A 144,179-nucleotide genomic window follows, 5' to 3' on the forward strand; every position below is an offset into this window, starting at 1 on the left:
CCAAACTCGTACTGAGGACACTTAAACAAGCCAGACATAAGTTGTGTTCCCTAGGGCAAGCCTGACTTATGTTGTAGGCTCGGGAGCAAGCCAAATATCATATGTGTGCCTGAGGGTAATCCAGACTCATACTGTGGGATCAGGGATAATCCAGATCATTAGTTGTGGACCCAACACATGTTGTTATTTGTTATGTTTATGTGGTGGTATTTTGGGGGAACTCACTAATATTTGGCTTCCAGTGTTAGTTTATTGTTTCTGGTACATTGAATGATTGTGGAAAGGTGAAGGCGTGACCGTGCACATCCTCTTGTTTATGGGTTTTTATGATTTTGGGATACTCTGATATTGAATAAACATTTTGAAAACAATGGTTTTGAATGATTGGCTTTGAAAAGTTTAAAATTGTTGTGATTTTTGGTAGTGTTACAAATTGTGCCAAGTACCAAGCGAATGCTAGGTTACCTCATCTCACAACCGTTTAGAATATTTTTCATTATCTCCATCAAACTCCGACTTTTGGAATGCGGTATGCATCAAACACACGATTCTTTATTCGCATTTTATGATGTTGATCTTGGAGGTTGTCAATTGGATCGCAAGAGTACTGCCGGAGGATGTCAACTCTTTGGTTTTGGCAGTCGAAAAAGCAGACATGTGTATCGATTTCCATAGTTGATGCTGAATATATTGATGTTGTGGCATGTGCTTCTCAAGTGATCTGGATCAAAAGTCAATTATGTGACTATGCGATTAACATGAAGAAAATTCCATTATATTGTGATTCTCAAAGTGCAATTCGCATATGCCATAATCTAGTTCAACAATCCAAACAAAACATATTGCACTTCGACACCATTTCATCAAAGATCATGTTGAGGATGACAGTATTGAAGTTCATTTTGTTAAAGAAACACACCAATTGGCTTATATTTTTACAAAACAACTCGATGAAAAATCATTTTTGAGAATTTTAAATGGGTTGGGAAGGATTTAAGCTTTTTATCTTCCTAATTCTAACTAATTTTTCTTTGATTTGAAATGTGAAGTTGTATACTAACATTCGTTACTGACATAATTTCATTCAGACGTTGTTATGCACGCTCAGTGATTCTACACGCTTTGTTTTCGACATTGGCTCTGACTCATTCAAAAAATGTTCTCTACTAACAAATTGGAAGCAAATGATTTATTGAAGTAATGACGAATAGAAAGCCAAGGCTTGTGTTCAAGCGGTATAATTAATAATCCTATCATTCAAAGTCAAATGGGTATAATAATACAACAATCCAAAGTCAAACTCCAAATAATATCCAATATGTTAAACAATGATAAGTAAAAATTGACAAGTAATAATAACTCAAAACATAACAAGGGAATAATCCTATGAAATAAACATGCAATACAAATACTTCTATTTCCTAATCTCCTGTCAATCCTTATAGTCCAAACTCTAAATCATAATCAACATCCAAGCTTTTGAATAGAAAGCACAAAGCATTCTACTCAATAATTTCTCGTATAATTAAACTTTGATCTAGTTGAACCATCACACTAGTCATGATGGATAGTTAGCACACAAATGCATCTGATAAGAAGGAATATCTTACACCTGTGATTAGGAATATCTCAATCTCACTTTTAGGCTAACCCATGAAATGATTATCTCATACCCGCTTTAGGAATATCTCCAACTGCTTTTAGTCCAACTAATGAAAGGAATGTCGTTTACCTGTTTTAGGAATATCTCATGTCAAAGTTGGGTGCCTAGGCCTTTCGGTCTCAATCCCATCATAAGTGATAGCACATAAGGATGCCAAAACATTTTCAAACCAACAAAACTTCTGAATAGAGTAAAAATCCTTCCAAATTATGTTTAATGCTATACACAAGTATTACATATAGTAGACTCATTCCACACGAAGGAATATAATATAGAATTAGAATATTAATGTATGTATAGAGACATGTACTCTTGATAAACTTACCTTAAAGATCTTTCTTACATGAACTATCAATGACTCGTTTATTTTTATGAAGACACAATGTCAAATGTGAAAATAACAAAGAAGATAAAGGGAATTACCTTCAAGAAGATAATATGTTTGATGAGGATTCACCACCGGTGAAATTTGCTATGGACTAGTCTGCACCCGCTTGAAGGTGAATCGGTGAAGAACGCGTCATCCCCCATGTCCTCAACAAATAAAGCCGCAATTTGGGGAATCGGAGGCATGCTCACATCTGAAACCCCTTCAAGAATTCGTTCCACCAGACTCATGGCAGGCCTACTCTCTTCCTCATATTGGATACACCAACATGCAACTTTGCAAATTTTTGTCACTTCTTCAGTACAAGCTTCCCTATTTAATCTTGTATCTAGCAGGCTAAGGATATCACCTCCCTCTATAAGAACATTTGCAACCAAACCAGGGAAGAAAGTACTCCTTGAATCTTCGCATTGCTCTGCATTCCGCTTGCCATGAACTAATTCAAAAAGCATCATTCCATAGCTATATACATCTGCTTTGGCTGTCACAGCCACCCCCGATAACCATTCTGGTGCGAGATACCCTATTGACCCCCTTGCGGTTGTCAAAACCCTACTAAAGTCTCGACCAACAAGCTTTGCCAACCCAAAATCAGCAATTTTTGGTTGGAAATCAGCATCTAAAAGAATGTTATCTGGCTTTATGTCACAGTGAATTATACAGTCTAGGCACTTCTCATGAAGATAAACCAATGCCTTTGCAGTTCCAAGCGCAATCTGGTACCTTGTTTTCCAGTTTAGAACTTGTTTTTCATGGAAAAGATGGCTATTTAGAGAACCTTTTTCCATGTAATCATACACCAATAACTTGTTGTTACCTTCTGCACAAAACCCACGAAGGCGTACAAGATGAACATGTTGGATTATACCCATTGTGCTAACTTCGCTCCTGAATTGCTTTTCTCCTTGGCTAATGCTTTCAAGCTTTTTCACTGCCACAATGGACGAATCATGAAGTACCCCCTTAAAAACGGAGCCAAAACCACCACCTCCTAATTTTTCCGAGAAATTTTTGGTGGCTATTTTTAAATCTTTATAGGCGAACGCCACCAATGATCCCTCCATTATTGTCTTGCCAACCAATATCCTCTTTCTTCTATAGATTAAAAGAAAAATTAGACCTAAGACAAAAACAACACCTGCAACCGACCCGACAACAACCCCCACGGTATCAAAATTATTCTTTTTACGATGTGGAATCTCTTTTGAAGCAACTTTAACATAGATTGTGTTCCCACTAGCATTGTCTTCTGATAGGTTCAAGAGATCTCCATCCCAAACTGAACATTGATTATTGATAAAAGAGTAAGCATTACAGGAACAATCGCTTAAACAAGTTGTACGGCATATTCCAGCAGTCCCAACTGCTACAGAATTATTTGGAGGCAAGCTCCTGACTGTAACCATTAGAAAATCAGACTTTTCCACGTTTCCCCCACATCGCAAATCGGTTTTTCTCTCACACCCACCAGAGAAATCACCCTGATTCCAATCATTCTCGGATCTAGGCTTGAAGCCAATCAAGCAACTACAGAAATGGAGTTCAGTCTGCCTGCAAGTACCAAAAGCCCCGCACAAAGCATAGACCCCACACTGCATTCTAGGTTGAGACCAAAGTGTATTCCACCCTTTGGTAGTTTCCAACCATGATTGCTGCTGAAGTTGACCAGAAACATCCATTACAAATCTAGCTATCATGGTGGGAGAATAAGTGATGTAACTCCCATTCTCATTTCTATAGTAGCTGAAATTATAAATGGAATTTAGCCTGATCAATTCAGGTGTGAAGTTATAAACTTGCTCCTTCCAAGGCCCAGTTGTCCAATATTCTTGGGAGCCATTCCACTTGCTCACATAATTTATACTATTCGGGTCGAACTCCAAAGAAAAGAGCCCTACAGCAGGATCTTCATTGCTTCTCCATGACGTTAGAAGCTGGCTCCTTTTCACTCTATTGTCATAACCAAATTTAGCACCAGGCAACCAAGTATGTGTTGGGTGATCAAAACTTTGCCAAATAGGTTCAACTGAATTTGAGCTGTCACTCAAAGCTAAGTTACCATCATCATGAAGAACAGCTATTGCAGACTTCAAAGTGGTGGTGGTGGAGACATTTGTGGACCAAATCTGGGACTTGGACTCATTCAAGAGCACCAAATTACCATCAACGATTTTTAATTCTGAACGGAATCTATCAGAGATGGGTGTTTCTCTGTTTGCTACCCAAACAATGGTAGGAGGATTGGAATAGAGCTTTTTATACCAGATGCCTATGTAATACTTGGAGGAGTTGCCTGCTTTGAAGAAACCGAGCTCGAATTGTTCACCTTTGGATATGATTGTATAGTCTCCAGACAGAGACTGGTTTGCAGATATGGTAGTGGCTCCCGATGAGATAGTTATGGCCAGAGACAAATACAGGACCAGAAACCTTACTAAACTTTTTCTTTCTGTGAAGCACATGACTTGTACAAAATTTAGACAGTGAGATAGATAAAGAGAGAAAGAGTGATAACATGTATTATAACATAAGCAGAAACATATCACCAGAATTGGGTTCTATACTACTGACATTTAAGCCCTCAGGTGAAGTTCTAAGAGGTCAAACATGAAAGTTATTGATAGATTATTGAAACTTTCTAATAACTTCAACAAAATACGCACATTGACAGTGGAATGATTCATCAAATCATCAATCACCTATATTCCACATGTTTGACAAATGACATACATTCCTTACAACAAATAGATGTAAATACGAAGCCAAAATTTCTGTGTGGTGGGACTTGGCATCCTTGCTTTCCCTATCAGGTCCAAGCAAATTACTCCATTGATAATGACGCATATAATTGCCCAAGATCTTTATGTCAAAATATAATTATGAATAACAATATTCCATCTTACTTTAAATTTTCTATATTTCCATATCCACGCTGCATATGTAAAGTACAAATTTATAGTTACTAACCTTTTTTAGCTACAATTAAACCTTGTTAACAAACTGTCCCTAGTTTTTAGAAGGCACCAATGATGCTATTTGATAGGAGTGCAGGTGGTGTGACCAAATCTTTCCCTTAATACTACTTTATTAAAAAGTTAGAAGACAAATAATAATACATTAATGACAATACAGTTGCATGCTTGTTAGGTTTGTTACATATATTATTAATAATACTTGGAATTTATATACCAATAAAAAGACATTAAATGCCCATGTCACTTATATGAAAATCCCAACTCAAATTTTAAAATTACATTTGGGCTTTAGGGTCAAATGAATTATACATCAATGAAAAAGAATACTAGCATTACAGTTTCAGTATTTCGCGGTCATTGTTTCAAATTTGTGACAACAAGAGTCGAGATAAATCACAATCATATAAACTCCTGCAATTTCCGTTCAATTGTTCAAGGTCGATTGGCAATTACAATAGAAATAATTTGAAAGGTGAGCGTATGTAATTGAACAAATAATACAAACAAGTAAGTAAATTTTTAAATTTGATTGATATAATATGTACATATAAGTTACTAACATTGATTTTTTTTTTATAAAAAAGATGTCTCGAACTAAAAATTTTAAATCCGGTTGTTCTATACATAAAAAGAAAACAGAAAAAAGAAAATATTTATAATTAAAGAAAAGCTATCTATCGATTTATTATCAAACAAGTGCCAAAATGTCATTCTAGAGAATAATAAGTTCAATGGGAACAAAATGTATTTGAAGATAAGCTATGGAGTTGTAGATAATAATCAGTTTAATTGTTAACTTCAACATCATGTGAAATAAAAGCATTCAATAAATTAAACATGTAGTACAACTAGATATATCTTTTACTCTTCAACTTTATCTCTATCTTGTAGGGTTGGGAATCAGTTCGGTTTATAGGTTCTTTAGTTTCCTCAGTTTGAAATTTTTTTGTTATAATTCGAAAACCGAACATAATCTATTCAAATTCTCTATAGCAAACAGAAAACCAAATTCTAATTCAATTTGGTTCTGTTTGAAAGCCGAGAAAACCAAATATTAACTTTAAAAAAAAAATTAATGTCGTAATTTTCCAAATATAAATTAGAATTGTTTAAAATAAAAACCTAAAGTTGCAAACATAAAGATCTAAAGTTTCATACGAACAGATTCAAGGTTTAATACATAAAATAATAAAATGGTCCTAGTACTAGCTATAATGATTTTTACTTTATAACTAATATTTTTATTTAATATATAAAATATTGATGATCCTAAAATGAAATGACATATGCGCAATAAGAATTAGGATCATGAATCAAACAATGAAATATATATAATATATTTTTTAAGTAATTACTTTATGAAATTCAGTTTTTTCGATTCGGTTTGGTTTAAACTTCATGAGACCAAAACTCAAACCAAAAACCCAATTCATAATTCGGTTTGATCTCGGACCAAACCAAAAACCGAATTTAAATATGGTTTGGTATGAAATCGATATCGGTTCGATATGATTTTCAGGTTTTCTGGTTCCGGATCAAATAATTCTCACCCGTACGATCTTGTTCTATACTAATTAAATTTCCTGAGAAAACAAACCACATACGCGTATAATTTATAATTATAGCATACTTAGAAATACTTTAATTATTCAACATAATTTCGGAATAATATCTGATTCGTTTTCATATACAACCACTATCTGGGCTTACTTATTAAATCAATTCCCATTATCTTATACCTTGATTCCCTAATAAAAACATGCAAATATCAAAGCTAAATTTGTAACGGGCAAAAAATATCTTTTTAAATTAAACTTAACGGCAAAGTCAAAAGGGGTTAGTCAAAAAACTCAAAATCAGCAAAGTTGATGGAAATAGAAACAATTGTGAAAATTTTGAAACTTTGACTAAAACTGTGACCTTGTACCAACTATAGGGACCATTTCTGGAATTTACTATATTTAAAAGGAAGCACGAGTAAGGTTTGCTACTTTGACTTCAATTTTCAAAGTAAACTTTGGAGGAAAATGAAAGCTACACAGTACACACAAATGATAGGTCGTTATTGTGCACCATTCATTTTTAGTAATTCAATTCAAACTTTCAGTACCAACAAACCCACTTATTATTTCAAAGGTTAAGAGATCATCTCATCTATTGTCTTATTTTCACTATAACGATAATCCATTTGCAACAGAAAGTCAAAGACTCATTTATTTTATGAAAATTACTCAAAAAGATGATATATTTTTCGTTTTTTAAACATTTATTTATTCACTAAATTTTTTTTGTCCAAATTTGTCTATTAAACTTGTTTTTTTTGTCCATCTCTTACACTCATGCCCAGTTGCTATGGGTTTAACCTGTTTTCGATGTTCTTTGCAGCTCCAACAAGATTCTGGTCATCTTCTCCGGCGAGTCTCTAAAGAACATGGTTTTTCCTACGAGACTCCGGTCATCATGGATATCACTACTAGAAAAGTAGGTAATTACCTACAGCAGTATTCGTAGGAGATCTGTAGGAGCAAGGCGTTACTTACAGAATTCTTACAAAAAAACAGGTTGTAGGTAAAAACCCCATGGGTAATTTTTTCCTACGAAGCACCTACAAACTTTCCTACCGCTTTCCTACGGAATGTTCTGTCGGAAATTTACCTACAGAATACCTACAAAAATCTTTTACTACGGATTACCTACATATTACTTACGGGTTTATTTTCCTACAGAATACCTACGAACTTTATTTACTACAGAGTACCTACAGATTATTTTCCTACAGAATACCCACTGCCTCCTTTTTCCTAGAGAATACCTACAGACTGTATTGGACTCTATTTCCTACAGAATATCTACAATTTTTTTTTGACAGCTTTTATTGAATACAATTATGTCACAAATCTGTTGCTATATTAAATTTATAATTTAAAAAATATCCAAATTTTATGCTCAAAAGTAACCCAAGAATAACCACAAAAATAATTATAATAATAGTCAAAATACTATTATATTCATTAACATTAAAATGGTAAACAACATAACATTCATACATTCAAATACTCAAAATACCATTACAATGTCATGAAAAAAACTAAGAACTAATCAATAACATAACATTCATTAAGTGTTTTAAAACAATAACTAAGAATTACTTAGTGGACTACCGGACGGGTTGAATTTTCTCATAAAAGCCCGCCAATTGTAGTTGCATTTGCAATTCCATTTCATTTCACTTTTGTTCCATTTGCAAATACACTTGACTTTACATTTATTCCATGGCATGTTGCCTGTTTGACACTTGTTGTCACAACTCATTTACCTAAAAATGGCAAGAAAAACACATCGAGTTAGTAAATGTAATTCAACTTTAAAACATGATAGCAATGTACTTTACTTTTATTTCATTAAAAGAGCATACTATCCATAATAGCAATGTACTTTGCTTTTAAAATCCAAAAATACTTTATTAATAAAATTGGATCATTATTTACGTAAAAATCGTTGACTGTATACTACCTAAAAGCAACAAGCCAACAAGAAGCAAGAATGTGTCCCATGAACTACATACAATTTCCAAACACCGACTCTTAAACTTCAGCAAGCTTACTATATCTTCCAAGTTCCAACTTCCAAAAGCATTATGCTTTCCTGCATATAGCATTAGTAAGCTTCTTTAACATGAAAAGCCAAGTTTGTTAGCTAATTATTTAATATTGGTCCTAAGAAGATTGAAAACAAAAATTCTAATTATATATGAAATATCAGATAAGTTATTTAATATAAATAAGTAAAAATAATTTATTTAAAATGATTATGATCAAAATACGTGTAATTCCACATGAAGCATGTTTCTAATAATTGTTAAAACCAAATCTATTCAACCTTGTTGCACTTCACGACTTACAAGGCACAGATGGAAATAGATTATAACAGAAGTTATAAACATACATATAAAACAACTCCATTTGAAAATTATAACAAAAGTTAGGGGTTTGACAATCAAGGTCATTAGATTGGATTTGAATGCATATCTATAATTTCAAACTTTCTCAATCGTTCAAACTAACTTAGGCTATCTTCTATTAGTTTACCTTACAAAAGCAAAGCTGAGGATGGCGGCTGATTGACGACGGTAGATTAACAATGGTGGCTGACAGCGGTGGGTGATCGGATACGGATCCTGGATGATGATGGTGGATGACCGTGTAACCCGCACGGTTGACAACGATGGTGAGGGTTTCCAGCGAGCTTCGTCTTCCTAAATCGGTGGCGGCGGTGATGAGGTGAACCGATAAGGGTTTCCAATGAGGTTTAGATTTGGTGGAGCAGTGGCGTTGAAATAGACCGGTGGTGGAATCTGAATCGATGATGGCGATGTACGATGAGAGAGTAGAAAAAGGCAAAGGAGCGACATGAGATATGGTGAAGAGGAGTCGAAAGCAGTGGGGATGGCGTTGATCGATTCTGGAAACCACAGTGGAATCCAAATAGGGTGGAGGGAGATCAGAGAAATCGGGAGTAGGGCGAGATGGCGGAGAAGAGTAACGGGAATAGGACGATGTCGTTGGCGGCGGTCGACTCCGGCAGCGACAACAATTCCGGCATGGCCGATTTCGTCTACCATTTGGAAAGTGGGATGAAGGAAGGGATTTCTCAATCTCATATTTTCCACAGGATGGGAGGGAAATTAGATCAGGCGGGACATTAGAAAATTTTGACCTAATGAAGTTACAATGGGTTTTATCAATTTTGGCTCGTTAGAAATGGGTAGGTAACCCAAACAGTAGGAAATTTGTAGATAATCAAATATTAAGCTAATTAAAAATATAAGGACTAAGTTTTATAAATAAATTATTACTATCTTATTATTTAACATTTTTGATGTTTTTAAAATAATAATTTTAAATTTTAAATAATATACTTAAAACTCATTTTAACCATTAAAATAATATACTTTTTCTTGAGTTATAACGTATTTTGTCAGTCTTTTATATATACCTAACATAATGATCATATATTTTATCAAAACAGATTTTGCAAAATGTAAAATGTTTATGGAACTACTTTTTTGGCAAATAATAGGTTCCACATAATTTCCAAAATAGATTTTAACAAAACTATTGAATCTAGATTTTATAAGCAAAATTTGTTTCTCAATAATTTTGGAAGATATCTTGCTTTGCAAAACGATGTCAATTGTGTTATGTATAAATCGGTCAAAACAAGCAATCAAAGTGTAATTAACTTGTGAAAAAAATAAAATGAAAAAACGACATTTAACTGTTGAAAAATAAAAAGATAAAAAAAGACCGTAAAAAATCTGTAGGTAAATATCTACGGAATACCTACAGATAAAGGTAATCTACAGGTAATCCGTAGGTATTTACCTACAGATTACCTACCATATTTTCTAATTTTTTTATTTTTCAAATGACAAATATCGTTTTTCCGTTTCATTTTTTTCACAATTTAAGTATACTTTGATTGTTTTGTTTTCACCAAGTTATATGCATCATTACAACTCATTACTATATATATAATAAACAAAAAACTATCTATGTTTGTTCTTAAACGACAATTAACATCATTAAACAAATACATGATATACTAAACATAATACATACATACCGTATATATGTAAATATGTGTACTTATTTGTATTTGTGTTTAGAAAATAACATTGATTTTAAAAAAATAATTTTTTTTAATGAGTAATGGGTTCTAATGGTGCCTACGTTTGTATGTAAGTTTATATTATGTATGCGTCGGACAAAACAAAGCTATCAAATTATAATTAAGTTGTGAAAAAAATTAAACGAAAAAACGACATTTGACCGATGAAAAATAAAAAATAAAAAATAAAAAAAAAACCGTAGGTAGTCTGTAGGTAAATACCTACGGATTGCCTACGGCTAAATGTAATCTGTAGGTAATCCGTAGGTATTACCTACAGATTACCTACCATATTTTTTAATTTTTCTATTTTTTAAAGGTTAAATATCGTTTTTTCGTTTCGTTTTTTTAACAACTTAATTATATTTTGATTGCTTTGTTTTAACCAAGTTATACATAACATAAACTTACAAACAAACGTATGCATCATTAGAACCCATTACTATATATACATAATAAACAAAAAGTTATCTATGTTTGTTCTTAAGCTACAATTAACATCATTAAACAAATACATGATATAGTAAACATAATACATACATACGGTGTGTATGTAAATGTTTGTACTTATTTATATTTGTGTTTAGAAATAACATTGATTTAAAAAGACAAAAAAAAAATTACAAATGAGTAATAGGTTCAAATGGTGCACACGTTTGTATGTAAGTTTATGTTATGTATAACTCTGTAAAAACAAAACAATCAAAGTAAAATTAAGATGTGAAAAAAATAAAACGATAAAAACGACATTTGACCATTGAAAAATAGAAAAATAAAAAAGACTGTAGGTAACAATCTGTAGAAAATACCTACGGATTGCCTACAGATAAAGATAATCTGTAGGAAATCCGTAGGTATTTTCCTACGGATTACCTACGATTTTTTTTTCTATTGTTCAAGGGTCAAATGTTGTTTTTTTCGTTTCATTTTTTTTTCACAACTTAATTATACTTTGATTGCTTTGTTTAAACCAATTTATACATAACATAAACTTACAAACAACGTGTGTATCGTTATAACCCATTATTATATATACATAATACACAAAAAACAATCTATGTTTGTCATTAAGCCATACATATGGTGTGTATGTAAATGTGGGTACTTATTTGTATTCGTGTTTAGAAAATAACTTTGATTCAAAAAAAAAAAAAAAAAAAAAAAAAAAAAAAAAAAAAACTTCTAAATGAGTAATGGGTTCTAATGATGCATATGTTTGTATGTAAGTTTATATTATGTATAGATCGGTCAAAAGAAAGCAGTCAAAGTATAATTAAGTTGTGAAAAAAAAAACGAAAAAAACAACATTTGACCCTTGAAAAATAAAAAAATTTAAAAAAAATCCGTAGGTAATCTGTAGCAAAATACCTACGAAATACCTACAGATAAAGGTACGGATTACCTACAGATTACCTACCATATTTTTTAATTTTTCTATTTTTCAAAGGTCAAATATCGTTTTTTCGTTTCATTTTTTTCACAACTTAAGTATACTTTGATTGTTTTGTTTTCACCAAGTTATATGCATCATTAGAACTCATTACTATATATATAATATACAAAAAACTATCTATGTTTGTTCTTAGAGAATTAACATCATTAAACAAATACATGATATACTAAACATAATACATACATATGGTGTGTATGTAAATATGTGTACTTATTTGTATTTGTGTTTAGAAAATAACATTGATTTAAATAATAATTTTTTTTAATGAGTATTGGGTTCTAATGGTGCATACGTTTGTATGTAAGTTTATATTATGTATAAGTTGGACAAAACAAAGCTATCAAAGTGTAACAACCTGAAATTTCGTTTCATTGCTTGTGCCCCTTTTCGCGACTCATTTCGATCATCCAATCGCCGTTTCTGATTTCGTTTCCGATTTCCGTCAATTAAATTAAGTCATTAATGTGGATTTTATTTTATGACTTAATGAATGTCCTAATACCCTTAGAACTCATTCTAACGCCTAGTATTAGCGATCGGAACATTTCTAAAATCAACCATATCGAGTAACGGCAACTTAATCGGGTGCGACCAAAAGCCCCGTTTAACGTCGGTACCAGGTAGAATTCCACCGTGTCCCAAACTTAGGACCTATTTAAACTTATTCAAGCTATCATTTGAGGCTTTTTCTCTCTCTCTCCTAAATCCAAGTTTAAGGGTCCAAATCATCAATTTAAGGCTCCAAATCTTTGAGGTACCTTCCATAACTTGTTATGCAACCTATCCAGCCTTCAAATTCGAGTTTAAACCATGGATTAGGACCATTATCATGAGTTTACGGCCCTGGAACAGTCCTAGGCCGTAAACTCAAGTAAATGGGGTTTTTGGAGCAACAAAACCCTTCCAAACCACAATTGGACCTTAGATATGGCTAGATAACTTTATGGAATGGACCTAGAATGCATTAATCCATGATTTAGAGCCTTGTATATGATTTTACGGCCCCGAATGGTGCTTAGGCCGTAAACCCATATTTAAAGGGTTTTTATGCCCTTAAACACTTCTAAAACACCAACAAAGCTTAGATACGACTTGTAGAATTATGGTTTTGGCCTTGGGACACTTTGAACATCAATTTTGAGGGGTAAATGGGAGTTTATGGCCAAGGCACATGCTTGGGCCGTAAACTCCATGTTCTTGGGGAGTAAACTCCTCTAAAGGTGTTAAAATGCCACTTTAACACACCTAAAGCCTTAGAATAAATTCTAGAAGTGTATACAAACATGTTTTAGACCTTTAAACATAATAAATCACCCATTAAGGGAGTTCACGGCCATGAGGGGGTCTCATGGGCCGTAAACTCCAAAAATGATGTCAAAAGTCCCTTAAAACTTCATGAAAGGCCTTGGAACAATTTTAGGAATCACATGTGATTGATTTGGAAGCATTAAAACACTTATTCAAGGGTGCATAGGAGTTTACGGTCGTAAGCTCCATGCTAAGGCCGTAAACTCCCTTAAGTGTTGTCATTTGGTGTTTTAAATTAATTCCAAGCCTTAAATCAAACCCTATAAATTTTCCCCTAAGTGTTTCAAGCCAATTTGCACCATAAACCACCCCACCATGAGTTTACGGCCGTAAACTCATGGGGAATGGGTGTTATAGGCCGAAAACTCTTGTATGAGTTTACTCTTGGGGAGTAAACTCAAATTCCAAGTCCCTAATGCCATTACACGTCCGTAGATGTCACCCGAGTCCTTCCAAACACTTGTAATGGGGTGTTTCCGTGACCAAAAGTGTTTGTCCCTAACAATTAAGTAATCTAAGTCCTAATTAGATACAAATGTGTATCTTTTCATTATACATAGGAATCTCGTACGTTTGCAAGCCCCGAACCAATGTTTAGCATCCGAAATCGTCACATTTCTCATCCGGTGAGTTCATACCCCTACCCTTTTTCAACTATTTTTCATTGTTTTCAGGGGGAATACAAGCAAAAGTACAAGGAAATCTTGTACTACAACTTATTGTTTTCAGTTCAATTGATTTCATTTTGTATGTTCTAATATTAAAAATTGTGTTTATCAAATAGTTCGAATTAAGAAGTAGCTTTCAGACTAGTCACAAATTTCATGACAAAATGCTACAATCTAAATTATATTTTATAATCTACGAATACGAATACGAAACTATAACTAGGAATAGAACAAATACGAAAGTACAATTGAAAACAGAACAAATACGAAACTATAACTAGGAATAGAACGAATAGGAATACTAAAGTAATCATGCGAATACGAATACGAATATGAATACGAATATGAATAGTATTAGGAGTAGGATTAGGGATACGAATACGAATGCGAATACGAATACGAATACGAATACGAATACGAATACGAATACGAATAGTAATAGGAGTAGGATTAGGGAAACGAATACGACTGCGAATACGAATACGAATACGAATACGAATACGAATATGAATACGAATAGTAATAGGAGTAGGATTAGGGAAACTAATACGACTGCAAATACGAATACGAATACGAATAGTGTTAGGAGTAGGATTATGGATAGGAATACGACTGCGAATACGAATACGAATACGAATAAGTATATGAATATGATTAAGAATAGGAATACGAATACGAAGATACGTATCTAGGTACACTCTAGTGTAACACCATTAGGATATCAGAATACCTAGTTAATACAATAGGTACGAATGGAAATCAATCATTACATCAAAATTCAATAACTAAACTTACTTTTAGGAAAGTATGGGACTTTCCTGTGGAATGTTACATAACTAGAAAAGTGTAATTAACCAGATAACTTTATATCTTTCACAATTGGTAACATACAATCAAGAAAGTATGAGACTTTTCTAGGATCATAGCTAAACATAACCAGAACCGTGTAACCTAACAATTAATCAAACATTACTTTTAAGAAAATATGGGATTTTCTTGGATAACAACTTTTCGGTAAACCAAAGGAAACTCGTACATTTTCACAAAACAAACATCTTATGAACTCACCAGCTTTATGCTGATTTTCAAACTGCTTGTATTCTCAGGTCAACATTAGACAGGTACCTAGCGATCCTTTTGGAGAAGACGGAGCGTACAGAAGACTCGTCTTTACTTTTGTTCATATTACATATGTAAAATACTTGTACAACTTTACTTGCAAACAGATGTAAACAATATTATGTAATGTAATGTTTTGTGATTACTGCTTTACTATGTGCATTGGATTTGATACTCAACGTGGAGTCAACCCCGGAAATGTTTCCGCCTTGGTTTTCGGGGTGTGACACAATAATTAAGTTGTGAAAAAAATTAAACGAAAAAAACGACATTTGACCCTTGAAAAATAGAAAAATAAAAAAGACCGTAGGTAATCTGTAGGAAAATACCTACGGATTGCCTACAGATAAAGGTAATGTGTAGGTAATCCGTAGGTATTTTTCCAACGGATTACCTACGATTTTTTTTTTCAAGGGTCAAATGTCATTTTTTTCATTTCATTTTTTTCACTAGTTAATTATACTTTGATTGCTTTGTTTTAACCAATTTATAGATAACATAAACTTACAAACAAATGTATGCATCATTTGAGCCCATTACTATATATACATAATAAACAAAAAACTATCTATGTTTGTCATTAAGCCATAATTAACATCTTTAAACAAGTTCATGATATACTAAACATAATACATACATATGGTGTGTATGTAAATGTGTGTACTTATTTGTATTTGTGTTTAGAAAATAACTTTGATTAAAAAAAAACCTTCTAAATGAGTAATGGGTTCTAATGATGCATATGTTTGTATGTAAGTTTATGTTATGTATAACTCAATCAAAACAAAGCAATCAAAGTATAATTAAGTTGTGAAAAACAGTAAGACGAAAAAAAAAATGATATTTAACCCTTGAAAAATAGAAAAATAAAAAAATCCGTAGGTAATCTATAGGAAAATACTACGGATTACCTACAGATAAAGGTAATTGGTAGGTAATCCGTAGGTATTACCTACAGATTACCTACAGTCTTTTTTTATTTTTTTATTTTTCTATTTTTCAAGGGTCAAATTTTGTTATTTTTGTTGTTTCATTTTTTTTACAACTTCATTAATTAGAACCCATTACTATATATATAATAAACAAAAAGTTATCTATGTTTGTTCTTAAGGCACAATTAACATCATTAAACAAATACATGATATACTAATTATTATTATTTTTAATTGTTTACGTTTTATATATGTAAAAACAAAACGATAAAAAAATAGTTGTAAGACTCAAATAATAATAATAATAATAATAATAATAATAATAATAATAATAATAATAATATAATAATAATATAAATTTATTCTGTAGCTATTATGTAGTCATTCTCTTCTGTCGGTAGTCCGTAGCTAATCTGTAGCGAATTACCTATGGAATATCTACAGATTTAGTTTCATCGCTATTCCGTAGCAATTTTGTAGCTAATTACTAACGGAATACCTACCGATTTTTGTCTATAACTATTCCGTAGCTATTTTGTAGCGATTCCGTTACTAAATTAGGGTTTTCCATTCCATAGTTATTCCGTAGGTATTGTGTAGGTTATTTCCTATGGAAATATTCCATAGCTATTTTCCTATAGCAAAAGCCTTTGTTTTCTAGTAGTGTATATACACGCGAAGAACCTTTGCAGCAGCCACTAAACAACCACCGGTTTCACCGAGATTACCGGAACCATCATCACCTCCGACCACCCATTTTTCTGCCACCATCAAGTCTTGTTTCACCCTCCTTCTACCATCGCAATCTGCAGCAATAACCGGCAGCACAACTCTTATCACATCATCTGACCTTCCAACACTACTGTTACACCACCAAGAAACCATTTTTTACCTATACCAAGAAGCAATCGCTAGAAAAACGGAGTTATCGGAAAATGAGTCATTGTTAGAAAAAACATTGTTGGTCAGAAGCTCGACGGACAAGATGAAAAAAGCCAAGCCAGCGATGCAAAGAACACCGGAAACCAGCTAAACCCACACAAATCGGTCATAAAGGCAAGATATAGACAAAAAAAAAAGTTTAATGGAAAAATGCGCAAAAAAAATCAATGACTTAATGTGCACAAAACGAAAAATATCTTACCTACTACTAGAAACCTAAGTTTCAATTGTGGATTTAGCGATGGATTTATTCGCTAGCAAATTTTAGGCTTATACCGAGGGATTACGACAGATCTATGATTGTCTAAACAATTACTTTATTTATTCAACATATAGCATATTACTCAGGATTTAGCGAGAGATCAGTTGCGGACCTTGCAAGTATTTATCGATGCACCCTGATTCCTCGTTAATCAGTAAAAAATGAAGGCATTTAGCGAGGGTTCAACGAGGGATAAACAAACTGTCGATTTTTCCATGTGGTTTGTGTTTAGCGAGAGAACGTTGATGGAAACAATATTTTGGGTACACACTTTTTGTTTTTTCTACCATCAATCGCTAAAATTGGTGCAACCCAATTCAAGTTTCATGAAGTTGGTGTAAGTTTCCTTAATTCCTTCCCTCCTAAATCCACTTTATCACTCTGGAGTAAGTTCCCTTCGCTCTACTAACCTAATCATCTGTCACACCCCGAAACCGAAGGCGGAAACATCCCAGGGCGGAGGTGACTTCATGTGAATATCACAACCAATGTACATAGTAAGCGAAGTAAAACACAAAACATTACATTACATAGATTTCATTACATCAGTTGAAAAGTAAAGTAATACAAGTTTCATAGATACATGAGTTTAAACAAAAGAAAGACATGACTTCCATACGCTCCATCTTTTGCAAAAGGATGCGGGGTACCTGTCTAAGGAGAACCTCAGAATACAAGCATTTTAAAAATCAGCATAAAGCTGGTGAGTTCATAAGCGGTTTGTTTTTATGAAAATGTACAAGATTCCTTTTGGTTTCTGAAAATGTTACGACCCAAGAAAATCCCATATTTTCTTAAAAGTAAAGTTTAGTTGTTATGTTATGTTACACTTTTCTGGTTACGAATTGTGATTACCCTAGGAAAATCCTATATTTTCCTAATGTGAAAGATGTGTATTGAAAACCCGATTAACCTTGTGAAGTGTGTGTTTGTTTACCGACCCAAAAATGTAATGTAAAAGATGTATACTGAAAACTTGATTATCATAGTAAACTAATTCTTATGGTTATTAATTTACTATATCCATTATTACTAAAAAGTAAATCCCTGTTATCCAAATTGTGAGTTCTATAACCATACTACAGACTAGATATCACTCGAGACGAGGCCAATATCTTTTATGACTTTTGTCACCCTTGAACCTTTCGGTTCGGCTGTAGCTAGCAGCCAGGTGCGGGATAGTCAATCCCGTATAGATCTATACACTCAAGTCACGCTCCCTATCTAAGAGATTCTGGTTACAGGGGCGGTCCTCAACTCGCGTATCTCTGTGGAGTGTTCTTCGAGGACGTGTCTCCAATTTATAGGAATAACAAATCTACAAGTAATAATGTGGAATATCCTATTTAAGTTCTACCTACAAAGACGATCCTCCACTCGCGTATCTCTGTGGAGTGTTACCGAGGACAAAACAATAAACTAATTTTCTTGTTCAAAGTTCAAAGATTATGTTTTTAACTATTATAATATGGAAAACCATTTGTGAAAATATAAAGTACAACAATTTATAACGTTTTTCACAAATACTATGATAATGTGATCTGCAAGTTCAAACGGTTATCTGTTATGATTATCAATGTTAAAAACATATGTAATATGAAACACAACACATATAAAATAAGTTTTGATTACAAGTATTACTTGTACTTTACTTGTATTCCCCCCTGAAAACAGTGAAAAACATTGAAAAAGGGTAGGGGTATGAACTCACCGGACGAGAAATGTGTCGACTGGGATGCTAAACGTTGGATCAAGGCTTGGAAACGTGCGAGGTTCCTATGTAATGTTGAATGATACACAAATGTATCTAATTAGACTTTAAAACACTAATCGGATACGATTAAATACTCCAAGACGCGAAAACACTTCAAATTAAGTGTTTGGAGTGACCCGGGTGACGTTTATGGACATGAATGACTTGGATATGGAGTTTACTCTTCAAGTGTGTGGGGTGTTCTTATGTGCTAATTGGTCTTAAATCAATTGAGGGGTGATGCTAGGTTTGGTTCTAGGGCATTATCAAGGAATTAAATCAACCATGTGGACCAATTGATGAGTTTACGATAGTAAACTAAGTTTTTACGGCCGTAAACTCTTATAGGCCATGACTTAATGTGATTTGAGGGTCATAGGTTAATCACAATTGATTCTACTCAATTTTACAAGCCAATAGGTGAGTTTAGGGCATCATACAACCCATTTATAGGAGTTTACGGCCCAGGAACCCATTCTTGGGGGGTTTACGGCCGTGAACTCATTATGGAGTTGTTTTCATCAAGATTATGGTCCCTAACTTGTTTGTGGTTGCTTCTAGACTTTATTCCAGGGCTTATGAGGTGTGTAAGTTGCATTTTAACACCCAAAAAGGAGTTTACTACCCATGAAAGGGTGTTTATGGCCCAAGCATGTTCTTGGGCAGTAAACTCATGTTTACTCCCCAAATGTTGAGTTTAAGGTGTCCTAAGTCCAATCCAATAAGTCCTTAAGCCATATCTAAGCTCCAATGGTGATTTGGAAGGGTTTTGAGGCTCAAAACACCATTTATATATGTTCACGGACCAAGAGTGTTCTAGGGCCGTAAACACATGTGTTGAGGTCCTAAATCATGAATTGAACTCTAAATTGAAGGCTAAGTATGTTGTACAAGAAGCTAGGATGGTTACCTTGGTGTTTTGAAGCTTGAAATGAGTGATTTTTGGATCAAATTCTTGGATTGAGGAGAGAGGTTAGAGAGAGAGTGAAAAGGCTTCAAATGAGTCTTAATTCACTTTAAATATGGTTTGGATTTGGGACACGGTGGAATTCTACTCGAAACTGATGTTAACCAAGGCTTTTGGTCGCACCCGATTAAGTTGTCCTCACCCGATATGGTCGAAACTAAAATTTTTCTAATTACTAGTTTGGGACATTTTCACATGTTTTCAACATGTTTGGATACTTACAAGGTCAAATAAAAGTCTCAAATTAATTGACCTAATCCAAAAACACAAAGTCGGAATAATTTGCTTAATTTGACGGTCGGAATGGGTTGCGGCGATGGAAAAACTTCGAGTTGTCACATCGCATGCTCTCCATTCAAATAGATGACAAAACCACTCATCATTGTAGCTTTTGATTCCAGCAACCTCCACATTTTTAAAATCTTAAAGAAGTCTTCATTAACTTCCGATTCAGGTAAATCTCTTGACTTTATTTTCTTTAGTCATATATCAGGATAGGTTTAGTTCAGTTGCACAATATATTACATTAGGGTTTAATTTTCCCATTCTTTTTCTTTTTTTCAATCATCATTCCTCTTATGACTACTAAAAATATACCCTTTAATGACACACATTGCGTGTCATAAAACACACGGACGACACATAAATGTGTATCAAGGAAGACCCTATCATAAAGAAAGACAACACGCATTTGCGTGTCGTAACCTTACGACGCACATAGATGACACGCAACGTGTATAATAAAGGAAGACGGCAAGCAATTTGCGTGTCGTAACCTTATGATGTGAATTTACGACACGCGTTGCATGTCATAATTTTAAATGTTTAAAAAAATATATTTTATTTTTTTTAGATTTATTAATTTTCAAATTAAATGACAATTAATATCTCATAACACAAATGTACCAACATTCATTCATCTAATCTGCTTTGTGTTTTATACAAAATATATATTTTATACAATAAATGTACCATATAAAGAAACCATTTCCTTATTTCCTCTTTGCAACCTAGGACGAGCATAAGATAATAAACCGCCCTTGTGTATCTAATCTTTAAATAACCGAAGCTTTCTTGACATCTCAGCACCTCGTTTTACCTAACGATAATGGCAGAATAGATACAAAGGAAAACAAATATAAATATAACCTGATTAATGAATGATTTGAGCACGACATAGAATGGGAAATAGCAATTGCTTCTCTCACATGTTTGACATACATACAAACCAATGTGTTAAACGGCCATTATTTATTCAAGGGTAAAATAGTAAAAAAACAACTCACATGGGCATTGGGATGTGTAACACCGTAAATTTTCAAACCAAAATTTTCAATTTAAAAACACATTTATCACAATTATAAAATCACAAAATATCACAATTTCAAATCATTAAATCTCATATTCAAAAAAACAAATGTATATATATCAAAACTCCAGGATCCTCTCAAATCTAACTCTGTCTCCGATGTGCGTACAATCAAGTCGGTGCCTTCCCGCGATCCTGAGAAAACCTTAAACACATAACACATAACACGGTAAGCACGAAGCTTAGTGAGTTCCCCAAAATACTGCATACAACGCATTATCCACTTAAGGCTATAACTCTGTAAGACCCTCCAGTCAATGAGTCTCAGTGGGACCCTCCAATCCCACAACTCTGATGGACCTTCTGATCCTAACTCTGTAACTCTGAATAACACATAGCATAAATCACACAAACATAATGAATTAATATCACAATACTCAAATAAACACATATGACCCTCTGGTCACACATAGATACTACTCTAGGTAAAGTATAGTGAGAAGACTCACCTCGACAGCAAGCAAGCATCCTCACACTCGAATCTCGATCTAGCCACCGCCTAGCACATAGGGTAGTTATCTCAATAAATACTCGATTCTCGACTCTAAATAACCAAATGCTACTCCTCTCTTTCCAAATCTCGAATTAGGTAAAAGACCATTTTACCCCTCCATGGCCTCCAATACTCATGTAGACCAAACCCTAGAGTCAACAGAAGTCAAACTTGAGTCAACAGTCCATATTTGACCCGACTCGTCGAGTGCACTTTTGCGACTCATCGAGTTCCCTCGTTCTCTTAGAAGTCTCAAGAAATCCAGCTCAACTCGTCGAGTTATCGCACGATCAAGCTCATCGAGACAAACCCTCACCGACTCGTCGAGTCAGGCCATGGACTCGGCGATTCCCTTCGATCTGATTCCTCATTCACATGATTTAAGGCATATCTATAACCCCACACTCCATATCTATCCTCCTAAGGCTCGAAAAGCACGTAAAGCTATAAGCTTTACGTTCATGCATAGCATAAAAGGCTCATAATGACAAAACATGCTCCAACAAGGGCTAGATGCACAAGAGCTTGCTTCCAGCTCAATAAAGCTCGGATCTCTAGACTCACAAGGCCACTCATAGTCCAAATCTGAGGTTCCAACCTCAATCCATACACTAATCACTCCATGACACAAGATAAATGGAAGAAAGCCCAAAAAGTTCCCTAAAACAAGATCTCATAAGGAAATGATCAAGCTTGTATCTTTTTACCTCCAACTGAAGCAAAACAATGAAGAATCTCTGGATCCAAAAGCCTTCTCTTGATCCAAGCCAAGATGCTCTCCACATCCTCTCTCAAAGTTGCACAAGAACACCCAAATTATCCTCTTTCTCTCTCACAATGGATAGAACTGATCTAGGGATTCCCACAGGGCTCTCAGGAGATATGGGAGGCGGAAATGAGGGCTTAAGGCTCTTTAAATAGGACATAAACCTGGAAAAATTAGGGTTTCTCTGCCCATCACCCACTCGGCGAGTCGGCTCTCTGACTTGTCGAGTCCATTCATTAAAGCCAGTCGGACAACTCGACTACACTCGACGACTTGGACTCTCAACTCGCTGTGCACTCCATAATTCTTCAAAAATTTAACATACATTAATGTACCTGAAAGTCCGGATGTTACAGGATGGCTCACTCTATCCAGTAACTCACGGAATAATTTATAATGGAGTACAACTTTTGGTAATAGCATCCTTAAAGATGGGACTTCCATTAAATCAACACAAAGGAAAGAGTATCATTTGGCAACAACAATAGTGGTTACTGTTTAAGGTAATGGCTCTATTAAGAAAATTTTAATTTGATTACCTTTTTTACACCAAGGTGATTGGAAATGGCCCAAATTGTCTAACTAGACATGCGAGAAGGTCTTGGAAATGTAAGGGCAGAATTTTCTTGTAGATTATAGTGAATTAAACAGAAGATTTAGCATTAAGATTTTCAATTAATGCAAAAAAATAAAGGAATATTGAGCAAAATAATATGAGTGGAGATATTGGTAGATGTAGAACCACACCTTTGATCACTTTGGTTCTTTTAAAATTGCTTTCTAAATGAAGAATGAAAAAAGCATGTAAGAAAAAGCATAACAATAAAAAGGGGTTGATTTCTAAAAAAAGATGAATAAAGTACTTTAAAGCATGTATTCATGTGTGTTCATAGAGAGAGAACAAAAACTTAAAATATGGCAATTTTCCCAAAATGCCCTTATACTATTTTTTGTCCCCGGTTCGGAATTACTCCAACAACAGTAGATGAACTTGTGTGTATATGAGTTTAAAAATATTAAATATTTAGTTGGAACTCTAATTTAATTACATTTTTCTGTTTAATTTAAAGTGCAAGATTGGTAATTGGCTATCTCTTTTTTTTTCAAGTTATTTAGTTTTCTATTCGACTAACCATTCTTAAAAACTCATTTTATTATGATATATATGGAAAGTACTGGAAGTTTATTTGATATAAAACATGATAAGTGTATTGTAGATTGATTATTGCCTACTATAATCAATTAATTAAACAAGAAACAACTTCTTTACCTTTAAGATTTTTCCATTCAATCTTTGATCTCCAAAAGGAATTCTAACGATCACAATCCGTCACTTCCCAATAAAACCATCCGCATTAAATACATGCCCATGAGCTTTCTTTATATGCTTCAAGGGTAGTTTCGGCCCAAAATGCTACATATCATACCTGCATACACCTTTCTATGAGTACGCGGACATTAGAATTAAGGATTTATAAATTAATAGTGACAATATCACAATAATCAAAAGGATTCCCAACCACAGAAGCAGCAACAAGTCCACTAATATGTAGGCCTGGCAATTCTCGACACGACCTGCGCGACACGACATGAAATAAATGGGTTTGGGTTGAGTTTTTCAACCCGCCAACCCACAAACCTATTTATTAAATAGGTCATATATGAGTTTCTCAAAAATATACGGCTTGACGCACCAACCCGTTTATAATTTTAATAAAAAAAATTATATATTTTTTTAAATGTATTAAGACTTAAGTATTATATAGATTATATAAACTAGGATAGGATGCCATTGACCATTTGACATGTGCAACATGTTTGTTGTTTGACGTTTGTATTAATGTTTTAGTTTGAACATGTTTCTATGAATGTTTTTAATTTTCATTTGGATGTTTAAGACTTCAGTGTCTAAAATTAGGATATGTTCAGAAAACAACATCGCTTTCTCTTTTTGTTGAAATAAAAAAAGACAAAAAAAACAAACAAACCTATGGCGACGACTAGACGTCGGTATAGCTATTTCACTCTAATCACCACGTGGCATGCCGACGACAAATCGTCGGTATAGCTTTCCAAAATCGACGTCGTTTAGGTTTTCTGCACCAGGGAATAAAAATAAATGAAAATACATACCCTATGCCGACGACATGTCGTCGGCATAGATTTTCAAAAGACCGCGAAAAAAGTCATCGTTCCTACTGTATCTATGGCGACAACATGTCATTGGCTCAGGTTTCTAGGTCAAACAATTTTGGTCAAACTTGGAAAGTTGTAGCGACCACTCATCGTCTACATATCCCTTCTTTTCACAACGACACCTGTGTTGTCGTCTGGATAGGTGTCGTCGCCATATATTGTTATTCCTGTAGTGGAATGAACTACGTGGTTAAAATTTTTGGGATTCCCGCTAAGACTGTTTGATGAGGAAAACTTCTCAAGAGTTGCAGGGAAATTTGGAAGGGTCATTGCTCCATTTAACAAGTTCTCAACGAGATGGGATTATTCTATGAAAAAGTTGGTGTACTAATATCCCAATGCAAATGGGTAAACGAGGAGTTGAACGTTACTGCAGATGGAAAGATTTACAAGGTCGGGGTGGTCGAATCGCCGTTTCACCCAGTCCTATTTGATAAAGTGGAAGAGGACTCACAAGACGAGGAGTATAATTTGTATGATGAGGATGACGATGAAGAAGGGGCGTCAAAGACCTGTATGGAGGAGGAAAACAATGACATGGAAGAAGAGGAGATACTACCAGACTCAACCTCTGACAGGAACAATGATATTGATGTGGGAGTTTTTAACCGAATAATGGTTATTAGAAAAAAGTATTTATCAATATGGGGTAGTTTGAAAAGTATTTACCAAATAATGGTAAAAGAGTTTTGAGCGTTACTTTTTAACAATAAATAAGTAAATAGATAAAAGTGATCAGGTTACAATTTTTTTAACTAGTCATCTCGCCGGTTTTCTTGCCGGAAATTACATAACAGAGGAAACAAAGCTTAAAATGATTACATCATGTATGTACAACACTTCCCATCCTTGCCTTAATCAATGTGAAGAAATTAACTCAAATTAATGCTACCTAATCGTTGTGTAGTAGCCATGTAATCTTAATGACTTCCGCACCAATCCGGTATGTTTTCTCAATCATGGAAGCAGGTGGTGTGAACTTTGGTTAGTAGAATTCCCTCCAATATGCTACAACACCAGGAAAAACAATAGTGGTAGTATTCATATATACAACATGTAGTTAGGTATTCCTTTCCTGGTAAGTGTCGACAACTCGCCCATGTATTGGGCCGGGCCTGAGTGTTGTACTACTCAATCGTCACAATCATTTCAGGTTTGATCGGAGATGGAGGACGACCGTGTGTGAGCTCTATTGCAATGGAGAGATCTGGATAACTCTATATTGCCCTTTTCCTTTCAATATGCCTTGTTACCACCATCAGCTCTTCACCGACGTACATCCTCACAGCAATCAGCAAACTTGCAAAGTCGATCATAATGGAAGGGTTAACAACGGGGTGAAGGAGAAAGTCAAACCTACAAGGGACGTTGTTTATTATTACTTATGTAATTAATATCAAACTAGGTATGAGACCCGTGTAGTACACGGGTTTATTAAAAATAAAAATTTAATATCAATATTTAAATTTTAAATTTAAAATCAATATTTAATATCAATATCAATTTTAGAGCTCTCATTAATTATGCATTTATTACAATATAAATATATCAATTCTTTTTCAAGGAAACATTTATTTCTCTCAATATTGTAACCGAAATAAGTTGTGATATGTGAACAAATCAGAAAATTATATGTGGAAATAAGTAAATTTTAAAAATCTATTAAAATGTCATGTGTCTAAATCAATGAGAACATTACATGTGGCAGAAAATGGGTTTTATTTATTAGTATAGATAGGAGTGCAAGTGAATTTTACTATACTTTCGTAAATACTTTTTAAACAATGAGTAATTTTTTTTTGGAAATCGGCAAATAAATTAAAAAAGAAACCACATCAAGCTGATGTGGGAAAAGAAGTGCAAGACAATCGAAAACAAGAATTACAGACTAAGAAAAGGGCATAAATTCCAAACTCTCCAATCCACCATTTTGCATGGAGTTCTATGTTTGCACCAAGTAAATGTCATGGCTTTTATCCTTTCTATTATGATCGTCGGTGATGTGTGAATCTGTTCAAACACCCGTTTATTCTTGGCTAACCATAAGCACCACAAAGCTCTGTTAAGTATCATATTCAGCAGCCTCTTTTTTCTATTACATCCGAACCACCTTGAGACAAATAGTATCAAGTCTTGTACCGAAGTAAATCTTTCACCACTGATTTCACACCAAGATAGAATCGGATCTATGATGGAAATCGCTGTTGGGCACATAATAAAAATGTGATCAGACGTCTCCTCTTCCAAGTTACAACCACTGCATCTAGTTGATGGGATATTGATCCCACGCCTACTGAGTGCCACCGCTGATGGAAATCTCCCTTGCTTTGCTCTCCACATGAAGGAGAGAATCTTGAACAGAGTTCATTTTCCCCAATCGAATGGTCCATCACATACAACATGGCCAGCTAATTCAATCCTTTCACGTAACCAATACACCATAAATTGTCCATCAGAAACGAAATCTGATTTCCACTCACCCTCACTCTCATTCCAAGATATTACTTCTTTGGGATCAATGTTGACCGTTTGCAGAAATGACCTGGATTTGGTTATGTTTTTCCATACCCCCGTACTTGATCTATTTGCAAACATAGACCAGTGCCTTCCTTCTAAATTATGTAAACTTCGAATGGTTTTCGCCCACAGTGATGAGTCCTCAGATTTCAAACGCCACATCCTCAGATTTAATCGAACCTAGTCCGATCCCCCCAATCGCCTTTGGAGAAACAAGCTTATTCCAAGCCACCCAGCTAATACTTTTTTTTTCTCATACTCCTTGTTCCAAATAAAGTTCCTTCTGATTTTTTCCAACGTGTCGATAACACCTTTCGGGACTGCAAAGATCGACATAAAGTAGGTAGGCAGGTTGCCAAGGACCGCCTTTGCGAGGGTTACTCTACCTCCGAAGCTTAATGATTTCGCTTTCCAAGTCATGAGCTTATTATGGAACTTATCAATAACCGGTCTCCATGCTTGCTTCTTATTCATATTTTCGCCCACCGGAACCCCTAGATAAGAGAAAAAGGATGGATGAAGGTTCACACCCAAGAGGAGCCGCCCAGCTTGAAACTTCTGAAATAGATGCCTCCACCCCAAAGACTTTTGACTTCATGAAGTTCACTTTTAGTCCAGATGACACATTGAAACACCGTAATATTCTTGCTAAATTTGCAATGTTCCTCCTTGACCATTCTCCAATGAATAGCACGTCATCTGCGTAGAATAAATGAGACAAGCAAATGTTAGATTGTGGAAATTTTATTCCTTCATATATTCCTTTCTCCACTGTTGTTCTCATTGCTTGATTGAGGCCCTCCATCGCGATTATAAACAGGAAAGGGGAGAGTGGGTCACCCTGTCTGACTCCCTTTGTCATTGTGAATTCTTTAGTTGGGCTACCGTTAATTATTACTGACGCCCTCCCGGATCCCAGACAACCATTCATCCATATTCTCCATTTCAATCCAAATCCCATTTGTTCCATGAGAGAATCCAGGAATGCCCAATTTATCGAATCAAATGCGCTTTATTGAAGACAGCTTTGAAGAGTAGTATCTTTTTGCCTTTTGCCTTTGCCCAAGAGCAAAGCTCATTAACATCATCGGCCCTTCAAGTATATTTCTTCCTTCCACGTAAGCTGATTGTACCTCCCCAATGATGTTACCGATTACATTTTTTAATCTAATTGCAAGCAATAGCGCAATAATTTTATAGATGGATCCAATCAAGCTTATTGGTCTGAAATCTCCGAAATGCATTGGATCCTTAGAATTCGCCGCTAGAGATATAAAGGAGGAGTTACATCCACACGATAGCTTTCCGTGAACTTAAAAGTACTTTACCATCCCCACAATCTCCTCTTTCAACAACTCCCAGAACTTTTTTATGAATTTAAACGTGAATCCATCCGGTCCCGACGATTTATCATCTCCACATGCCCAAACCGCTATTTTTATTTCCTCTGTTGTAATTTCAGCTTCCAAGTATCTAGCATCGATTTCAGAAAGATTTTTGAAACCCAAATTGCAGAATTTTGGTCTAATTGGCCATCTTTCTTTGAATTTGTTCCCAAAGAACTTTTCTACCTCCTTTTTGATTTCCGTCGGGCTAGTACTCCAAGCACCATTGATCATAATCCCATGTATATGATTTTTACGATTCCTATTATTCACGTAGTTATGAAAGAAGCGAGTGTTCTCATCTCATCGATCTCCCATTTTAATTTTGCCCTTTGCTTTAAGTTCATGACCAACCTTCTTGTTTAATCGTCAATCTTGACTCCCAAGATTGATCTTTCTTTCACCTCAGTAATCGTCAAACGCCTAGATTTCGCCAACATTTCTATTTCAGCCATTCTATTTTTCCATTCTTCGACTTCCTTTTTCTCCATATTAATTGTATTTGTTTTCTAGTTTCTAATAGCCAGTTTGAGGTACTTCAATTTGTTCAAGAGAATCATGTTGGGGGTACCATAACCTCTGAACACAGAACACGCATCCTTAATGACTCCATCCAGTTTGTCATTAACAAGCCAGGAGTTTAAGAACTTGAACGGGGGCGGTCCAAAATCCTCACTTCTAGCCCTCAATACAATACGGGAATGGTCTGGTAGGTCTCTTTTCATTGCAAAGGAGGAAGCAAGAGGGTACACAGAAAGAAAATTGGAACATACCAGAAAGCGATCTAACTTACTCAATTTCCCTCCTAGAGTTTTGAAGTATGTAAATTTTTGACCTCCCATCTTCAAGTCCGTCAATTCACCATTGAGGATGAACTTGTTGAACTCATTTGCACTCCGAACACAGAATTCAGAATTTATCCGTTCGTCTGGGCGCCTTACCACATTGCAATCCCCCATGAAGATCCAGGTTGCCGATCTTGATAATTTTATTGCCAACAATTCGTCCCATACTTTAGCTTTCTCACGTTCCTGTTGAGGGCCATACACGTTGACGAACCCAGTGAGCCCATTAATTCCCACAAAGTTCCCCAATGTCACAATAAAATTCCTTGATTTAATCACTTCCACTAATGAGAACATTCTACTATCCCATATCGTTATTATCCCTCCCGGTCTCCCCGTAGTGAATACTTGCTCGAAATTGCAGTCTGCGTCACCCCAACAATTAGTTGGATTGAAAAGCAGGGAAGATTCACCCAATTTCGTTTCCTGAATCCTAACCAAACATAATTTATATTCTCTTCTCAGTCTACCCACCCAATCGGTTTTATGTTTCTCTCCAAGGCCTCTGATATTTAGTGACATGATGTTCATTGTATTAGCTGATTTTCTCCTTCTTCGCCTAGTACATCTTTGAGGACTTCATTGTCACATTCCATATCAAAGCCCAACATATTACCAACCTCCACCGTGTTCCTGATTTCCGTTGATGTTGTCGAGTATGACTCGTCGTCCGATTCCGGGAGCGGGATTTAGGATGGGAGCAGAACTTGATTTAAGTCGATGGAGGGTTGATTTGAAGACGCCATCTGATTTTCCATGAACGACTCAGGAATCGGAGTCAATATCCGTCTTCTTTTATCGCATGATCCTTTAAAGTTGTTGTTAATCCGACCCGAAAATGATTCACTTCGAACCATATTATTAGGAAAGGGACCAAAGCAGCCAGATATAGGTAACATGTTTAGGGGCCCATTTGACGAATCCATATGGCCCAAATAGTTAGACTTCAAGTTTTGTGACAGCGCTGCATTTACCGCTTCTTCATTAGGCGTTTCATTAACGGACCCTTCATTAATGTTCGCATTAATTTGCGTCCTTTGGGATTCTCTATGCGAGTCGGTTTCGCTTCCACCATCAGTCTCCACCGCTACCATGTCCGCCGATGACGGAGCCTTCACCGAGTTGCTATGCTTACCGGCCACGTTTATGTAAGAGTTTAATTCCGTTCCATCCTCATCTCTAATCCCGCCCTCTTCTGGTTCTTTCCTTTCATACTGCATTGGAAAGGTATCCGATACGTGATCTTCATCGTCCGTTCCATCCATGTCCTCCACTTCGTCCTCACCTTCGTCTAACGAGAATGTATCCTCCATTGATTGTTCATACTGCTTAAATGGAGTCCAATCAAGATCAACTTCATCAATTCGGATTTTGATTGTCTTACCGTTAATCTCAACTGTCAGCTCACTCAGCTCACTGGAGATGGATGATAACAAATTTATGATAACGCCCACTTTCCCATAGACTAAATTCTCACTAGATATATCAACTTCAAATGGAATAATCACCCTGCCCATCAGTTCTGCTATTTTCGAGAAATTCTCTTCAGACCATAAATTTCGTGGGAGACCGATAAGTTTTAACCATGCTATCCTTTCGAAGTTATAAGTCGCAATATCGCCACTCTCCATCGACCTAAACCATTCCGACCACACTAGCAGAAACGAATCTTTTCTTTTTTCATCTTTGAACTTGATACCCATTCTTAGCCCTCCCAGATATTTTAGTTCACATTCTGACCCATCACAGTTCTTGAATGCAAGTGGCGCCTTTTCCAAGTGGTCGAAACTATGTGTTTCCCCGATCAAAGTTAGCTTACTACTCAACCATCCCCTGAGCGGTGAGTCATCCATGATTTTGATTGGAGATATATGTTCTTGAGTTTGGTAGGCCGTAGGTCTCCCTAGTTTGTTTCTACCTCGTACCACCTCAGCGAAAGATCTGTTGTCTTTACCATTCCATCGACATTCCTGTGGACGTCTGTGTTGATTCTGATTCATCATAAACTTAGCCTCCTTTGAATCAATCAGTTTCCTTGCGAACCTTGCTATGTTGATCTCCAGCGGTCTATCTTTAAAGGTGATGCCTTGCAGGGTCTCCTCAAATCTCCGTTCGTCTTCCATCTTTTTAAATCGCATGAAAGCAAACGACTTTTTGTTTACGTCTTTCTTCGTAGCCACATACACATCCACCACGTCCCCGTATTTGCCAAAAAAATCTTTTAATGATTCTATTCTGGTCTCCTGTGGAAGATTATACAAACAACGTCGTTACCCCTGCATGGTTCCATCTTTTTTGATCCCCAGTCATCGCTGTCTTCCTTCGTCTTCTACAGCCAACCTCTTGCCATCTTCCGTCCGTCGCCATTCCACCGGAGATGCGCTTTACTTGTTTGTCATGAGCAAAAACATGATTATTTTAATGAAACTGAACATACCTACAAGCACACAGCTGTGAGAGTGAAATGACGTTAGCGTTCAACACAGTGGGAAGGATAAACAACGAGTAATTGGTAAATACTTTTCAGAATCACTATGGTGTGGTAGAAAACTCATTGATGTGGTGCCAGAGACGATGTATCCTATTATCGACGGGGGTCCGACGATAACGTGTCCCAACAATGGAGTTAATGAAGTATTAAATAGGAATAATATGGAAGCGACAGTTCCTGTAAACGTGGAGTTGATTGAACTTCCCAAGGCAACAGACACTGGAAGAGGAGAAAAAGAAGGATCCCCAGCAGACGAGAGCAGTCTCGTGAAGGAAGTTACAGCGCCAGTGGAGTCACAACCAACGGAAGTGGGCCAAGGTCAGTTTTGGGCTGTTTCCTAATCCTTTTTCTGCCCCGCCACACAACAGAACCCACACGAGCTGAAATAACCACAAATCAAATTCAGAGTCCAGTAGTGGAGGTCGATTAATCAAAAAAATAAAGAGGTTGTATGAGGCGGATGAACATACACAATCTCCTGACCAGTATCCAGTGACGCAAATGGTAGTTGATCCTCCGATTATTGGGACTAATGTTGATGTAGATGACAAAGTTCCAACTCTTTACCTTAACTCAAACCCAAAGGAAGTGAAGAGGGCAGATACTAATGAAATACACGCAAGCAGTTATTCCATTGAGGAGTCCTTACAAACTTGTGAGATTGGGAAGGAGATTGGATTTCAAATTGAGGCGGGAAATGACATTCTTGCCCAAATTGAAGGTGAGATTGGAGCCAAGAATGTTGCCCAATGAACTGTCTATCCCTAAATATCTGAGGAATTGGTGTCGATGCCAAAGTAAGGTGGGTCAAGCGATTAAAAATTCTTCACAGGTCGAATTTGTAGGAATACAGGAGACACATTACCAAGTTTTCAAGATTTGATGTAAATAGTTGTTGGGACTCCTCTGATTATGACATTAATGGTGTAGACTCGAATGAAAGATTGGGCAGTCAGCTCTCTATATGGGATACCAGATCGGTGCTCTGCGCCGGCATTCAAAAACTTTATTCACAATGTCGGGGTTCAAGATTTCAAAATGGGTGGAGAAAGATACACATTCATGAGCAGGGTGGATGCTAAACTCAGCAAGATTGATAGATTCCTTGCTTGCTCGAATTTTCTAGGTAACTTCCCTTCACTAGCTGCAATTTCCCATCGTCGTGAACTCTCAGATCATAGCCCTATCACTCTATTCTCGGACCTAGGTGACTCCGTACCACCACCCTTCAAGTTCTTAAATTCATGGGTGCTTCTTGATGGAATTGATGATGTGGTCTTCAATGCATGGGACAGATTTTAGGGATATGGTAATGCTGATACATACCTTGCTACCAAGTTTAAACATCTCAAGGGGAAATCAGAAATTAGAGACGATTGGAATACAGGAAAGAGAAACAGGAGCTGCTCCGATTAAAAGGTGAAACTACAAATCTCGAAAAAGAGGTGGAATATAGGGCACTCTCAGAAGAAGAATTGAATATCCATAGCAATAACATTATAAAAATCATGGAGTTCGAAAAAAGAGAAGCCTTAGATTTAAAACAGAATTGAAATCCAGAATTAAATGGGTGATAGATGGAAATAATAATAATAATAATAATAATAATAATAATAATAATAATAATAATAATAATAATAATAATAATAGTAATAGTAATAGTAATAGTAATAGTAATAATAATAGTAATAATAATAATAATAATAATAATAATAGTAATAGTAATAGTAATAGTAATAGTAATAGTAATAGTAATAGTAGTAGTAGTGGTTGCAGTAGTAGTAGTAATAGTAGTAGTAGTAATAGTAATAGTAATAGTAATATTAATAGTAATAGTAATAGTAATAGTAGTAGTAGTAGTACTAATAGTAATAGTAATAGTAATAGTAATATTAATAGTAATAGTAATAGTAATAATAGTAATAGTAATAATGGTAATGGTAATGGTAATAGTAATGGTAATATTAATGCTAATGCTAATAGTAATGGTAATGGTAATGGTAATGGTAATAGTAATAGTAATGGTAATAGTAATGGTAATGGTAATGGTAATAGTAATGGTAATAGTAATGGTAATAGTAATAGTAATGGTAATAGTAATGGTAATGGTAATAGTAATAGTAATGGTAATAGTAATGGTAATGGTAATGGTAATGGTAATAGTAATAGTAATAGTAATAGACTAATAGTAATAATAATAGTAATAATAATAATAATAATGGTAATGGTAATGGTAATAATAATAATAATAATAATAAATCACGGGTACGTTAACAGCAACAATCAGAAAAATAAAATCTCAGGCCTAATGATAAATGGCAGCTGGAAATCTGATCCAAATACCATTATAAACGAAGCCTTCAAATTCTTTCAAGACAAATTCAGAAAGAAGTGGAAATCGAGGCCTAAACGATCAATCCAAACTTTCAATCCATTGATAGGATGGATGTTATTAGACTCGAAGCACCCTTCTCTTATGAGGAAGTAAAGAAGGTTGTATGGGAGTGTGGTGGCGGTAATGCCCCAGACCCGACAGACTCACATTCAAACTAATCAAGCGATACTGGTCGTTATTTTCCCATGACGTGATGAACTTTATTAGATACTTCGAGGATAAAGATTTGATTGCTCGGTCGTGCAATTCCTAGTTTATTAAATTGGCTCCCAAAGTGAAAGAACCAACCCTCTTAAGTGACTACAAGCCAATCAGCTTAATCGGGTGAATGTATAAAATCATCTCTAAGATCCTCGCGATGAGAATCAAGATGGTAATTGGGAAAGTAGCGGGGGAGGTAATTGGGAAAGTAGTGGGGGAGGTAAAGTCCGCCTACATGGAGGGACAAAATATCCTTGATGGCCCGCTCATTGTTAATGAACTATGTGCTTGGGAGAAGAGTACTAAAAAGAAATTTCTATTATTCAAAGTAGACTTCGATAAGGCGTTTGACTCTATTAATTGGGAGTATCTGGATTCGATAATGTCTCAAATGGGGTTTGGAAATAAATGGAGAACGTGGATCCGGGGATGCCTCTCATCAACTCGAGCTTCTGTACTATTTAATGGGTCTCCAACCGAAGAATTTTTTATTTCGAAAGGAGTTAGTCAAGGCAATCCACTCTCACCTTTTTTATTCATCATTTCTATGGAGGGATTGAACGTGGCTCTAAACTCGGCTGTTAAAAAGGGTATTCAAATCCCCGGTAATGGTCCATTAATATCTCACTTATTTTACATGGATGACACATTGTTTTTTGGTTGAGTACGTCAAAAGTTAACCTCAAAAACCTTGTACGTATCCTCAAATGCTTCCATGTGTCCTCAGGTCTTAAGGTCAATTTTCACAAATCAAAAGTATTTGTCGTAGGAGCATGGACTTTGGAAACATCACGGTGGGCTAGTATTTTGGGATGTAAGGCGGGTGTCATGTCGTTTACCTACCTTGGGATCCCGGTGGGAGCAAACATGAATCACATTAAAAATTGGAGCATTGTACTTGATAAATTCCATTCTAAACTCTCGGGATGGAAATCCAAGACTTTATCATTTGGAGGGTGACTTACCCTTATCAAATCTGTTCTGGGGAACTTGCCAACCTACTTCTTGTCACGTGTTAGAGCCCCCATGGGGTGCTTGATTCCCTCGAAAAGATACGACATAGATTTCTGTGGGGTGGTGCTGAAGGAAAAAATAAGATTAATTGGGAGGCTTGGGAGAAGGTAATATCCCCTAAGGAGCACGAGGACCTGGGGGTCGGCTCTATTAGATCACTTAATATAACCTTATTGGTAAAATGGTGGTGGCGCCTTGGGTCATAGGTGGGATACATAATCTCAGAAACAAACCAATGGAGTACTTGTCTAAAAGAAAGATCGTTGAAGTGTGGGGCCACTACGCGACATGGTAAGGAACTCAATTTTCCAAGGGTGCAACTTAAACAGTCCTCAGTTCCAAACCGTTGGAGAGCTGATCCAATTGTTGCTACTCGAGGAAGAAATGTCAAATAAAAAGAGACTCATACCTATTTGTTATGGTCTCGTCTGGTGTCTATGGAAAGCGAGAAATGATCGAATATTTAATTAAGGAGATTTTCATTGAGCCTTCCTGAATAGTGGAGAATATTAAATCACTTGTAATAATGTGGGGGAAATGTAGGGAAAGTGGTGAGTATTGTAAGTGGGAAGAATGGTCTGCTTCCCTATCCCTCTCTCGTTAGATTCTTTTTCGTTGTAACTGTACTGTTCTGCACTCTTGCCCCCTTTTAGCTACTTGCTATCTGGTATGTTTAAAAATTTCGGCTGTTTCCAAAAACAATAATAAAGTAAAATAAAAAAACTAAGTAGAAATTACTCTCCTTGATTGTAAACTTATTATGAATGGTTTCATTTTGGCTATTTTCCTTCAATCCTATAATTCACTATTTCAACATCTCACTACAAATCATATTAACATCATTTCCCAATTATTATATGTAACACCTCAATTTCCATATAGAAGTATTCCTAAATTATTATTATTATTATTCTTTTAGAAAGGCAGATGATATAATCACGGAACATTTTGATGCTTCCACTGAAAATATTATGGTTGACAATATACCCCTAGGGAGAAATCCTAATCTTTGTTTCAAAAATTACTCGTCAAGCTTAATTTATATATTGATAACTATGTCAAACTAATTTTATTTGATGAATCCATATACGCTACTGCTACAATGTGAAAATGGAAGCCTTCGAAGCTACAAAAATTATGTACGATAGAGTACTAGAAACAAAATCAAAGACTATCACTCGAAAAATAATCAGTTAGGTACATATACTTACTTGATCATGCTGACAGAGAAATGATTTGCTTGGTATATTGTCCTGACAATTTAATCCAAAACCTAGTTCAAAAAGCCAAAATCGAACTGAATTTATTCACAAAAGCACCTCCTTCACCTCCATTTTACCTTCATTTCAATGCAGCCCAATATTGCATTCACATAGACCCTTTTCGGCTCCACCAACTCTACAAACCCCATCCCGAACCCCTCATTGGGATTCACGGTTACACTATCCAAACATGGTTCTCGATGATTGTAGGTATCAACTTCATGATCTTTTTATAGGTTTAGGGGAGCAATTCAAACATTTAACTGAGAAATCACAAGTTTTACTGAAAATTGTTATTCCCCATATGGGAATTTTAGTGTCAAAGGTAGAAGAGACATACTACCCACAAAAATTTGCCATTATTTCATTAAAGGCCTTTGTAAACACGGCAATAAATGTAAGGTTCTATACACCACTTCAACAATTAACTTATGGTTGATGATGAAGCTGCATTTTCACCCAGTTCACTCGAAAAACTCGAGATTGAGATCACGGAAATCTTGAAATCAAGAAGGGATAATCCAATTTCGATTGCTTCATTGCCTATGATCTACTATGAAAGATACGAAAGGACCCTTAAGCTGAAGGGTACCTAACCGAAAGTCAAAGGCACGGAAAGCCGATTATGAAAGATACTATGATCTACTATGAAAGATACGAAAGCAGATTATAGTTTGACTAAGCTTCTTGCACGATTGAAAGCAGCATTCTGTCTCATTGACAAGTTTTCTTATGTCTTTTATTTAACCCGTTTGTTCTTTTTTTTTTTTTTTTTTTTACCGAGTTTTACTTTTGTTTTGAAGAAACATTGACTGCAGATTGCAGGGTCGTGGAGGAACGAGCATAGTGTAATTTGGAAACAAATCCCTGCGATCTTTCTGGACAACTAGCGCAATATCTCTTTATTTAAATGAGGGGTATAATTGTCATTAGATTATATTTTCAGTGGATGGATTAAAAGGAGACGTGGAAGAACCACCTCCCTTTTAGAAATAGCAATATGACATAGGTAGATTTTCGTATCAATAAGGTTAACAAGTTCTTATCGTTAATCGTAAACTTCAACTTCATGCGAAATAAAAGCATTAACTAAATTAAACATGCATGTAATACAACTGAATATATCTTTTACTCTTCAACTTTATCGGTTTATCTCTCTCTTGTTCTTTTACTATTTAAATTTTTTGGGAACATAAACCACCTACAATCTAAGTTATAAAGCTTACCGAGTACCACTTTAATTATTTATCATAATTTGGTAATATTATTTTATTCGTTTTCATATACAACCACTAACTGGGTTTAATTATTATTTCAATAGTAAAGAACTCGCCATAAATATTTTCCAAGCATAACCACTACCGTTATCTTATACCTTGATTCACTAACGAAAACGCACAAATATCAAACTAATTTTGTAACGGATGGTCCAAGGGGAAAAAATCATTTTCTATTGGACTTCACAGGGAAAAAAAATCTAAAGGGTTAGTTAAAAACACAAATTGACCAAAGTTGATGGAAATAGAAACAACCATAATAGTTAACATTTCGGTGTAAAACTTTCGAAACTTTGACAAAAATTGTGACCTTCTGCCAACCAGGGGACCATTTCCATAATTTACAATATCTAAAACGAAGTATAAGTAGGGTTTGCTACTTTTGATTTCAATTTTCAAAGTAAACTTTCGAGGTAAATGAAAGCTACATGCAAAAGATAGGCCGTTAATGTGACTTTGACAAAAGATGCACCATTCATTTCTAGCAAGTCAATTCAAACTTCAGAACCAACCCACTGAAGTGGTGTTTTCATTTTAATTTAATAAATTTAAGGTGGAAAGACATATAAAGGTGTTTATTTTTGGTTAATGTTAAGAAATCAGAAACTGATTCGTACATAATAATTTTTTTTTTCATATACAACAATTTATTTATTAAAGTATTGTATTGTACGATTCCATAAAGCATGAATTGTTGTGGATGGATAAAAATTGTTGTATACGAATCACTTCCCTAAGAAGTACCTTAATGGATTAAGTTGGAAATTAGAAGACGTTAACATTAAGTGGTAATCTCCTATATGTTTATATTTTCCCCAAAACTACCCTCACACAACACACATTTCCTCCCATTTAGGGATTTCTTTCTTAATTGGTAGGTTTTGTTGCACTATCAATTGTTTTTTTTTACAAGTCTCATGTATAAATTTTGAATTATCAAAAGACTACCAAGATTTGAACAAATTGATAGTTGTAAAGTAAGGACAAACGTTATATATATATATATATATATATATATATATATATATATATATATATATATATATATATATATATGTATATATATATATATATATATATATATATATATACAGAGAGAGAGAGAGAGATAAGTAAGTTCAAATATAAACAGTAAATAGGATGAAAACATAAAAATATTATGTTTATATTATTCTTCTGCAATGAATGTTGTATATATATGTATTGCTGAAATAATTTTAATACGAATATCCGTTTGATTATTTATATATTCATTAGAATGTTATTATTCTGTTATAAATTTGTGTATGTGTATTTTAGTAGTAAATTTTAATTTTAGTTTTAACCTGTTATTATTCATTTATTTATTGCAAAATAATGACATAAAGCTATGTAAACAAAATTTATTGCAAAATAATAACATAAAAGTAATGCTTTTACATTTTCACACTATCACTACATGAAACATACATTATCGGCGACGTCATTAGCAGCAATGCGATCATTATCGGCGACATTTTTACATGTTGTCGGTAATGATGGCGTCACCGCTAAAGGTTGAAATCACGATCTGTGTGCTTGTTCAAGAAACAACCCTACCCGATGATAATATAACCCAATTGAATGACTAAATATCCCTTCCAATGTACAATAGCATTATCAACGATATAAATAGTGGTGATTGGTCGCCACTAATGCCCGCAAATTATTAACCGCGAAGAACACCCTCCAATTACCCCAATATGTTATCACCATTAATGCCCGTAAATTCTCTTCATCCACATCGGGACATTCCAGCTTTCAATTCTAGATTGCAACGAAAATTGATTGGTTCCATACACCGACGATTTCTACTTCCAATGTAACATCCGGGAATTTGGGTATATCTATTTACCCCTCTTCTTCTCCAAGTGGTTAAATTTAGTCCATGAAAGAAGAGTGTGGCAGGCAAGTACGTTGGGCGTACTGAGGAGTACGTTGTGCGTACTCGTGGGATGGCTTTGGACGCGGATTCTGCTAGGTACGCTGGGCGTACCAAAGATTACGTTGGGCGTAGTCGGCCCAGATGAAAAACCCTAAATGTGGCTTCAGGGCTATAAAAGGAATGATATGGTCCCTTCCTAAGCCAACATTTCACAGAGAGAAGCCCTAATAGAGCATCATCATCGTTCTAAAGTTGTGTGTGAGTGTTTTGAGCTAGAAAGAGCCTTTATGTGATGGTAAAGTAGAAGAGGAGGTCTTTATGGAGGCTACAAGTTGGAGTACAAGTTTGGATCTGAGTTCTTTAGAGGGTGGAGTTTCTTCTAGAGGTAAAAATCTCAGAGCTTTCCTTTTCATTTTTGTTTTGTGCTTGATGGACCAACTTTTAGGGTTTTTAGTCCCAAGATGGAGGTTTTATGAGCAAATAGCCTCCATAAGCTAGAATATGCCTTATTTCAGTGTATTATGAGTTGTAAGTTCGTAAAAAATCCAGTCTTGGTCGCTAATATTAACTCAAGATTGAGTTAAGGACTTAATGAGGAAATAGGTTAAGAGTTTGGAGAGGTTGGTGGCCTTTACAGCCATGCAAAGGCTTAAAGGTTCCGACTTTATGGCTTAAGAGGCAGTAGAGAGCCTAGATCTATGATATAAGCCCAGGACTTAACCTATTCAGACCAAAACTTTAGAAAGGATGAGTTTGGGACTTACGTTGTGCGTAAGTCTCAGAACGCGCAGTGTAGTGGGTTAAGGTCCCTGATTAGTTCCATGCGTGCTTGGGTATGTTGAGCGTACCAAGGGGGTATGCCCTGCGTAACTCCTGCTGGGGGTTTTTGGGCTAAGTGTTGTGTTGGGCCTTGAGTGTTGGGCCTGGAGTTTGGGCTTCATGCAAAAGAGTCTTGGACCAAGGAACTGTATATATGTGCTTTGGGCCCTTGGGTTGGGCTTGCCCTTTCTTTTGGAAAGTGGGCCGTATGAGGGCACATTTATTATTGGGCCTTGGTGGGCCCAATGGACAGGGCATTGATGGAATGGTAGGTGGTCTATCTTTAGGCCTAGTAATTGAGAGGTTGGACGCAATTTCTAATTGAGATAATTATAGGTTTGGCACAGAGATAAAGGTCGGTGCGCATCAACAGTGTCTTTAGGAGCTGTTCATCATCCGAGGTAAGTCTTCTCACTACACTGTACTTGGAAGGGTACCTATGTGTGACCGGAAGGTCTTATATGCTATGAGACGTATGTGTTATATGTTGTTATGTGATATGTATATGTTATGTATGTTATGTATGATAAGGACCGGAAGGTCAATATGACATGGACCTAAGGGTCAAGAGGTTATGGACCGGAAGGTCGATAAGGGTAGGACTGGAACGTCTACCAGGATTCGGGACGGAAGTCCCCTGAGACACTTGGACCGGAAGGTCCCACAGAGTTATGGCCTGGAAAGGCGTATGTGTTGAATGTGGTATTTTAGGGAACTCACTAAGCATTTATGCTTACCGTGTTATATTATGTGTTTCAGGTTCTAGCAAGGATCGCGGGAAGGAGCCGATGTGATCTATACACACTCATGAAGTTCATGTTTTGAGATTCTGGGATTTATATTGTTATGATAACATTGGATACATTATGTTTTGATATTATATTGTGAATGAACGTAGGTTTTAAAAATGAAAAAATGTTTTTAAAATTTACGTTGTTACATCCAAACCCTTTATCGGTTCTATACCATAGGCGACGATTATTCGTGATCCTCGTTGCTTCACCACCACAACACCGACTATTGACAATCATCAAGATATCACTATTATCGGCCACAAATTGAGCATCACCGGCGATGGTTCATGTTTCTCACCCCTTTTTTCTCTCTATCTTTGTCCTCTAACCAGTATTACCCATTTAGTTGCAACAATTTTGGGTTTCATGCCATTCGAGCGCCACCAATCTCTTTCTATGTTCTTCCCAAAGACTACGTACTATACAACACCACCACCACCACCATATTCTGGATTGGCGACCATTGGTTTAACTTAGAAGGTTAATGTTAGTTCACTGGTTTCTTAATTTGATAGTTTGTTGATATATATATATATATATATATATATATATATATATATATATATATATAGATAAATTGGTGATTGGTACTTTTCTGATCATTTAGTTTGCTTTATGTTTATAGTTTAACTTAAAAGTGTATATGTTGTTATTTACTATGTAGTTGGAGAATCTTTGATCATTGTCCAACAATCCAGAATATACTATGGAATTTATAGGAGGGAACGAGGCTGGTGGGTATGATGACACGTCATATTAGTTTTTATCTTTTATTAAAGATTGTAGTATGAAAATTTTTAAAAGAGTTTTGTAATTTTTTTTTTTTTGTATGTATGGTATTATAAAACTTGGATGTTATGTAATCATATATCTACATTTAGTATATCGGTTTTTCTGTATTTAAAATTATTATATATTGGTTTTTGGACACCCAAATATGGTTACTTTAAAAAAAAGGCAAATAGCGGCGATACGGAGCATTAACGGCGACATTGAGCATTAGCGACGACTTTTTGAGCAATAGTGACAAGAAGCAGTGGCGACATGTCGCCAATAAAGGTATTAGCGGTGACTTTTGGGAACAATAGCAGTGATTTTGTTGTCGCTAATACCCTTATTTCTTATAGTGTATTTACAATTTTTATTTAAACTATCCCCATACGCTACAAGAAATGGGGGTATTAGGGGTGACGTCTTTAGCAACGATATAGGGTATTAGCGGCAACATGTAATTGACACGTTACATGTCGCCACTAATGCCCTGCATTGCCGCTAATGCAACGCAATGGCCACATAATAGTGATCCACGTCAAATGAGCCCAGCCTTATGATTGTTTTCAATCAAGGGTTGTAAACGAATGAAAAAAGGCGCTGACTTTTCCCTCCAGGGTGTTGTCGCTAATAGTTGTTCGTCGTTGCTAATACATGTGCGTCGCCGCTAAAGGCCTTTACAAATAACCCCTCGTTTCAGCTTCCTTTCCTGTTTATCGTGTCTTCTATGAAACCTCACAGCCTACTAACCGACTAAGCTTTCATCGACCATCTAACATCCCTAGCCGCTGGTTCGTGCCACAAGACCTCAATTACCAGTGACCTACACCTCGATTACCGTCGACCTAGCTCCAATTTCGAAATTTTGACAATTGAAGGTCAAATTCCTCCCTATTTTCTATTATTCTTCTGTTTTTTATGGTAATTTGGGTTATGAATCTATAGTATAATTCTCAGATTTTGTTTGATTGAGTGATTATATATGTATTTTGAGGTATGAAAGTGTTTATGGATTTTGAGTGATTCTATATATTTTTTCAGATTTATGCAACATTTTGTATATATTTTTTTCATATTTATGCAACATTTTGTATATATTTTATCAGATTTATGTTTACGTTCAATTAGGTGTATCGACTTTAAAATGAAATTAGGCATCAAATTGAAATTAGATGTATACATTTGTCTGATTTTTTTTATTTAGATGTGTACATTTGTATGAAACTGAAATTGGATGTCTAAAATGGTAGGTGCTATGAAGTATGGTTGTATGAAATTGGATGTATTGCTTAATTGTTTGAAATTGGAATTTGAATTAGATGTATTGTATGCTTCATTGTATAAAATTGGAATACGGAACTTGTATTGTATATCTTAAATGAAATGAAAATTTGAATTAAATGTATTGTATACATGTATGATAATGTGATATTTAGGATTAATAGTTTGGTGTATATAAGATGAAGTGATAAAGTTCTTAATTGATAAGTTATAGCTTTTGTATTTAGATGCTATTGTTTGTATTGTAAAGTCCTTAATTGATAAGTTAAAGTGTTTGATAAGTTAAATTGCTTGTATTTACATGAATAATTATATTAGATGTTAATTATGTCTTTATTTTATTGTTAATACGGTTTCAAATTGCTTAATTTTGTTAATGACTAAATGTTGGTCATTACAACTTTAGCTTAATTAGGTTATTAATAGCAATGCACTTTTAGTATCTTTAAATTAATTATAAAATAAAGTTAAATTAATTTTAAAAAATCAATAAAAAATATTAAATTAATTGTAAAAACAAATTAAATTAGTTGAAAAATCAAGTTAATATTAATATTAAAATGAAATAAAATTAGTTTAAAAAATTAAACTAATAACAAAAAAGAAAATATTAAATTAATTAGAAAATTAAATTAAGTTAACTTTAAAAGAAAATTAAATTAATTATAAAATTAAATTAAATTAATTATAAAACCAGATTAATATTAATATTAATATAAAAGTAATTATAAAACCAAATTAAATTAATGTTAAAAAAATTAATAACAAAAAAGAAAATTATAAATTAATTATAAAATCAAATTAAGTTAATTGTAAAATTAAAGTACTTAATTTTGTTAGTGACTTAATGTTGGTCATTACAACTTTAGCTTAATTAGGTTATTAATAGCAACGTACTTTTGGAAATTTTAAATTAATTATAAAATAATAATAAATTATTTATTAAAATATCCATAAAAAATATTAAATTAATTATAAAATCAAAATAAATTAGTTTTCAAATCAAGTTAATATTAATATTAAAATTAAATTAAATTAATTATAAAGTCAAATTAAATCAATTTAAAAATTAAACTAATAACAAAAAAGAAAAAAAAAATATTAAATTACTTATAAAATCAAATTAAGTTAATTTTAAAATCAAAGTGCTTAATTTTGTTCGTGAATTAGTGTTGGTCATTACGACTTAGATTAATTAGGTTATTAATAGAAACATACTTTTGGTAGTTTTAAATTAATTCTAAAATAAAATAAAATTAATTTTTAAAAAATCAATAAAAAAATATTAAATTAATTGCAAAATAAAATAAAATTAGTTTTAAAATCAGATTAATATGAATATTAAAATAAAATACATTAAATATAAAAGCAAACAAAATTAATTTAAAAAATTAAACTAATAACAATAAAGAAAATATTAATTTAATTAAAAAATAAAATTAAGTTAACTTTCAAATCGAGTTAAGTTAATTATAAAATCACGTGAAAATTAGGCGAAGGTAGATATTCCAATGGCATTAAACAACCCCCCCCCCCCCCCGAGGGTATGTCACGTGAAAATTGGACGAACGCAGTCCAACATTTTCAAACGTCTAAAATTTTAAAGTGTTTAGTGTCAAACAAAGAAGTCAGTGCAAAACAACGAGTTGTGAACAGAGGTGTCACACCCTGCTAAAGCGGAAACACGATGTGTGGTAGTATAAAGGGTTTTATAGCAAAAGTTAAAAGACAACACCAACCATAGTATTAAAAATCATTACAATTTTACAATGGGTTTGAACAGCTTTTAAAAGAAAATACAATGTAAATTGAAATACAACACATGTGAATGCTCCTAAAAGTGAAGTGTCCCTAAGTGCCACTTACTCGATGATTCCTGAAAAAACATGTAAAACGAGCATCAACTATAAAAATAGTTGGTGAGTATTCACAAGTTTAAAAATAATATTGGTTTCATGAATCAAAATCAAAATTTGATATAAGTTACCATAGATAAAAATATATTGCTAAAATGAGTAAATAAGTTTGTGTAAACAAAGTTCGTTGTCATCATGAGAAATAAAGTATGTTGCCCAAAAGAGATGCAACGTTCATATCCTCATGGGAAATAAAGTTTCTTACTAAAATGAGTAATCAAGTTTCATTGCTACAAGGAGCAAACAAGTTTGTTACTATAATAAGCAACCAAGTTTGTTGCTAAAACAAGTAAATAAGTATTTAGTAACAAAAGTTCGTTGTTATAATGAGATAGAAAGTTTATTGCTATAATAAGTAACGAGTTTGTATGTGTATGAGCAAACAATGAGTTCTCAACCAAGCTTATGACTGAAGCCCTATCAAGATCTATGCTTATCATTCCATAGATTATATGGTATAATGCACTCCAGCAATCGGGCGAGTGAGGAGTTGTTAATTCCTAATAGTGCTATCCACAATGACCGTTGGCTCAAAGAGTTAATGGTTAGAGAAAAGTGTAAAGGAAGGGCCTTAAGACGATAAGTTCTCATGTTCCATGTTGCTACAAATCAATTTAAATAGCAATCATGTTTGATACAAATCAATTTAAATACAACGACCAAATAATAGTTTTCCGGGACATGCTTTTCCACCCCAAAACATAAAAACTGAAAATAGTGGAGTGTGTGAATACTCACAATATGCTAAATATAACAACCAAGTTTATACGAGTTAAATAAATACAACAGATATAAATAGTTTAGGACATGCTTTTCCAACCCAAAACCTTTAAAAATCGAAAATAGGGCATTGGTGAATACTCACAATATGCTAAATATAGCAATCAAGTTTATACGAGTTAAATAAATATAACGGATATAAATAGTTTAGGACATGCTTTTCCATCCCAAAACCTTTAAAAATCGAAAATAGGGGATTGGTGAATACTCACAATATGCTAAACATAGCAACCAAGTTTATACGAGTTAAATAAATACAACAGATATAAATAGTTTAGGACATGCTTTTCCACCCCAAAACCTTTAAAAATCGAAAATAGAGGGATTGGTGAATACTCACAATGCATTAAGATGATGCAAATGGTGTATTGACTACGCTCCACTCGTACCACTATCGATTCCTACAATAATGGTATTCGCTACTAACTCTCTAATTGAAAGCTAACACTACTATACTTACTACTATAATACAATTATGCCAATAACGTGTCGAAATTTAATATTGATAAGTTACAAACATTTTTCTGTGAAAATTAAATTTCAATGAGTCAATTGTTATATAACAATTTAAGTGGAAATTTCCCATTATTAAAATTCTAATACTTAACATTTTAAGAGGTGTTCGAATTATTAAATATTCAAAAACTAAATCAAATTAGTTCTACAATTTCCCAAAGTTTGAATTTCAGTTTTAATTGAAGTCAAGGACCTCAAGATAAAAATTCTTAAATTTTTGATTTGTCTGACTATTTTTCACGATTTTAGTTTCTTAAATAACCATAAAATCATGAAAAACATACTAAAAGGTTAATAAAAATTACCAAACTTCAGATTTTTGTTATAAATGTATTAAAAGACTTCTAGATAAATTTTCATGGATTATGGATATGCATAACCATTTTTCATATATTTAATTCTCTAAATAGATATAAATTCATGAAAAATAGAAATCGGTAAATAAAATACCCCACACTTTTCATAATAATGTCATTACACATACTTAAGCTGAGAAAAATATACAAATGGGTTTCTAAACTGTTTAACCCAATTTTATGATTTTTATGCAGTTATTCTAATAAAAATGGTGATAAATTGAAATCAGTTTTCAAAATTACCCAAACTTTTTATAATACTGTTATTAGACATTCTTAACTTGGGAAAAATATAACAATGGATTTATAAACTATTTATTCGGATTTTATGATTTTTGTACATTTATTTTAATAAAAATTGAAATAAATAGAAAATAGTTTCCAAAATTACCCAAACTTTTTATAATACTGTTATTAGACATTCTTAACCTGGGACAATTATAAAAATGAATTTCTAAACTGTTTATCTAGATTTTATGATTTTTGTGCATTTATTCTAATAAAAATTGAAATAAATAGAAAACAGTTTTCAAAATTTCTCACAATTTTTGTAACACTATTATTATACATGTAGAAGCTGTGAAAAATATAAAAGATATTTTTCAAGTAGTCTTTCTATTTTTCTTTGTTTTATCCTCTTAAATAATGATTAATTAGAGAATAATTATTAAACAGTTAAAGTAAATTACCAAAAAAAAAAATTAAAGTTCATTTAAAGTGTAAATAATCTATGAAAAATCCCAAAGGTGGTTTTTATCTACTGAAATCTGATTTTGTGGATTTAAGTATATTTAACCTTAGAAAATAGGAGAAAAATAGTATACGAAGATAAAAATCATCAAAAAATTTATGTGACTTCCTCATGTACTACAAGGTGTTTTGGTAAATGTTTATAAATTTTGGATGAGCAAACTGTTTATTCTATTTTAGGTCAGTATAAATACAAAACTCGGAGAAAAATAGGAATGCATTATGAAAAATTCTAAAAATATTTTTCTAAGTCTTCCATAAAGATTATAAGCTGCGAAAATTATTATATACCCTTTTCAAATTATCTAAAGTGGTTTTATGATTTATTGGGGCTAAACAAAAAGAAAATTCAAAGCCACACTAAATAGTAACAAAAATCGATGAAACTTAATGAGAAGTTATTATTTAGCATATGGGTCATCCACGAATTTGACTAGGGTTTATAGACCCCAAAAAGTATTTTATATGATTTATTGCCCTATTTTCTTGCATTAATTATAATAATTCGAGAAAAACAAATTATTTTCTGAAAATTTACAAATCATCTTATATTGTTGGTTGGATTCTGGGAAAAATATCATTTGAACGGAAAAGAAGTTTTAGGTATTTATTTTGTAATAAATGTTTTATGAACATGTTTGAAAGCTTTTAACAACAAACTTTGATCATCAAGCATCTAAGCTTGAAGATCATCACATGCTTGTTAGTTTGAAGATCATTAATGAGTTTCATATGTTCAAAAATCGTTTTTGATAGAAAACATAGGGTGCATGTGGTGTTTTTCCACCGAAACATGTAGAAAAGTGCATTTCCTTGATTTTGACTTAGGTTTAGGTCCTTGGATTTCACCATTTACAACATGCATGTTATTTTTGGGTGAAATCCTACCACCATCATCATAAAAACTGTGAGTAAGTGCAAGTGTTCATGATTTTACAATAGAATGGGGTAGAAGATGGAGAAAATCCATGAAAAACAAGTAAAACTTGAAGGAAAAGAAAAGGGGAATGAATGATTTTCGGGTTTACCTTTAAGAATAACATCAAATGTTGAGGTTTTTTTAGTAGAAATGGCTGAACTTTTCTGAGATTTCCGTGAGTTTAGAGGGAGAAAGAAGATAGAATCTAATGAATGATGGTAGTGTGTGTGAGAGAAAGAATGAAGCGGTGAAGCGTGTGGAGAAGAGAGAAATGATTATGTGTTTTGGGAAGAGGAGTAGGGTTTTGGGAGAGGGGAGGCCGAGATTTTGGGTGAGAGAGGCTCCCTATGTCTTGTTTCTTTTATAAAAATTTTGTAACATCCCTAGTTCAGGAGTGCAAGTTCAAGGTTCAAAGTGTAAATGTGAAAAGGCAACTCGACAAGTCCATGGGTGGACTCGACGAGTAGGGTCGCGATGTTGGTCGCGTGTTAAGTGAACAACTCGGCGAGTCTCATGGGTGGACTCGGCGAGTTGGTGTTGTATGGAGAAAACCCTAATCCCGGGGGTTGAGCCCGATAGAATGAACATAAAACCCTCTCCCCAGCCTTTTTACCCTCTATTGAAGTCCAGAAAACCGTAATGCACGTTTGTGAGTAATTTGAGAGCATTTGAACCTTGGTGAAGAGATTTTAGGAGAGATCTTGGAGAATTAGGAGGCTTGGAGCAAGGGGCTTTGCTAGGATTCGGATTTCTATTCTGTTGGAGGTTCCTTTTGAGGTATTATTTCGTTGCTTGGGCTGTTATTCATCTAAATTCATCATTTTAAGGTATTTGGAAAGAATAGCTTGTGATATTCTGAGTTTGGAGGTTAAATCTGGGGTTGCTACCCCAGATCTGGAATGGAGAAGGTCTAAAGTGCATTAAAGTCCCTGTTCTTGAGTGATTGGTGAAGCCATCTTGTCCCAAACCCTAACTCTAGAGTGTTACATGCTTAGATCTCCTTGGATTCACGTAAAGTTTGCCACTTTACGTGATGGATGGGTTGTAGAAGGGTAGATCTATGTTTTTGATCATCTGCATGGCCTGGAAAACTTCTGTATGGATTAAGATCTAGGGGTACTCGGCGAGTCACAAGGGTGTACTCGGCAAGTTGCATGAAGGTGAGCAGGAACTCGACGAGTTGGAAGAACAACTCGGCGAGTTGGTTGAAGATAGCCTTGGACTCGACGAGTCTATTCTTGGACTCGGCGAGTCTGGTCTTGAGGTTCTAGCCTTTTCCTGATTAAGGTGGGTTGAAGGCCCAGTGCGGACGGACCAACCACACTGCAGACTCGAGGGATATGGCTAGACTCGGAGGGTGAACCAAGTGGACTGAAGGCCCGGTGCAGCGGACCAGTCACACAGTAGACCCGAAGTGCATGGATGTTCTGTTCGGTTATGATATGTTATGCGTGGTATATATGGTTGGTATTTTGGGGGTATCTCACTAAGCTTTCGGGCTTACAGTTGTGGTTTAAGGTTTTTCAGGTACTTCAGGAGACCGTGGTAAAGCGAAGGCGTGATCGTACCGCTCCTCATGTTTATGTTTTATTTTATGGTTCTAGGAATACTCTGATAATAAATGTATTGAAAACCTTTTTGTAATAACTTAATGAATTGGGATGTTTTTGAAAAGTTTAAATTGGCTTGAATTTTTAGAGTGTTACAAGGTGGTATCAGAGCCTTGGTTTGAGTGAATTGGAGGAACATTCGTGTGAATCCAGTCTCAAATCAAGGAGAGTTTTCAAAAGAGAATTTAAAATGGTTTTCAAAATGAGTAAAAGAGGACGCAGAGGTACGATCACCTGGAGCCACTAAGTAGCCCCAAAATACCATGCAAGTTATTTGTTTATGTGAAATAATAGAACAGCATGCTAGTACTAAGCTAGGGATCTTCAGGAATTGCATGATAGTATTGCCTGATTTGTGATGCCTGCTAGCCTAGCGTTTCTTTCTGTATGAGGTTTCCAGTGTTCCTCTAGGAGTAAGGGTTAAGTGCTTGGTATGCCTGTTCTTCTCTTTGGGGTTGTGGTGATACTTGGTATAAATATGGGTAGGTGTGGAAGGTAGTATGGGCCCGTACTACTGAAAGCACAGGACCCATACGCGTAGCAAGGAAGTCACACCCCTAGGACGGTGTTGAGAGTTAGTTCCCGGGTTAGTGGGAGGAATCTGAGGTTTGTGGTGTTTTTCAGTATGGTGGTTACGAGGCATGCTGGGAGCGGATCCGGATCAGAATCGGGAGAAGGAGAGGGCGGTCAGGGTGGGTCAGAACCACCCGAGGTTATCGGTCAGATGAGCACAGACGAGTTAGATGTTAGGATTCGTGAGATCCTGCATGATGAGGTTGCTGTGATGTTCCGGGCCGAGTTGCCGGAACTGTTTGGGTCGATTAAGACCGCTATGGTTGAGTATTTTGATGAGCGTTATGCAGCTCTTGCAGAGATGGCTGCCACGATAGCTACAGTGGCTGTAGTAGTGGCAGGGGGAGGAGACGGTAGAGGTTTTCATTATCGGGACTTCGATAATACGAAGCCCCCTACCTTCGATGGAGTTCAGGACCCGATTGTTTCTATATGATGGTTGTCAGGCGTGGAGGGGTGTTTCTGTACGTGTTCATGCCCTACTGATCAGAGGGTGAGGTGTGCTATGAACCTTTTGAGGCTAGGGGCGAAGGATTGGTGGAGATTGACCACGGGATCGTATTCTGATGCACAACAAGCTGCAGTTTCTTGGGATCAGTTCAGAGAGATGTTCAGTACTCGCTACGTTCCACGAGTTGAGAGGGAGAGATTAGCTCAGGAGTTCCTGGAGCTGAAGCAGGATTCCCAGTCGGTGACGGAGATCACCAGGATGTTCACTATGAGGGCGATGTTTTGCCCTGAGTTTGCTTTTGAGAAGACCCAGATGTCCCGATATCTGAGCATGCTGAAGAGGGATATCAGGCATTTTTTATCTACGCAGAGGTTCAAGACATTGTTGGAGTTGCAGGAAGCCGCTAGGCGGCGTGAGTTAGAGATTGAGCTATAGTTGAGGGAGTAGACGCAGGCCCCAGCACAGTCGCAGCCGGCGTCGAAACGGTCCAAGACCGTTGATTTAAGTTTGGGCAGTCAGGGCAGCCGCACTTGTGGGAAGTGCGGGAAGGGTCACACCGGAGTTTGTAGGTCTGGAGGTGCGTGCCGTAAGTGCGGAAGAGAGGGGCATTATGCGAGGGATTGTCGTCAGTCAGCCCCAGTTCAGGATATGAGGATTTGTTACCAGTGCCATCAGGTTGGTCACATGAGGGCCAACTGTCCTCAGCTTACTGCAGGACCGGTGCAGGCTCCAACACCAGCCACGTCGAGGATTATGGGTGGAGCAGAGCCCCCGAGGGCTCAAGGTCGTGTTTTTCAGCTTACAACAGAGGAGGTCAGGACAGTGTCGGATACAGCTGCGGGTATGTTTCCTTTTTGATATTTGTTTATCTTGCGATTATTATGGATTATTGTATATGTGCTAGCCTCGATGATTTTTGGTATTGTAATTATTTTTCCTCGAGGGTTATGATATGGTTAAGGGTCTTGGTATTGGGAGTTTCATTGGTTATCATTCATGGGGTTTATCAGTGGGGAATCAAGTTCCTGGTTGGAATGTCGGGTAGCATATGTGGTCTGAAGAGTGGTTAGTTGAAGGTTGGACTTCTTTAAGTCCGAGATGATCGGTATTGATATGGGATTTTGTGAAGGGTGTTCGTTCTAGTGGGGATCTGTTTGTGTGTAAGGGAATATGCTGTGTAGGGATGTTAAGGGAGGTCGGTTATGACAACTGATGATTGGTAGCCAGAGCTCTAAGTGGGGAGAAATGGGAAATTCCTCCGGAAGATCGACAAGCATGAGCGGTTGATTAGCTGTCTGGGATTCAGCAACGGTTTTGTCAACCAAGAGCGTAGGCTGGTTTGAGCAAGTGACAGGCAAGCGAGGCGGGATACAGACCAAGGGTTTTGTAAAAAGAGAGATTGATTGTGGAAGGCCTAGGATCAGGTCGGGATTGAGGATATAGGATGGAGTTAGAGTTTGGAACCCCTAGAGGGATAGAACAGTATGCATGGAAGAGTTTTCCAAAGGGATAATTCGGGTTGATGAATGCTAGTCGAGCAGTTCGGACAGACTAAAGGCCGGTGAGCGTACCAGTCAGGCCGAAGGCTCGGGGACGGTTCAGATAGGCTGAAGGCCCTGGAGGGCGGTCCAGACATGCTGAAGGTTCTAAGAGTGGTCCAGATTGGCTGAAGGCCTGGTAAGGCGGTCCAGTCATGCTGAAGACTCTGCATGTGTTGATAGATCTGTATGAGGAGATGGGATGAGTATGTTGCGATGTGATATCACCAGAAGGTCTGGCCCCGACTATTGATCAGGATTAGTGTAAGGTAGTGCATGGACTCGAGATTCCTTGCGAGCATATTCAGAGCATGTGTGGTGCATGGGATAGCGGTTATGCTATAAGGGAATGGTGTAGCGTTGGACGACCATCGTGGCACTCGTCGTAGTGACAAGGCGGCCAAGTAGATTTCCTTGGATAAGGAAAGGGGAAGGTATGTTGTTCCGAGAGAGAGTGTAAGTTCGCGGAAGTGAAAGTAGTAGCGTGGAGGTATGATTGAGGTGTTCCAATCATGGTTGTTGAGCAGTGTGTTTGCGCCGGTGGTATGGAATCACATCCGGGTTGGATGTCTGCTGAGGTCGCGGGAGGAATTCCGCGGGTATTGGGTCAAGGGGCTCGAAAGGGATGCAAGGATGGAATCTTGGATTTCCAGTTTGATTTTGGTAAAGGAATTATGTATGTAGTGGAAATTCATCCTGGGGGACGTTTGGAGATGTCGTCAGTGTGTCGGGTTTTCCCAACCCGAGGATGCTAGAACCAGTACAGCGTGGGTATGAAGTTGCGGAGGAGAACTCATGGGACTTGCTCTGAGACTGAGGGATGTGTCATCCTGTCAGCATGGAGTGGGTAAAGTTGGACTCAGATCGGGATTTCGGTGGTTCAGGGTTATTTCTAGCTCGTATGAGTCAAGTGATTGTTGTGATTTGGAGCGAGTGAAGTATCATGGAGTGGTACTCGGTTGATAAGTGTGGTTATCAGAGGATGAGGCCGGTAGCTGGCTTGAAGCGGTGGTCAGGACACCACAAGAAGGAAAGTTGGATTTTGGGTTTCGATGGTTGTGTTTTAAGGAACCTGGTCTGGTTAATTCCAGGAGGGGCATTGCGAGAGTAGTTTCGGAGTTGTGTTGCCGCAGTCTTCGAGGATGAAGCCTAATTTAAGTGGGGGAGAATTGTAACATCCCGAGTTCAGGAGTGCAAGTTCAGGGTTCAAAATGTAAATGTGAAAGGGCAACTCGACAAGTCCATGGGTGGACTCGACGAGTAGGGTCGCGATGTTGGTCGCGTGTTAAGTGACCAACTCGGCGAGTCTCATGGGTGGACTCGGCGAGTTGGTGTTGTATGGAGAAAACCCTAATCCCGGGGGTTGAGCCCTATAGAATGAACATAAAACCCTCTCCCCAGCCTCTTTACCCTCTATTGAAGTCCAGAAAACCGTAATGCATGTTTGTGAGTAATTTGAGAGCATTTGAACCTTGGTGAAGAGATTTTGGGAGAGATCTTGGAGAGTTAGGATGCTTAGAGCAAGGGGCTTTGCTGGGATTCAGATTTCTATTCTGTTGGAGCTTCCTTTTGAGGTATTATTTCGTTGCTTGGGTTGTTATTCATCTAAATTCATCATTTTAGGGTATTTGGACAGAATAGCTTGTGATATTCCGAGTTTGGAGGTTAGATCTGGGGTTGCTACCCCAGATCTGGAATGGAGAAGGTCTAAAGTGCATTAAAGTCCTTGTTCTTGAGTGATTGGTGAAGCCATCTTGTCCCAAACCCTAACTCTAGAGTGTTACATGCTTAGATCTCCTTGGATTCACGTAAAGTTTGCCACTTTACGTGATGGATGGGTTGTAGAAGGGTAGATCTATGTTTTGGATCATCTGCATGGCCTGGAAAGCTTCTGTATGGATTAAAATCTTGGGGTACTCGGCGAGTCACAAGGGTGTACTCGGCGAGTTGCATGAAGATGGGCAGGAACTCGACGAGTTGAAAGAACAACTCGGCGAGTTGGTTGAAGATAGCCTTGGACTCGACGAGTCTGTTCTTGGACTCGGCGAGTCTAGTCTTGAGGTTTTAGCCTTTTCTGATTAAGCTGAGAATCGGTGAGTCAAGGGATGACTCAGTGAGTTGAGATGGGACTTTTCAGAGTTAGGGGACTCAGCGAGTCAGCGGGCTGACTCGGCGAGTAGAGTTAGTCATGAAGTTGACCATGACTGAGGACTTTGAGTTTGACCAAGAGTTGACCAGTTGACTTCCAAGAGCATTTCGGTAATTTTTGGTATTTATTGGGTTCAGTATTTTGGTATTATCAGGGGTGGAGTTCGTGTCAAAGGTTGGAGCAGCGTGATCTTCTCTTTTCAGTCAGCAGTTGCAAGGTGAGTTATCCTCACTGTATCGACAGGGTCTAAGGCACCAAGGCCGACCCTTTATCGGATTGTAATCTGGGTATTGCTGTTATGTTGTTGCTTTGCTATGTTTGCATGCTGGTAGTTAGGATGGTATATGTTAGAGACCTGGTTAAGGTTGGTATCCTGGTATATAGGATGATTGTATGCTAGTGACCGGTTAGGTCGGTATCCTGTTTAGAATATGTTATTTTATGTGATCTTCTAGATCGGTTTGATTGGATGTGAATTGTTATATGATTGTATGTTTATGTGCACATGGTTGTTTGACTGGGGTTAAGTTGAGGCGGGTCCAGCGTTGTGCTGTAGGCCAACATACCCAGGGCGGACCGATTATTCCGAAGGCCCAGCGAGCAGTCCGGATAGGCTGTAGGCCCTACGAGGGCGGACCAGACGTGCCGAGGCTCGGAGAGTGGACCAGGCCGACTGAAGGCCCGATGCGGGCGAACCAGTCATACTGTAGACTCAGAGAGTGGACCAGGTGGGTTGAAGGCTTGGTACGGGCGGACCAACCACACTGCAGACTCGAGGGATATGGCTAGACTCGGAGGGTGGACCAGGTGGACTGAAGGCCCATTGCGGCAGACCAGTCACACAGTAGACACGAAGTGTATGGTTGTTTTGTTCGGTTATGATATGTTATGCGTGGTATATGTGGTTGGTATTTTGGGGGTATGTCACTAAGCTTTCGGGCTTACAGTTGTGGTTTAAGGTTTTTCAAGTACTTCTGGAGACCGTGGCAAGGTGAAGGCGTGATCGTACCGCTCCTCATGTTTATGTTTTATGTTATGGTTCTGGGAATACTCTGATAATAAATGTATTGAAAACCTTTTTGTAATAACTTAATGAATTGGGATGCTTTTGAAAAGTTTAAATTGGCTTCAATTTTTAGAGGGTTACAAATTTAAATCTTTTATAAAAATATCAAACTTTTTATAAAATATACACTAAAATCAAATTTTTATTCATAAAACCTTTATTTTATTTTATTTTTATTTATAAATTAAGGGTAATGTTAATGAGTTAAATTTTATTTTCCTTGACTATATTATACTAATTTTAATTATTATAAGATCATATTATAAGTTTCATAACTATTTTTATAGAATTCTTGATGTTAAACTTTATAAAATTGAAGTTTTAGGGTTTTTAGGGTTTTTGAGAGTTTGTAAATCTTTGGATATCAGAATATATAGAATATTTGAGACTTTAAATTATCTTATGGTATTATAACTCTTTTACAATTATAAATAATGTTTGTAATTTATTTTTATCAGTTTATTGGCATTCTATGTAGTGATTCCAAGATTCAAGCGAAATTGAGGAATCAAGTATACTAGTCCTAGTCTTCAACTTTGACTTAAGTTTCTATGAGACTTTGACCTAATTTCTACTACTAGGTCAAGTCCATGATGTGTGTATATGATTCATGAAATGGTGTTCGAGTCAAAGAGTGACCTGAATATGGATAGTCTCTACAGTTAAGTAGTAGTAGAATTCACATACCAATGTGAAATCCAAGCATATTATCCATTGTTTCTAATTGTTTCCAAGTTGCTAATAGGTTATATCTTAACTTCTAGTTACTAAGTCTAGTATGTTTCGTGCCTATATGTGCAACTAAGTTTATTCAAATCTAGAACCGAATCGAATTTTGATGGTTGTCACAAGAGGGGGGTCGACCTCTTATAGCAATGCATGTTTCAAAGAAGTAGGTTATGATATATTTAACTGATCATTTAAAGTATAATTAATCTAATTTTTAATGTTAAATAAGATATCACTCGAGTTGAAGCATTTCGTAAGGCTAATACCAATCACCAAAGGGTATTTAGTAGTCTTGCAGTCGAGCAACAATACGTAAGTGGTTAATTTGTATTTTCATATAAGTGTCTTATCGTGAAGGGGTATTTAGTAATCTAATTTTTATGGTGTTTATCATTATTTGAAAATACAGTTGGCTTTACCCCAAGAGATCAATCAACAAACCTAATCTTCTTCTAAAGTAAGCGGTCTAACACCTAGTGAAATAAAAAACTTGTAATGCCGCAACTCTCAGATAATAATTTTTTTGGCTTTAATTTTCATAAATTGCAAGGTCTACTCGACAAGTTGGATGCCCTAACTCGGCGAGTAAAAGCGGGTTGGGCCACATGTTTAAGTGACCTACTCGTCGAGTCCAAGACAGGACTCGACAAGTAGGAGCTGGAAGATGAAACCCTAATTTCTCGGGTTTTGCACCCTATTTAATGGATCCTTAGCCTCCTTTAGCCCCTTACAGTCTCTTGAGAGTCCAACAAACCCTAATTTGTGTGTGTGCTACATTCTTGTGTGTTTTAAGCTTTGGAAGGTGGATCTTAGTGAGAAGAGCTTGGAGAGCAAGTGGCTACAAGCAAGGAACGTGTGGGGATCTGAAATCTACCTCAGTTAGCATCTATTGAAGGTATCAAGTCATTGCCTTGACCTCATTTCCTTCTAGATCTCATTTGGCTAAAGATTAGGGCTTTTCTATCATATTAGGAAGCTATTCTTGGGTATGAGCTAAGATCTGAAGTTGCAACTTCAGATCTGAACTCTCTCTGGTCTCAAAGTCCACAAAGCTTCCAGCTTTAGCAAGTATGAACCTCTCCTTAGGTGTAAAACTCCATTACAAGCTTGGTTTTGAAATTATAAGTCTTTAGAGCCTTGTATGCATGTAAAGTTTGCAACTTTACGTGATAAATATTCCTTGGGAAGCTGGATCTGCAATATGGAACCTTATAATGTCTTAAAAAGCATCTAAATGGATAATGGACTGAAGGGACTCGACCAATTACATGGCCAACTCGGCGAGTCCGATGAAGATTGTCGTGCAAGGACTTTTACATGGACTCGGCGAGTCAGTGGGGTAACTCGACGAGTCAACTAGGGTTTTCCTGACATTTAGACATGCATGAACTCGGCGAGTTGTAGGGAAACTCGACGAGTCAGTGGGGGATTTCACGACTACTCGAGTTCTGGAAGGACTATACAAGTCAGTGACTACACTCGACGAGTCGGGTCAACATGGAATGTTGACCTTAACCATTGACTTTGACTTTGACCAAGGGTTGACTAATTGACTTCTGGGGCATTTTAGGAAATTGGAAATTTATGAGTATGGTTCTATGGCCGCTAATGCTTACATTTCTTATAGTGATATATATATATATATATATATATATATATATATATATATATATAGAGAGAGAGAGAGAGAGAGAGCTATGTTCAAGTATTCTAATTAATATTATATGCTATGAAAATGATAAATATATATATATATATATATATATATATATATATATATATATATATATATATATATATATATATATGTTTTTTGATAATATAAATACGTTCAATCTTACATAACTGTTGTCATTAACACACATCCTCACTAATTAAATCGTGTTATTATACACTTATTATTATTATTCTCATTTTTGTCAGAATATCGTCAGAATGTTTTATTATTCGTATTCTGTAAGAATGAAAATGAGTAAAAAATGATGTGTGGGAACAAAAATAAATAATAATTAGTGAGAATGCATGAAAATGACGATATTTTTATAAGTTTGAATATATTCGCATTGTTAAACAATTTATTCTCTTAGTAATTTTCATAGCATACGATATCCGCACAATAATTAGTTAGAATAAAATAACCTAAGCCTATATATATATATATATATATATATATATATATATATATATATATATATATATATATATATATATATATATATATATATATAGGGAAATGATTAAATGAGAACACCTAAAAGGTTGAGAACGCGAGAAGAAGTATATTCATTTCTGATTCCATGTATTCATTTGTGGAGAAATGATAAATTTTTACGCATAAGCAACATGAATATGCTTTTTCTCTTCAATTGAAATTAAATGCGTAAAAATTTATCATTTTTCCACAAATGAATAAATGGAATCGCAAATGAATATACTTTGTTCTCGCGTTCTCAACCTTTTTTTTTTGTTCTCATTTGATTCTACTCATATATATATATATATATATATATATATATATATATATATATATATATATATATATATATATATATATATATATATATATATATATATATAATTAAGATTAAATAAGAAGGAAATTTTTGGTAGGAAGGTAAGAAGTTTTATATATATATATATATATATATATATATATATATATATATATATATATATATATATATATATATATATATATATATATATATATATATATATTGATAAGTTGTTGGTAATTTATAATTTTCGATCTCAATATTTAAAATTGTATTTGTGATATAAAGCAAATTGTATTTGTGATATAAAGCATGGTAAACTTACATGTTATCATGTTATTTTGAATTTATTTAAAAATATATAGTTATTTAATGGTATATGGTACACTTATATTTTTTTAACAATTATGAAGTAAATGATAATTTTGTTACTTGTTACTTTTAAATATGGGTAAAAAGGTCAATTACTTGAACTCAGACCGGTAAAAAAACAATCAGCAACACTTCATCAATTAGATATCATTATCAACTGAATGCACTTTATAAATTCAATACTTAATACAAATAAAAAAGAAACGGGGCCTTAGTATTTCAATGGTTAAGTCACCATTTATTTGTTGCATTTTCATAATAACGATAATTTATTTGCAACATAAAAGTCGACTACTTGTTTATTTTATAACGATCTTATTTCTAATGTGAGTGACTACAATGTCACACTACAAATAATTATACTGGCAGATTTGGGGTATTGGAGGCATGTCCACATCCAAAACACCTTCAAGAATACGTTCCACCAGACTCATGGTAGGCCTTCTCTCTTCCTCATCTTGGATGCACCAACACGCAACTTTGCATATTTTTGTCACTTGTTCAACACAAGCTTCCCTGTTTAACCTACTGTCTAGTACGCTAAGGATATCAGTTCCATCTATAAGAACATTTGCAACCAAACCAGGGAAGTATTTACTCCTTGAACCTTCAGATTGCTCTGCATTTCTTTTACCATGAAGTAATTCAAAAAGCACCATTCCATAGCTATAAACATCTGCTTTGGCTGTGATAGCCACCCCTGATAACCATTCTGGTGCTAGATATCCTATTGTCCCCCTTGTACTTGTCAAAACCCTACTAAAGTCTCGACCAACAAGTTTTGCCAGACCAAAATCTGCAACTTTAGGACACAATTCGGAATCTAAAAGAATGTTTTCTGGCTTTATGTCACAGTGAATGATACAGTCTCTACACTTCTCATGTAGATAAACCAATCCTCTTGCAATTCCAAGTGCAATCTGATACCTTGTTTCCCAGTTTAGAACTTGCTTTCCATGGAAAAGATGGGCATCCAGAGAACCGTTTGCCATGTAATCATACACCAAAAGCTTATTGTTACCGTGTGCACAAAACCCACGAAGGCGTACAAGATTAACATGTTGGATCGTACCGATTGTGCTGACCTCACTCCTGAACTGCTTCTCTCCTTGGCTGATGCTTTCAAGCTTTTTTACTGCTATAATAGATGAATCATGCAGTACCCCCTTGAAAACAGAGCCAAAACCACCTCCTCCTAATTTGTCTGAGAAATTTTTGGTGGCAATTTGTAAATCTTTGTAGACAAATGACACCAATGATCCCTCCATTCTCGTCTTACCCACCGATAATGACATCCACTTTTTATTATAAATTAAAAGCACAATTAGACCCGAGAGAAAAACCACACCTCCTACAAACCCAACAACAGCACCCACAGTGACCCAATTAGTCTTTTTATGATGTGGAAGATCTTTAGAAGCGACTTTGACAAAGATTGTTTTCCCACTATCATTATCTTCCGAGAGGTTCAGGAGATCTCCATCCCAAACCAAACACTGATTATCGACAAAAGAGTAAGCATTACATGAGCAACTGTTCAAACATGTTGTACGACATTCTCCAGCACTTCCAGCTTCCGTAGAGTTATTTGGTGGCAGACTCTTGACTGTAATCATGAGAAAATCAGGCTTTTCAGCAATTCTTCCACACTGCAAATCGGTTTTTCTCACACACCCACTGGAGAAGTCACTCTGATTCCAATCACTCTCTGATGTTGGCTCAAAAGCAGTCAAGCAATTACATAAAGGTAATCCAGATTGGCTGCAAATCCCAAAAGCCCCACACAAAGCATACACCTCACACTGCATTCTAGGTTGAGACCAAAATAGATTCCACTGTGGGTAGTTTCCAAGGTATGACAGCTGTTTAATCTGTCCTGAGACGTCCATGAAGAATCTAGAAATAAGTGAGTCATTATATAAAGAATATGTAAAATAACTCTCGTTTTCATTGTCAACGTAGCTGAAGTTATAGATATAATTCAATCCCATTTAGGGTACAGAGCTAAAGATTCTACCATTCCAAGATCCACTAGCCCAATACTGTTCACTTTTATTCCATTTAATCACATACTGTTTCTCATCTTGGTCAACCTCTAAAGAAAAGGGACCCATTGAAGGATCTTCTGTACTTTTCCATGAAGTGATAATCTGCTTTGTGTTTGTACGCTTGTTGTATCCCAACTTGCCACCAGGCAAGAAAGTATTGGTTGGATGATCGAAACTTTGCCAAATTGGTGTGATTGAACTTGAACTTGAACTTGAATTATATCTCAAAACTAAATTACCATCATCAAGAAGAACTACTGATAATGCAGAAGGTGTGGGTGTGGGTGTAGGTGTAGGGGTTATATTTGTAGACCAAATTTGGGTGTTTGACTCGTTTAAGAGCACTAAGTTACCATTGAGAATTTGTAATTTAGAAGAGAATGCATCGGAGATGGGTGTCTCTCTATTTGCTACCCAGACTATGGTTCTTGTTTTGACTTTCATGTACCAAATTCCTATGTAATAGTTGGGAGACTGACCTGGTTTAAAGAAACCCAATTCAAAATTTTCTGCAGGAGAGACAAGGGTCTGGTTCCCAGTGAGAGATTGATTCACAGCTAAAATATTATAAGCATTAGTTCCTGATGAGAGAGAAGGAATGGAAAACAAATACAAAAAGAAAAAGAGCTGAGAAGGAATTACAATCATGCTTAATTAGTATGCTCAGCTTCTGCATATGCTGATTCCTACAAATTATGAACACCACAAGAAAAAAGCACAACAATGTAAGAAAAAAATATATAAGAACTAGTAATTGCTGAAAATGGTAATTCAATTACCAATTACCAACAATTCCACCATGTCATTTTCAGTCTACCCAGTCTTCTTCGTCAACACATTTAACCATTACACATTTGTCTCATATTTTAATATCTTTATAAGCTTGGTCCAAACATTTATATAGCTTTTTTCCCAACTTTTTTTTAAAATTACTTTTTCTAGAGATTTTGTTTTACAGTTTTGTGTTTTATGGAATCCTTTTTATAAAATCACAAATTTGTTTTTACAAAATTAATTTTGGTTTACAGTTTATTTGTTTTTTACAACTTTTTCTACATTTGTTATTATGAATGTTGTTTTTTTTTAAAAAAAATTATATCTTTATTTTTCTGCGTGTTTTTTAGCTTTTTTTCCTTTAACAAATTATTTTTTTGTCACAAAAAATCGTTTCCAAATTTACTATAAATTCATTTTCATAAAATGTAAGGTTGTATAGACATATACAAATTCCTTTTTTACATAATTGTTTTTACCAATAAGAAGTGTATACTTATATATCTATATTTGAACCTAATTCTTATATAAATTATATTTACCTTTTGTTTATATCTTTTTACAACTTTGTTTTCACAACATTGATTATATAAAATTACTTTTATTACATCTTTCATATAAATGTAATACCCTCTTTGAGGTCAAGGGTTCAAGTCCCGTCGTAGACATAGGTGGAATTAAGTGTTAGTTTAGGAGTAGATTAGTATATTTGTATTTGTCGGTTCAAAAAAAATGTAACACCCTAGTTCTATACATTTATTTCTCTTTGAGTAAATTACAAAATTAATCCCTATGGTTTAGTCAAATTTGCAGTTTCATTCCAACTTTTCAAAAAGTTTGGTTTGTTGTATATGTGTTTCCAAATCTTACAGTTTTGCTCCCCACTATGTAAATTACCTATTTACCTTTATGTATTTACTTTTTTGTTTTTATCATCTAAAATAACCATTTACCTTTATGTAAATATAATATAGTGCCCCACCCACCCACCCCAACCATCTCCATTTTTCTCCGTCTATCTTGTATTTTTTTTTTTTTGGTAACTGTCATCATTAATCAAAAAATCTCATAAGATCTCTTACCCTTCACTATTGTCCCTTACATTCACCACCGTCACCAACTTCATCTCTGGAAACTTGCAGTCATGTTGTCCTCATATAAAAAAATGACGAAATTGCAAAAATGGTCCCGGTGGTATGTATTTTTTTGGGGTTTTAGTCCAAACCTCGACTTTTTTGGATTAATGGTCCTTTTAAGCTAGTTTGCTTGCGGATTTGGTCCCTCGGTAAATTGAAATGACTGTAATGCCCTTCTGATTTATTTTTATGTTTTTTCTATTTAATTTAAATAAAAATGAAAATAATTAATTAATTTGAGTCTCTCTCTCTCTCTCTCTCTCTCTCTCTCTCTCTCTCTCTCTCTCTCTCTCTCTCTCTCTCTCTCTCTCTCCAGATTAATGAATCGTAAACCAAAACAATTCTCTGTTATAATCAAAACTCATACGCCAAAATCACTTAAAAACTCACCAATAAACCTATTTTGCCATCTTAAGAAGAATAGTTAAAGAAGAAAAATTAAGATTCTTTTTGTCTGTAAGCATTTTGTTGTGAACATCGGACATGGAAGACAATTAAAGAGAGGTGAGCAACACCTCTGTTTCCAGATGCAGTCAATGAAAGCTCGATGTAACCCATATGCCACTAAACTTGATGCAACAAAGATGAAATCAATGAAAACCCAGGTGAAATCGGACAGAGAATTTGACCAAATCGAACATGGAAATCGACCAATTAGAGCCATCTTGACAAAAACCCTTACCCTCTTCGATTTGGTGGAAGTGGTGGTGAGGAAGCAATCTTGACAGAAACCCTCACCTGATTTCAACAAATTTTCATAAATCAAATGGAGATGAAACAAAAGGATTTTTTTCATTAGAGGTTCAGTGAACAACGAGGCTTCACGATCGTTACCAATATATCAAGTTTTCCAAACTGAGTATCAATGAAATTCATCAAGGAACCAATGCTTGGCGAGTAAACCAGTGTGCAATTTTGCGATGGCATCGGTGCACCACCTACCTCCCTCGATTTCCTTTCTCATTGTTTCTGATCCTAAAAATTGCCACCGTCTCAGATCTTCAATGTCCTCTCCGATTCAAAAGTGACCCCAGTGCCTCGACCAATACCCATTCTCTATTGTTTTTTGTGCTTTTTGTCTCCGGCTACGCTCCTTATCCAACCTAGAAAAGGTTATGATGTCGTGGAAGCTCTCGAACACGAAGCTGACACCGAAATCTTCGCATACCCTCTTTATATTTCTCTTTCCCTTTCATTATTGATAATTTAGATCTAGGGTGAAGAACAGAACCAAGTATGAACGATTGTGCTTTTTCCAGATTTGTTAAAGTGTGTATCTTGGTTTTGATAGTGTAGTGTTTATTGATTTGGTTCCGTTCTTGGAAAGGAGGTGTTGATGGGTTTTTGGAGAGAGATAGAGAGAGAGAGAGAGAGAGAGAGAGAGAGACGTCCTTTATTATGTTTTAATTGTTAAAATAATTAAATAATTAGTATTAGATTTTAAAATAATGAAAGAAAAAAAAATATCCCAAGGGTATTATAGTCATTTCAATTTTCACAGGGACCATTTTCACATACAAACTAGTCCAAAAGAACCACTAATCCAAAAAAGTCCAGGTTTGGACTAAAACCCCAAAAAAATGTATACTACAGAGACCATTTTTGCAGTTTTGTCTAAAAAAATAAACAATTCTCCTTAGTTTTTTTGTGATGGATTCATCACCATAGCATATCATTAAAGAAAAATCGGGGAGATTCCTTTAAATGATAAAATTCATGGTGCATTTGGTAACTAAATAACGCCAATGTTTGTTACCGAATATGTTGAAATTGATTAAAGCAGCTCCAACTGAAATTTAACTTGTACCACTAGTCCTCTTTTTCTCTCCCCCCTAAATCATTGCTACAAAAGAGTTTTGTAAAGAGATTGGTCAATTTAGGGAGAATGAAGAGGATAATTAAGCAAAACATGATTAACAAGTTGTAGGTGTATAATAGGATGACGGTGAAGAGTCAGATTCCAAATAGTAGGGGTGTGTATGGGGCGGTTTGGTTCGGTTATTGGTTAAAACCGAACCATAACCATTATGATTGGTTAATGCATTTTCATAACCATTGGGTATGGTTAATATTGGTTATGGTTAATGGTTTTTGTTGGTTAACGGTTTTGGTTAATGGTTAATATTGGTTAACCATAATGTTCAAAATAATATAAATGGCAAAAGTATAGTTTGCATAAAAATATGAAAAGAGAATACAAAAAGTCCTCGACACCAATGTTGGTAACCTAGCTTATAGTAATAGAATAAAATGTGTACATTTGATACTCAAAGTGAGATAACACATAGTCACATTCAAAATAAAAAAACATTCAATAAAAAAGTATAAAACATTAAAAAAAAAATTGACATTAATAACTTCATATATTGATAATTGATATTAACCTTAAAATAAAGTCAAACATTCATACACCTTCAAAGCGATTAAATCAAAAACTATAAAATAAAATAACTAATCATTTATATTACGTTTTATATGGATAAAAAAAACAATCACTTATATACATTCAATGTGATTAAGTCAAAAACAGTAAATAAAAAAAAACAATTTTAAAAAAAAAAATACATTCTTAAAATATCACGAAGTGAAGAAGAACCAAAACTTAACTTGCCTAGAAGTTTTGATTATAAATTAATAAAATCCTCCAATAGAACTATAAAATCAAAACAATCTTTGATTAGGATTAACGGTGTGAGAAACCTCCGATCAAGATTATGAGTGTGAAGATTAAACTAATTGTGAATAATGTTTACAAGTTATAGAATTAGCCAATTAGGAATTACAACATTAATCAATAATCTCACTCAATGTATGATTGGAAAATTTTGTGTGTCTGCATGATCTGCGTGATCATCCTTTGATGGTTTGATTGTACGTTCGTCTCCTAATAAGTGACGATTAATGAATTATATTTTGAAATTTTAATGGGTCTTAAATAAGTTTGACTATATTATTTTATATATAATCCATAATTTTTACGTATCAAAATATAAAGTTAGCGGTTCGGTTAATAATGGTTCGGTTAACCTATAAAACCATAACCGAACCGTTTGTTATCGGTTAACAAAAATTAGAAACCGAACCAACGGTTTTTAAAACGGTTCGGTTATTATGGTTCGGTTATATTGGTTAATTTGGTTATGGTTCGGTTTTCTGGTTATTATGCTCACCCCTACCAAATAGATCATGTAAGATCACTTTCCAAACTGATATTTCCACCGAATATTTGGGTTACAATAAATTCAGTTTAAGATAATCCAAAAGGACACTTTTGAATCTACGCACAGAAACACATACCAAATTGTCATACGAATTCTAAGTTTGTTATTAAAAAAAGAGAGCTTAGAAGGGTCTAAGACGACTCAATAAAGAAGCCGTATTTATACTTTGACAAATTAGAAATTCTATCTTCTAAATTAGTTAAGAGAATCACAGATTTGATGGCTTAATTAATAGCTTCCAAAATAGATGAAAATTGTCGATCTTATCATAACCACCAGGGCTGCCCGAGCCCCTTGGACCCCACTAAGGGTGCTGCCCCTAAGACCTTGCAAGGGGGCGAGCCCCCCCTTAACCCCAACATTATGTCGTACCGACTTATAATTCAATCTTATATATTCACGCATTCCGCATTCACAAAACATATAATACAGAGTACAAAAAATAAGTCCCTTAGCTCACATATTAATTCCAATCACACAAAATGTCTTGGTGACATTAAAATCACCAACAGAAGTTGCAACACCATAATTCCTCCTCTTCCTCTTCCACCGTCTCTGTTGGGGTTTAAATGATTCAAAAACATTTAAGAATCATTGCACAACGGAAATATGACACTTCAAAATTTTACATCCACAAAAGCCATATTCAATTAGACATTCAAATAACCAACCAAGAATATCAAACATAGGATGTGTATGACTCATACCTTGCTATGTAAGCATAATTTGATATACGAGACAATGTTCAAGATTGATTACCACCATCAATAACTATACAAGAAAATACGATACGCTGATAGACACCAACAATCTTCATCATCATGAAAATCATAAACCCACTTGGGTTTACTATGTTGGTACCCATCTTCAAATGTAAGGAGGGTGTAGGAGGCTATAGGATCTTCATTGGTTCTTTGTGATGTAAGAAACCGGCGCTTTTTTGTTATATTAGTATACCCAAGTTTAGCACCAGGCAACCAAGTATGAGTTGGGTATTCAAAACTTTGCCAAAAAGGTTCAACTGAATTTGAACCAGAGTCTCTCAAAACTAAGTTTCCATCATCATGAATAAGTGTTGTTGCAGAGTTCAAAGTGGTGGTGGTGAATGTGACATTTGTCAACCAAATCTGGGACATGGAGTCATTCAAGAGCACCAAACTACCATCAATGATTTTTAGTTCTGAACGAAATCTATCAGAGATGGATGTTTCTCTGTTTGCCACCCAAACTATAATAGGAGGATTCGAATAGAGCTTCTTATAATACCAGATGCCTATGTAATAGTTGGAAGAGTTACCTGCTTTAAAGAAACCCAGCTCAAACTTTCCACCTTGGGATATGATTGTTTGGTCTCCAGACAGAGACTGGTTTGCAGAGATGGTGTTGGCTCCAGATGAGATGGTGATGGATAAAGTGAAATACAGGAGGACCACAAACCTCTCTATACTTATTTCTTTGAAGAAGCACATGACTTGTAACAAATTTGGAAAGTGAGATATATGTAGATATAGAGAGAAACAGAGATAACAGGTATCGTATCATATGCAGAAACATATCATCAGTATTGGATTTTATACAGCTCACATTCGAGCCCTGAGGTGAAGTTCTTAATTGGTTTCTAGTCAACATAAATACTAATCTAACTTCACACCACATTTAAACCTTCTTAACAAACTGACCCTACTTTTATACAAGCTTGAATGATACTGTTTGATCCTTTTTCTCTTTAACTTTTCATCAGAGTTACATTTGCCTTTACCTCTTTCCCTATCTTCCTCAGCCATATATTTTCCATATAAACTTGATGTTCCATAGATGTGGCGAAGATGGTAACAAGGATCAACATAAGAAGATGATGAAGACACAATACCTTTCATGTGAGTTGGGCATATGAACTTAACAAAATCCACTATCTCTGTGAAGCATGAGTGATCAGAATACGCAACTGTGTAGATGTAATCATGCTGTTTTTCAGTTTTATTTCTATATCTGTTTCCTGTATCCAAATCAAGAAAGAGTGATCCCATTGACTCTACTGTCTTCATAGAGGAAAGACCACAAGAAGATTTGTTTTTGTTTAGTGCCCATGGAAGGCCAGATGGCATGATGCCAATGGTGGGGCGCATGGTATTCAGTCCTTGTAGGGTTTCAATGGTAAAACTGTAACGAGGGACAGCTCGTATTCTTGTTAAAGTGGTTTTGGTTGTGAAGTTGTCATGTAATCCTAGAATATGCATTGTCTGTAATCTCTCTGGCCACACCCAAATCTGCATAATATGCACTCAATTTGATCCTGATCCTAACATATGTTGTTGACATGATAAGGAAACTATATGATTAATAGTGAATATTACCTTTACTTTCAGTGTGTTTGAGATGTAGAGTAATAAATCCTCTTTCCCTAATGAGTCTATGCCAATGATGATGTCATGCTCAGGATAAGAGTTGATGATATTCACCACCTGCAGATATAAGATTTTCAATCAGATTATGGTCCTAAAAAGCATCCGATATTATAATTTGAAATTAAATACAATAACATATATTAACTCAAATAAGGATCAAAATTGCAAGAGAAAACTTTTTGGAACCAAAATTGCAAGAAATCAGATAAACTCAGGGACAATTTTTGTAATTTACTCTAATAATAATAACAGAAGTACAAAACACATCACCTGTTGAGCAGCAATTTCCCGAGATGGAAATGAATATGATGGGTTGCAGTAGGTGTTATCTATGTAAAGGGTATCCACTTTATGATTGTTGAGAGCACTAAGAAGCATGTTCTTTCCCATCTCTGTAAATTTACTTGATACTTCCCAACGAAAATCACCAGTGTAAAGCATGTTCCCAAAATCACCACGGAATAGATACATAACTGCACCTGCCACATACAAAAAGAATAACTAGAATTAAAGAAACAACAGAAGTTTTGGATACAAATTTTCCAAATCAAGCTATACAAGAAACTTAAAAACTTGCATCATTTACATATTTGATATATGGAGGGAAAGGGTAAAGTGGTTAAATTTTTGGATTCAAGTAGTGATTGAAGCAGTTCCAGTTACAGTTTATCCAAACAAAACTTCAATCTATCACCTAGCAGAACTTTTCAATTTATCTGTCAAAGAAACCTCCAAATGAAAACAGTACAAAGTTCAATCATATTAAACAAGAGCTTTGTGATGAAAAAACAAAATCAAAATCAAGTATACCTCAACTAGTAGATCATCATGCCCAAACTAAATGGTGGAGACTCCAGAATACATTATCATGTTATTCAGTTGCGTAGTTCACCACAGATAAGTTTTAATTGGGAGGCAAAGTGTAAATCAAGCACTCACTCGATAACGAACATAATGTATTCAGAAAATGAAGTCAAACAAGTGACGAGCAATGAATTGAATCAGATCCAAAGCAGACTAACCGGGGCAATGATTGGCATCAATGGCTATAACTTCAACCCTAGTTTCCAAGCCAGACCACAATGAAACCAAAGATAACGAGTACCATTGTCCAATTTCGAGAACTCGAAGCAATGAGAAGTCGAAACCGGGGAATTTGGGAGAGAAAAGCTTAGCAGTGATGGAAGAACAGAATAGTGGACCTTTCTTCCAACGAGACGACAAGCCAGCGGTATGATCGGCGTGAAGATGAGTTAAGAAATAAATCTGACTGCCTTCAGCCCAACGATCGACTGATATCATTCCCCTCTCCATTCAAGAATGTTTAGAATTAATTTTTTCTGCGAAAACTAGGGTTCAAGGGTTGAGTCGTTGAGATGCTTAAAGTTCACTTTGGCGGGTTTTCAACTTCCAAATTTCGAAGGAATTGTGTTTCCGAGTTTGCACCTCCATTCTCCACCGAGTTTTACTCCACGATCTAATAAATGAAACGAAGGTTTTTTTTTTTTTCTTCTTCTTCTTATCGTTATGCATCCTTATTCAATTTGTTTAATATAATTTGCGATTATTTTAAATTAATTTTTTATATGTTATTTTTTGGTTTTTTGTATTTTATTAAACTTCATATAATATTTTATTTCAATAATTACAATAAATATAGTAATAAATAATTATCAATTTTATTAATCAATTTACATTTTAATTTCAAAATTAAAGCTTATTAGTTTTTTTGTTTATTTATTTAAATTATCTGTTTAAATTTAAAAGATAAAAAAAATAATTACATTATACTAATTTATTATTTTTTATATTTTCTTATAAATTCAAAGTTCTTAAATATTTTAATATTTATATTTAATTTTTTTTTAAATTAACTCATATAATACATGGATCTCACAACTAGTTTCTTAATAAAGTAAAACAAAATTATCCTTGAATGTTGTACTTAATACTCTTAAGTCTTATAATTATTAACATTTTATTTCGTTTTAATCAAATCTCATGTATCTTGTTCCCAAGTTCAATTTAACCATATGAAATAAAAGAATAGATGAAAGTAAGAAAAAAAAAATTAATGGAGTTTTATTAAAAGATGGAAGTTGAAAGAAATTGAAAGAAAAAATCTCCTAATTTTTTTTCCTAATTTGAAAGGATTTGAAGAAAATGAACAAAATGTTTAAGTTTCTTTTTATTTCTTTTTAACTCGGAAACATAAAATATAATTCTTTTTGCTTTTCCTTTCTCTCTTTTTTTCTTTACTTTCTTTCTTCTTCTTATCTTTTCTTTGCTAAAATTCGTGAACTAGATGTTAATATAAGAAAACTTAATTAAGATTAAACATACCTGGCATATATTCACGGTTCGAAAAAAAAAAAAAAAAAAAGTGCATCAAGTGTGCCATTAAGGCAAGATTCAACTCTAAAATCTCGAAAACAGCTATGGTGATGATGTTAGGAGTGGTGGGACCAAAAGTTATTTTTCGCAATGTGTTTTTTTTTTTTTTTCATTGAGCATGAGACTAATAACTTTTTTATTATTAGTTTTTGATAATTGTTTTTTTAACTTGATATATTTGATATAAAAGTATAATTATGTTATTTATTTATTTTACATGTATTCAAGTTCTTCAATATAATTGAGTAATAGTATAACATGTATTTTGAAATAAATATCATGTGGTGATAATGCTTGAAGATTCTTGAAATTTTTTCGTTAACCGCTTGTGTGGTAGTTTGAGATGACAACGATGAAGAATCTGACTTACAGGTTAGACATATCATTATTTTCAGTTTATACAACCCAATAAGATGAATATACCCTTTTGTATATGTTTTACTTTTATGTGTGTGTATATATATATATATATATATATATATATATACACACATTAAATCCTCTTTAATTACCAAAATTAGATGGAATAATCTTGGTCATCTGAATCCTTAATCCAATAGCTAATAATGGTTCTTATGTTCTCACACTCCATCGGAGGGGGTTTAAGGACCTTCGCTTCATTTGATGTTTCCCATATAGAGGGAGTTGGTATATGATGCATTATTTCTATTCAGTATACGTGAAAAAAAATATATAAACGAAATGGTGACTGCCTAAAATTTAACGATCGCACTGCCTTTATTGCATGACCACATAATATACCAGAACGTTGCCGTTTTTCACATAAAATATTGTAGATTGAGAACACTATTTTCATTCCAGCACGTTGCTCAATACAGTCATTTGGCCTCATTAAAATCTAAAACCATGTTTCCATACACTATGTTATGTCGAGTCTGTTGTAGTCTAGGCTCTAGAGGTAGAATTTAGTTGTTTCCCTTAATGGAAACCGCTAAAGAGATGTTGCCTAAGTAGTTCCCTTTAAGAGGACAAGGGACTCACTATGAAATTCAATGGTCGATTTTCACATAAAATATTGTAGATTGAGAACACTATTTTCATTCCAGCACGTTGCCCAATATATTCCTTTGGCATCATTAAGATCTAGAACCATGTTTTCATACACTATGTTATGCCGAGTCTGTTGTAGTTTAGGCTCTAGAAGCATAATTTAGTTATTTACCTTCATAGCAATCACTAAAGAGATGTTGCCTAAATAGTTCTCTTTAAGAGGACAAGGGACTCACTATGAAATTCAATGGTCACATGCAATTTAGAAATGTGTGAATCTACAAATTATTTGTCAATCAATCATAACAATATTAATGAAAAGGAAGTTAACAAAACTTTATTCGTGGATTTGCTTGGATGAATTCATTTTCAGTTTTAGGTCATTTCTATTCATGGTGGTAAATATAAGTATGTGTAAACCTTAACCAACATTTATGCGGACACAAATTGGACTACAATAGCAACTGTCCTGAAATACACTTCTCAGTCCACAACTCCAAAATCATTTTGTCGCATCTTGTCATATAATCTGTCGCCTCCAACATGATTAAATTGTATCCAGAACACAGTAATCTAATCTGGATTCAACGGTCATTTCAATGAACACATGAAAAGTGGATCAAATACTTTTATTTCACAACATAATATATTCATTTTTTTAAATATCCCTAATCAGTTAGTGTATCTCTAAACAAATATATTTAGAATTTTCAATGCTTGATTTCCAATCAGAAGTATCAAATAAATAAACAATCATCCAATCCAAATAAAACAAAGCAATGTTTTCCCAAACTAACAGAAATGAAACAATCATATCACAATAAACAAACTCCAAACTCCAAACTCCAAATTCCAAAACAACAAGCACACACAAATCATCAAACTTACATTATTCTCCAATCTCAAACAGCTCTCAACAACCCTTCACTATGAGCTCTTCTCATCGCAAGATCCGGCATAAAGCTCAAAAGATTCGTACTCGCATCATGAAACTGCTGCTGCCTATCACCCGTCACCTTCACCCCACTAGGCGGCAACCGCCCATGCCGCCCACGACCCACCGCCGGTTGACTTTTCCTTCCATGTGTTGACTTTTTCGATTCCGCCCTTACCCCACGCTCAATCTGATGAGCAGAAATCCCAAGTCGGGCAGCTCGGTCAGCCGAGTCTTTCATGGTACCAGATTTGATCGATTGTCTATTAAAGTAAGCAAGATGAGGAAGAAGACCAAGTAGAAACTTCTTCAGCTGTTCATCTCCTATGTTTTTCTGAGCAGGGTTGCCTTCTAGACTGATTGCTTGTAAGGAGTTGTAATTAGCTGCAAGCTGGCCCAGGCTTTTTGTGGTGGACAGCTTGTTGAAACGAAGATCCAAGACGTTCAGTTTTAGGAGACGATGTAGACCCTCCACCTCACTTATCTTGTTTCCAGATAAGTACAGTTCTTTTAATGAAGAACATGATGCAAGACCTTTTAAACACACAGACTTGTATAATTAGGACATTGTCCTATAAAGTACAATATTCTAATAAGAAATAATTTGAAATTACAATATTACATACCATGTCCAATTCTGAGAATACGATTGTAGCTAAGATCAAGTACACGTAGTCTAGTGAGTTCTCGAAGACCTTCAATGGTGGAAATACTGTTCTTTGAAATATTTAAAATATGGAGTCCTCGAGGAAGTGCACCTGAAGTTATCCTCACTAAAAAAAACAAATAATATCATTAATAAATGAAATTAGACGACATGTTATCAAAATGTAAATGATTGGGATTCAAACCTATTGAATTTCCTGACAAATTAAGCGCGCGAAGGCTTGTGAAAGCACTGAGAAAAGGGATAACAACTAATCCATGGTTTGAAAGCTGAGCTGATGTGGCGGAAGCACCCAAACTAGAAATATATCTCTTAGCAGCATCCATACCCAAAAGGGTTTTCGCGTCATTTTTCGAAGCTACCATGGGATCCAAGATGACACTTTTACCATTTTGCCCATGTTGATCGATAATGTCTGAAACAACACTTGTTTCTTCCAATGAAGAACAATGTTGAAGATCCAAGACCCATTTCTCAATTCGTTTAATCCTGAAATCCTCATTCGGCAATTCCTCCCACCGACAATCTGAATAGTCTTCTTGGACGCTTTTACCCTTCCCTAGTTCATCCACCGCAGGGACAATCCAGTCTTTTGCAGAACCCACATAGTCATAACCATCATCACCATCAATTTTATCATCATGACCTTCACTGTCATTTTCCGGCGAGATTTCGCCGGAATTGTTATCGGAATTGTCTGGTCTTGAATCGAATGCCTTCAAGTCCTCAGAAGATCGAGATTGATGAACAACATTTGAGTGATCCGAATGCAAATATGGCAATGAATTTGATTTCACAATAGCATGTGGAGTAGTACACGGTGGTGTCTGGCTGCCAGAACCGGCGGTACCTTCGCCGGAAAACCGAATCTCGGAATTTTCCGGCGAAAGTTCCGATGTGTGGTTAACCAAATTTGAACTTATCTGAGGAGAAATTGAAGACTGAGCATTATGATACTCTTCTTTTTCGTCATTTTGACCTCCGGAATCACTATGATTGTTATGAGAAGATGATGACTCATCGCCAGGTGGCATGTCTTGATAGTGTGCTAGGCCAGTTCCTAGAGACACACTCTTCCTCATTGTTTTTATTTGGTGTCCATCTTCACTGTAGTTGTCATTTGTGCTTTTAAGTCCTTCAGATTTCCAATCTTGAACCATGGAAGAGGGAGATGAAGTAGCATTGTTGCCTTCGGGAGATTCTTTTAAAGAGACAGGATCTTTCTTCGGTTGCTTTACATGGTAATCTTCCAATGTTTTTTGCATTGCTTCCGTAGGCAATTGAACCGTTTTCTACATAATACAGAAAGATACAATGGTCAATACAGACTTTACTATGTTTGGCGTGCATTAGACTGGGACTGATGTCAATAGGAAAAAAATTTTACAGCTTTTCGTCCTACCCAAAAAGGTGGGACATGGACCCGCTCTCCATCTCCCGTCTGTGCAAAAGACGAAAACACCCTCATTGTCCTCATTATCAAAAATAATCTTAAAAAGCTTGTCAAGTCATGTCCTATCCCATACTGCTGCATTTGTTACACATGACCAGACAGGATGCTATTGGACTGGACAAAATTTCTAAGGCTATTTTTGATAGTGAGGATGATGAGGGTGTTTTCGTCTTTTGCACATACGAGAGATGGAGAGCAGGTCCATGTCCCACCTTTTTGGGTAGGACGAAAAGCTGTAAATTTTTTTTCCTATTGACATCAATTCCGGTCCCAGTCCAAATGCACGCCAAACACAGCACAGTATAGGCCTCTCTGAAGGAATTATATATACAAAAAGATTGGGAAGCTCACCTTGGGTTTCTGAGCATGAGTGGGAGAATGAAAGCACGAAAACCTAAACATTTTGTTGGAACCGTTTAGGTTAGGTTGGGTTGGGTTGGGTTGATTTGGATTATACTGAGTTATATGTCAAATGTATAGCCACAGACAACGAACTCAGTGATCAACTACATCTAGAAGATGAAGATGGAATGAAAAGATTGAAACAAAGGTAAGAAGGTTTATATAAGTAGTTGAGTTGAGATTGAGAAGTAGTGAGTGGTGTTAGCCGTAGTCAAGTGATAAACCAACTGAAACACGCCTCAATCTCCAGATGTGTGATGATCTTGATCTTCTCAAAACGCAAAGTGGAATCACTCCTCCTTCATTGTTATTTTCAACCCACACCTGTTTAGTGGTGCGAGAGCTGTTTGAACTTGTTGTAGCTGCCAGACTGAAACGACTCCTTTGGGTCCTATTGGATCCCACTTTTTGACATGCGTAAGAGACAACAAATGCCTGACGAAAACGATGGTTAATATCTCAACCTCTTGTGACAAAAGAAACAAAACATACATTTCGTAAAAATTAGAGAATCTCCCTATGCAAGCAAACTCATGTTAGGTACATGATTCATCAAATTGTTATCGATCTTTTTTGGTAATTAAAACACAATTTGGATACGTTTCGTTTAAAAATTTTATGAATTCCAAGTACAAAAGAAACACAATACGTCAATAAAATCGACATATATGATTAAAAAGTAAGAAACCCTGATAATCGGAATAAAGAAAGATTGAATTTTGGAGATGATATTTATATACGATAACAACGTAATCAGAGCATACAATTTTGGATTACAAATTTGAAGGAAACTTAAAAACAATCTAAGATATGAAGAAGACATAGGATATATACAATAACAACATGACCTAAACACACAATTTTGAAATAGAATCAATTGAAATAAATCCATGAACAATCCAGAATTTGGGGAAACCCCGTCGAATTCGAATACGATTATAACGTAATAAAAAAGCATGTAGCAATCTAGAATTTGAAGAAAATACAGAAATTGTATTGAAGATCTAACCTCTTTATAGCCAGATTTGTCGTAAAAGCTCAAGTTCTTTTTTCCTCTAAAGTTGGTCTGGTGTTCTTATAAAAAGGTTGGGTGATAGAAAAAGGTGAACGATTATGGGAGAAGGGTGTTAGATCGATGATTTTGAAGATACGTGATGAAGCTTTTCGCACATAAAGAATGGAATATGAATATGAAAAATAAATAGCAGCGGTGAAGGAAAGATAGAGTTTTGATTATGAGAGAAAAAGGGTTTGGCAATGGTTGGCTGAGATTTGCAGGGAAGATGTACGGCGATGAGTGAGTTTGTTAGAATAAGAGCATCAGATTCGACGCAATGTGATTTCGATAGAAATTCATTAAATTTGTTACCAAAGTCAAAAATCTAGGATGCTTCGATGCCGATTTTCTTGTAGATCGTTGATTATATATATATTTATATTATTAAAACATGTTTATTATTTTTCATATTAATAAAAACTTTGGAATAACTTTTATCTAAAGGTATTCGTGTATGTCATAAAATATTATTATCATTATTTATAAATAACTGAAGAATGTAATTACTTTTTACAAATAAATAAATTAAATTATTCCTAATAAATAAACAACTTTTTTTTTGCCACATGTTCAATTTGATAAATGTCTGTGGTAATTTTGAATTGATTATTTTTTCCACAAGTTATTTTATGAATTTTTTTTATTTTATTAAATTTCATATAGTATTTTAAGGTAATAATTACAATAAATATAATAATAAATAAATATCAATTCCATTAATTAGTTTATCTTTTAATTCCAAAAATTTTAAATTAAAGTTTAGTAATTTCTTTTGTTTATTTATTTAAATTTAAAAGATAAAAAACATTTCAATTTTAATAATACATTATTTTTCTTGTTTTCTTATAAGTTTAAAATTCTCTATTATTTAAACCTTCATATTTATTTATTTTTTTAATTAACCCTTATAATACATGAGTCTCACAACTAGTAAACGAATGAATGATAAAAATAAAGTTTGGTGGAGATTTTAAAATGAAAATAAAAATATAATTGATAAAATTATCAATGAACTTCTTTATATCGTTCAAAAAATATTATTATAATTGACTAGTGAAGGTTTTTATGTATATATTGAGTTACTACTTTTTGTATACATATTTAGTTCTTTTTTTTTTTTTTTTTTTTGTATTTTCGAGATTTTTTTTTCGGTTATATAATATTTTTTTTCTTTGTTTGGGTTAGATTTTTTCATACCCATATTTATCCCAAAAATCTATACTAATAAAAGAGTAGTTCTTTTGTCATGTGTGTCACTATTTTAAGCTTTGTAATTAATATTATGCCACTTGTCAATCTATTGATTCTCCTCTTAAATTTCAAAATTTAAAATTTAAACTTCTCATTTTAATTACATTAAATTAATAACATTTGAATAAAAAATAAAATAAAATTTATATAAATTATAAGATGATATAATTTTACATATTTATTTGAATCAACGGTTCTAATTTTATATATAACTAAAAAGGTATATCTTAATTAATAAGTTATTTAAAATAATTAATTAATAGTTTTGAATTTTTACTTACAAAGTTTAATTAATTTCGTAAGCGTGGTTCCCACGGGTTATAAACTAGTGCTATGAATAAAGATATAGGATAAAACTAGTTGAAATGTGGTAGCTGATAAGTGAGCAACAAAAATAATTGTAAACTTTTTCTTTTTTTTTGGAATGGGAACTTCCCTAACCGACCAGTGGCGGAGTTAGTAAATGGGTATCCCGAATTTACATTTAGGGTAACTCGAATTTTTTTTTTCCGGGATACTTGGGTTTCTCCGATTTAGTTTTAAACCCAAACATTAATCAAATCGTTAGCTAACCTCAAGTCTTGTTATATAAACATGAAGTTGAAGTATATTTTGATATTTGAATCGATATGGGATTCAAAGTAGATATCAAATGAAGTATGGGGATAGCAGATTTATATAATAGACAAAAATTGTTGAGTTTACATATATTTGGTGATGTGGGATAGAATAGCTGAAAAAATAAAAAGAATAGACAAAGGATATGTAAGGAGCAAGAATTGAACATGAAAGCTTTACTTTAATAAGTCAACACCTTAACAAGTAGCTCTAATATTTATTTGTGGTTATGATTGAAGGGACGCGTATATGTACATTATATCGAAAAAATTGAAGGATTCGTAAACAAAAATTACACTATCGAAAAAAAATTAGGGGTATCATGGGCTACCCCAGGATCCCTTTGGATCCGCATCTGGTACCGACTAATCCCCCGCTGCAAACATGAAACTTTGCCTCACGCATTAGAGTCACTACGGATGAACCTTCATGACCACAAAAAACATGTAAAAAACATATTTTAAAATATAAAATAGAAACATAATTTTAAAAAGGTTAATCAATTCAATTTGCAAAATTATAATAAATATTTTTGTTAAGTACTTAGCTTTTGAATTTGAAAGCATTTTGTTTAAACTAAAAGTTAAACTCTTATCGTCAAACAAATTTATTTCTTTTTGCAAGCATATATTGTTTTTGCTTATTTTGAATCTTTAAATAGTAAATTTTGAAATTTGTATGTTTTTAAAATATTTACGATATGTTTGTTAGTTATAATTAGATTTATATTTGGATGGAATTGGATGAATCCAATTAGTTACGTTAGACAACTGGTAATAATTATTCGGTGATTTAAAATGAACCAATACTATGCTAAATTTATTGGGTATATTCGATTAATCATAACTAATTGGATTAGATCAATTGGTCATATTGGTATACTAACACTAACTATGTTCATTTTAATGAATACCTAAAATAAAATTAAAAAATATTATTTTTTTAATTTAAAATTATAATCGGTCCACACAAAGTTCTTGAAGAGAAAACAAAAGATAAAAAAGTAGTGTGCAGAAAAAGAGAGAAGAAATAAAGAACGAAGAAGTCGTTTCAGTATTAATTAATGAAAAAATATAAAAATATAATGAATTAATACGTAAGAAAAATGTTGTGAAAAAACATAAAATAAAAACGGATTGTTTTGTTTTTAGTTTTACACAATAGAAGCCTAACTTATGGATGATAATTAAATCGAACTTAAGCAAAAAAAAAAAAAAAAAAATCATTTTCTATTTTATATTCTAAAATGAGTAAAATCCCCAAAATCTAAATTGTAGCCCTAATTCTTTATTCTTTACTGTCCACAATTGAATACCTTTCTGTAGCTCTTGTCTCCCTTCTCCACTCTCCGGCGAACCAGCTCCGGTATTAGGCGTCGGCAGGAAGGCACTAGAGACTGGAGAGGCGTTGGATTCACCGGCTTAGCTTTTAAGGTATAAACATTCCAACCCTAGCAGTTACTATTTCATCCTTGCAAATCCATCTGAATCTCAATCTAACAAATTTATTACAAACTTGAGATTCATAACATTAGATCATTGACTAACTTTAGGTTCAGAAAATTACTTGGTATTTCCTCATGGCTTATTTTACTCTCTCCTTTCTTTTAGTTGGATAAGCCATTCGATTATATTGCATTGTTGTGTAAATTGCATTAGCACAAGAATATCTAGATTTTCAAATTATTGTTGTAGGTGACTCTGATATCATCAAATTTCTCCCTGGAGACAACCGAAAAGTCTTCTGATATGTTTAATAGACTTAATCTGTTCCCATTGTCGCATTCGTGTCTCAAATTTAACCCTCGTTCTAATGAGACATGCATCTCTTCTGATATGTTTAATCTGCTTCCATTATCAGAATCAGGTTTTGGTGCATATACACCTTGAGGCTTGAGTTCAAAACCACCAAAAAGCAAAAATGGCTTCTTCTTCTTCTTCTTCAAAGTTCCTCAGAAGGTTATCCATATCTCTCAATTCCATACAGAACCACTCACGTTTCTCATCCTCTTCGTCAAATTCAAGAATCGTTCTTGAACATTTGAGTGTTGCTCTTCATCCTTCTTCTTCCCTTTCATATAATGATAACCATAGTCGTATTGTTAGTAGAGATTTCTGCTCTCAGACTTCTAATTTGAACCAAGTTCTTTCTCAAGGACCTGCTGCCATTGATTACAGGTTCGTAATTTTAGCTTATTTTACATACGTGTGATCATCTATATATTTGAACTTCTTAATGTAATTGTAATCCTACTTCTTGCTTAATATAATCCTAGTGTGGATGGAGTAATACTAGGAAAAAAAATTTATATTTAGTTCTTGAAACTGCTACATCTTAAACCATTGATTTAAACTTTACTTTTTTATAAGCATCTAATTAATAGTTGTGTATGCAGTTCTTTGCTACAAGAGGATGAATTTCACAAACTAGCCGATGCAACAATTCATGATTTATTAGAGAAGATAGAGGTAATAATTTTGGTGTAAAGCCATTAAAAAAAATTTCATGTTCATATTTGCAAGAATTAAAAATCATGCATTCTGATGATTGAGTGTTTTTCAACCTTATTTAACATAACAGGAATATGGTGATTCTGTTGACATTGATGGTTTTGACATAGACTATGGGGTTAGTTATGACTTATGATAATAAATTAATTTTCTTTAATATGTTGATCAATTATTTATGATAAAAAAAAATTATTTTGAATTTTAATTTACAGAACCAAGTTTTAACAGTGAAGTTTGGTGATTTGGGAACATATGTGCTGAACAAACAGACACCAAATAGACAGATTTGGATGTCTTCACCTGTCAGGTGCCAACCAACTCCTATATTCTTCTGTGTTTTATTAAAAGACCAAAATACCCTTGGTATAAGAATTGGTATACAATTGAATATTTAGTTGGAACACATACTACATAGATTATATATGTTTGAGTTTGTCCTATAATTATAAGTAACACAATTGAATATATGGGCAGGGTCTTTTTTGTCTTTTAACATGCCTTGACTTAATATGAATGCAGTGGTCCTTCGAGGTTTGACTGGGATCAAAATGGTGAAGGTTGGATATACAGGAGGACAAAGGCTAAACTTCTAGAAACACTTGAAAATGAGATACATCAACTATGTGGTGAGCCCATAAGACTTTCTTGAATGCCACGTGGCATGTTAATGATATAGGTTTACAGTTTTGAAGTCAATCTTCTTCTGCTATTGTTAATTGTTCCTAGTATTTATTTGTATCGCATGCAATAAAAGTTGTACATTGCTGTGGATTTGTTGACTATATACTTAAAGTTAAATACTTTGAAAGAAATGTATTACTACCATTGAAGAGACATTAGGTCGAGAAGGATTCTTTTGAAAATTGGAAGTGAGTGGACAATTCAAAGAAGAGAAAATAAATTTGGTTTTAGATTTGAAAAATGTCAAAATAGTTACATAGTTTAAATAATTTAATTTCATATTTAAAACAATTTATGATTTTTTTTTTCTGTAAGTTTTTATTATGTTATTTTCAATGGTTAACATTTCAAAAACTTTATTTTTGTCACATCAGATTTGCACCAACCTTTTACTAATCAAAATTTTTTTGTTATAAATTGGTGCCAATGGTTAAAAATTAAGGTGCTTATTAACGTATCTTTATCGTTTTCATATGTTATTTAAATTATCCTTGTATAATTTTCTAATTTTTTAGTCTACGTCATACTTTTTTGAAAATAATGTTAGGTCATATTAGTATCATAACGTATAAGAAAACGATTAAATAGTATGCTGTAATAATGTTTTTTTAATCTTTATATTTGTATCATTTTGAAAATATTTAACAATTAGTTTTTATGATAGAATTTCTACAAAATATTCAAACTATTTTGTATATTTAGGCGGTGTTTGGATAGGAAAAAAAAAATGTGTTTATTGCTTATTCCCATAATAAGTTAATTTGAGTGTTTGGATAAAATCCAGCTTATTAAGCTAAATAAGTTAATTTTAATAAGTATTCATTCCCATGTTTATTGCTTATTCCCACCACAAATAAGTTATAAACAATAAGCTAAATAGATAATCCAAACATTCTTAGTAAAATAGATTAAAATAATATATAATTATAACTATGGTGTAAAAAATAACGTGTTATGAAATATAAAAACCAAAATGGGCAAGAACTGCAAATGATTTTCAAATAGTAAAAATATTTTAAAGAAATTAACACTAGATATACTCTTAGCTTATGCAACATCACAAAAAAAACTAAAAAGAAAAATATTTAAATTAACATATTTGATATCAAAATTCAATAAACTTATAGAAAAAACATTATAAATGGTCCCTGTGTTTTTTCAGATTCTGAAGTTTAGTCTCCGTGGTTTAAAAATCTCATAAATGGTCATTGTGCTTTCAAAACTTTTGACGATTGGTCCTTATTGCTAACTCCGTTAAGTTATGTCCGTTAACTGAAGGGCATTTTTGTCATTTCACAACCACAGGGACCATTTATGATGTTTTCTTATATTTTTTTTAAAAAAAAAGAAAAAAATTAAATATAATCCCTTCTCTTCTCTCTCTCTCTCTCTCTCTCTCTCTCTCTCTCTCTCTCTTTCCGTTGACATTAAACACCGTCTACAGCCTCTTCACCTCTACTCTGCCTCTCACCTACTTTTCATCTTATCACCTCCGATCTACTCTACTTCCATTCACTTGCGCAACCAAAGGGGAAAACTCCATCTTGATTTGCTACGCCGTGGATAAGTGTGGCTAAAGATGATGATCAATCACACTTGTTATCCAACAATCGCTGCCGCCCACGGATGATGATCGAATAGTGGAACAACCTAGATCCCTAAACAACCACATCCTCATTCTCCTGTCAGCCAGACCCTCACATACCAGTGACGAAGCACCATCATCGCCACTACAATTTTAAGACCAGCAACCATCGCCATTCCTACTATGTCTCTCTCTCACAATTCTACCCGATATAATCCTCAACATCATCTGAAAGATATAGTATACTTGCAAGATCTGCAACACCAAGAAGGTCGCCATCTCTATGAGGCAAACACAAATCTGGCGTTCAAAATCCCTTCAAGCATCTGCCCTAACTGTCAAGAACCTTTATCCTTTCTCATTCTCTTTGTTTATCCTTCCTTCCAGGTGTGTATCTTCACATCTACGAAACCCCACTATAAAGGAAAATTGATTTACAGTTTAATTAAATGATTTACAATTTCAACCTTTGAGCGTTGAAACAAAGTATGTAAGGTTTACATTTGATTTTTGGATTTGACAATTTTATAATTGAAATCGAACATCTTGGTTTTGAAGATTTTTGTTTGTTTTGTACATCATGTGTATTTGTTCATGTGCCTGAAGAACAAACATGTCTGTTTCATCCAAAAAATCGACTTAGGTCTGTAGATATATATTTATGTGTGTGTCTAAAGAAAAAAAACCCATCCGATGGTGAAGATGAGTCAAGAGCCCAATATATATGAACTTTGATCTAAATAAGGTGTATATATGTTTTTATATTTATGTGTGTTCATGGTGAAGGTGGGTGAAGATCTCAGAGAGAGAGAGAGGGGGGAGAGATGAACTTTGATCTATATATATATATATATATATATATATATATATATATATATATATATATATATATATATATAGAGAGAGAGAGAGAGAGAGAGAGAGAAGGGATTATATTTAATTTTTTCTTTTTTTTTTAAATATAAGAAAACATCATAAACGGTCCCTGTGGTTGTGAAATGACAAAAATGTCCTTCAGTTAACGGACATAACTTAACGGAGTTAGCAATAAGGATCAATCGTCAAAAGTTTTGAAAGCACAAGGACCATTTATGAGATTTTTAAACCATAGGGACTAAACTTCAGAATCTAGGAAAACACATGGACCATTTATGATGTTTTTTCAAACTTATATATTGTTTTTCGTATGTTTTATAAATTTTAATTATACATATAAAATAATAATAATAACATCACTAGAAAAATGATAAGTTGATATGCAACTATGCAAATTCCTGAGACAAAGGCCGTTGCACCAGCGATAGCGTCCTTACCCGCCACGTAAAATGAACGACTCCATCCGCCTTAACCAATTATCTTTTTTTTTTTTAAATATGTCATCGCTAATTATTCATTTTTTGGCAAAATATTGTTATCTAAACAAAATATAATATATTTTAGAATGACAAGTTTTGATTTTGATATACAATTTAATAATATATATATTCTGTTAATATTAAAATATTATATTGCATGTTTTTTTTAAAATATATATTTGTGGATCAAGAGGAAGATGTAGATGGGTTTGAACACAAGTTGTCGTTATATGTAGGAAAGGAAAATTTCGATTAATGAAGTCCTAAATTCTTTTTGTTTCTTTATAGAAGTTGTTGAGAGGTGAGAGAATCTGTTGATTTTATGGCCACACATACATCTAACCAATCTTTCTCCACTCATTCTTCTTTTTCTTTTCTACTTCTCCTTCTTTACAAAAAAGTCCTAAGTCCTTTCATGTCAATGTTTTTTTTTTTTTTTTTTTGCATAACTTTACTAACCAAATAAGAACATATATGATTTAGTCTATGGTAATATCTTGTAATTAATATTGGATCATGTCAACTCACATTGAACGAATCCTAACCGACTGAGTGAGCCAAAACCCTATTAAAGAAACCAAGCTTGTCGTTTTTCGTTAAAGTTGAACACGATATAGACACACAACTTTACATGAATATATTGGAAGCGGAGAATAGGAAGTTCCTTGGTTAGGACACACTAGAAGATATGTCAATCTCAATGTATAAAAACATATAAAAGATGTGTCAATCTCAATGTATCTCATTGATGAAACAAAAGAATGGCTACAAGATGTGTAGCACCCAAATTGTCCTACCGCGATGTAGGTTTGACAATCATCTTTTAGATATTTGGGGTTAATAACACTTTTAAATTTTAAGAATCGTATTATACATTTTTAAATCGAAGTATTTAGGTGATACTCCCAAATCCTCAATTGGATAATACTCCGAAGTTCGAGAACAAGAAAAGAGAATGAGAAGCATGTTTTTCTTTTGTATCCTTATTTTGACCAAAGAACGCTTAAATGTCTCATGTCTAAAACTGTCACAAGACAGTTGCACCAATTATAACTGACACAAAAAATTCGGGCATTTAATCACTAGATAAAAGCATAAATGAAGGGTGTCTTAAAACTGTCACCAACAATCAAACCTATAACCATCAGATAAAACACCAAACCGACGGGTAAAACAGCGGACTGTACGCATTACGACACGTTTCGATCGTCGCAACTTGTTGGAAATGAATAGTGTTTTTACGACGTGTTTCGATTCATCGAAAGTGAACATTACCGTTCAAACTAGTTCTGATTCATCGGAGCTCATCAGAGCTATTTCTATTCCGAAAATCGGAATCCATCTCCATTCCAAAAATTGGAAGCTATCTCCATTACAAAATCATATTCAGCTCCGAAATTTATTTCAATTACAAAAAAAATTTTGTCCTTACTTTGAATCTTGTATAAATTTAAATAGTTGTGTAGTCGATACATTCATTACCTGTTTAATGTTCTTCAAATTTTATTTTGATCAACAGGTCAATCAATTACAATTAAAAACAATTAATGAAATAAATCACCAACATCATTAGACAAAAATCGGCAACCAAGGGATAAATTGTTTGATGTTAAAGCTAGAAAATAAATGTAGTAAAAAATACATATCCATCATGACATGACATGACATGTAAATGTCAAAAAGAAATAAAATATCATTTTATCTTTTATATTTTCATTCATGTTCCTATCCTTGTTGAATGAAGAAAAGTGTTATATTTAATAAAATTAATAATATTTTAAAATATTTGTTATCATTTTAAAATAAAGAAAGATAAAATGAAAGAAAATAAAAGGGTGTTTAATTTTTCAACGTGAAATTATGAATACAAATATAATCTGAGTCTACAACTCTATAGTTAACCATTGGAGCTTCATTTCAACACCACCAAAAACCATATACAAAGGACCCAAACCATAGCTATCAACTACCAAGGAGTCTCAACCATTCACCCTCCAACCTACAAGGTCAAAACGAATAACCAGCTAATAAGCAATGTTAAAGTGAAAATTCAATGTTGAACTATTTCTAAAGGATTAAAACTACTTTATTAGCAAATAAAACGGAACATTAATTTTAAAACAACTAATAATGTGTAGAATTAAGACTAAAAAACTATTAATTTTAGAAACTTTTAAAGATAAATACTTTATAATTCTAAATGAAATTGTCAGATTATAGACAAAATTATGCAGTTGGTCTATGTGGTTTTGCCAAAATAGATTGATTTAACACAACTATCTAATTTACTACGTGTTTAATCCACATATATTTATTTCTTGCGTGGTTGGTTCTTGTGGTTTCATTTTTTTCATAGATAATCTGAAATTACTATTTTTTTTCCTTTTTGATTGTTTTATTAGTTTTATTTCTCTTTACTAATTTAAATTAATGTTTTTGTTATTAAAAATTGACCCACCTACCAAAACTCTAACACCCCACCGCCTCATCACTAGCCTCCTCTTTCTTGTTGCTAGAATAGTTGGATAAATGTCACAAAATACTTAATTTTGTCCTTGTCGTAACTGTTGTGAAGGTGACATCAGTAAACATGCTAACAAATTGACTTATGGGAATGATCACTCAGACATAAATCAATTGCCAGAAACAAAAATACATACACACAAATCAATTTATGGGTGGTGACGGTCGTTGACGGTTTAACCGAGAGAAGAGATATGAGAGAAAGATGTAGGGTTTTAGGTGGCATATCACATCTGTTGTGGAAATAGTATTGGCGGACCAGATATTAAAACCTTCTTTTAGATTATTCTCATTAAAAAGTGATATTTTTACTTACAATTTTATAGATAAATCACCAAAAAATAATTATATCATAAATTTATATGAAGCTTAGAAAATGATAAGTGAAAATAATAACATATTAAAAGTTAAAGGGCTATTTGTGACAATCAGGTGAAACTTAGGTTTAACTAGAGATTTGACCAACTTAATAACTTGAACTAATTTTGTAAAGATTAGGATGGAGAATGACCATTTTGGAAGTTAGTTGAAGCTTCTAAGTTAGATTGGAGTTACTTTGAAAGACCTTTTTACAAAGAGGGACCAAAGTGACAATTTAGGAAATTTCAAAGCTAGTTAATGGGTCTTCTCTTCCATTTGCTTGGGAAGAACGTAATTGAGAGAAAGGGAGAGAGCTAATGGCAATTTTGAGCCTCAAGAGCTTCTAGGATCGATGCAACTTGGGATTTGAATGTCCAAGCAAAAGAAAGAGGAATCAAAGGCTTTTTAAATATAATTTCTCATCCTCTAACTATATTTCCGAGTTCATGATTGGGGTTGAACCACAATGTCAAATTTGGGTTGAACTAATGATTAGGGTTTTGGTTTCTAATCTCCCTTTGAGTGATTTCAATGATTCTAATATTAAACCAATCGTTTCATTGATAGTTTTGGTGATTTGGGTAAAAAGTTTGAACCCTTGAAAACCCAAAATTAGGGATATTGTAATTAATGATGAAATGGGATTGGTTTCTATGACCTAGATGTTAGAAAGTGGGTTATAAAAAGGTTTGGAAATTCTGAGAATCATGTTAAACAATTTCAAAATAAACGGAAACCTAAGAAACAGAAGAGAGATTATTCAAGACGTTATGAAGAAGAAGAGTACCAACAACTGATTTCGAAAATGATCATATAACCAGAAAAACTTCCTGTCTTAAAACTGCCATAATAGTTTTATGTCTAAAATCTGTCCAAAAACGGTCATAAACTAACTTAAATCCGGGTCTAGAATATGGATCACAAAACTGGGTACATTTACCCCGCCTGCGGCTGCCGCCCCTTCGACCCCGCTCCCAGGGCGCTGCCCTCGGACCCCCGTTGGTTCAGGCGCTTCGCCCCTAAAAAGCAGTATACTTTCAACAAAGACATAATTAAACAAATGTGCACTCTACACCATACCGATTTATTCAACAATTATCAAAGTGACGTTAATCAACAAATTAACCCCATTACACTTAAATAACATTAGTGATATAAAATCACCAACATACCTCCCCCATTTAAGTGTAATCTTGATTAACTTAACATTAAAATCATAACAACAACAAACTAATGCATAAATGAAATATCATGACAATTGAATTTCACATTAGTATATTATCATTCCAAATATTCGAATATCTGGGTGTCATTAAGGATTGAACCCTTTCTATTCTAAGTGAATAAATGAAGATAATATACGCAACAGTTTAGATTCTCAACCTTTAACTTGACACTATATTTTACTAGCTTGTGGCCCATCCTTCAATAAACATATCAAAGCCAAGTCCTAACTTCTTGAAGCAGCTAAACTTCATGCTTATATAGGTAGTCCTTTTATTCTTGCACATGCAAATGCAATTTTTCAAAAGAACTATTAAGAATATAAATTCAACCTCCTCAACTTGCAGTACTGAACACATACCTTGGGATGATAATAATAATGTGTTCCAATCTTCAAATATCAAGCTTTCCACATTGAATTCAACATCTAATATTACATTAGATGGGAATTGGGTATCTCAATATAAAAGATTTTAAGTGGAATTTAAACCCATCCCTACATCCGCCTTGTGCACAAGATCTCTTGCTAACCCCTTGGTGAGATGATCAACTAAATTCAACCGAGTTCTTACAAACTCCACAGATATCACACCAGTCATTATGAGCTCACGAATCATGCTATGTCTAACACCTAAATGTCTATACTTTCCATTGTACACTTGACTATACGCCTTAGCCAAGGTTGCAGCACTATCACATCTGATAGAAATGGTAGATATCGGTTTGGGCTATAATGGAATTTCATAAATCAAATTCCAGCTGGCATCTGAATAACCTTCCAAAATATAAGGATATCCACTATAAGTTAAACCATAATTAATGGTCCCTTTCAAGTACTTGAATACTCTACTCACAGCTTGCCAATGATGTGAACTAGGATTACTAGTATATCTACTAAGCCTTCCCACAACATATGTTATATCAGGCCTAGTACTAATCATGGCATACATTAAACAACCAATAGCCCTTGAGTATTCAAGTTGAGACACTAGAGATCCTTTATTAGGTAGAAGCTTAAGAATATGATCTACAGGAGTGCTAACAGGAGAAAAATTCTCACAATTAAACATTTTCAATATCTTCTCAATATAATGAGATTGAGAAATTGAAATCCCATTGTTTCCTTTTCTAATTCTTATACCAAAAATTACCTCAACCTCCCTCATGCCTTTCATATCAAAACTAGATGATAAAAATTTCTTGGTTTTATCAACTTCTTCTAAATCAGTACCAAAAATCAACATATCATCTACAAATAAGAAAATCATGACTCCTTTACCAGAAGTATCAAATTTGCTATATACACACTTTTTAGCTTGGTTAATGCAAAACCATTAGACAAGACAACGTCATCAAACTTTTGATGCCATTGTTTTGGTGCTTGTTTCAAACCATATAATGATTTCTTCAACTTGCACACTTTGTGTTCATTTCCAGGCATCACAAACCCTTCAGGCTGTTTCATATATATTTCCTCATCCACGTCACCATTCAAGAATGCAGTTTTCACATCCATTTGGTGAATCACAAGATTATGTATAGCTGTAAGAGCTAATAATAATCTAATAGTGGAAATTCTGGCAACAAGAGCGTAAGTATCAAAGAAATCAATGCCTTCCTTTTGTCTAAAGCCTTGGATAACCAATCTGGCTTTATACTTATCAATTGTGCCATCCACCTTCATTTTTCTTTTGAGGATCCATTTAAATCCTAATGCCTTGCAACCAGGAGGTAAATTAAACAATACCCAAGTATTGTTATGCATGATAGAATCAATTTCATCCTGAATTGCTTCTTTCCATAAATGAATGTCCCTAGAAGCCATAGCTTCACTAAAAGACTTTGGATCCTCCTCATTATTAAAAAATATTGATGTTGACATATAGTCTCATTCTTTGTTCCTTCAACTAGATAAAGTTGAAAATCAGATCCAAAAGACTTAGCTTTTCTAGCTCTGGTGCTTTTCCTAGGTTCAAGTATAGAAATTGCACCACCAGAAACATCTTCAGCTTGAGTAGTACTCTTGCTGAAAGATTGATGAATCATATCCCTTGGTCTAGGTATAGATGTAAATATTTCTTCATCAAAGATAGCATCTCTTGACTCTATCACTATGCAGTGGCGGAGCCAGGATCAAAGTAAAGGGGTATCCCAATTTTTTTTTAGGGTAACCTAATTTTTTTCCCGGGGTACTTGGGTTTCCCGGGTTCGGTTTCTGTTTTAAACCCAAATCTTAATTGAATCCTTAGCTAACCTCAAGTCTTGTTATATAAACATGAAGTTGAAGTATATTTTGATACTTGAATCGATGTGGGACTCAAAGTAGATATCAAATAAAGCATGAGCATAACAAGTTTATATAATAGAAAACAATGTCTGAGTTTACATGTGTTTAGCGATGTGGGATATAATAGCTTGGAAAATAAAACAAAAATAAACAAAGAATATGTAAGAAGTGAGAATAGAACTCGAAACCTTTTCTTGAATAAGCTAACGCCTTAACCAACAAACCAGCTGTTTGTTTATATTTATAAGTGGATGGATGCCTATATATACACTATACCAATTTTTTTTGAGGGATACGTAAACAAAAATTACACCACCGAAAAAAAAATTGAGGGGTATCCCGGGCTACCTCTGGATCCCCTTGAATCCGCCCCCCTGTCACTGTGTTTACAGACACCGAGTCATTAGATTCTAAAACATAGAATCTATATGCTTTGGAATGCTCAGCATATCCAGTAAAGATACAATCTATACCTCTCTCAGCCAATGTTTTCTTTTTGGGTTCAGTGAGCCTTACAACTGCTCTACAACCCCAAACTTTGAGATAACTTAAATTTGGTACCTTTTTACACCAAAGTTCATAAGGAGTATTTTTACTCCTTTTATTTGGAGTTCTATTCAAGATGTAACATGCAATTAACATTGCCTCACCCCAAAACCCTTCACTTAAATAGGAATATGACAACATGGATTTAACCATTTCTTTCAAAGTCCAATTCTTCCTTTCAGCTACACCATTTTGTTGTGGTGTATATGGAGCTGTGGTTTGATGAATTATTCCAGTTGATTCAAAATAAACTGGATCATAATACTCACCACCTCTATTAGTACGCAATACTTTTATTAATTCATTTTTATAAAGTTCAACTTGTTGTTTATAAATTTTAAATTTATCAAGTGCTTCATCCTTAGAATGTAGCAAATAGATATAACAATATCTAGATGCATCATCAGTAAAAGTAACAACATACTTCTTATTTCCAAGGGAAGGTGTTACATGTAAATCACATAAATCACTATGTATAAGATCCAACACCTTGATTTCCCTAACAACATCTTTGAAAGGTTGTCTAGTGATTTTAGTTAGCATGCATGGTTTACATTTTTCATTATTTTGCATATCAAAAGTAGGAATTAAACTCATTTTAGACATGTATTGTAATCTCTTGTGATGAATGTGTCCTAGTCTAGCATGCCATAATTTAGATTTATGAAAAATATTGCTAGTACTACTAGAAGCCATGCAAACAGAATTATCACTAGAAGGATAATTAATATTAAGCCTAATCATTCCATTACATATATAGCCAAATCCCATAAAAACCATGTCTTGACAATATATACTTGTCACTTTCTAACACTTGTTTGTAACCACACTTATTTAATACAATTTCAGACACAAGATTCTTACGAATCCCTGAAACATATAAAACATTGTTCAAACACAAACATTTCCCAGAAGTAAAAGTAAGTAAAACAGATCCTATGTCATTGATTGGTTCAATTGCAACATTTCCCATCTTCACAACATATCCATCTTCAATTGGTTGAAAGTAGGCCTGTAAACGAACCGAACGTTCGGCGAACCGTTCGTGAACTGTTCGGTGGAAAGTTCGTTTATGTTCGTTTATTTAATAAATGAACGAACATGAACAAAAATTATCGTTCGTTTAGTTAAATGAACGAACATGAACAATGGTCTCGTTCGTTCATTTATGTTCGTGAACGTTCGTTTATGATGTTCATTTATGTTCGTTTATGTTCATTCGTTTAAGTTTATTTATATTCATCTATATTCAATTATTTTTTATTATATTGCTATATTATATGTTCGTTTATGTTCATATATGTTTAATTGTGTTTTTTTTAATCTTTGTTCGTTTATGTTTGTTCGTTTAGCATGTTCACGAACATAAATGAACGAACATGAACAAAGTAATTTGTTAAACGAACGAACATGAACAAGAAAATCTCGTTCGTTTATCCGTTCGTGTTCATTTGTTGTTCGGCTAACTTAAACGAACGAACATGAACAAGACCTTGTTCGTGTTCGTTTGGTTCGTTTACAACCCTAGTTGAAAGTCCTTGAACCAATATAGATCTTTGCAAACATGACTTGTTGCTCCCGATCAACCCACCATACAACTTTATCATCCTGCACATAAAATGCTTCAGAAATCACGGAAATATAATTCTGAATATATTTAGAATTCTGCATGAGAATAAAAATCTGACCTCGTTGGTTATCTGGATCCTTTGATCCACTTGGTCCAACACCATCATTGTTCACTTTGCAAAGACGACAATCTTTCTTGAAGTGACCCGGTTTGTTACAATTCCAACAAACCAACTTAGCCTTCTTGTTGGAAGACTTGTCATCCTTTCCTTTAAACTTCCTTTTTCCATTAGACTTCTTGGGATTCTTTGAACTTTCTCCTTCCACCATGTTCACAGAAGAGGAACCAACTTGGTTCTTGCCTTTAGGATTGTTATCAAGTTCTTGAGTCCTTATGGACTCTTCAATCCTTAAATAGATTCCAAGTTGAGTCAAAGTCAATTCTTCTTTGTTATGTTTCAAATTATGTTTAAAATTCTTCCAGGAAGGGGGCAGTTTTTCAATGATCACAGCCACAAAAATGACTTCATCCATTTTCAGATTGTGTTGAGAAAACTGTCCCAAAATCCTTATCATTTCATGGAATTGTTCCATAACAGGCCTGGAGTCAATCATCTTGTAACCCATAAAGTTACTAACAAGAAACTTCTTACTAGAAGCATCTTCAACCATGTACTTGGATTCAAGAGAATCCCACAGTTCTTTAGCAGATTCGAAATTTTGATAGATATCAAAAAGAGAGTCAGACATACCATTGAGAATATGACCACGACATATGTAATCATCATTTTCCCACTTTGATCTTCTAATTTTTGCCTCCAAAGGTTCATCTTCAACATATTCTGGTAAGACTGGCATGGGTGTACTCAGAACATATACCACTTTCAGAGTGAGTAGTAAGGAGAAAATTCATCTTCTTCTACCATCTACGGAAATCTAGCCCTTCAAACTTGTCCAGTTTTTCATACTTACTTGTCATTTCCTTCACAGAATCACCATTTTCCATGATCACAGAATTACTTTAATCTTTGTTAGAAAGTGGATTATAAAAAGGCTTGGAAATTATAAGAATCGTGTTAAACACTTTCAGATTAAAGTATTTGGGTGGTACTCCCAATCTTTAATCGGATAATACTCAGAAACTTAAGAAACAGAAGAGAGAATATTCAAGATGTAATGAAGAAGAAGAGTACCGACAACTGATTTTGAAAATGATCATATAACCAGAAAAACTTCTTGTCTTAAAACTGTCCAAAAAAACGGTCACAAACTAACTTAAATCAGGGTCTAGAATATGGATCACAAAACTGAGTACATTTACCCCGCCAGGGGCTGCCGCCCCTTGGACACCGCTCCCAGGGGCGCTGCCCCCGGACCCCCGTTGGTTCAAGCTCTTTGCCCCTAAATAGCAGTATACTTTCAACAAAGACATAATTAAACAAATGTGCACTCTACACCATACCGATTTATTCAATAATTGTCAAAGTGACATTGATCAACAAATTAACCCCATTACACTTAAATAACATTAGTGATATAAAATCACCAATACTAGATGGTATTTGGTAGCAACAAATCCAATTGAAATGTTCAAATTCATCTATAATGATAAAATCATGTATAAACATGGATTTGTATGGATTTTGGGAGAAAGTGTGACGAAAACAATGGAATCCTTTGTATGTGAGCATTTTATGAGTATATGATAATCATAAACATGATTTGTGTAACACCCATAAAAATCATGCCAAGTTTCAACTTTTTCAATACATTTTAAAACCATTTAACATTACAATATTGTTTTCAAAATAATAAACATCAGAGTATCCCAATATAAAATCATAAAATCATAATAGTAGGAGGAGCGGTAAAATCATGCCTTGGCCTTCCCGCGATCACTAAAAGTACCTGAAACAATAATCGATAGATGTAAGGTTGAAGGCTTAGTGAGTTACCCCCAAAATACCAACCAAACATAACCATAATCATATCATATATCCAATACAAATACAGAAAACAGCATGCATAATGAGCTATTAGTCTGACTGGACCGAATCTCGGTCCTCAATCTATCTGGACCACTCTCCGATCCCTCGGCACGTCTGGACCACCCTCCTCGGGGCCTTTAGCCTATCCGGACCGCTCATTGGGCCTTCGGCCTGACTACATATTCCCGACCCGAGCCTGCAGTCTACCCGGTCTGCCCAGGGTGTCTTGGCCTACTGCATACAACATGACCTACCTCAACCCTTTCCCCCAAACCAACATACATGTGCACATACATATAAACAATTAAGCATGCAGATCTAACTGATCACTAATCATGGCAATCGTCCTATACCCAGGATACCGATCTAACCGATCACTAACATAGCAACCATCCTATAACCAAGATATTGATCTAATTGATCTCTAACATAACAACCATTCTAACTACCAGGATGTAAATCAAATAAACATATCATGCAATAAACCCGGATGAAAATCCGAATAGGGCTGACATTGGTGCCTTAGACCTTGTTGATATAGTGAGGAGAACTCACCTCGCCAATGTCGACTCAAAAGATAAGCTCAAACTCACGGATTACCGCCAAAAACTCCACCACCTATATTAGCCACACATCCATGTTCATAAATTTCTAAGATACCCCCAGAAGTTGGGTCATAACCTGTAGGTGTTAATGAACTTGGGTGTTCATTCACTGTATTCCATCCCCCTCATGGTTGCCTTATTTGACTTATATTGTTGAGGAACCCCCGAAGCATGTGTTGTCACCCCGATGAAATATTCTTAGACTAGGTCCCTTGTGTTAGTTATTTTAGGGACATAAAGTGAGAATAACGGGAATGGGTATTTGGGTTATTGTTGGTTGATAATAATTAATTTAATTATTTATTGTGGGTTGAAAACCCTATATGCTCACCAGGCTCCCAAGCCTGACCCACTCAGTTTTATTTGTATTACAGGAAGTGGCGCAAGGGCGTAAGATGGATGAACCATCAAGTTGTTTTGTTTACAAGTTTGTATATGTATATATTTGTTGAATGACTTGTAATGTTATCGTTTATGCTTATTGGTCTGTATCGAAACATGACACCCCGAGTTTTGATTATATAATGAAAATACATTTCTTTTATGAAATGCTTTGGTAAACATTGTTTTATCATGTTTTGTTTTTGGGAACAAATTCCGCAACTCTTTCAAATCAAAAGGATTTACTCTGAAATTATTTTAAAAGCATAAATGAAAATCGGTCTTTTCTGGCCGATATTTTGGGGATGTCACATTTTCCCCCTTGCAACCCGACAAGTTCACACACATCCAACGGTTGGGAAAAACCCTAACCGACTCGTCGAGTCACTCTACTGACTCGTCGAGTCTATAATAATCTTCAACGGACCCGTCGAGTTGTTCATCCAACTCGTCGAGTTTAGGACCATCTTCATATGACTCGCCGAGTCCCTTCAATCCTTCATCCATACAGATGCTTTTTAAGATATGCAAAGGCTCCATACTGCAGATTTAAGCTCCTAGGGCATGTCTATCATGTAAAGTTGCAAACTTTACGTGCATGCAAGATGATAATGGACCAAAACAAGCTAAAGGAGTGGCTTATGGTAAGTGAAAGATCATAGCTTTGATAAAGACTGAAACTTTATGATACGGAGGGGCTAAATCGGAGTACCACCACACAAAACCCTAAAAAGGGCCCCAAACCCATAAATGAAGAGATCTAACTAAAAGAGAGCCAAGGTAACAAATTGTTACCTACAAAATGATGCCAAGACAGAGAATAATTCGGATCTACAACAGCCCCTTGCTCTAACTTCTTGAACTCCAAGCTTTTTACTCTAAAAATCCCTCTTCCAAGCTAAGAAGCACAAAAATATAGAGAGCAAACACGAATTAAGGTTTCTGAATTCAAGGGAGGCTGTAAGACAGACTAAGGGGAATAAGTGATCCTTAAATAGGGTGTAAAACCCCAAAAATTAGGGTTTCATCTTCCAACTCCTACTTGTTGATTCCTTTCTTGGACTCGGCGAGGAGGTCACTTAAACACGTGGACCAATTTGCTGCTACTCGACGAGTCGGGCAACCAACTCGTCGAGTAGATCTTCAATTAAAAGATCTTATATCCAAAAGAAATCAATACCTGGAAATTGGGGCGTTACAATTTGATACTAATAACATGATTTAAATGCAAAAACATGAAGACTTGAATGATATGCAGTTGAATTTATGGAGTATTTGACCATAAGGGCATTTTGGGAATTTACTATGGAATTGAACAATCCCTTTGTTGTTATGAGCTTAATATAGGAGTAGATTGTGCTATAACAAGTTTTATGCATTTGACAACACCCAATCATGCAATAAATGATTTGGTAATAAGTCATACAGATTGAAGAATGTTATTGGGTAATTTGAGCTCTTAACCCTTTCAATGGAGTGTTTATAAGCATTGAAGTGTAATGATGGAATTGCAGATTCCATGGTTAAATTAAACACTAACAGTGAGATTTATTATTGTTTTATATGCTTGACCACATTTATAAGAGTGTTCAATAAGTTGGGAACAAGCTTTGTGATCTTTGAAATGTTCAAGTGAACAATAGACTAGTAAACCTTCTTATGGAACTTGAGGATTTACATGTTCTTAAATGGTTTCAGTGAGCACTTATTGAATTAAGTGGGGTGTCTTAGGATGATAAAACACCTCTTAATCATGTATGAGAACCTAAAGAAATGGTACAAAGTGAATGTGAAAATGGTCTTTAAAAACTATGCAAAGTAGAGTGTTATATTGAGAACATTCGAGATTTTTTTTTGTACAAACCTCATTACACGGGCTGTGTAATTAGTTGATTAATGCCACATAAATTTTGCCTAACTTTTGCATATGAACTCGGACTTACGTGCAGTTTTCAACTACGTTCATATTTTCGCATAAGGAATGAGATGAACCAATAAAATTTAGTAATGGAACATTTGAAGGGTATTTTGGTCATTTTGATTGACCTTTACTTACTTGTCGTATAAGTGGTATTTGAGTCTGTTGCTCCAAGGAAATGAACTAGAAGATGACTAGCTAACCTTTGTGTGATTGAGGTGAGTACCTGTTGGCATTTTCCCACTTTGGATTACATGGAAAAATGATTTGATGATAATAAAACACTAATGTTTGATATATGAAATGTTTTGTAATGAAAGTTTTAAATGTTTTTGGAAAGGATAATTTGAAAGAATGTCGTGAAGGCAAGAATGTTTTTGAAAGCAAAGAACATTTTGGAAGATCGAATGTTTTGAAAAGGTGTTTGAAATATTCCGAAATATAGATGCTTTACATTTGATATGAGTACTTTGATACTAACATATGAATGTGTAAAGCTTATAAAGTAATGACAATGAATGACAAGTAATGAAAAGAATTGGAAAGTAATGAAAAGAAACATGATCGGGCCATGATGCCTCATAAGAGGTCTAGAGGAACCTACTAGGTTGGTACCTTTTTGTCGTGAATAAGCATAATTTCATGGTGGATTGATTTTGTTCTTTCTACCTTGGTCTTGGAAATGATGCCTTGGTGGGTTGATTTGTTCTTCCTACCTTGGTCTTGGAAATGATTCCTTGGTGGAATGATATTTGTTCTTTCCACATTGGTCTTGGAAATGGAAATGGAAAAAGAAGCTTTATGATAAGAAATGACACATACGATATGAAATGTTATGTTATGTATGAAAATGACTGAAAATGCTTTAAGGTATGAAAATGATTGAAAATGCTTTATGATATGAAAAAGATTGAAAATGTTTTATGGTATGAATGAAAGGGTTTTTTAGTAAAACGTGATAAATGTTTTTGGGTCACAAACTCACGTAGCTCATGAGACATTATTTTCTTACGTATCTCCTTTTAATATCATGCATCCTAGGTTGTATTCGAGAAGAAAGATGATAGATGGAAGTAGAAATTATGAGATAAAGAACTGAGTTGAACTTGTTAAGTTCCTTAATTATTGTATTGATGTAATTCTTATTTGCTTGTTATGGTTATGCAAAGGTGTCTAATGATAACACCCAATATTTTAATTGTAATTTTTTATGGGACCGGTTTTTGTTAAATTTGGATTAAAACCCGAAATGAGTTTTTATAACCATAGCATTTGAAAGAGTTTTAAAAAGTTTGAAAAAATTTGGGGTGTTACAATGTTCATACACATATTTATAAAGAACACATTGATATAAAGATCTCAACCAAAATATATTAGTTTTTAACGAGATTAATCTAAACGAAAGTTATAGTAGACACAAATACGAACGTGTGAATATAAAATTCATTAAAATTTAAGAACATATGAAGAAGTTGCAACGTACAGAACACAAAACCTAAGCCAAACTATAAGTCTTAAGTAACCAAGCAACTTCAGTTGCGGTGGCCATAAATATCATCAACCCTGACAACCTTATTAATTATTGTGTCACGTAAGATGCTATAAGAAAAACCAAAAGAAATTTGTCATAAATACTAAGTGTGTACAAAAACAACAAAATATTATTTTACAACAAAAAGATATTAAACACTAAATTTACACAAAAATAGTAACAACTAAATTTGTACAAAGTAATAAATATATATCCCATTAAATCTTTTTTTTTTTTCGATTTATTTGAAGTAACCGGTCATAAAGATTTAATGTGTATATATTAACAAGTTGAAAAAGTATATATATATATATATCAAAACATGTATTATTCTTATAAGCAATCATCATTTTCTCTATTTTTTTTAGTAATCAGATTTTTTGTTATTAAATTGATTTTTTGTTACTGTAATTATATGCAACTCACATAGACATAGACACGATAGACTTGGTCTTAAATATTATAATAACGAAATATCTTGATTGTTTGGAAGTTGGAAGGAATCATAATACTAGGAAGCAGATATTTTCATTTGAATTATTATTATAATATGCGAAGAATCAACCTAATCAACACTCATCCATACATAAATCCACTTTAACAAATTGTGTGTTGACATTTACATTTAATCTCACCCACTACATTTTGTAAGGTTGGGAATTGAAGGACATAAACATCTATCTCAATCTCAATCGCAATACAATACACACAAACACTCGCTATAATTTTATTATTATGTTATGTCTACATTCATGCAATGTTACAAACAAAGAACAAACACTTGGATGGTTTTTGCTATAATAAACTTTGGAATTTATTAGAAGTAGAAAAGTTGAAAAGATGTTACAATGAGTATTGTGTGTGTGGGGCCTCATTTCATTTTCATGGTTTTGAGAGTGAGAGCGTAAGGCTAACAAATGTGACACGCAACGCTTTGCCGACGGCTCACGTTTACCAACGCCACAGCACACCCACATACCCTCCTGACCTCCTATGCTTCTGATTTCTGAACATGTGATATATGTATGGTTTCCGTCGACTGACGTTGGATACTATGATTATAAAAGAAAAAAAAAAAAAAACCCACTCGATTTGCGTACATACGCAACCTCATAGGTTGGGTTAAGAGGCGATAAGTAATACAATATTTAAAAACTGAAGGTCTAAGTTTGAAATTTCGATAAATATTATTTATTTAAAGTCGCAGCATTTAATTGATTAAGAAATATTTATATTAGGGTAACGGGTAAACGAGCAATAAATTGTGTCGCAATCTCTTTTTTGGATGGCAAACCTAATTCTTTTAAAAACAACATCTAGAGATCTTGGAGTCATAACATTACAATGCATGACCCGTTGGACTCTATTGAGTAGCTCCACAGCTCTGGCGCAAAGAAACCGAAAGTATCAAATGCAAAGGGTATAAATGCAGTGGCGGAGCCAGGGTTAAAGTAAAGGGATATCATGAGAAAAAAAATCGTGTAACATGCAATAAGAAAAAAAAACTCCAATTTCATCAGACATAAAGCTCAAATTCTATCACAAAGTTACGTTTTAAAGTTTACCTCTCCGCTCTTTCATTTTACGAAAGCGAGTAATTATATTTTCAGTCTTAACATTATCTAGTGCTTCCTTTTCTACACTACAAATCAAAGCACAATTTATAAAATCGTTATCTATTCTATTACGCAAATCGGTTTTCAAAAACTTTATTACTGAAAAACACTGTTCAACGGTTGCAATTGCAACGGGTAAAACCAAAGTTAGTTTTAATAATCTATGAACCCATGGAAAAGAGAGGTGCTTCCCAGTTTCCACCAACAAACAAGAGAGGTCTGCAATTCCCTTCAAATTGAAAATTTTCTCATCATGGAGCAAAGAGTGATAATAGATATCAATTTGCCCATTAAGTTGCGCCCTTTCTGAATCGTTAAAATCGTTTTTGTATATCTTGTTTAACTTTAACAACTTTGCTTTATCAAAACTAGAAAACGAGTCACAAGGACTCAAAGTCGCCATGTTCTCTATCAAATCCGTGCCAACTTCACTAAATCTATCCCCAAATTCTTGAATTTGCATATCCAAAATCGTGTTAAAAATCACAACTTCAAAATGATGTTGATTAGTCTTATTGATCCTACGCTTTCGTGGGGTAACATAATATTCTGACATGTCCACAATTCTAATACTATGCTTTTCACAAAAAGCACACACCTTGTTCCAAATTTGTGGAAATCCATCTTTTCTAAAACTAGCAATGCTTTCTTTGTCCCTTTTACTATCGAAGCCGCTTCCAAAATATCTTGATTTTTTTTAAGATGCTTTGACAAAGTATCGGTGAGTCATACAATTTCCAACATCAAGTGTAAAAGAAATACGAAATCAAGTGTTCTGAAATATGACAAAATACCATTTGCTTGATTACGGTTAGATAAAGTAGACCCCTTATCTTTGACATATTTAAGGACTGCAACAACTTCTACAAACAAATTCAACAAACTTACAATTGTTCTAAAATGTGAACCTCATCTAGTATCTCCAGCTCGAATAAGAGAAATCTCTTGATTCAACCCTCTTCCTGTTTCAGTTTCACCAATACCAATTTCAGTTGCCACTTTTTCTTTTTGCTTCTCTCGTATTATATCTTTTCTCTTACAAGACCCACTAACGACAGTAACCACCAAACCTAGTTGTTCAAAGAATTCATCAACATCATCATGTTTCTTTGCAACTGCCACAACCACTAATTGAAGTTGGTGTGCAAAACAATGTATATAATGTGCAGAACTATTTTCATTTAAAATCAAAGATTTCAAACCGTTGAATGCACCACTCATATTACTTGCTCCATCATAATCTTGCCCCCTCACCTATATGTTCGAAAAAAATAATAAAAAAATATAACACATAAAAATAAAACTAATATCTTGTTAAAGGAATAAATATTTTATGATTTCTCACCTGATCGATAGTCAAGTTGTTGTTGGAAAAAACGGTATCAATGGCGGCTTTAAGAGACAAAGAGGATGTATCCAACACGTGAACAACACCAATTTCATCACAGATAAACTTGATTATCTCTTTTGAAAAGCAATTGACAATATCTTTTTGAATCGTCGGATAAGTCAAATTTTCATTTTTTGGAGCATTTTCTAAAGTAACTTTAAAAATCTTCTCTAATCAAAGATAAGACTTCGATAAAAAGTCATTTATTATTAGACTTTTTCGTCTCATCATGTCCACGAAATGGTAATGCATTTTTCAATAAAAATCTACAACTACAGATTGTAGCACGTAACCGAATTTCATAATTACTCTACTCAAGTTCCGTTTGTTTATGCAAAACTTCACTAATAGATTGATTTTTTCTCAATAACAAATGACACTTTTCTTCGGCCTTATGGTGAAACTGTGAATCTCACCCATATGTTTCCGGAATGATTTTTTTTACTCCAATTATCAAAGCCTTCAGTTATAAAAGCATCTTTTCCACCTTGACCCCCTACCATGTCTCTAAGCAAATATCAACAAAAACAATATGCCTTCTTTTTTTTTTTAATGCTATACTCTAACCATGAAAATTCCCTAAACCATTCCACAACAACGTATTTGCTTCTCAGCAAATAAGGTAAATTCAAAATTATGCCCATTTGGTTGATAAGGTCCTTTAATCAAATATGCCCTCCTTATTTCATCCCTTTGATTAGGATTATAAGATGTAATATTTGGTCTCTTCCCCGAATCCGAAGGAAGATCATTAAAATCAAAAGATTGTGGCACTTTTGGTTTTTGAGTATGCTCATTAGATTGTGATTCTTGTGGTTTTGAAATAGGTTCATTAGATTGTGGTTCTTGTGGTTGTGGTGTATGTTGATTAGGTTGTGTAACTTGTGTACTTTCATTAACCCTATTTTTTTAAGTTCATTCACCATTATTGTCTCCAACATGTAATTGTCTTTTGAAAAAATTGTTAATAGCAACCTACAATCAAAATATATCAACAATCAACTCAAATTCTATAACTTGATTTCAAGTTTCAACAACAAATAATCACTAATTAGTGACCTTATGTGTAATATCGCAATTTTTCAAACAAATTTTTGAAAATTAAAATAGTTTATCTCTTTAACTCTTTTCATAAAAATCCCATTTGTTTAAGTTGCAATACATAAATCATTTATTCAATCAATTAATAAACCAGGATCTTCAAAACAAACGCTTCCCCTGGTGTGTACAATCGAGCTGGTGCCGTCCCGTGAACCTGAGAAACCTGAAACACATAACACAAAACACTGTAAGCACGAAGCTTAGTGAGTTCCCCAAAATACCACTCTAACACATATTAGCCACTCAAGACTATAACTCTGCAGGCCCTTGGGCCCTAACTCTGTGTGTCTCAGTGGGACCCTCCAATCCCAACTCTCTGTGGACCCTCTGGTCCTAACTCTATGGACCTAAAGGCCCTAACTCTGATAGCTCAGAATCATGGTTATCACATATCACAATAAATCTCAGAAAATAAGTAACATACAATTACACTGGCACATAACTCTAAACCTAACTCTGTGGACCCTCTGGTCCTAGCTCTGTGGACCTTCCGGTCCTAACTCTGATATACACACAACATAAATCACATAGAAATAATGTAGTGCCACACATCACATAAATAGCATATAATAACTCTGTCACATAACTCTAATTACCACTCAAGGTAAAGTATAGTGAAGGACAAGATCACGCTGCTCCGACCACCATCACGAACTCCACTACTGAATCACCGAAACCAAATAAATACCAATAACAACCAAAATACCCCTGGAAGTCAACTGGTCAACCCTTGGGCAAAGTCAAAGTCCTCAGTCAAAACCAACCCTCCTGACTGAATCTACTCGCCGAGTCAACCCACTGACTCGTCGAGTCCCCATGCTCTGAAACTCCCATAACACGACTCAACTCGCCGAGTCGCCTCAAGACTCGCCGAGTCCCACAACTCTGAATCAACCCGTACTCAACTCACTGAGTCATCCCTTGACTCACCGATTCTCAGCTTAACTAGAAAGGTTAGGACCTCAAGACTAGACTCACCGAGTCCAAGAACAAACTTGTCGAGTCCAAGGCTATCTTCAACCAACTCGCCAAGTTTCTGCCTATCTTCATGCAACTCGCTGAGTACACCCATGTGACTCGCCGAGTACCACTAACTCTTAACCCATACAGAGGCTTTCCAAGCCATGCAGGGTCTCAAATCCATAGATCTACTCTTATACAAGCCATCCATCACGTAAAGTGGCAAACTTTACGTGAATCCATGGAGATCTAAGCATAATACACTCTTGGGCTAAGGTTTGGGGATAAAAGACTTCATCAACAGCTCTTGAACAGGGACTTTATGGTATTTTGGATCATCAATAATCTAGATCTGAGGTAGCAACCTCAGATCTAACCTCCAAACTCAAGATAGCACTAAATATACACCCAAAATCCCACAAATGATAGATCTAGATGGATAACAGCTCAAGCAACGAATCATTACCTCAAAAGAAGGCTCCAACAGAAGAATAAGTCAAAACCTTGAAAAGCCCCTTGTTCCAAGCCTCTTAATCTTCAAAGATCTCTTCAACAAACACCCCTTCAAGATCCAAATGTTTTCTAATTCTCTCACAACGAATATTAGGGTTTCTGGACTTCAAGGGAGAGCAAAGAGGCTGGGGAGAGGGTATTATGTTCTTTATATAGGGCCAAATCCCTGGGATTAGGGTTTTCTCCACACAACACCATGCCAAAAAATTGAATTTCAATCCTAATTGATAATTTCTATTTTTTCAACACAATGCCAAAAAATTGAATTTCAATTAACCAAAAAATAATCAGGAAATTTCTACTTACTTGCTTCTTTGTGCACCACTTTGATCAATAATCACCCACTACCGGCCACCTATTGGCGGCAGAAGAAAGAGGGCAACAGCGTGTGTCGCAGACTCGTAAGGATAGGGAGGGAATTGGGAAACGAATGTTTTGCCACTTTGCTTGATGCAGCTTGCCCTACCGTGAAAACTCCACTCCTCAAGCCCACAAGAGGGGAAACCTCTGTTAGATCCACGCATGCATGTTTTCCTCCAGCCCATCTAAATACTAAAACATTAGCTTGTCTAAGTGTTGATATTCCTTCCAATGGGTTAGTCAGAAAGTTCACAGGTGCCTCTTTCTTGACAGAAACCCCAGTGCGTCTAAATATGTCAAAAAGAACATCCCTAACCAGATCGTGTCGGTACCTGAAATCCGGGAGCTCTTTACAATGAACTGCATGCTCCCCAAACAAGTCCAAACACGCCTTACGACAAACAGGGCAGCTCTCGTCAGCCGAAAATAAAGGGATCATAAGGCGATACTTGAGGATGGCACGATACTCCACTAGCGACATATGTTGGCCAAGACCGTCAATAGGAATAGTCATAAGAAAATCCTGAGCATGTAGGATCCTTAAACACTCAAAAATAGCTTTCTGCCTAATCGTCATGTCGAAGTGAATTTCCATGTCTTGGATAATTTTACTAAAAATGGCACTCGCCAATGAATGTTGGGCTTTTGGAGGGGCGGTGTCCTTTTTACTGAAACCGCTGAAGTCAAAGCCCGGAATCGTATCAATAAGAAATACCAAAGCACAAACATAATCCGAATCCATACTGTAGCACCTGGTTTCCGGTATTTAAATCTTAATTGAGTATTTTCCTTTTTAAGCCTTGGACTCGGCGAGTCATAGGTCCGACTCGCCGAGTAGGGACGGGACCCCGGGACGCGTTTAAGTTGGCGACTCGGCGAGTCCATATCCTGGACTCGGCGAGTCACCGCTGTTGGATGAAACCCTATGTTTCTGGGGTTTGCACCCTATTTAATCCCCCTTTCCGCCCCAGGAAAGCCCCCATTCACCCCTAGAGCTCCCAACCCTCGTTTAAGCTTGTTCTTTGAAGAGTTGAAGCAATTGTTGTGTGTTCTTGAAGGTTTTGAAGAAAAAGTGAAGTAGATCCAAAAGAAGGGAAGCCATCCAAGCACCATTGTGTTCTCTCAGCAGTTCCTTTGAGGTCAATCCCATTTTCTCCATGTGTCTATGCTTAAGGCTTCATTTAAGACATTCTTGGCTCATTTCCAAGCTTGTATGTGCATGATAATTCGAAATAAGTTGATTGGTCTCTAGTTTCAAGCATAATATAGCTCCAGGAGCTCAGATCCACTACCTTTATGAGCCTATATTGCATATAAACCTTAGATCTACTCTTTTGGTGCATTTTGAACCCTAAAAACCCCATAGATGGATATCTACACGTAAAGTTGGAAACTTTACGTGTTATTCATGCTCTAGGAGCCCAGATTTACGAATGACATGGATTGGATTCGAGCAAAATCGCATTTTTAGCTCTTGCATGGAGCGGATTCGGCGAGTCGCTCATCTGACTCGACGAGTCGAATCACGAGTCTCCGGGCTTGTCCCTTTTTATTTATGTCGAGTCGTGTGGTGAGTCCAGGAGGGACTCGGTGAGTTGTAAGCCAAAACTCACCCATAGTGGAACTCGGCGAGTCGATGCCCAGACTCGGCAAGTTCAAGGGAATCTCCTTAGATCAAGATCAGACTCGGCGAGTTGTTCATACAACTCGGCGAGTCACAGTATAACTTGTTCATCGGATGAAGATGAACTCGGCGAGTGGGATGAAGGACTTGAACATCAGTTTGGAAGGAGAACTCGTCGAGTAGACGCCTAACTCGACGAGTAAAACAGAATTCAGGTCAGTCGTTTGGACATGGACTCAGCGAGTTAGCGAGCCAACTCGGCGAGTCGGGTCAACTGGACGTTGACTCTGACTTTGACTTAGGGCATGATTAGGGGTAAAATGGTCATTTTACCCAAAGGTCAGTTAGCAGTTTTTGACTAAGTGATTGGTGGGAATACAGCTGGAGGATTTCCGGAACAGCACCAGCAGCAGTCAGACTATTCCCACGAAGATCAACAGCTACTCCGAGGTGAGTTACCTTCCAGTAGCGGTGGGTCTAAGGCCACAATGCCGGCCCACCAGTAGGAGATGTATGATTAGATGATTGTCTCTGTGATATTCATCTAGGGTTGCTACTACCTGTGTTATGTTTATGTGGTTGTATAATATGTGATATATGTGCTATGTGGTAGTAGTAGGGGGTGAAATAGTCCCCGGTACCCGGTTGAGAGGACCGAAGGGGGGCCAGCACCCAAATATGCTAGGCGGTATCCGGTCGAGAGGACCGAAGGGGAGGCCAACACCCAGATATGTTTGGCAGTATCCGGTCGAGAGGACCGAAGGGGTTGGTCAGGCACCCAGATATGCCTGACAATTTATGTATGTTATGTGATTGTATGGTTTGTGGTACAATGGGGGAACTCACTAAGCTTTGTGCTTACAGTTTACAGTTTTGGTTTCAGGTACCTCTTCATCGAAGGGGAAGGAGCTAGCTCGGTAGTGGCACATCATGCACACACATTGGGTTCCGCATTTATTAGATTTCCTTGAGATTTATACTCTGATGTTTCGATTGGTTGTATGACTTGACTTTTGAACATGGTTATGTTGTGATGTAGTCTGGTCAAACAATGTTTTTATCTATTAACATTTTCTAAAGTAATGTTTTAAAAACGAAATTTTTGGACGTGAAAATTGGATCGTTACACATACTATATATGACGCTTTCTAGTAAGATGTGAACATAACTTATACATATAATTATGTTGATAATTACACTGTTTTCGCTACTTGATTGCTCCAAAATCATTTTTCTAATAACAAATCTATCAATGTTCTCTAATAAAATAAAAACCGCAATTTTTTTTGCGGTATTATAATTACGATTTAAAATCGTATGTGAAGTTTTTAAATTAACTCAATCAATCTATTAAATATATTTATCAATTACAAATTATTAATATCAATTATGAATTTTATAATACAACTCTATACTTAAGAAAATAAACTGAATGATGGTTATTATTAACCATCACCTTATATTAATGTACCCATAATATATATATATATATATATATATATATATATATATATATATATATATATATATATATATATATATATATATAGGGTTAGGCTGATTTTAAACCACCTATATTTTGTAAGACCGTGAGACACATTTTTTTATTTATTTTAGTTTTTTAGTTAATTCAAATTCCGAAAATAATATTAATTTTTTTTTGATTTTTCCATTTATTTTGCATTTTAAAATTATTTTTTAGAATATATACAGTGTAATATTCTATTAGAATATTTCACGTATTTTTTTAAAAAAAAGGGGATTTTTTTATTTTATTTTATTTTTTTTTTAGTTAATTCAAGTTCCGAAAATAATATTTAAAAAAAGAATTTTTAGATTTTTCCATTTATTTTGCATTTTAAAATTAATTTTTAGAATATGTACAGTGTAATATTCTATTAGAATATTTCATGTATGTTTCAAAAAAAAAAATAGGACTTTTTTATTTTTCTATTTTTTTTAGTTAATTCAAGTTCCGAAAATAATATTTAAAAAAAGAATTTTTAAAATTTTCCATTTATTTTGCATTTTAAAATTATTTTTTAGAATATGTCAATGTAGTATTCTATTAGAATATTTCACGTATTTTTTTTTAAAAAAAACGGGATTTTTATTTTATTTATTTTATTTTATTTTTATTTATTTTTAGTTAATTCAAGTTCCGAAAATAATATTTAAAAAAAGAATTTTTGGATTTTTCCATTTATTTTGCATTTTAAAATTATTTTTAGACTTTATCTCACGGTCTCATAAAATTAGAATGATCTCAAATAAACCTGAATATATATATATATATATATATATATATATATATATATATATATATATATATATATATATATATATATATATATATATATATATATATATATATATATATATATATATATATATAGTATAACATTGGTAATCCACATCTGTATGATTCAAAATATACGTCATCTACCTTGAATAAGATTCTTTTGAAACTCATAGTTCTTTAACTTCTTACTCATAAACAATAGTGTAACATTCATAAATTCTCAAAATTTTAAAACTTTTAAAATTTACTTAAAAACGATCATTTTTTACAAATTGTTTTTTAAAATATGTTCAACATCAGAGAAATCCTAAAATTGTGAAATAAAACATGAGGAGGTGTACGATCACGTCTTCGTCTTTCTGCGATCATCTACAGTACCTGAAACATAATCCAAAATTGTAAGTCCAAGGCATAATGAGTTCTCCCAAAATACAAACACATAGCAAACAACACAAATATAATAACAACATGCAATGAGTCCTCAGCTAACAAACTGGATTACCCTTGAGCCCATAGCATAAGTCTGGTTTGCCCCATGGGCCCACAACTTATGTCTAGCTTGCTCCCCTGTGAGAACCCGAAATTTATTCCGTCATATTTAACCCCTCCTTCCGTTAATCAGCCTCATTTTATTAAACTGTCTGTTAACCTTTTGATTTGGTTAATTAATTTGGGACTTTTATAATGACTTAGTAAGGGTTGAAAAAAATTAGAAACACCGTCATTAATACCTTGAAAAGTTCTAGTTTCAACCAAGTCGAAATATGACCACTTAATCGGGTGCGACCAAAAGCCCCGTTTAACGGCAGTATCGGGTAGATTTCCACTGAGCCCCAACTCAAGCACCTATATAAGGGAGAGTAGACTTCATTTACACTCTTTTCACTCTCTCTCTCTACAACTCGTTTTCGAGCCTAAAAAGCCCGTTTCGAGCCCCAAACTAGTAAGAAATCTATCCTAACTTGTTGTATAGCTTAGTTAACATGCAAATTCGTGTTTAAGACATCAAATTGGGGCAAGATTATGTGTTTACGGCCCAAGAACACTCTTAAACCGTGAACACCCTTAAGTGGGGGTTTTAAGCCCCAAAACCTCTTCAAACTACCCCTAAGGCTTAGATATGGATAAATGACTTATGGAAACAGACTTAGAACACATTGAACTTAACTTTTGGGGAGTAAACTTGAGTTTACTGCCCAAGAACATGCTTGGGCCGTAAACTCCTCTTCATGGGGAGTAAACTCAAATTCAAGTGTTAGAAATGCCCTCAAACACCTCCTATGGCCTTGGAAAATGTCTAGAAGCAAACCCCATTGAACTAAAGGCATTAAACATTAATTAAACCAAGGGAATAGGAGTTTACGGCCGTGAACCCCCCTAAAATTGGTCCATGGGCCGCAAACTCCCAAAAAGTTCCCAAATGATGCCCTAACTTCTCCATTTGGCTTGGAAAAATGCATAGAATTTTATTCTCTGCCATTTAAGACCTCAAAACACAAAAGGAAAGGGTTAGTAGGAGTTTATGGCCGTAAACTCCATGTTTACTGCCGTGAACTCCCAATAATGGTCCATGTGAGCCCTTAAACCCTTCATAAGCCATAGATTTGAGCCTAACATAATTCTATGAGTGAGATAAGAGCGTTTAGCACCCTAGAACACCCTCACCATGAGTTTACGGCGGTAAAATCATGGGTAGTTGGTCTTAGGGCCGTGAACTCTATAAAGAGTTTACTCTTGAAGAGTAAACTCCTTATCTCGGCCATACATACCCATAGATGTTACCCGGGACACCCCTAGCACTCAATCAAAGTGTTATCCGCACTTTAGGATGCGTATAGATGTTTAATTAGTATTATATTTACTAAATGTATGTAAACATATGTTATCATATGTTAATAGGTCACTAAGTGTGTTCAAGTCTTTACTTGACACCGAGCACCCAACCGGCACCTTCGTTCAATCCACTTACAACAGGTGAGTTCATACCCCTGAATTAGCCTTTTAAATGTTTTTACATGCTTTTAGGGGGGAATACAAGTTAAACATGCCAGTTATCATATCAATCCCATGTGATTGATAACCCGCATGCACAAGGATTTATTACACTGTTAACTGTTTTACCAAGTATGATACTGTAAATGATTTTTTTAAAACGTCTTTACTTGTTCAAAGCTTTTCTCAAATTGACTCTCGCGCTGTATGTTTTATTTCATATTTTGTTACAGCAATATTTTAAATAAATAATTTCTTTACCTATAATGCTTTATCAAAGCTTCATTTAAAATTTGTTTATGAAAGGATTTCTAAAGGTTTTCAACTTATTCCACAAAAGAATACCAGGTCGTGATTTTCTTAAATGTTATGGTTTTCCAAAGTTTCCATCAAAGTTTTCGTCCACGTGTTTATACTCCTACTTTGTTAGATACTACTGCTTCGTTATACTTCTACCTAATTAATGTTCCTACTTAGTTAAACACTACTACTTTGTTAACACTTTTACTTCGTGATGCACTTTTACTTCGTAACACGCTTCTACTTATTAACGCTTCTACTTCACGATGCGCTTCTACTTCACGATACTCTTCTACTAGTTAACGCTTCTACTTCACGATACGCTTCTACTTGTTAACGCTTCTACTTCACGATACGTTTCCACTCATTAACACTCCTACTTTATTAATGATACTACTTCACGAACCACTCCTACTTTATTAATGCTACTACTTCACGAACCTCTCCTACTTTATTAATGCTAGTACTTCGTAAACGCTTATACCTTATTAGCACTTCTACTTTGAGAAACGCTTCTACTTCATGAAATACTTCTTCTTTGTTAACGCTTCTACTTAGTTAAATGTATGCATGTGATTGTATAGTTATATAAATAATGTTTAAAGGACTTAGGAAGGCTAGTTCTCCCTATTTCCTTTTCTTCGTTGAGATCTGGTCTGGTGGGATCGGATATCCGTCCGAAGGTCATTTGATCATTAGTTATACATTATGTATACAAGCATAGACATATAGCTTTACATCGGTCAGTTCAGTTGTGAGTCTCTATCACTTGTCCAGTATTTTACATTAGATCTCACTATTTGAGATGCATCTTCAGGATACGGCCTTCTCCGTTGTCTAGTTGGTAACCAGAGTCTCCTGTAGGGAGAGCAGGCATTATGTGTATAGACCTATACGGGATTGACACCCCCGCACCCTGACTGCTAGCTGTAACACCGTAAATCTCAAAACAATTTTTTTTTTCAAATTTTCATAAAGAATAATTCATTTGATATTCATAAAACAACCATATTAATTATCCAATTCAAGTAAATACAAAATCCCAAGATCATAAATGTATAAACTCCGTGTGTGTGTACGAATCAAGCCAGCGCCTTCCCGCGGTCGTCGCTAGTACCTGAAACAATAACATCAAACACTGTAAGCACAAAGCTTAGTGAGTTCCCCAAAGTACCACATATAACACATATTTGCCACTCGAGGCTATAACTCTGTGGGTCCGTGCACCCAAACTCTGTGAAACCCCAGGTTCTAACTCTGTAAACATGCACAACATAAATCACAAAGAATAATGCAGCGCAACACATAACACAAATATAGCATACAAGCACTGTATCACATAACTCTAGTTACCTACTCAAGGTAAAGTATAGTGAGAAGACTCACCTCGCGTCTTGGTAAATCGTGAATCCTGAAATCACTAGTGCTCGATCCCCCGAGCTAAATTCCTCCTAAATCACAATACATCTCTCATTAACACTTTCCCAACTAAGGTTGACTACTCTTTAACAAGTCAATTTAGGTCAACGGTCAACGGTTAACTTTGACCGGACTCGGCGAGTGCACAATAGCGACTCGGCGAGTCTGAGCGTATACACTGATTTACCTGAAATTCTCCCTTGACACGTCGAGTGTCCTCCTAACTCGACGAGTTCCACCTGGCATGAGTTGTGGGGCCACCACGACTCAACTCGCCGAGTCTCAAGAACAACTCGGCGAGTCCAGCTTGACTCAGACCACCTGTCCACTCAGACTTCCCCCTGAATCACTGAGTCAACCCTCCCCAACTCGGCAAGACCACTCGCTGTGTGGTCGGACAACATTCATACTACTCACCGAGTCTGTTCTTCGGACTCGGCGAGTCCGTGCCATGAAATGACTCAAACTTGCTCACAAGGTCAGATCCAGTCCATTAACCCATAGATCCAGTCCTTCCAAGCATATTTAGCACGTAAAGTCACTATCTTGATGCACATACAATCCCTATATGACCATAAATGAGGTTTTTGTCTCAAATACTACCACCCAAGGTCATAAACTCCATTTCTATACATAAAGCTTGAAGAATGAGGCTCTCTAGACCTCTATGGATCCAGATCCAGAGCCTCAACACAAGAAGGGAACTATTTGGCATCAAATCATCCCACAAATGACCATAAGAAACCCTAGATCCCATTATTCATCACAAAACAGAAAGTAATCCGAAATCATACCTCTAGATTGATGATCTAAGCTTCAAATCCACAGAATGGCAAGCTCCTTTGCTTCCTCTTGCTTAGAATCTTCTCCTTCTTTTCTAAATCACACACACAAGGGTTAAGAATGCTTCCTTTCTCTCTCAAAACGTTCAAGCACACAAGGGTTTCTCTCTAAGGGTTGGGTGAGCACAAATGACGGCCATAAGGCCCTTTAAATAGGCCGCAAACCCCGGAAATTAGGGTTTCACCACACAGCGTGGACTCGCTGAGTCCACTCTTGGACTCGTCGAGTCCGGACGCGAACCCGTGCCCAAATCTGCGATCCTACTCGGCGAGTCTGGGCTCCAACTCGCCGAGTCCACTCACAATTTCCATAAATAAATCCAAAATAAATACCTGAAAATTCCGGGCTTTTACATTAGCTACAGTCCACGGCCTACCAAGCCAAAGGGTGACAGATGTCACATTATTTCCGACGCTTGCAGGGCGTCAAGTTCTCTAGTGTCTATCAGTATGGTTACGAGTATGTTGGGGTTACCTTATAATTCATGGCCTTAAGGTAATGAAAATTAACACTGTATTCACTGTTTATACACCTTGCTAGACATATTATTCATTTGGTACTGTCTGGGGTCTGTGTCTCCTCTCGTTAGACTGAGTCAGGTGCATCGTTCATTTGATACTCTCCTGGAGTCTATGATTTCTTTTGCCTTAGTCAGCAGTCTTCACTGCTGAGGCATATGTTATTTTTCTTGATATTCTTCCACTTTCTTTAAAATCAATACCATATTTTGATAATGATAGTGTTAATGGAAAAATTACTTTTTACAACATAACTCTGTCCAGTCTTGGTAGAATACTGCTTTTAAATTAGAAAATATAGGATTTTCTGGAAAGGACTCTAATTCATTGTATACTCTAAAACTACTACTTATAAAAAGTTATTTGGATAAAATGACACTAAATACTTATGAACTCACCAGCATTTGTAAAAAATCCTGATACTCGCTTTCAATTAACTTGTATTCTCAGGTCAACAATAGACAGGTACATCTCTGGCGTTTTTGGTGAAGGCCATTTAGTACCAAGCTGCATCTACATTATTACTTGTATTACTTTGAAGTTTCTATGTAATGTAAACCTCGTAAAACTATTACTATTAATGCAATGGATGTTGTACTTTGATTACTATACTGCATATGTTGTGATACTTTACATGATGTCATCCACCCAAGAACGTTTCCGCCATTCCGGTTTTGGGGTGTGACATCCCCGTCCCCTCATTATGAGCCTGACATGCCCTACCCAGACCTAAGCTCGTATCTGGAGTGTTTATGAGCCCTCAGTATGAGTCTGGCATGCCTTTCCTAGCCATCAACTCATATTTGGTATGCTCCGCTCATATCTGGTATGCTCAAGGGCTTGTTGGCTACAGCACGGAGCAGTACAACTGTAACGACCCAAAAATCGAGGGTAAAAATTTCATTTCATTATAGTCAAAACACAGATATCTTTAAATCCAAGTATTCCAAAACATTTCTAATTAAAAACATTTATCAGAGTTCATCCCAAAATCACATAATGCGAAAAACACGGGTGTGTGCGCTCCGATCAACATAGCCCTTCCTTTCCAAAGCAATGATACCTGAAACCATAAACAAAACTGTAAGCACAGAGCTTAGTGAGTTCCCAAGAGCATACCCACACAATCCACATAATCACATAATCAATATTAGCTATAAAAGCTACATAAACCATATCAATTGCATAACCATGCATATACACATATACAGATGCCATGGAAACCCTCCAAGGTCTTATACACATAATTACATAAATCATATCAACTACACAAACCCAAATAATAGCCTAAACCCGAAATGGCCCACAAAGCCCAATAAGGCCCAATCCATCGTGGACCTAACCCAAGAAGGCCCATTATCCAAAAAGGCCTGAAATACTGAATGGTCAACCCTAATCAACTCCTAATCCAAGGTCCAAGTCATGGTCAAGGTCAACGCTCCGAGTTGACCTAATTCATCGAGTGCATCTAGAAACTCGTTGAGTTCCTTCAGAGTCTATCAACTCGCCAGTCACCTGAGTAACTCGTTGAGTTGCTAAATGTCTAAGGGCCGAAATCACTCAGGATCCCGAAAACAGGAAAACCCTACCCGACTCGTCGAGTTAGCTAAGCAACTTGTTGAGTCCCTTCAGTCCTTTTTGTGTTTAGTCCTTTCCAGTGGGATCCAAGGATCTAAACTATAGATCCGACCCCTTATAGTGTAGTTACCACATAAAGTTGCAAACTTTACGTGCATGCAAGGCATCCAAGGCTAAAAACACTTAATCATAGCTTGTCAAGAGACTTAGAGCATGAAAGAGGGCCAACACTTGATAAAGTTAGTACCTTTAAGTTCCCAAAGACCCTGAGATGTCCAGATCTAAAGCATATCTTCATATCACGCTCAAAACCAAGGATGGTACCAAACTAGGCTAACAATAGCCATAAACTTTCATAGAAGAAGGTTTCGAATTTATACCATAAAATGGTTGCCACAACAGAGTAAACACTGGATCTACAACCTCTCCCTTCAGCTATGCACCAATCACTTCAAGCTTCTTAAGCACCAAAAAGTCACTCCTTAAGCCCTTACACACTCAAAATGGGTGATGAGACACGATTTAGGGTTTCCTTGGACAAAGGGGTGATAAGGGATGCTACAAGTGAGGCTTAAGACCTTTAAATAGGGTACAAACCCTGAAAATTAGGGTTTTCCTTTCCAGTGTCTACTCGTCGAGTAGATCCGAAGTCTCGTGTCCTCATAAATAATCTCTACTCGACGAGTTGGAGCTCCCCAACTCGTTGAGTTCCAACTCAAAACCCTAAAAATTTAGAAAACTGGACAACACATAAACCAAGCGTTGCAACAACCTCAACCCAACCCACACCATATGTCGACATATAATAGATAATATCATATTCAGATAACAAGTAGTATCATAGGTAGTCCTACAAATCTAACAAACTAGCATATTAAAACTAGCATGCATATCTACTCCATCCTCAACATACAATATCAAGTTATCAAACCAATGGGCTAGCCTTGGTGCCTTCGACCCGAAAGTATAGTGATGAAGATTCACCTCTCAAGTAATGCAGAACTGAAAAGGTCTGAATCTAAATCTCAGCTCTCAACTCAATGCCTACAACCACCATATGACTAATTCCATCAAAATCCCAAAATACCCTCAAAAGTCAAACTTGGTAAACCATGGTCAAAGTCAACAGTCAAGGTCAACAATTCATGATGACCCAACACGTCGAGTGCACCAATAAACATGCCATGTTTCTAAAGCAATTAGATGGTCGTGAAAATTCCAGCCAACACGTCGCGTTTTCCGAAGCTTAATACATTCAGCTGTTCCTACGATTCCAGGGACTCCAAGACTTAGATCTAAATCCAATGCCATAAAAAAGGATAAAGTTTCCAACTTTATCCTTTAGGGCTACTCCAAGTGTTCAAAAACCCATCCACAAAGCTTGAAGATTCAAGGGCTTAACCAATAAGCACAAAATCTTTGAGATCTGAAACCCAACCTCTCTAGAAGAGATTATAGCATAAAAATCAACCCAAAGGTTAGTGCTTTATATGTCCAATCCACCCAAAATGAGTTAAAAAGGGGAAATATAACCTAAAATCCATGCATGGCATCAAAACTTGGCTAAAGACCAGATCCAAACCACTACAAGGTTAACTTGACTTGGAGATTCATAAAGTTGCAAACTTAATGAGATCTATCCATTTCAACATCCAAGAGTAAAGAGAAAAAGGGACAAAACTCAAGATCTAGCCACATAGAGGAACAAAAATCGGATCTTGGACACCTATAAAGGTCCAGAAGAGTGCTAAACTGAAGATGAGAGCTTTGCTGGTTAGATCCTTGCTTCCTTCTTCCAACTTTCTTCTTCTTTTGCTCTAAAATACCACACTAGCTCACAAATGTGAGGGAAGGATAAGGGTTCATAAGGGCCGATATGGAGGTTTGAATGCTGATAAAAGATCAGCTCTAGGGTTTCTCATCCAAACGCCAACACGTCGAGTTTCCCTCACCAACACACAGTGTTGGTCCATAAAAACATGCGGCCCAAAAGTCCTGCAAAACGTCGTGGTGAGGCTTCCACCACGCCGTGTTCCAAAGGAAAACATGCTTAAATGAATAATTCTCATACCTGGGAGTTGGGGTGTTACAAATAAAGCTAATGCTATAACCCTCAAGTTTGCACAAAATTATTGGATTTACCCAAAGTTCGGATTTATGTTCGTTTTGCCTTAAACTTGCATTAAATTGTTTGTTTTATCCTATTCACTGGTTTCCCTTTAAACAACCGGTTACCACTTGCTTAGCGGGAAGGCTCATTAACACCGTTTGGGAGAAAACCCCAAGTCCATTAGGGCTTTAAACTATCACATCCTCATCCTACCTCTATATCCCGATCACTTTTCGCCTTTTCGCATAGTGTTAACTAAATTTCTATATACACATATAAAATCTCTACAAAAGAGGCTTTTCTTGGAGAAGATTAGATTAAAATTGTTCTTCGAAACGTAAGGTTTTTACATGTGATGATCTTCTTGTGTTTACATTCGACGTTTCTTGAAACAGATTCCTAAACTTATTGTGTTTATATATGAGGGTGTAATGACTTAATCAGACGAAAGGTATGTTAACCCCTTTTCTAGCATACATGATCCATTTTCTATATTTAATTAAATAGATTTTGAGCTCTATGGCATTAACATGGACCATGAACCAGAGGAAGAATTTGTGCCCTCACTTGATAAATGTAAGGATATCTTCCTAAATGTTCTATTAAGTAATGAAAACCTACGAATTTATAGTATGAAAAATGAAATCAGAGCACTAGTGTACCATGATAGTGATTAGCAGAGTGATGAAGACAAACAGGAAGTGTTGAAAAACAACTATAGAATTCATGACCTAACCATCAAGTGGGACAAAAAGGTACCAAAGTTTGGTGACATCTTTGTATCCCATGCACAACTCAAGTTTTGTGTCACCAATTATGCATTGTCACATAGTTATATAATATACTTTGAAAAATGTAATAGTAAAAGATTGTAGCCTGATGTGGCAAGAGGAAGGAGGAGAGTAAATGCCATTTTAGACTTTATGTTTGAAACGTCCCAAAAATTAAGACTAAAATTTTCTGCTTTTAAGTTAATAAAACTATTATCCAAAACATCATCAATCATGGTTAAACAAGTGTATCAACAACATTACAAAACATCAGAGTAACATAAAAGCGGAACAAGGTGGTGTCTTCATTGCACTCATCTCGGGATCTTCCCCATCGAATCAGAAGTACCTGAAAGCATAAGCTGAAAATCGTATGCACAAAGCTTAGTGAGTTCCCTAGAATACCACATACCATACACAATAACCTAAAATGGACCCCGCCCGTCATCGGCCCCGCCCAAAATTGGGCCCCGCTTGGTATATAGATGTGTCAGTTATTGGGCTCCACACAGTAGACATATAAACAGATAAGCATATAAACACATAACACATGAAATAGTCACAAAGATAAATAGAATACAGAGTGGTCATCAGGCCCCACCCGATTAATGACAGCCAAGGCTCCAAATGGACTCAAGCACATCCAGACCCAACGTCAGAAACTAGTGGCCTATTAAGGCCCCAAAGCCCAAAATAGCGCCTGACGTCGTGACCAATCCCTGGTCACGCTGTGAGATGTGCCTGATCCTAATTCGGGACTCACTCCTGACTCAGACGACTCAGCGTGGACGGTGATCCATGCTCACATCGTGAGACCTTATGTCTCACGTCGTGAGAACGATCTGAAGTCAAACCCATCATTCCAATGTTCTTAATCTAGTCATCCCTTAATCTCACCCCTTCCAGAAGTTAAATGGGACCCTAATGGTCCACAAAAATGCTTACTTTATAGACATGCATGCACCATGCATGTCCCTTCACCATTTTGGGTCAAAAAGTGCAAATATGGCCTGAAGGTCTCATGCAAGCTCTATTTCTCCACTAAATCCCAGATCCGAATGTTATTAGACTCAAAATGCCGTTTAAATCCATAATTTTGCTAAATTTAATAAACATCTCCACTCTAGTCAAGCCAAAACATGAGGAAATGGGCCAAAAACCTAGATCTAGCAATGAAATGCAATAAAGCTTAAGTCTTGACACTTACAATCGTCCAAAAAAGATGAGAACTGATGATGATGGTGATCCCAAGCAACTTCCTTCCCAATATGTTTCTTATTCTCTCATTTTCCTTCATTTCCAGAAACAAAATACCAAATAACTCAAGATTACACGAAATCTACGGTTTCTAGAGGCTCAGAGGGTGAGATAGAATGAGGATGGGTAACCCTAGCCTCTTATTCCCTTAAATACCCAAAAATTAGGGTTTGGGGTCATTAAACCATGCTCACGTTGTGAGACTCCAAGGATACGGGTCAACTGGTCAGTGGTCACTCACAACGTTACCCCCAAGATCTCACGTCACGAGGACCCTCAAAATACAAAAATGAAAGAATTTAGTGTGTTACAATTCTCCCTCACTTGAATCAGACTTCTTCATTGAAGTCCGCTACCCTAAATGACTCTAGGTAATGTTTTCTGATCTCTTCCTCTGGCTCTCACGTCCATTCTAACCCCTTCCGATGTTGCAACTGAACTTCCACCAACTCAACAAGCTTATTCCTCAAGGTTTTTGTTTTTCGGTCAAGAATCGCCACCGGTCTCTCGATATAATTCAAGCAATCATCCACCTGAATATCCTCCAATGGAACCACCGCAGAAATATTCACTAAACATTTACATAACTAAGAGATGTGGAACATGCTATGGATCTTACTAAGCTAGTCGGGAAGATCCAAGCGATTAGCAACCACTCCCACCTAAGCCGGAACTCTAAAAAGACCGATGTACCTGGGGACCAACTTGACCCTCTTCCTGAATCGAATGACACATTTCCAATGTAACACCTTCAAAAGAACCGTATCCCCAACCTGGAACTCTAGGTCTGACCAATGCTTATCCATAAAGCTCTTATGCCGACTCTAAGTTGTTTTAAGTCAACTCTAAACCTGCTGAATCATCTTGGTAGATTGAGTACCACTTCGGTACTCCCCATAACCCGTTGACCGATCTCACCCCAACATATTGGGGTCCTGCATTTCCTCCCTTAATACATCTCAAAAGATGGTCGATCAATGTTGGCGTGATACCTGTTGTTATACGAAAACTCCACCAAAGGGAGATACGTATCCCAACTCCGACCAAAATCCAAAACTCATGCCCAAAGCATATCCTCTAAGGTTTGAATAGTCTGCTCGCTCTGACCATCAATATGCGAGTGAAAAGCCATAATGAAATGGAGACGAGTACCAAGCTCGTCGTGGAACCTCTTCCAAAATTTGGAATTGAACCGCACGTCCATGTTTGAAACCACCAAAACTGGCACCCCATTCCCTACTACGACCTCCCAAATGTATACCTCAGCCAAATTTTCCATAGAGATACTCTCCTGAATCAGGATAAAATGCATGCTCTTGGTCAATCGATCCACGATGACACAAATAGAATCCACTCTGTGTGCAGTACTAGGCAATTTCGTAATGAAATAAATCCATAGTAACCTCCTCCCATTTGTAAATGAGAATATCCAACGGTTGCATCTTGCTGTGAGCTCGTTGATGCTCGGCCTTGACTTCCCTGTAAGTCAAGCACCTGTCTACATACCAAGTTACATCCTGCTTCATGCAGGGCCACTAATAATTAGGATGAAGATATCTATACATCTTCGTTGCCCATGGATGAATAAAGAATCTCGATTTGTGCCCCTCCTGCATCGGAACCTGACATACACCACCCCAATATGTAACCAACACTCTCCGATGGAGAGTCAATTACCCACCACTATCATAATCAAAGGAACTTACCAGACCCATTATGTGCTCGCTCTTCCGGTGCTCTTCCTTCATAGTCCCAACCCGTGCCTCTCAAATCTGCTCCAAAAGTGTAGTAATCACAGTCATCCTAAAAAAATATCCCTAATTGGAGCCGCGACCACCTTAGGGCTAAGAGCATCGGCCATTACATTGATCTTCCCCGGATGGTAAAGGATCTCAAAATCATAATCCTTCACCACATCTAACCATCTACACTGGCTCATGCTCGGATTGGACTAATCCATCTGTAGCATCTTGAATCCCAGGTATAAAGTTTAATGTTTTAGTCATGTTCTTGGAGCTACTTGACGAGTTGGATGCCCCAACTTGTCGTGTAGAAACGAGTAAGACTGCGTGCATTTAGGGGGTCTAATTGACGAGTTGGAGGACCCGAACTCAAAAAGTAGGAGATGGATAATGAAACCCTAATTTCCAGATTTTGCACCCTATTTAAAGGGTCATTAGCCTCCCTCAGCCTCCGTTACCATCCCTATTGAGCTTAGAAAACCCTAATCTCGCATAGTCTCCATTGTGTGTGTAAACAAGCTTGGAAAGTGGTTTTTGGTGAATGAGGCTTGAAGACTAAGGAGCTTGGAGCACAGATAAGCTTGTGGGCCTGACTCTACTTCATATTGGCATCATTTTGAAGGTAACAAGTCGTTACCTTGACTTATCTTTGGCTGGATCTCTTCATAAAAATGTTTAGGGCCATTTTCTAGTGGGTTGAGGTTATTTCGGGTATTGGGCATGATCTAAAGTTGCAAATTCAGATCTAGACTTCTCTAAGTCCCTATAGCCATAAAGTTACCAGATTTAGCAATCTTGGGCCCTTATCTTTGGGTTTAACCTTTCCCTTAGCTTGGTTTTGACCTTTAGGCTCATGCATGTACGTAAAGTTTGCAACTTTACATGGAAACCATGCCCTAGGAGGTTAGATCTGCAATTTAGAGCTTTTGGGTAGCTTGAAATCATCTGAATAAGAAATAAGATGAAGGGACTCGATGAGTTGCATGGACTCGGTGAGTCAGTAAGGTGACTCGACGAGTCAGTTAGGGTTTTCCTGACATTTGGACACACATGGACTCGACAGTGGTCTAGACACTTGATGAGTTAACTAGGGTTTTCACGATTTCTCAAGTTCTAGAAGGACTTGACGAGTCAGTAAATTGCACTCAACGAGTTGGGTCAACATGGACTGTTGACCTTGACCGTTGACTTTGAATTTGACCAAGGGTTGACCAGTTTGACTTCTAGGGGTATTTTAGTAATTTAGGAATTTATGGAAATGGATCATTGGTGGATGTAGGTGTTGGAGTTGGAGCTGTATTTGGGATAGTTTGACATTATCATTCCGAACTACTTGTGAGGTGAGTTGTCCTTACTATACTAACAGGGTCGAATGCACCAATGCCGACCCTTTTTGGATTTGTATCCAGGTTTATTGCATGATATGCTTATTGGTTTACATCCTGGTACTTAGGATGGTGATATGCTTAATGACCTGGTTAGTTCGGTATCCTGGTATATAGGATAATTCTATGTTAGTGACTGGCTAGATTGGTATCCTAGTATGTAGGATAATGTTATGTTAGTGACCGGTTAGGTCGGTATCCAGGTTATAGGATGGTTCTATGATTAGTGATCTGTTAGAACGGTTTGACTGTTATATACATGCTAGTGTATGATTGTTTGATTGGGGTTGGGTTGAGGCAGACTTACTTTGTGCTGAAGGCCAACATATCCTGGGCGGACCGAATAGACTACAAACCCGAGAGGGCATATTAGTTAGGACGAAGGCCCGACGATCGCCCTGGATAGGTTGAAGGCTCGGAGAGGCGGTCCAAATGTTTCGAAGGCTCGGAGAGCAGTCCAGATAGAGTAAATGCATGCGAGGAGGTCCAGTCAGGATGATGGCTCATTATGCACGATGTTTGTTTATATGATATGATTATGATTGTATGGCGTTGGTATTTTGCGAAAACTCACAAATCTTCGGGCTACAGTTTTTGATTTTGTTTCAGGTACTTCTAATGATCACGGCAAGCCGAAGGCGTGATCATGCACCTCCTTATGATTTTATGATTTAATTTTGGAAAACTCTAACATAAAACCATTTTGAAAACATGTTTGTAATAACTATCGGTTTTTGAATGACTTAAAAATGTATAAATTGGCTTGAATTTTATGGATGTTACACCATCAGATACCTCAGGCTCTTAGGATCAGTGTAAATAGTACAACGGACCCCATAGAGGTAATGTCACCAAATCTTGAGGGCGAAAACCACAACCTCCAACTCTAAATAATGTGAAGGATAATTCGCCTCAGGAGGCTTCAGCTGCCTTGAAGCATCAACGATCACGTGACCCCTCTGCATCAGAACTACACCCAAACCCATGATCGATGCATCACAATAAACCATGAAATCCTCAACGCCCTCCAACAGGGTCAAAATCGGCGCCTCACACAATCTTTGTCTCAAGGTCTCAGAAGTTGCATGTTGCTCGAGCCCGCAGCAAAATGTGAGTCTTATTCATCAACCGTGTTAGAGGAACCACTATCTTGGAGAAATTCATAATAAATCTCCGATAGTAACCTACTAAACCAAGGAAACTTCGAATCTCATATTGTAACGACCCGAAAATCCTACCGTAAACGATGTTAGTTTTTCCGTTACTCGAGGAACTATTCATGTAAAATATTTTTTCTTTATGAGGTTGAAAAGGAATACGTTAACTAAAAATAGTATTATTTAATATCTAAAATAAATAATCAAAATTAAAAGGATGTGTAATCTAATGAAATTGATTTATGGAACTATTAGGGTAAAAATAATTCAATTAAATGGCTTTTTATTAGTTGAGGGGTTAAGGTGTCTTTTATAGAAATCTAATTTGTCAAGATACTAGGGTTAGTGTAAAAGAGGTACATTATGGAGAATACTTAAGGAAGAAAAAGAAAGCGATCAAGAAGGAGGAGACTTAAGGAAGAAAAAGAAAACGATCGGCCCTGCTATGTGTGAGAGTATACGACTCAAGCCACAATGAGGAAGAAAAAATGTGTGTTGGGAGAGGAGGCATTGACGATCAAGAAGGAGGAGAGGGGACGTGAAAACCTTGCTCAATCGGTTCTAGAGGGAAGAAGGAGGTTGCTATTTAAGCCAAGTATTGGTAAATAAAATCATCTTCTAATCTCTTTGTGTGCTTACATGTAAAATTCCTTGTCAATTGAAGATCATGGTTGTTAATTCTCTCTCTAATTGATGATCATAATCTCATATTCTTCTTCTTAGGAACCTTTGAAGGTTCAAATGGTGGAATTTCATTTGTGTTGGGTCTTTATGATGGCTCAAATGTTGTCAAAATTTCTTATGAACACCTTCAATAAGTTTATTGTTCAAGTTCATATTTTGATAAAAGTTTTGGAGTCACAATCTTTGTTGTTGATTTCTAAAACTTATGTTAATTTCCGCAGTGAATCAATTGAATATTTTCTGTGATAAAATCATGTTTTGAGTCACCCAATTAGCCTCAAAACAATCTCTCAAAGTCCTTCCATGAGACTTGGTGGTGGAAGAAATCCAAATTCCTATTTGTGCAACCTACTTTGCTTTCCACCAAATGATATGTACCTTGATGAGTGGGTTGTGATTGGAATTGATATTTTTATTGTTTCAAATGTTAAGTCTCTTAAGAAGTTAGTTTTTACCTTTATGGGTGTTCTTAGTGACGGATTAATGAGTTAAGTGGTCAAAAAGTCCTTGAAATCCAAAGCTGGAAAATTCAGCAAAAATTACTATTTTGTCCCTGTATTGGAAAAATTGTAGAAATATCACCAAGAGTCGGATTAATGATCCATAAATTATCAAAGTTTTGATTTTGAGTCTAGTTGGTCCATGAATTTTTTCAGGACCTATTGTTGTCTGCAACTTAGGTGAAATACACCTTTTTCACTAGTTGATCAGAATTTAGCTGCATTCATATACACTTTTGTAAAAATCATATAAAATTGTAGAAAAAATCATTTGGATTGTCAAATGTACTTTCTAAAAATATACAAATATGAAATTCTAGAATATGAATTAAAAACAGAAGTTCTACAGGTCCCAAGTGGGCTAAAACAGCTCTAAACAGGTGGTTGCTTTGGGTAAAAATTGGGAACTTTGCTTGTCAGTTGATTTATATATTTGGGTTATGAATTTGTCATCTTTAGCAATTTAGAACTCCAATAACCTTTTTATTTTTATTTTAATAGGGTAAAGGGTGATACTTCCACCCTTATAATACTTGAAGTGTGAGTTTGTCACATCTTTGGCAAAGGTGAGTCTACTTCGTGGTTTTTAAAAGTAGATTGTTAGGGGTATCTCATATCTTAGATGAAATGGAATGAACCTAGTTGTATTGGATGTATATGCCCCTTTTTATGATTGAATATTGTGTTATGATATTGAAATATTTTATGCGCAATTGTATCTAGGATGTTGCATGCTAGCCTCCTATTTGTTTGGTGTGAGATGTGAGCTAGGGTCATGCTAGATTGAGTGATGTGTACGAACATTATGTGATGTGAGCATCTTATTTATTGTTTGAAAAATATTTGTTTAAGATGGTTTAGGACAAGCATGCTAGTGGTGTATTATCTTTAAGTGTTGTGAATGAAAGTAGTGTGTGTTGTAAACTGTAATAACTATATAAAATTACATGCTTGCATGGAATGAACCCTTAAAGAGGTAATGTGTTAACAAACATAAATTCATAAAACTTACACTATTACTTGATGAGGGTATAAAGTGTAACTCCTTAATTAATTAATTAATATTAAATTAAAGGAGGAATTCACTAGCGGGCGAAGGGTAGTGTTGGCTCCACGAGTAAAGCCAATTAGTGTTGGCTCCTCGGGGTAGCCAACTAAGGTTGGCTCTACGAGGAAAGCCAATAGGGGTTGGCTCTACGAGGATAGCCAAGTAGTGTCGGCTCAACGATGATAGCCGGTTAGGATTGAATATATGAGGAAATTCAGTTACTGTTGGCTCTACGATGAAATCCAGTCGGATGGTTATTCTAGGCGACCAATTTGACACATGGTTCACCTAAAGATGGGTGAACTGGAGTGATATTGGCTCTACGAGGAAACTCGGGGTAAAAGATCACATGGGAATTGGGAGGTGTAACTTGATGGAATTTGCACCGATCGTACCATTCCTTAATGACAACACATGTATACGTATGTCGGAATTCGGAGTAGCGAACGCAGCACACCAGGAACAATGATTACGGGTGAGAGTTGCGCCTCACTTAGTGCATTGGGTCATTCCGGTCACGTTAGTAGCGAACGAGGTCTTGGCTTGGGGGTTTTTCGGTGAATAAATAGACACTAATTAGGATGTATTACTTTAATAATTACAACGATGGTGAGCAGTGAGTAATTATTAATGTAAAGCGGAGAAACAAAATATTATATATTAATATTTAAGTGGCAAAGCGATAAAAAAATGAGTTACAATGGCGTTTAGGGGAGTAACTAATAAAGAAGCTCTAAAAGAGGAACTAGAATAAATTAAGGTAATGTTGTGTTTGTTATGCTGTGTGATGTTATATCTCTTGCTTGTGAGTCGTTGACTGTGCGTGGATGTTTTGTGTGAATCCAACTTTGATATGTGTGTTCCCTTAACATTGTATTGTAATTGGCTCGCTTAGCTTAAGCTAACACTTGTCCTTTGCTTGTTGGTTGTTGTGTATTGGAACAGGTAGCTTGACATGAAGCCTTGGTGGGGATAGGAAACTTTGGGCAGTTTAATTTAATATCCTTAGTTATGATACCATTGGACATGTTGGGTTTTCATCATTATGTTTTTGTGAGCTTTAAATTTTAATGAGTTTGTTTTGACATGAAAGTAACATTGGTGATGTTTTTTAAAATAATCATAATAAGTTTTCCGCAATGTACTCTGTTAAATAAATGTTTAAAAATAAAAAAAAATGGGCGAAAATCACTATGTTACACAGATGGAGACTTCGGAACCTCTCACCTCATCACGACTTTGACCTTGGCCGGATCGAGCAAAAATATCGTTTTGGTTGACAAAGTGCCCCAGAAATTGCACCTCGCGTAACCAGAACTACCACTTGGAGATCTTCGCAAAAAGTCTGCCCCTCCTCAGAGTTTACAAAACTCCCTTAGGTGCTCCTCACGTAGTTCTTTGGTCTTGGAATAGACCGGGATATCATTAATGAATACAATCACAAACCGTTCCAGCATCGGCCTGTGTACGCAGTTCATGAGGTCCATGAATGCAGGTAGAGCATTGGTGAGCCCAAAAGGCATCACCATGAACTCATAATAACCAGAACGAGTCTGGAAATCCGTTTTCTGCATATCTTCCTCTCAGACCCTCATCTGATGATAACCCAAATGTAGATCAATCTTGGAAAACCATGATGCACCCTGAAGCTGGTCAAACAAATCATCAATCCTCGGGAGTGGATAATGGTTCTTCACTGTTAGCTTATTTAGCTCCCGGTATTCAATTCACATCCGATGAGACCCATCCTTCTTATTCACAAACTTATAGAACTGCTCAGATGAATGAACCCCTTATCTAACAGCTCCTACGGTTGTGCAGAAAACTCCTGCATCTCAGGAAGAGCGAACTGATACGGTTCCTTGGCTATTAGAGCCTCACCAAGAACCAAGTCAATCTTGAACTCTACATGTCTCTCCGGAGGCACCCATGTGCCTTCGGAAAAATATTCGGGTACTCCCGTACAATCATCATATCATCCACGGTCGCCTTAGCCTTATCCCGAGTATCCATAATATAGGTGACATATCCAGAATAACCATGATGAAGATAGTGTCTAGCCCGAGTCACTGAACATAGAATCGGCCCACACTGAGCTCTTTCTCCCTGAGCCACCAACTCTCCTTTACTTAGGGTCATATTATGTACTAACTGCTGCTTATAATCGATCATAGCTCCATTGGGACTCAACCAGTCCATCCCTATGATAACCTTGGCCCCGACACAAAGGAATGGGAACCAAATAAATTGGATATCGCTCGCTCAACATCCGAAGAACACAACCCCGATGAACCCTCAATACCCGGACAAATCGATCATCTACAATCTTGATGTCTAAAGGACAATCCATCTCCCCCAGATCTCCACAAACCTCTTGCTAAGTGCAAGCAATACAAAAGATTGGGCAGCCCCCAATTCAAAAAATACCAAGGCAGAAATACCGTTCGCGTGGAACGATCCTAAAATAAAACACATAAATATAAGCAAAGAAATCAAAATATATAAAGAGATAAGGAGAAGATACATACCCGTCACCACGTCAGGTGTTGTGCAACCTCCTCATTCGTCATTTGAAAAGCCTCGCTCTTCATCATAGGTGCATTCGCCTTGCCCTGGTGGCTATTAGTAATCCGAAGCATCGCTGGAGTGGGTGCTACCACCGGTCCTGCTGCTACTAAACTCGGACAGTGGGACTTCTTGTGTACCCTCTGATTGCAATGGAAGAAAATCAGATTAGATACCACAGTGGTGGTGGTAGTAGTAGCAGTGCAATCCCTGCTAATATGACTCGTCCGGACAAACTTAAAGCGGCCACAACCACCCTCCCTACACGCCCCATTGTGCGTCTAGTTGCACATCCTACAGTGTCTTCAACCTTGTTGGCCTCTCGATCTCAAATCAAATACATTTGGCCTCTTTCCGACCCCCTGAACCCTATGTCTGATCCGCCTTCCTCTTCCTCTCCATCTCTAGATCAGTCTCTCTCGATAGCCCTCACAATCAAATCATGCAATGTCTTGCAACTAGATCGACTCACAAACTGTCGAATATCACTCCTCAGGATCTCATGGTATCTCGACTTCTTCATCTCCTCATCCACCCCATACTGCAGAACCAACAGTGCCATCTCATAGAATATTGTAGCGATCTCAGTCATTGTCTCAGTAGTGTACGCAAAGATCTTTGAACTCCCTCACCAACTACTGCACCTCAATCACTGGTGCACACAAAACTCCGAATCTAGTCACAAAATCGTCTCATGACATCGAATCAATCGTCTCAACTCCTAAGTCATGTCCTACCTCCTCCCACCAATCTCAGTCTCTATCTTTCAGATGATAGGAAGCAAATCTGACCTTTTCCCTATCGGGATAACTGTTAATGCAGAAGGCGTTAGCGACATTCGCTAACCAATGCCTACTCATGATCAGGTCATTCTCCTCGAAGTACTCTGGAGTCCCACTCACCCGGAACTCCCTAAACGTCAACGAACGTGCCCCAATAAATGTCACTATCTCAGAATGAAAATGTTCTCAAACGCTCATCCAAAATCTCCAGAATGCCCTCGTTGACCATACCAAAGAGCACAGGAGTCTACTCAAGTATGTTGCGGGTAATATTAGATGAAATGAACTCCTGTGTCTGATCTTCCAATTGCCCGGCTCCAGAACCTGAGCCAAAACCCTCACTTGCACCAGGACCACCAATCGGTCTGCCTCGAAGAGTCGCCATACTAAAAATATACCATATAAACCATCAGGATACGCATCAATAAATATATCGAGGAGTCTTACACTCTACAAGCTCCTTGGTTTCCTCGCAGCTCTACTTGACCCGAGTATGAATCATCTGTTTCCGGTATTAGGGGCCCATACTACCCTCCACATCTATCCATACTTTCCTCAAGGATCTCCTTGATTCCTCCAGGCCACATCCTATCCATACTTACAATCCTAAACAATGTAAGGCTCCCCGCAGTAAATCTCTTCCTAGGTTTTCCTTGGGTAAACATCACAACACTCTCGACTATCAGCTACAGAAGGAACTCCTACCAACACCTTATAACTAGCTCATGAATACAATTACATATTACCGACACTAGATGATTCTTCGAATGAAAGGTCTCATACTACAATAGTTGGACTCAAACAAGAGCTGCGCAATAGAGGTAAAACCTAACCTTCTAAAATTATTCAGCTTCTGTAAAATGTAACTTAGCGTATTTGCTTACTAGTTAACTGAATTTAGTGAGAAATCCTATAAAGCATAAAGCAAGCAGCATTCGAGAATTGAGTAATCAAAATCAAGCAGAACCTAATTAGGCCACCCTATCACTGACTTATTTGTACTACGATGCAAGTCTACCGGCTCATACAGTAGGCATATAAAGACATGGTGGTTGTCGACGCCAACAAAATTAATAACCCTAAATATTACACACTAAAATAGTGTATAGTGGTAAAGGGGTCGAATCTACGAAGATTGATTCAATTTAAATTTCTATGTAAATCATTTGTTCAAGTACTTGTAAAACAAAAGTAAAAGTAAAACATGGGGGTTTAATTCTTTTTGATTGTTTGACAGAATTAAAATTAGCTAGAATGTAAATATGAAAAGTAAACAAGTAAAAGATTTGATTAAATTCAATGAAGTGAAATTGGTTGATTTTGGGATGCTCCACATGGTTGACTTATCATTAGACTAAATGGAGTAACACTTGTGAATTGGTGTTACTTGGCTATAGCAATTCATAAGCACAAATTACCTCAACTCTTCTTAGATACTAAAATGGTTAGAGAAGCTCTAACACATTCCCTTAATTAAAGTCACAAAATCAATGAAGCATATAATCTTGTGAAAATCAATTAGCTTTGTGTTCTAAGAGTCTCCAAATCCATAAGATAATCAAATGCTTACATTATCATTATGGAGGAAACATTCCCATGGTTTAAATGCAATGAAAACAAACATATAAACCATTTGTTTCTTACTAACCTCAAAGTCCATTACTTAACCAAGAAATTGATCAACAAAAATATATGCTCACTCATCCAAGCTCATGATCAAAGATAAAGAAACATAACAAGAATTTTAACTAGAAAAAATTTCCATAGACTTCAAGCACAAAGTAATAATAGTCTTCAAAACAACCAATCATCCATGGGATTAAACCCTAATCAAACAAGTGAAAATCTAGTCAAGCATGGCCAAAATAAAGGAAATACAAGAAAGTTTAGTGGTACCAAAAATTGTTCTAAGTGCAAGATGGAAAGGAATTACATTAGTGTTCAAAAATCTTCAAATCTTCCAAAGCCTTCTTGAGAGAAAAATGTGTGTGTTCTTCAAGAGATAGATAGCAATAACACCCCCAATCTCCAGCAAAAAGGGGCTCATTTCCGGATTCAAAAACTTGCCAAAAGCCACCCACCAACCTTCCACAAATAGAGTCAACAAGTCAAAACCCGGGATCAATTCAGCACAATTCACGCAGACCGCGTATGGGTCCACGCGGACTGCGTGGGTCTCGCTGAATGCATGCTTTGGCCCAATACAAATATCATCCAACCAAATCTTCTATTTGATGCTCTATCCCATTTGTGCAAGTCTTGATAGCCTAATTGTGTTACTCCACAGCCTCCAACAATGATCCAACGCTCCTCTAATCTTCCATAGCTCGAGTCTGTGTTGCCTCATCATTATTCTCGCTCAAAAAATTAACTCTAATTTGATTTCTTGTTTATGCTGACACCAAGCTCAATCGCATCACTTCAAATCCACAAGCAAACTGCAAGCCTCCATAAGTCCCACACTCCTTCCATGCCTCCAATAACAAATAGACTTCAGTAAATCCTGCAAATAAGCTCAAAAGACTAGAAAGCACCCGGTAAAAGAGAAAAAATAACAAAAAGAGAAAATATGCATGAAGATTAACTAAAATGAGATGGATTTAACTAAAAATAAACTATGAAAAGAAGTAATAAAAACGAAACTATCAAGACATCTCTCCTAACATTTTATCATGCAAATCATTAGCAGATCCTTAGCCCTAACTAGCATGTCATTCACAGATTCATAAATCAATGCATATCATAAAACATGTATGGGTATTTTAGGAAAACTTACCATAGCTCGATCGATTGCATGCACCACACATTTTTCTTTTATTAGAAACCCTTTTTATAAAACATTTCTTTTTCGAAATGTTTTTTTACCAAACCCTCAGTTTGAGTTCAGACACACCCGATAGTTTGTTCGAATCCCTCAAACTAAGGCTCTGATACCAACTTGAAACGTCCCAAAAATTAAGAATATAAATTTTTATTTTTAAATTAATAAAACTATTAACCAAAACATCATCATAACAATCATGGAGGAACAAGTGTACCAACAACATCACAAAACATCAGAGTAACATAAAATATCGAACGAGGTGGTGTGTGCACTAAAATCATCCTAGGTTGTTCCCCTTTCGAACCAGAAGTAACTGAAAACATAAACTGAAAACCATAAGCACAAAGCTTAGTGAGTTCCTCAGAATACCACATACCATACATAATAAACATATAATGGGCCCTGCCTAACATCGAGCCCCACTCGGTATATAGATCTTTCAATCATCACGCCCCACACGGTAGCCATATAAACATATAAGCATATAAACACATAACACTTGCAATAATCACAAAGATAAATAACATACATATTGGTCATCGAGCCCTGCCCGGTAAACATATAAACATATGCAAGAGTCTCGCAGACATCTAGCATTCTAAACATATCAAATCATGGGCAAACATTGGTGCCTTTGACCCGCTAAACATGGTGAGGAAACTTACCTCAAGTTGCAGAGTCTCTCAGGTAAAGTCACGATCTTTTGATCCATAAAAATCCTCGAACTAACATCATCAAAAATACCCAATTAAAAATTTGTTCTTATTCCATAACCAAGAATCTAAATTACTTGTCCATTGTCCAGGTTAAAAGACCATTTTACCCTTTTCTTACTTGGCCCAACACCAAGGCCTAGACCATTAACACCAAAAATGCGAATAGTGTCCCATCTTCCTAAATGGGCTTAAAACCCCTCATGGGCCTAAACCAAGAAGGCCCAAATTCCTAAATAACACCCAAGGCTCCAAATAGGCCCTAGAACAGTAAAGCCCAACATTAGAAACTAGTGGCCCCTTAAGGCTCAAAAGCCCAAAATAACGCCTCACATCGTGACCAATCCTTGGTCACGCCGTGAGACATGTGCGATCCTAATCCGCGACTCACTCCTTACTCAGATGACTCGACGGCGATGGTGATCCATGCTCATGTCGTGAGACCTTATGGTCTGATGCCAAAACCATCATTCAAACATTCTTAATTCATTCTTCCCTTAATATCACCCCTTCCAAAAGTTAAATGGGACCCTAATGGTCCATAAAAATGCTTTCTTTATGGACATGCATGAACCATGCTTGCCCGTTCACCATTTTTAATGGGTCCCTAACGGTCCACAAAAAGTGCAAATATGGCCTCAAGTTCACATGAAAGCTCTATTACTCCACCAAATCTCACATCTGAGTGATATAAGACTAATAATGCTATTTGAATCTATAAACTTGCTAACTTTATGGATCAATTGCACTCTAATCAAGCCATAACATGAGAAAATGGGCCAAAAACCTAGATATAGCCATGAAATGCAATAAAGCTTGAGTCTTGACACTTACAATGGTCCAAAGAAGATAAGAATTAATGATAATGGTGATCCCAAGCAACTTCCATTCCAAGATTCTTCTTCTTCTCTCTTTTTTGTTCCTTTCCACAAGAAAAATACTAGATAACTCAAGGCTACACGAAATCTGGGGTTTCTAGAGGCTTAGAGGGTAAGAGATGTTGAGGATGCGTAGCCCTAGCCTCTCATTCCCTTAAATACCTGACAATTAGGGTTTGGGGTCACTAAGCCATGCTCATGTCATGAGACCTTATGTCTCACGTCGTGAGACTCCAAGGATGCAGGTCAACTAGTCAATGGTCAATCACGACGTGACTCCCAAGATCTCACGTCGTGAGGAGCCTCAAAATGCAAAAATGAAAGAATTTAGTATCTTTAGGTTCTGGATGTTACAATGTTGCATGGATATATAAAGAAATATATTTTCAGATCAAAGCTATGAATGGTGACCATAAATGTTCTAAGCAGTTTAAGTTTGGATCCATTGTTTCCCTTGAATTGATTGGAAGACATTATGTGACTGAAATTGCAAATAAGCCAAAGATGAAACTTTAGGAAATGATTGATGACATCAGACAATGTATATGTGTATGGTATCTATAAGATAATTTAAAAGGGCAAGGAAATAGGCCAAAATTTTGATAGAATGTAAACTTAGTATGCATTATGCAAGGATATGGATTATGCCCATGAACTGTTAAGGTCAAACCTAGGGTCTACCTGTCAAGCTAGTGTAACAACCAATCCAGATGGAAAGAATTATTTTCACAGGTTTTAAATTTGTATCAAAGCATTAAATGTTAGCTGGAAAATAGGGTGTAGGAGAGTAATTGGGGTTGATGGGTGCTTCCTAAAGAGGCAGATGAAGGGTGAACTACTAACAACCATTGGTAGACATGTCAACAAGCAATTTTATCCAATTGCTTGGGTTGTTGTTTATGTGGAGAATAAGACCAATTGGACTTGGTTTCTTGATCTCCTCAGTATTAATCTTGTTGGATTAGGTGTCTAAGTCAATAACTAAATTAGTATAATCTTGAATTATTAGCAAAAGTCATTTTGGGTTGCCCTCAAACAAGGAAACCCTAATTTGACTGCTTAAGCTCCAAGCAGCCCATGGACTCCCTTTAGAACACCCCTTGGACGAATTCCTTATGGGCTTCCCATAGAATTCATCTAACCTATGTTCCAAGGTGATCCATAGCCCAATTGCAATTATCTTATAATTAAAATTCTAGTCCCCTAAATTTAATTAATCTCTTTCAACCACAAAACTAATTCTTAATTAATTCTTGGCTAATATTAATTAAACAATACGATTTCTCCTTTAATATATTATTCATATAATATATTAATAAATCATAAGTAACCTCTCTCTCTTCATAAATCATCCTATCAAGTTGCTTTGGTGAAGGCAACCAAAAAGGACCATGCACAACCGGGTCAAATACTTACCAAATATACTTACGGGCTTAGACGCTAATCCAACATATTGGCCCAACTCCACAACTTGCTATAGACGGTTGATTCGGTATTTAAGGGGAGGAATTCAGCATCTCCTACTAATGCTCCCCTTCTCGCCATTGAAAAGGGCAAAGGGAAGAAAATGAAGGTTACTCCCAATGCTAATTGGAAGTACAAGTCTCGTGCATGGTCTTCAAGAAATGGGCCAAAGGCGAAGCTCATCTCATACATTCCAGCTGTTAGTGACCCTAAAGAGGGCACTTGTTACTATTGCAATTACAAGGGTCACTGAAGAGGATCTGTCGAAAATACTTGCAAGGCATCAAGGATGGCAAGATGAAGCCATCGTCGACATGTATATACACTATTTAAACTAATAATTCATCTACTACTCATTCTTAGGTCCTTGATACAAGATGTGGTTTTCAATTTTGTTCTGATTTCCATGGGCTAAAAGAAACTGAGGAGGTGGAGCATGGGAAGATGAATCTGATGATGGGCAGTAGGCGATCCTCTCATGTGACCAAGATTGGGACTTATCAACTTGTTCTTAGTAGTGATGTTAGGATTAGTCTGATTGATTGTCGCTATTCTTCATAAATAACACGAAACATTATTTCACTTTACGTATTGTTTAGACAAGGATTTCTCTACTCTTTTAATGATTTGAATGGTTTAGTTCTTGTTTATAAAATTGTTTTTTTATTTTAAGCTTTACCTTTCAATGGGGTGTATGAACCTGTGACTTGTGTTGTTAGCTTAGGCAATAGTGTATTTCGCATTGATTCGTCTAATGCTTTGGATAAGGCATGCTTGTGGCATTGTCATCTTGGGCACATTTACAAGAAATGCATCACGCAACTCCAAAAGGATGGAATGTTGGAATCATTTAATCTAAGGTCTGATGATGAATGTGAATCTTGTCTTTTAGGAAAGATGAAAAAATCACCTTTCACTGGATCTTATGAATGAGGTGAAGGATTGTTGGACCTCATACATACAGATGTGTGTAGGCCCTTCATATCCACCATAATAGATGCCAATCGGTTTTATGTAACGTTTACCGATGATTATAGTAAACATGGCTATCTTTACTTGATCAAACTTAAATCATAAACCTTTGAAAATTTCAAAGAGTTTAAACATGAAGTGGAGAAGAAATTAGGTAGGAAGATAAAGATGCTCCGATTTGATATAGGATGAGAGTATCTTAGTATTGAGTTCCACGACTACCTCAAGGAATGTGGAATAGTATCACAACTTACTCCTCCTAGCACACCACAATTTGATGATGTGGCTGAGAGGCGCAATCAAACCTTATTAGACATGGTTCATTCCATGATGAGTGGAGCCACTCTTTCCATTTCCTTCTGGGGGTATGCCTTAGAGACAGCCTCCCATATCCTCAATCTTATCCCTACTAAAAAGGTTGCCAAAACACCTCACGAAATATGGACAGGGAAAGTTCCATCGTTAGCACATATCAAAGTCTGGGGTTCTGAAGCTTACGTTATACGAGAGACTCAAGAAAAGCTAGAACCTAGAAATAAGAGATGTATTTTCATTGGCTACCCTCAAATTTCTTTTGGATGTTTTTTCTATAGGCCTAGTGAAAACGTGGTCTTTGTAGCACAAAGAGGAGTCTTTCACAACAGAGAGCTCGTATGCAAAGAGGACAGTGGGAGCATAATTGAACTTGAAGAGATTCAAGATTCAACCAATAAATGAACCTTAGAAGACACTAGCACACACAACCAGAGGAAGAAATTACAGTTGAGCTAGCTGACAATTCATTACCTCTTCGTTGTTTCAGTAGAGTAAGCGTGCAACCTGAGTCCAATGGTTTCCATATAACTATAAAAGGTGATACATTTATCAGTGATCAAACACTGGTAAATTTAGATGAGCCAACTAACTACAAGGAAGCAATGACAGGCCCTAAGGAAGCCAAGTGGAAAGAGGCAATGGATAGCGATATCAAGTCCATGTATGGTAACCTAGTTTGTCATCTTATTGATCAAGAACCTGGTCGAAATACATTTGGTTGTAAATGGATCTTCAAGAAGAAGATATACGTGGATAGAAATGTGCACACATTTAAGGCACGACTGGTTGTTAAAGGATTTACTCAAACCCTAGGGATTGACTATGATGAGACCTTCTCACCAGTAGGTTTTGTTGATGAAAAGTTTCCTAAAAGAGTGTGTAAGCCTGAGAAATCCATTTATGGATTGAAACAAGCATCGCGCAGGTGGAATGTTTACTTCCATGAGAAAGTCAAAGAATTTGGTTTCTCAAGACGTGAGGATGACTCTTGTGTATATGTCAAAGCTAGTGGGAGTGTAGTAACTTTTCTAGTGTTGTATGTTGATGACATACTACTTACGGAAACGAAGTTCCAACCTTGAAAGAAGTAAAATCTTGGCTTGAAAAGTGTTTTGTTGTGAAGGATCTAAGAGTGATTGCATATATTCTCGAGATAAGAATTTTGAGAGATAGAAAGAGAAGAATAATTAGACTTAGTCAAAGTACATACTTGGAAAAGGTACTAAGATGGTTTAGTATGGAAAATTCCAAGAAATGAGAGCTACCTACTCAGAACAATGCCAAATTAAGTAAGACTTAAAGCCAAAGAATGGATGAAGAGATAGCTGATATGAGTCAAGTCCCTTATTCTTCGGTTGTAGGTTAATCTTGTATGCTATGACATGTACTCGCCCAAATGTGTCCTTTGCTTTGAGCATGGTCAGCCGCTATCAAGAAAATATTGGCAGAGCCCATTGGACAACAGTGAAGAACATTCTCAAGTATCTACGAAGGACAAATGATATGATTCTTGTCTTTGGAGGTAATGATACATTGAGAGTGAATGAGTATAGTGACGCTAGGTTTCAAACATATAGAGACAATTTCCATTCTCAATATGGTTGGGTGTTTACATTAAATGGCATAGCAGTTACTTGGAAAAGTTCCAAGCAAAACGTAGTGGCTGATTCTACCTGTGAATCAGAGTACATAGAAGCAAGTGAAGCATCAAAGGTAGCGGCATGGTTGAAGAAATTCATTAGAGATCTTGGAGTTGTTCCAACCATTCAAGAACCAATGAAACTTTTATGCGATAATGAAGGAGCGGTTGCTTAACCAAAGAACCTAGAGATCATGGCAAGTCAATACATATCGATTGAAACTACCATTACATCAGACATAGAGTAGAAGAATGTCATCTCATAGTGAAGAGAGTCCCATCAGAAGATAATCCTACAAATCCTCTCATAAAGGCTCTAAGTAGGATTAAGCACAGACAACATGTTATAAGCATTTGATTAAGATATGACATTAGTTTTAGTATTTAGATGATTAGTTTGAAACTTTTAACAAAATAAATGTAATTGACTTTTGGTGATTAAATAATAGAAATTATTTATAAGTTTGTCTACTGCCATTGTCAATTATGTATTCTTGTGTTTCATTTTGCACGTTTATCTTCCCGAATAATTTAATTATTCAAATTCCATAGTCATTCATACTTTAGGAAGTAAGTAGTGAATCAAGATTGTCATGAACTGGATTGTAGATTGTCTAAGGAGGTTATACATAGCAATTTTATTGCTACAACGTTCACGAGTACTTAGAAATTGTGATTTAATTGGATAAACACACACTCAAAGAATTACTTCATGGATTACATCACGAGTAATTTTGAGATGATAATACCTTATATTCTTGAAATGGAGATATATGAGTTGTAATTTACAAGTTGGTTGTGCATTAGTGTTGCAAAAACGCATCAGTAACATGATGTTATAAAATGTAGTATCATGTATGATTTGATGAGTAAATGATACAAGCATATAAGTCAAAGTTTATTCATTTCTTTTGCCCTAATGGGAAAAACAATATCTTTGGGTCCCTCGGTGATTTGGTGTTGACTTATAGTGTTGGGCACAGTCATGACTAAATTGATGTGTTCAATTGGAAGTCTTACGTCGTCATAACAAATCAGGATATCGGAAAACAAAACTTGGACAATGAGATTGATTCTAATCCATGTCTCATGTTCGTATGATATCTAGAAGAACGAAAGAATATTTGATCACTTATCTTAGGACCACCATTTGTTTATCTCAGAGTTCGGCAATTTATGGAAGCACTCTTTGCTGTTAAATTTAGAAGTTATACCAATAATTAATTTTAGACTTATCCAAGTGGGAGACTGTTGGATTAGTTGTCTAAACCAATAACTAAATAGTATAATCTTGAATTATTAGCAAAGTCCATTTTGGTTGACCTCAAACCTAGTAATCAAATAGGATTACTTTTAGAGAGAGAGACTGGTTTATTAATTTATTATGTGATTAATATATTAAATATTAGAAATAAAAATGAATTTATTGATATGTTATGAAAATAATATATTAATTAGAAATAGTAATATTTAATTAATAATTAATCAGAAATTAATTAGATTATTTTTGTGATTAATTATATTAATTAAAAGTGCAAGGGTTAAACTATAATTGTTCAATAGTTGAACAAGAAAGAGTCTAGAACCTTCCTTGTAAGGAGGTGGACAAAATTAGGGTATTCCAGGGCATTTGAAATATTCCTTGCAAATAAATAGGAAGCTCGATAATTACCCGATTGAATAAATATTATTTTATTCACTTAAGGTTATCTAGGGTTTCCAAGTAGCACTATAAAAGGAACCCTAGCCTGTGGTGTTCGCTTGTAAAATCTTTAAAGAAAGGATTCTTGATTGTTTACGACCATAATCAACAAGGTATCTATTCAGCCTTATGAATTTAGACTTCATTAGGAAAATTTTATAATTTGATAATTCATATATGTTGCCTTTATGTGAAAGAAATAAATCCTTCTTAGGTTGCATGTGCCATAATCATTTAACTGTTAAATGTTTTCTACTTAGAGTATAGTTTTGTAATCTACATTTTCCTTCAGATATAGACCTTCTTGATGGCAGGGTCTTGGTAGTTATATCAGATCAACATAAAGTAAGTTCCTTTATAAAATATAACTCGTTTTCAAATTACCTATAAATACTTATATGTATGATGCTTTTTGTGTAGGGTTTGTTGCAATTTGTTAAAGATATATTGCCACATGTGGAGCACAGGCAATATGCTCAACACATATATGAAAATTTTAGAAAAGCTTACATAGTGTTGGAGTTCAAGAAGCTGTTTTGGGCTGCAACTATGAGTTGTGTGGAAAATGATTTGAAGAGACACATTGACACAATTAAAAATCTCAATCCTAGTGCATATGAGCATCTGATGTCCAAAGAACCCCAAACATGGTGTAGAGCTTACATGAGCACATGGTATGCATGTGAGGCAATATACAATGGTATATCAGAGTGATTCAACTCCATCATTGTAGATGCTATGAAAGAACCATTGATCATAATGCATGAAGAAATAAGGATATACATCATGGATAGGTGGGATCACATGATTGGGGAATGCACTAAATGGAATACCCGTATCTATCCATCAATGTTAAAGAAGATGAAGCTTATTGGGAAGAACTATGATAACTGGTAGTTTTGGGTCAATCAAAGTCAAAAAGTCGGCAAAAATAAAACAAGTCAACGAAAGTCAACTGATTAGGACATAAATTTTGGGTTTATACTTTGATTTTAGAGTTTCGGTTTAGGACCGAAAACTCTATTATCTCACTTTTAGAGTTCTCGGTCTAGGACTGAAAACTCTATGATCTTCGTGGGACTGGACCGAAATCACCATGTGATTTTGGTGGGTTAATGAGGTTCTTGGTTGGAAAGAAGAGAAAAAAAAGAGTTAACTTAGTGACATGAGTGTTGCATCCTTTCCAACACAAAATATTATCCAACATGTATCAAGGCTATTATCCAACAAACAACAATGCAAACATCACCTCAACCCCCCCCCCCCTTTTAACTACGATCGAGAACTCCCCAAACCCCCACCATCTTCAAACTTCATCACTTTTATCTCAAGAAACAAGTTCAAACCATCCAAGGATTTATTCTTCAAGTTGGTTCTTAGAATTTTTGGTAAGTATTCCTTGTTAATCAAGTGTTTCTAGACCTTTTCATGCTAGTTTCATCTCATTTACACATAATATCATGTGATACAACTCATAGGATAACACCATCTTCAAAGAGTTGTTCAACCACCTTCAAGTGTTCTTGGCTTTAAGATATTCACCATCACCTCCTTATCCAACCACAAACACACTCAAGGTGAGTTCATACCCCCATATTTTCGAGTTTTCATGTTTCTAGGTGTGGGGGGGGGGGGGGGGGGATACAAAAAAACATTGATTTATAACACAAATGTTTGCATGTTTTAAATCTATGTTGTGTTTAAAGCATTTTTCTTCATGAAATGTGTTTAGTATTATTATTTGTTTGTAGAACATTTATTTGTATTATGATGGATAATGATACAAAACTAAGAAAAACAAACATAAACTATGTTTTATATATATATATATATATATATATATATATATATATATATATATATATATATATATCTTATAGAAAAGGGGTTAAAACCACAAAACTACAAGGATTTTAATACTTTCATGGTCAAAATACGATTTCCTAGCAAACTAGACAAAAATACCAATGCGTTAGCTTTACAAAAGAAAACTCAAAAATCTATCATTATTTGTAAAAATGGATTTTTAAACACAAGTGGTCATAAAAGGTTTAAGACATCATTTTTTGGGGTTTTAGCTAAAAATATATGGTTTCAAAACATATAAAGTTATTTGAGTTAAAAATCCTAAGAGGGGTAAAAAGAAGTTTTACAAAGTTATTTTGTGTAGTCATCGGTAAATATCGTTAAAAAGGGGGCAAAAGCTAGAAATGGACTTTTCATATCAATTTCTCATACTTGTGATAGATGAGGTTTTTTTATGATATAATATTTTAAAGAAAAATCATCTAGATAATATAAGTATTACGCATTTATATAAATGATTATATAAATAGACTTAACAAAACAATCATAATAAACTATAATTGATATAGTTTGAGAGTCACAAACACTACTTTATCATTTCAGACGAAACATATAATTATTTAAAGGTATAATTATTTTTAAACTACGTAACCACAATGAAAGAGTAATACTTGCATTTGCAAGAAAAAAGGCTTTCATTACACTAGACGTAATCTTGTTGATACAAGTTGTGAGTTACTATCTTCACCGTACCTACCAGAGTACACACTAAAGTTATGCATTATAACAAGAGTCTTGGTAAGAGAGCACGATACTT

The 144,179-nt window shown here is 35.4% G+C and overlaps 8 protein-coding genes and 2 pseudogenes across 8 annotated transcripts; 2 read left to right on the forward strand and 8 right to left on the reverse strand.

Moving 5' to 3' along the window:
- Positions 1–1,983: 1,983 nt before the first annotated feature.
- LOC145033570 (G-type lectin S-receptor-like serine/threonine-protein kinase At2g19130 pseudogene) lies at positions 1,984–4,746 on the reverse strand (annotated as a pseudogene).
- A 3,259-nt stretch (positions 4,747–8,005) lies between these two features.
- Positions 8,006–17,061, reverse strand: LOC145035387 (uncharacterized). Its single transcript, XM_078983935.1, has 3 exons — positions 16,850–17,061; positions 9,115–9,742; positions 8,006–8,342 (listed from the first exon to the last, which is right to left on the reverse strand). The coding sequence occupies exons 1-3, from the start codon at positions 17,059–17,061 to the stop codon at positions 8,328–8,330; spliced, it is 855 nt and encodes a 284-aa protein (XP_078840061.1). The 3' UTR covers positions 8,006–8,327.
- A 12,274-nt stretch (positions 17,062–29,335) lies between these two features.
- On the reverse strand, positions 29,336–30,202 carry LOC145035389 (uncharacterized). Its single transcript, XM_078983936.1, has one exon. It carries the CDS (start codon positions 30,200–30,202, stop codon positions 29,336–29,338), a length of 867 nt encoding a protein of 288 aa, XP_078840062.1.
- A 2,896-nt stretch (positions 30,203–33,098) lies between these two features.
- Positions 33,099–33,464, forward strand: LOC145035390 (uncharacterized). The gene has a single exon (XM_078983937.1). The coding sequence runs from the start codon at positions 33,099–33,101 to the stop codon at positions 33,462–33,464; it is 366 nt and encodes a 121-aa protein (XP_078840063.1).
- Positions 33,465–60,402: 26,938 nt separating this feature from the next.
- LOC145035640 (G-type lectin S-receptor-like serine/threonine-protein kinase At2g19130 pseudogene) lies at positions 60,403–62,818 on the reverse strand (annotated as a pseudogene).
- A 4,829-nt stretch (positions 62,819–67,647) lies between these two features.
- Positions 67,648–71,179, reverse strand: LOC145035641 (DNA repair metallo-beta-lactamase family protein). Its single transcript, XM_078984152.1, has 4 exons — positions 70,706–71,179; positions 69,954–70,162; positions 69,633–69,740; positions 67,648–69,545 (listed from the first exon to the last, which is right to left on the reverse strand). Exons 1-4 carry the CDS (start codon positions 70,995–70,997, stop codon positions 68,913–68,915), a joined length of 1,242 nt encoding a protein of 413 aa, XP_078840278.1. The 5' UTR covers positions 70,998–71,179; the 3' UTR covers positions 67,648–68,912.
- A 2,607-nt stretch (positions 71,180–73,786) lies between these two features.
- Positions 73,787–77,874, reverse strand: LOC145035644 (uncharacterized). The gene is made up of 5 exons (XM_078984155.1): positions 77,554–77,874; positions 76,494–76,979; positions 74,874–75,981; positions 74,649–74,795; positions 73,787–74,556 (listed from the first exon to the last, which is right to left on the reverse strand). The coding sequence occupies exons 2-5, from the start codon at positions 76,542–76,544 to the stop codon at positions 73,991–73,993; spliced, it is 1,872 nt and encodes a 623-aa protein (XP_078840281.1). The 5' UTR covers positions 76,545–76,979; positions 77,554–77,874; the 3' UTR covers positions 73,787–73,990.
- Positions 77,875–80,736: 2,862 nt separating this feature from the next.
- On the forward strand, positions 80,737–82,816 carry FH (frataxin-like protein). Its single transcript, XM_078984158.1, has 6 exons — positions 80,737–80,903; positions 81,331–81,647; positions 81,866–81,938; positions 82,051–82,098; positions 82,193–82,287; positions 82,500–82,816. Exons 2-6 carry the CDS (start codon positions 81,391–81,393, stop codon positions 82,627–82,629), a joined length of 603 nt encoding a protein of 200 aa, XP_078840284.1. The 5' UTR covers positions 80,737–80,903; positions 81,331–81,390; the 3' UTR covers positions 82,630–82,816.
- A 19,271-nt stretch (positions 82,817–102,087) lies between these two features.
- On the reverse strand, positions 102,088–102,705 carry LOC145035391 (uncharacterized). Its single transcript, XM_078983938.1, has one exon. The coding sequence runs from the start codon at positions 102,703–102,705 to the stop codon at positions 102,088–102,090; it is 618 nt and encodes a 205-aa protein (XP_078840064.1).
- Positions 102,706–103,058: 353 nt separating this feature from the next.
- LOC145035392 (uncharacterized) lies at positions 103,059–104,042 on the reverse strand. Its single transcript, XM_078983940.1, has 3 exons — positions 103,985–104,042; positions 103,495–103,709; positions 103,059–103,403 (listed from the first exon to the last, which is right to left on the reverse strand). Exons 1-3 carry the CDS (start codon positions 104,040–104,042, stop codon positions 103,059–103,061), a joined length of 618 nt encoding a protein of 205 aa, XP_078840066.1.
- Between the last annotated feature and the right edge of the window lie 40,137 nt (positions 104,043–144,179).

This window comes from Lactuca saligna, chromosome 3, assembly GCF_052625555.1.
Source record: "Lactuca saligna cultivar CGN05327 chromosome 3, ASM5262555v1, whole genome shotgun sequence".
Classification (NCBI taxonomy): domain Eukaryota; kingdom Viridiplantae; phylum Streptophyta; class Magnoliopsida; order Asterales; family Asteraceae; genus Lactuca; species Lactuca saligna.

Excerpts from the sequence above, each read along its gene's own strand:
- LOC145035387 (XM_078983935.1), bottom strand. The coding sequence starts at position 17,061 with ATGGTTTCTTGGTGGTGTAACAGTAGTGTTGGAAGGTCAGATGATGTG. Across the intron at positions 9,743-16,849 it reads GCTGCAAAGGTTCTTCGCGT|GTCAAAATTTTCTAATGTCC; the intron begins GTATATACACTA and ends TAACTTCATTAG.
- LOC145035389 (XM_078983936.1), bottom strand. The coding sequence starts at position 30,202 with ATGAACATCATGTCACTAAATATCAGAGGCCTTGGAGAGAAACATAAA.
- LOC145035390 (XM_078983937.1), top strand. The coding sequence starts at position 33,099 with ATGAAAGATTGGGCAGTCAGCTCTCTATATGGGATACCAGATCGGTGC.
- LOC145035641 (XM_078984152.1), bottom strand. The coding sequence starts at position 70,997 with ATGGAGAGGGGAATGATATCAGTCGATCGTTGGGCTGAAGGCAGTCAG. Across the intron at positions 70,163-70,705 it reads TGATGCCAATCATTGCCCCG|GTGCAGTTATGTATCTATTC; the intron begins GTTAGTCTGCTT and ends TGTATGTGGCAG. Across the intron at positions 69,741-69,953 it reads GGGAAATTGCTGCTCAACAG|GTGGTGAATATCATCAACTC; the intron begins GTGATGTGTTTT and ends TTATATCTGCAG.
- LOC145035644 (XM_078984155.1), bottom strand. The coding sequence starts at position 76,544 with ATGTTTAGGTTTTCGTGCTTTCATTCTCCCACTCATGCTCAGAAACCC. Across the intron at positions 74,796-74,873 it reads TTTGTCAGGAAATTCAATAG|TGAGGATAACTTCAGGTGCA; the intron begins GTTTGAATCCCA and ends TGTTTTTTTTAG. Across the intron at positions 74,557-74,648 it reads TATTCTCAGAATTGGACATG|GTCTTGCATCATGTTCTTCA; the intron begins GTATGTAATATT and ends TGTGTTTAAAAG.
- FH (XM_078984158.1), top strand. The coding sequence starts at position 81,391 with ATGGCTTCTTCTTCTTCTTCTTCAAAGTTCCTCAGAAGGTTATCCATA. Across the intron at positions 81,939-82,050 it reads ATTTATTAGAGAAGATAGAG|GAATATGGTGATTCTGTTGA; the intron begins GTAATAATTTTG and ends TTAACATAACAG. Across the intron at positions 82,288-82,499 it reads TGGATGTCTTCACCTGTCAG|TGGTCCTTCGAGGTTTGACT; the intron begins GTGCCAACCAAC and ends ATATGAATGCAG.
- LOC145035391 (XM_078983938.1), bottom strand. The coding sequence starts at position 102,705 with ATGTCAGAATATTATGTTACCCCACGAAAGCGTAGGATCAATAAGACT.
- LOC145035392 (XM_078983940.1), bottom strand. The coding sequence starts at position 104,042 with ATGGTAGGGGGTCAAGGTGGAAAAGATGCTTTTATAACTGAAGGCTTT. Across the intron at positions 103,710-103,984 it reads TGAAGGCTTTGATAATTGGA|AGAAGATTTTTAAAGTTACT; the intron begins GTAAAAAAAATC and ends ATCTTTGATTAG. Across the intron at positions 103,404-103,494 it reads ACAACTTGACTATCGATCAG|GTGAGGGGGCAAGATTATGA; the intron begins GTGAGAAATCAT and ends TCGAACATATAG.